The 144179-nt window shown below is 43.5% G+C and overlaps 1 protein-coding gene across 1 annotated transcript; it reads right to left on the bottom strand.

Moving 5' to 3' along the window:
• Positions 1–68368: 68368 nt before the first annotated feature.
• LOC124798094 lies at positions 68369–124078 on the bottom strand. The gene is made up of 4 exons (XM_047261337.1): positions 123987–124078; positions 101059–101205; positions 89953–90102; positions 68369–68533 (listed from the first exon to the last, which is right to left on the bottom strand). The coding sequence occupies exons 1-4, from the start codon at positions 124068–124070 to the stop codon at positions 68369–68371; spliced, it is 546 nt and encodes a 181-aa protein (XP_047117293.1). The 5' UTR covers positions 124071–124078.
• Positions 124079–144179: the final 20101 nt, after the last annotated feature.

Here is a 144179-nt window from a genome sequence, read left to right as displayed (position 1 = left end):
ACCACACTGCGAGAATTGTAATCAAAGTTTTGAACAATACTTTGATTCGGGGAAGTCCAAATTAGCGAAGAATCTACTGTATTCCCTAAGTGACCATCGCTCACTCAGAGACAACGCAGTTGCAGTAACATTAGACAAATTAAAGCGCGGAAAGAGTTATTAGAATTCTTATTCTTGCTGCATTCTACACTCAGTCAGTGAGACTCTTTACGTCGAAATTGAAAATAGCCATGTAACTGTAAAAATATGGCAAGATGCAGAGAAAATTACTGTTTCCCTTCTATTTACGACGAATATCACCCGAGAAGGAGCAAATCAACAGCTGTAAAATAGTTAAGATACCTAATTTCATACACGGTGTTCTTGTGCATGCCTTAATTACTATGCCTTCTTGGAAATTTATTTGCAATCAAAAACTTTTGTTTGCCCTTCCTTTCGTGGCTTTTATGAAAATACTAATGAATACATTCTACTGCACATTATTTCGGTATATTTGCAGTATATGTAACGTAAAAATTGAAAATAAAATAGGAAAAGAACGTTCCTTCGTAGGGACTCGATCCCAGCTACTTTTCTAGACGATTGGACGTCTGGAGCTTCCACTTGAGTCACTTTGACTTCTGGCCAACCCCTGTGGATACCACAAATTTGCACGAAATCGGTGACATCGAGTAGGCTTGGTTACCTTTTTATTCGTTGGACCGCGAGCGCAAAGCCTGGCCACGTCCTCTGCATCGGACTCTTTACACGTCGCTGAAGGTTCTCCTTCTTGATGGAACTTACGGAACATGAAGTGTGACGCTAGGAAATGAACCAAAGAAGTATCACCCTAAATTGACACCGTCAGTATTTACCAAATAAGACAAGTAATTGATGATTATTTTTCAAGCAACCAAAATGCTCTCAAAGCTCGCTGAGTTACTCTACAGGGATTTCAACAACAACACAAAAGATGTTTAGATGGTAGAGCACTTGCCCTTGAAAGACGAAGGTCCCGAGTTCGAGTCTTTGTCCGGCAGACAATTTTAATCTTCCAGGAAGTTTCATATCAGCGCACACTTCACTACAGAGTGAAAATCTCATTCTGTGGCTAAGCCATGTCTCCCCAATATCCTTTCTTTCAGGAGTGCTAGTTCTGCAAAGTTCGCAAGAGGGCTTCTGCAAAGTTTGGAAAGTAGGAGACGAGGTACTGGGAGGAGTAAAGCTGTGGGGAGGGGCGTGAGTCGTGCTTGGGTAGCTGAGATGGTAGAGCACTTGCCCGTGAAAGGCAAAGGTCCCGAGTTCGAGTCTTGGTCCGGCACAAAGTTTTAATCTGCCAGTAAGTTTCATATTAGCGCACACTCCGCTGAAGGGTTGGTTGTTTAGGAGAAGAGACCAAACTGCGAGGTCATCGGTCTCATCGGATTAGGGAAGGACGGGGAAGGAAGTCGGCCGTGCCCTTTCAAAGGAACCATCCCGGCATTTGCCTGAAGCGATTTGGGGAAATCACGAAAAACCTAAATCAGGATGGTCGGACGCGGGATTGAACCGTCGTCCTCCCGAATGCGAGTCCAGTGTGCTAACCACTGCGCCACCTCGCTCGCTGAAGAATGAAAATCTCATTCTCAAAAGATATTTAACAAAATCATGTTTCATAAACTGGGCTACTCAGTTTTTAAAAGCTGAAATGATGTAAAGAGCACTGCAGTTTGTTGCATTATTCTTACGGGTGAAGGACAGCTTACATGAGAAGTAGTTATGATCGTAACATTGAACTGTATGGAACTCCACTAGTGATTTATTTTTACCTAGTTAGAGAAACGCCTTCTGTCTACGTTTGTGACGTTATGTAGAGCAACTAACGTCGTCCAAAGTGACTAACGGTTGCCCAGTTTACGGCTGCTGCTGCCCCATAGCGCGTAAGAGGTAACAACTACTATAGTGTTACCTTAGCTTGTATTTTTAATGTCACTGTTTTGAATCGACGATTCATAGCCCCTGAGTCGCTGAAGCTCAGAGTCACAGTTTAGAGGATTAAGGAGCGGACATTGTATGATCATCGCTTAAAATTTTTTGCACCTGTGTACATTGCGAAGCTGATAATACTGAAAAATGGTCGAAATATGAGCTGGAAATGAAACGTGGCAAGCGTAAATCTTCGCTGTTTACCAACGCTTTATTCTGTAGGGCAGCGAAGGCAGTCCAGAGAGCAGAAAACACTGTGTTCTATCACGTCCTGGGCCAGCAGCCTTTTCTGTACGAAACAGTCGCAGGTATTTGTGCTCGCAAGCTACGTGTTTCGTACCTGGAGCAAATAATTTTGTACAAAGGAAGGTGTATGATCATCAATAACAATACAGCAAGGAGGAAAGGAAATATGTACAAAATTCCACGGTGTTCGTATTGATGGGAATTCGAAATGGAAATCGTGCTACTGACGTTGTAGTCTTCCTTTTGAAGACCACCTTGATGGGACTCTACGCGGAAGTTCATCCTGTGTAGGCCTCATCAACTCGAAATAACCACTGCGACTTACGTGCACTGATGAGCCAAAGCATTATGACTAGGTGCTTGGGCCGGCCGTTGTGGCCGTGCGGTTCTAGGCGCTTCAGTCTGAAACCGCGTGACCGCTACGGTCGCAGGTTCGAATCCTGCCTCGGGCATGGATGTGTGTGATGTCCTTAGGTTAGTTAGGTTTAAGTAGTTCTAAGTTCTAGGGGACTGATGACCATAGATTTTTTTTTTAAGTCCCATAGTGCTCAGAGCCATTTGCACCATTTTGAACTACCTGCTTGGTAGCTTATTTGTCCGTCTTTGGAATGAAATACATCACGGATCCGACAGTCTGTTGGTAGGTTTGTGTAGGTACGTGGCATCAGATCTCTACGCATGGGTCATCTAATTCGCGTAAATAAAGGGCTGCTCATTTGCGTTAGCGGTGATGACGCCCAATGGCTACCCAGATGAGTTCTGCAGGATTTACGAGGTGCATTCAAGTTCTAAGGCCTCCTATTTTTTTTCTCCGGACTGGAAAGAGATAGAAACATGCGCATTGTTTCAAAATGAGGCCACGTTCATTGTCAATACGTCCCAGAGATGGCAGCACCGTACGGCAGATGGAATTTTACCGCCAGCGGCGAGAATGAGAACTGTTCTAAATACTTAAAATAGCGACGTTTTCCTTACTTGAACAGCGTGCAATCATTCGTTTTCTGCATTTGCGTGGTGTGAAACCATTTGAAATTCATCGACAGTTGAAGGAGACATGTGGTGATGGAGTTATGGATGTGTCGAAAGTGCGTTCGTGGGTGCGACAGTTTAATGAAGGCAGAACATCGTGTGACAACAAACCGAAACAACCTCGGGCTCGCACAAACCGGTCTGACGACATGATCGAGAAAGTGGAGAGAATTGTTTTGGGGGATCGGCGAATGACTGTTGAACAGATCGCCTCCAGAGTTGGCATTTCTGTGGGTTCTGTGCACACAATCCTGCATGACGACCTGAAAATGCGAAAAGTGTCATCCAGGTGGGTGCCACGAATGCTGACGGATGACCACATGGCTGCCCATGTGGCATGTTGCCAAGCATTGTTGATGCGCAACGACAGCATGAATGGGACTTTCTTTTCGTCGGTTGTGACAATGGATGAGACGTGGATGCCATTTTTCAATCCAGACACAAAGCGCCAGTCAGCTCAATGGAAGCACACAGATTCACCGCCACCAAAAAAAAATTCGGGTAACCGCCAGTGCTGAAAAAATGATGGTGTCTATGTTCTGGGACAGCGAGGGCGTAATCCTTACCCATTGCGTTCCAAAGGGCACTACGGTAACAGGTGCATCCTACGAAAATGTTGAAGAACAAATTCCTTCCTGCACTGCAACAAAAACGTCCGGGAAAGGCTGCGCATATGCTGTTTCACCAAGACAACGCACCTGCACAGTGAGCTAACGTTATGCAATAGTTTCTTCGTGATAACAACTTTGAAGTGATTCCTCATGCTCCCTACTCACCTGACCTGGCTCCTAGTGACTTTTGGCTTTTTCCAACAATGAAAGACACTCTCCGTGGCCGCACATTCACCAGCCGTGCTGCTAATGTCTCAGCGATTTTCCAGTGGTCAAAACAGACTCCTAAAGAAGCCTTCGCCGCTGCCATGGAATCATGGCGTCAGCGTTGTGAAAAATGTGTACGTCTGCAGGGCGATTACGTCGAGAAGTAACGCCAGTTTCATCGATTTCGGGTGAGTAGTTAATTAGAAAAAAAATCGGAGGCCTTAGAACTTGAATGCACCTCGTACATCGAGCGAATTTGATCGCCGAGACATCAACGTGAGTTTACTATAATGCTCCTTAGACCACTGTAGCATGGGTCTGACTCCGAGACACGGACTGTTATACTACTGAAAGATGCGGTGAAGACGTCAACAGTGAAGGGATGCAGATAGTTCGCATCTGTCAGCTTGTCTTCGATTACTACCACAAGTCCCTTGCAAGCGCAGGGGAATTTCTCCCATAGCACAACAGTGCTCCGACAAGCCAGAGTCCGTGACACGATGCACGTTTCGAGCCGCCGTTCATCTCGACGACGGCGTTTGTGGAGACGACCGTCCACCTAGTGTACCAAAAATGTGATTCACCCTAAGAACCGACACGCGTCCACTGATCGAGTGTCGAATCCCGATGATCCCGTGCTCATTGCAATCGTAATTGACGATATCAGGGCCAACATGTGAACACATAGGGGTGATCTGCTGCAGAGCTCCAATGTTCAACAATGCAGGATGAAAGGTGTGCTCCGGAACACTTGTGTGTGCATCACCGTTGTGCTGTTACGGGACTGAAGCGACAGATCACCATCCATCCTACTTCACAGAGCAGACGAGCCTCTGAACCACCCGTTCTGTGAAGAGTCGTGGACGTCCAACCATTTAGCACCCAGTGGCAGTTTCACTATCCTTCTTCTCTCCATAGACGCTCAAGACAGTAGCGTGTGAACGTTCAAGATACTCCTTCACAGGCTCTCTATAATAACAATCTGTCCTTTGTCAAAGCCGCTCATCTCAATGGATTTCCCCATTTGCAGCCCACATCTTCGCTAGGGTGATGCCCGTCCGTGCCTTATCCTCTTACGCACTTTTGTTACTCCGTCACGTGCCTGCAACATCACGGTGGGCTCTGGTCATAATGTTTGAGCTGATCAGTGTACATTTGATCCTGCTTAATGAATCAATCGTTTAATCTCCCTCTACAACTATTGCCCTCCAGCCTTCCTTTACCAAAATGATGATTCCATGTTACCTCAGATGTCCTACCAACTTATCCCATCTTTTAGTCAAGTTGTGCCATAAATTTCTTTTCCCCTATCCCATTCAGCATTTTGTCATTAATGTACTTGACCTATCCAAACAGACTTCAGTAGTTTTCTGCAATATCGGGTCGGAGATGAACAAAAGTAATTGTGCAACTTTCCCAGCCATTGCTGGAATGGAGCGTTGCTAGCGACTATGCACTACATTTAGGAGTTTGAAAAGTGGGATACCTTGCAGACTATTGGAGTGTTGCTTGAGATACTGCTCACTACTCTGGATGTGCATTTTTGTAGCTCTATGTTACGCACACATTATTCTGTTTGGAAGCATAAAAATTATGCTGTGACAGACATGATATAGCAACCAGGTCGGAGGGGATTACACCTATATTAACACAACTTTCTCAACCATTTCTGGGTTTGGGTGTCAGTGTCCATATCTATACATCACACATCAGCGTTAGGGGGATGGGTCTACCCCTACCGGCTACATACCTTCCACAAGGATGGCTACCGACAGTGGTCAGCTCCATAGTTTGTAGCACTCTGCTGCGTACACAGAGTATCTTTGTTTGGAAGAATCAGAATTTTGCCACGACGCCACACAACTGAGTAACGTTCTGGTGGTTTTGGAGGCGATGACATCGTTAATATGACTTGACGTCATTATTTCTACCGCTGCATTCGTTTCCAACTCATACATTATGATGTCACACACAAACTAGTAATCATACGGTGATTATGAATGATAAATGATAAATAAAACGGACTTATGCTGCATTGTGATTGCCTGAGGGCATCAAGATGTCGACGACGCAACACGACGTGATGTGATGCAGTGTTGATGTCACGCCAGGAGCAGTGGAATTGAACATGTGTAAGTGGATAAAATATTGAAAAAATACGAAAAAATGTCGAAAAATATGTAAACTGTGGAAAACATGAAAAAACCGAAAATGGATGAAAAATAAGTAAAATTGTGATGAATGAGAATACTTATTTAATATCTGCCAGGATGTGATCTCTGATGGTCCCTGAAATGACAAAATATTAAATTGTTCATAAGAATTAGCCACAGCTTACAGCTATTAATTAATGTAATTTGTTATTAACAAATTAGACACTACCTGATCTTCTTCCTATAGTGCTGAGCTCCAGACTGCAGTCCACTCAGGTGTCTCAGTTATCAAAGATGAATATGTTAGCTTGATTCATTTTGGTCTACTGGGTTTCCCACTATTTTATTGTCCTCACATTGGCTGAGAGGTACAGCGAAGGGTTTCCCACAAACTTTATATCACTTGGCTACTATGAATAACTTGCACAGTAGCCAAAGACCTTTGGGGTGTTCCGCTAGGTGACCTTGATCAAAGGCCAGTGGTTTCCCTGGGAGGCGGAGTGACGCCGACCAAGGAGCCTAAGAATATAACATGACACCTGATATGTAACCTGACACTGGCTGTGATAAGATCGTTATCTGCAGTAATAACCTACTGTTTCTTTAAATAGCTCGGTTTTTTTCATATTTTTCACAGTTTACATATTTTTCGACATTTTTTCGTATTTTTTCAATATTTTATCCACTTACACATGTTCAATTCCACTGCTCCCCATAAATTGTATCTTGAGAAAGGTGTCCCTCTAAACTTGTAAAAAATGTTCAAATGTGTGTGAATTCCTGAGGGACCAAACTGATGAGGTCATCTGTCCATAGACTTAAACTAATTTATGCAACACACACCCATGCTCGAGGGAGGACTCGAACCTCTGGAGGGTGGGGCAGCGCAATCCGTGACATGACACCTCAAACCGCGCGGCCACTCCGCGTGGCTTTAAATTTAGAACTGGCACTGCTACACTACTGTCATGAGATTATTCGTAACGTAGTCATGAAGAATATAGCACGGGAGTCAGCACACAAAGTGGACACAGGCATTATCTCGAATGGAGTGTTTATTAAGTGTCGTTTAGCATTGCAATCTGTGATCGAGTCCAACTTGTCTTGAAGTTGGCAACCTCACTATATATTTTATTATTACACAATGCTCACAATTAATCTAGGGCACACCAAGTCACATGTATTCACTACACGATGGCGAGCTATCATTCAAAGTCAGTTCTTATGAAACAATAATATAATCTGTCCCATTTGGATACTCTTTATAGCTGTGATAGCGTCAACCTTTAAGTTATCTTTAGATAACAAGTCTTACTGTGGTCCTTAATAGGTACTGACACATCGCATTCACTAATCATCGTTCAGTTACTGATCAGTTTCGGGAAGGGCACAGAAGGAAATCGGGTGTCTTGGTTTTTGCCTTAAGTTGTTTACGGGAATCACGTATTAACTAAACCTGTTTAGAGCAATTAGGAATCGACCCATGGTCCAAATGGCTCTGAGCACTATGGGATTTAACATCTGAGGTCATCAGTCCCATAGAACTTAGAACTACTTAAACATATCTAAGGACATCACACACATCCATGCCCGAGGCAGGATTCGAACCTACGACCGTGGCGGTCGCGCGGTTCCAGACTGAAGCGCCTAGAACCGCTCGGCCACAACGGCCGGCCCGACCCATGGTCCTCCCAAATAATAGTCCAGTGTCTTGTCACAGCATCACGTTCAACGATAATTTAATTTTTACACGTTATGTATGCAGACACTATAAGTAAGCTGCAGAATAGAGATGGGAATTTTCTCTCAGTGAAGGGTAGAGGAATGGCGAGGCACAGGGTATAATAGAACGTAGATGGTGGATCTAATTTGAAGAGTTATGTTGTCCATGCATAGGAGTGGTGATATAGGCTCGTTTTCACTAAAATGGTTGTAAGTAAATGAGGTAGTCATTACCGATGTAGTCGCATGTACAACATAACAAAACCAACGAAAATAATTTATTGTCCAACTGAAAATCCCTAAAGCTTGATTGACATATTTGCGAAATAAGCTTACTCAGAGGGCTGAAACTACAAAAATATTATTCGGTGATATGAAGTTTAGTTATTGCAAACGCATATGAGTACTGCCGGATATGGTTTCACGTACTCATAAGAACACGTTAACTTACAAGAGAATACTGCCTTGCCAGTCATCAGTAACTGGTGTAAAAATTTAACCAAAACCTGCCAGGCGATTGTCTACCGATCGTCAAATTTCACCGCAGCAGCTGGTGCAGAGCTCAGCGAGAAACAAATATTAGATCTGAAACTTCCTGCCAGATTAAAACTGTGTGCCGGACCGAGACTCGAACTCAGGACCTTTGCCTTTCGGGGGCGAGTGCTGTACCATCTGAGCTACCCAAACACGACTCAGCCCCTCTCCTCACAGCTTTACTTCTGCCAGTACCTCGTCTCCTACCTTCCAAACTTTACAGAAGCTCTCCTGCAAACCTTGCAGAACAAGCACTCCTGAAAGAAAGGATGTTGTGGAGACATGGCTGAGCCACAGTCGGGGGGATGTTTCCAGAATGAGATTTTCACTCTGTAGTGAAGTGTGCGCTGATATGAAACTTCCTGGAATATTAAAATTGTGTACCGGACCAAGACTCGAACTCGGGACCTTTGTCTTTCACGCCCAGCACAGCGTCACCAGAGGGGCTGGGGCTGTCTCTTGAGCTGCACGGCTAACATTTCCAGTATGAGATTTTCACTCTGCAGCGGAGTGTGCGCTGATATGAAACTTCCTGACGGATTAAAACTGTGTACCGGACCGAGCTTCAGTAAAGTTTGGAATGTAGGAGACGAGGTACTGGCAGAAGTAGAGCTGTGAGGACGTTGCGTCAGTCGTACTTGGGTAGCTCAGATGGTAGAGCACTTGCTCGCAAAAGGCTAAGGTCCCGAGTTCGAGTCTCTGTCCGGCACACAGTTTTAATCTGCCAGGAAGTTTCATATCAGCGCACACTCCGCTGCAGAGTGAAAATCTCATACTGGAAATGTTAGCCGTGCTGCTCAAGAGACAGCCCCAGCCCCTCTGGTGACGCTGTGCTGGGCGGGGCGATGCGAGGTTCCCGAGGTTCTGGAACGCACACCACATGGCCTGTGCGACGCTTCGTTATGTGCAGCACAAGATGACTCAAAAACACCCGCATCTGATTTCTTATATCGTGGTTACGTAACCAGCTGGTGGAGACTAGATTTTACTCAGGACTTTCTTATTAAAAGAGCGTTTCGAATACAAAGTCTCCATACGGTAAATTCAGTAGTTTTCCAATAGAACATTTGTCTTTTTTCTGGAAATCGAATAAGTTACGCGCATGTTATACGAGCTTTATATCTCTCCGCATGCAAAACCTCATATTCGACACCTCGTTGTACTGTGAGCGTACGGTGACAACCTTCACCACTAGCAAAGTATTCCAAAAAAGGGAATTATTTGTACGCAAATTAAATGCATTTATCCTCAGTTGTCTATTTCTGAGACAAACATTAATGTGAAGCTGTATGTAACACACCACACCGCCGAAACAGCAGACACAATAAGTTCATGCCGCCGCTATTCTCTTGTGTCGTGTGAAACTTCAAAAAAGTTGTGTCCGTGGCGGACTCGAATCTGGACCCTTTTGATGCGCAGTCAAACACACCGTCCGCTGCGCCACAGAGGGCATGCGCAGACCGGCCTCGCTGTTGATTGTCTTGTAGGCGAGGAAATCAGCTCTGAGATTTGCAAAGAATATTTTTATTGAGCTTCGGTCGTAGTTGATAAGTGACAATCGACAATGTAGACATAAGATACGGACGCAGTTGCACAACGTTCTACAATTTCTTAGTTTTCAGCGAGTTTAATAATGTTGAAGGGAGCAGAGAATATAATGTCCTTCCTTGCACATATCCCCGTTCCAAACTGGTGGTGCATAAACGTATCAACTTTTGAGGGTTTACACGATCAGCGTTCACGAAATTGCTTTCTATTGTTAGTTAAAAGTTGTAAATGCTTTGTCCATCTCTAAATAGCTAAACCGTTCCCAAAAAAATAACTTAAAAGCCTAGAAAGTTCGGCTAATACTCTGATAGCACAAGTGTAGTTTCGTCTTGTTCCTAGCGAGGCCCAAGAGAAAGACAGGTAGCGGCGCGAACCTCACGAGCGTAGGTTGCGCCTGGCTCGGTCGCTCAGCTCAAGAGGCAAAACGCGTTTCAAGACCCGTTAACCCGTAACAGGGTGTCTGCTATTATGGCGTGTTACTGATTACTAGCATTAAAAAAATTGCAGTGCGCTGTAAACTAAGATCTATGCTCGACGTATATGATATAATGGGTTGGTTATAGGATTTAATCCCTTCCGCTTAACAGTCCTCATTTCATAGAAGATGTGGTGCCTTACACAACCGATAATCATTCTGCATGATTTTAATTTCTTTGTACGCACTACAGCCATAACAAATTGTTAGTAGGCCTACGGACTTCCGATCGTTGTAGGAATAATAAACAATGACACTCCACAATAGCGGATTCTAGTAAAAGATGCAGTTCTCGTTTCTACGGAGATACCCTATTACGATGTAACAGGTGTAGAAAGGTAGCGAGCAAGCAAGTTCAGGCCGACCATCGTAACGTACGCGCTGCCGGCTGTCTATCTTGTCGGCCTCGATTGCTAGTTTGTGACGTCACCAGAGCTTGAGCCTATAACACAGCATGTTCGATCAAGTTACCAGAACTTGAAATTTAATGTTTTTTAAACGTTAACTGCATAAAAATAGCATAGTTTGTGGGGATATTGACGGGTAGTGCTATTTTAATCTTATAATCACTGAGATAAACATTTTTAACATAGCAAAATAGCCTCTTATGTAAATTTGTCTAAAACGGGGTATTTTTAGTTTTGGAATAGTAATCGGGCAGTGATGGTTTTATATCTTATTATCTGAGCACCTGACACTGCCCAGATACGTATTTATTCCAGTCTCCCAGTACTTCACTCCGTCCTTGCCCTGCCTCTGTCCACCCCGTCCCACTCTGTCACTGTCCATCTCCTGCTTCCCCCCTCTCTCTCTGCCCACCTCTTCCATTCTTATCCCTACACCCACCTCCTGCTTCTCGCTCTCGCTGTCCGCCTCCCCCTGCCTTCTCTCTCCGTCCATCTTCACATCTTCTTTTCCTGCTCATTTGCCCTCCCACTCTCTCTTTCCATTTCCTCGTTTCTCCTCTCTGCCTGTCCGTTACCTCCTCCACCATTCTCTCTCCCTGTTAACACCGTTGCCACCGTATGAGGCTGCTGCTTCTTATGCCCACGGTATTTCTTTCCAGATAGTAACATGTGTACCGAGTTTTGGTTTATCAGTCCAGTGGGTTAGGAGGAGATTTTTAACCCTGGCCTTGCCCGTGCATGGACGTATGATGTGGATTTCACATATGTTTAACACGTATTTGTACGCATATTTCACCTGAATATCTAGGGAATGCAGTTTCGTTTCCACACAGCTCAATGTTTACGACGTCATATCGACATACTTTTCGAAGCACATTCAGCATAATATGTGAATACTGTCTCCAAAATGTGTCAGGTATACAGCTTGAAGTAAGTAAATAATAAAACGTCAAGCTTTATGCGGCAATATTACCGCACGAACAGCGAAAGCGTAGTAAGAAATAAACTTTTTTTCTTTCATTATTCATTATTCTGTGGGGGTCGTCACTGACAAGGAGACGGCACGACTGTGGGGTCCGGGATTTGTCCGAAATTTTGTGTGGTGAAAGAGGACCCCTAACACCTCACGTGGTTAAAATATTAGGACGCATTACTCGGAAAATCCCGAGAAAAATCGATCCAAAGTTTCTTAGGTGCGTTATGAGTATGAGAAGTTAATTCATTACCGAGCTGGCGTCTGGCCTACATGGTTAGCTCTCGGACCCTTACGCCCGAGGTCTCGGGTTCGATTCCTCCTCCGGTACTTTTTTTTTCTTCTGTTGCTTGCAAAATTGCAGCGCATTGTTACGGGAGAATCGTGAAATTAATTCCCGGGAAGGCGGTATAATAATTCATTCTATAATTCACCATAACTAATCGTCACCAATATTCCGATACATGATTCAATATGCCTGGTTTGCCTCAAAATTATCAGAAACTCAAAACATTTTCGTAAATGTTAATGGGGCATATTTTTGTACAGATTTATTGCAAACGCCCTGTGATTTTAAAAAATCCGCTTTTATATGTTGCGAAATGTGTCGCAAAAATTATTGCTTTATTTGTTTTTACGATAATTACCACTGCGGTTCTTGTTTATAATTATTATATGTATAAAAACTGAACGTTTCCCAATCGAATTAGTTATTCTGATTAAAAACCGAATGATTCTCCTTATATACTTTACAATGAAAAATGGAAAACCCACCGCCATGAATTGACTTGATAGACAAAAAGAAAATAATTTTTATTCAATGATGTACCCAATTTGTTAAAGATAATGTAGGTTAGTGAAAATTTCTGAATAATTGGTGGAATAACAAAAGAAAATGAAACAGAAGAAAAAAAGGTGCCAGAGGAGGAATAGAACCCGAGACCTGTGGCATAAGAGTCTGCGCCCTAAACATCTAGGCCAGACGGGCGGCTCGGCAATGGACTAACATTTTATACTCATACGGCACCTAAGAAACTTTGGATCGGTTTTTCCCGGGATTTTCCGGATAGTGCGTCCTAATATTTTAACCACGTGAGGTGTTAGGGGTCCTCTTTCACCACACAAAATTTCGGACAAATCCCCGACCTTACGCTCGTGCCGTCTCCTTGTGAGAAAAAGTCTCGTGAAGGTTTGAAATTATGTTTAATGTTTTGTTGCAAGTCACTAAGTGCCCTGATTCTCACATACTGAATGCCTAAAGTAAGGATGTTCGCATGTCGTGGGCTACGATGGTTTATCGCCCCATCGCCAGCCCGTTGATGGGTAGGTAGCTTTTACCTCCACAGCGAGTCCTTCCAGACAGTAAGTGTGCCCCGTTTTTATAACACCTGTGGATGAGATACCGCCCACAGAAGGGATTTTTTATGTATCTATTCTGCAAATACACAAAAGAGCATCAGATTTGTTTACAATTTACACATATTTGACCAAATTTTCTCCTTCATTTAGAGTGCATTTTTGTTATTACTACATAATATTCAGCACATCAGAGTGAATGAGAGAATAAACGGTTCGTGTGCGTGAGTGGTAAATGAAGTAACTATTGTTAATTAAATGAGAGAAACAGTAGGAACAAACGTTATGCACTCATGTAGTACATTCTGGACTGAAGTACACGATGACTGTAAAACAACTAGTTTTCACACTGACAGGAGGAGCATTTTGACTCTTTTCCTTCGGAACCGAGCGGATAGGGACATTTCGAGATCAATTCTCTGTCTGTTAAGTTCCAGAATATTATTTGATTAAGTGGAAGAAGATATGTGGCCGGCAGAGTAGGTGAAGGATGTGATTTTTTTAGCACACAGTCGTGTGCCGGTAGTAGCCAGTCAGAAAAGACATCGGCCTAGACTAGCTTCATTTAAAAACTTTTATTCTAATTTTTGAAGATCCTCAATTATTTGCTGTATATAGTTCAATTGCTCTCCTCCCCTACAAGTTTAGCTCTATACAGCTCCCAGTAGTACCACAGACACAATGCCTTCGGATAAAAACAAACAGAAATGGACGAATGAGAGAGCTGGGTCACTTTCATTGACACATTTTCCCTCTCTCACCCCCTCCCAAGATCAAGGTCAAGATCACAAGATGTGAGACAAGATGGTGACGTCATGGCAGGCTGCACAGACAAGATAGCAGACTGTGGCATACTGTGGCAGACCAAATGGCGGTGGCGCTGCTAATTGGTGGTGCTGCTAATTGGTGGTACTGCAGTCACTTACCCCCACAGTTGTCAAGGCGCTGTAGCCACCTGTCACCTGTATTCTATTCACTGTAGCGGAAGTACCATGGAGCATCAGCGGCAGAGATCAACCAGGCAGAATAAGAGATCAGCCAGGCAGAATAAGAGGAAGAAGAATGAGACTCAATTTAAGTATTATTAACTATCTTCTTTCATTATTCATTGCATGTGTGTGCACATGTACTTAGTATTTTTTCTTCTTTTAAACAACTCAGCCACACACTGGCTGGCAGAAACATTGACCCTTAGTCAAACAAACCGCTTGCTGTTTGCCACAACACATTAACTTGACTATCTGCGAGTATAGGCGTGTGGATGTAGGCGTAATTGCAGACAGTGAATGCCAAGTAGTAATGGAAATTGAGAATATCAAACCCAGTGTTCAGTTTAGGCAGATGGGTTGGAACGAGCTATGTTGTGTGAAGCCATACATCAATGCTCATATGACAAGAGTATGACCCATATCGATCTTCTCCTCCTGGTTCAAAGCTATCGTAGAACTGAACAGGGATGCAGCACTCAAGACAGGATCTGGAGACTCCACTATTTAGATACATCATTCTAGTATTATGAACTAACGTGACATAAGAGGTGCATTATGGGGTGCATTAGACGGACTGAGTGGGTGGCAGCAGTATGTCAGAGCTGCAGTCAATGATGCTGTGTGTTTTCTGCATGAACACGGTGTTCATGTGATTGAACATGCATAATATCATGTGTCTGCAAAGTGTCAAAGTCTCATATTATTAGCCCCTTAAGTATTGATTCCATACTTGGTGAAATTAGTGAGGAACATCAAAGCTTTTTATTGCACCTATAAGTCTGCATGCCATACAGGCCAAATTTACAGTGTATAAAAGCAGTTATTTGGGAAATATTGTGCCAGTGAGGGGTGATCTACTGTGCCCTATGATGTATAATAAAATAATATTCAACCACAAAACAATCTTTCATTCAAATATGAGTTTTAAAGTTTTTAAAGTTGTACAGCCATAGCAGCTCGGAGTGTAAGGTAGCAATAGAAATGAAGCCACTACCAAACTGGCTAAGCTGAAATGGTGCGCATTTATACAGAAAAAAATATACATATAGAACCATTATTTTATTTTTTCCTTGTTACATCTTTCGCGTTGCATCTTAATAGGTGGAAGTCCACCAATCTGACGTAATGCGTTCAAATTACAATGATTATAACAAGATTCATATTTAGAAATATGAGTGTCTCTTTGAAATACTCGAATTAACCATCGAAAGCTGTGTGAAATACCACATAGCAGTAGTATTGTAGGTTTAGGAAACAAATAATAGTGAATTGTTTTCAAACTTTGACGTCTTTCTGTAACTTTCCTATAAATATCAAGAAGCACCTTACAAACATTTTCAGATTTAAGCCACTTGGACGAGTAATAAGCTTCCTCCTCCTCCTTCACGTCGAATCCATAGTCCTCCAGCTGCAGCATCGATACATATTCAGGGATGATTAGTTCCAGAATCCTCAAGGCCTCTGGTTAAATAGATTTCTTGCAAACAAAAGAGTCTTTCAGTCATTATTCTCCTTTAGCAGTGAGTTGAAGGGTGTGTTCAAAATCCCGCCTGAAGCTTCAGTGTACAGAATTCACAGCCTACTTTCACAGCCATCACTTACATTAACAACCACCATTATAGGCCTGGATTTATTAGAGCACCCAGTGCAGTTCTTCTCATATATATCCCTGAATATATATCAAAGCTGCAGCTGGAGGACTATGGATTCGATGCGAAGGAAAGGATTATATACACTCCTGGAAATGGAAAAAAGAACACATTGACACCGGTGTGTCAAACCCACCATACTTGCTCCGGACACTGCGAGAGGGCTGTACAAGCAATGATCACACGCACGGCACAGCGGACACACCAGGAACCGCGGTGTTGGCCGTCGAATGGCGCTAGCTGCGCAGCATTTGTGCACCGCCGCCGTCAGTGTCAGCCAGTTTGCCGTGGCATACGGAGCTCCATCGCAGTCTTTAACACTGGTAGCATGCCGCGACAGCGTGGACGTGAACCGTATGTGCAGTTGACGGACTTTGAGCGAGGGCGTATAGTGGGCATGAGGGAGGCCGGGTGGACGTACCGCCGAATTGCTCAACACGTGGGGCGTGAGGTCTCCACAGTACATCGATGTTGTCGCCAGTGGTCGGCGGAAGGTGCACGTGCCCGTCGACCTGGGACCGGACCGCAGCGACGCACGGATGCACGCCAAGACCGTAGGATCCTACGCAGTGCCGTAGGGGACCGCACCGCCACTTCCCAGCAAATTAGGGACACTGTTGCTCCTGGGGTATCGGCGAGGACCATTCGCAACCGTCTCCATGAAGCTGGGCTACGGTCCCGCACACCGTTAGGCCGTCTTCCGCTCACGCCCCAACATCGTGCAGCCCGCCTCCAGTGGTGTCGCGACAGGCGTGAATGGAGGGACGAATGGAGACGTGTCGTCTTCAGCGATGAGAGTCGCTTCTGCCTTGGTGCCAATGATGGTCGTACGCGTGTTTGGCGCCGTGCAGGTGAGCGCCAAAATCAGGACTGCGTACGACCGAGGCACACAGGGCCAACACCCGGCATCATGGTGTGGGGAGCGATCTCCTACACTGGCCGTACACAACTGGTGATCGTCGAGGGGACACTGAATAGTGCACGGTACATCCAAACCGTCATCGAACCCATCGTTCTACCATTCCTAGACCGGCAAGGGAACTCGCTGTTCCAACAGGACAATGCACGTTCGCATGTATCCCGTGCCACCCAACGTGCTCTAGAAGGTGTAAGTCAACTACCCTGGCCAGCAATATCTCCGAATCTGTCCCCCATTGAGCATGTTTGGGACTGGATGAAGCGTCGTCTCACGCGGTCTGCACGTCCAGCACGAACGCTGGTCCAACTGAGGCGCCAGGTGGAAATGGCATGGCAAGCCGTTCCACAGGACTACATCCAGCATCTCTACGATCGTCTCCATGGGAGAATAGCAGGCTGCATTGCTGCGAAAGGTGGATATACACTGTACTAGTGCCGACATTGTGCATGCTCTGTTGCCTGTGTCTATGTGCCTGTGGTTCTGTCAGTGTGATCATGTGATGTATCTGACCCCAGAAATGTGTCAATAAAGTTTCCCCTTCCTGGGACAATGAATTCACGGTGTTCTTATTTCAATTTCCAGGAGTGTATATACATGTTGTTGTTGTTGTGGTCTTCAGTCCAGAGACTGGTTTGATGCAGCTCTCCATGCTACTCTATCCTGTGCAAGCTTCTTCATCTCCCAGTACCTACTGCACCCTACATGCTTCTGAATCTGTATAGTGTATTCATCTCTTGGTCTTCCTCTACGATTTTTACCCTCCACGCTTCCCTCCAATACTAAATTGGTGATCCTTTGACGTCTCAGAATATGCCCTACCAACCGATCCCTTCTTCTAGTCAAGCTGTGCCACAAACTTCTCTTCTCCTCAATCCTATTCAATACCTCCTCATTAGTTACGTGATCTACCCACCTAATCTTCAACATTCTTCTGTAGCACCACATTTCGAAAGCTTCTATTCTCTTCTTGTCCAAACTATTTATCGTCCATGTTTCACTTCCATACATGGCTACACTCCATTCAAATACTTTCAGAAACGACTACCTGACACTTAAATCTATACCCGATGTTAACAAATTTCTCTTCTACAGAAACGCTTTCCTTGCCATTGCCAGTCTACATTTTATATCCTCTCTACTTCGACCATCATCAGTTATTTTGCTCCCCAAATAGCAAAACTCATTTAAGCAAAAAGTTATACATTATGTTGTAAAAACTGTGATGAATGATATGAGTATAACACCCTGCTGAAAAAGTCCTCCGTCAGTTGAGTAGGAGCTCTCAAAGGATGAACATATCGGAACATATAGCAGCAATGAAGTATTCATATGAGGAAAAACCATCCAACATTAAAGTAATGTTGTTTAATAAAGAATTGTCGTTAAATAACAGCAACAGTAAATGTTCTGGTGTGGGAATGATTTTGGATCATGAGGTGTACCCAGTGATTGTTTTCGAAAATCCTCGATATACAGCATGCAGGGAAAGTAGTGACTTCCCACCACTGGTAAAAAGAAACCCAAACACAGTGTCTATATTCGATAATGTTCAGTGGAACACAAGTATCAAATATGGAAATATTTCTCTACCTCCTACCATATGGAAGTTGAAGTTTTCTATTTGAGCCAGACACATTGTTGCTAAGGGATAATTCAAATCATATTATCGATTTCAAACAGGACAATATGAATCCAAAACATTTTTCAAGCACATATAAAAATTGATATATGACATTCAATAAATTCATTAACATGTGTGGCGATTCCTTGAATCGTACAGAGTACAGATTTATGGTTACTGAAAAAATAAGAGAATGAAATGATGGCTGATATAGATGAAACTTCCAGGAGTTCTACTGTATACAGGGTGGTCAATTGATCGTGACCGGGCCAAATATCTCACGAAATAAGCGTCAAACGAAAAAACTAGAAAGTACGAAACTTGTCTAGCTTGAAGGGGGAAACGAGATGGCGCGCTGGTTGGCCCGCTAGATGGCTCTGCCACAGGTCAAACGGATATCAACTGCGTTTTTTAAAACAGGAACCTAAAATTTTTATTACATATTCGTGTAGTACGTAAAGAAATATGAATGTTTTAGTTGGACCACTTTTTTCGCTTTGTGATAAATGGCGCTGTTATAGTCACAAACATATGGCTCACAATTTTAGACGAACAGTTGGTAACAGGTAGGTTTTTTAAATTAAAATACAGAACGTAGGTACGTTTGAACATTTTTTTTTCGGTTGTTCCAATGTGATACATGTACCTTTGTGGACTTGTCATTTCTGAGAACGCATGCTGTTACAACGTGATTACCTGTAAATACCACATTAATGCAATAAATGCTCAAACCGATGTCCGTCAACCTCAATGCATTTGGCAATATGTGCAACGACATTCCTCTCAACAGCGAGTAGTTCGCCTTCCGTAATGTTCGCACATGCATTGACAATGCGCTGACGCATGTTGTCAGGCGTTGTTGGCGGATCACGATAGCAAATATACTTCAACTTTCCCCACAGAAAGAAATCCGGGGACGTCAGATCCGGTGAACGTGCGGGCCATGATATGATGCTTCGACGACCAATCCACCTGTCATGAAATATCCTGCTCAATACCGCTTCAACCGCACGCGAGCTATGTGCCGGACATCCATCATGTTGGAAGTACATCGCCATTCTGTCATGTAGTGAAACGTCTTGCAGCAACATCGGTAGAAAATTACGTAGAAAATCAGCATACATTGCACCATTTACATTGCCATCGATAAAATGGGGGCCAGTTATCCTCCCTCCCATAATGCCGCACCATACATTAACCCACCAAGGTCGCTGATGTTCCACTTGTCGCAGCTATCGTGGATTTTTCGTTGTCCAATAGTACATATTATGCCGGTTTACGTTACCGCTGTTGGTGAATAACGCTTCGTCGCTAAATAGAACGCGTGCAAAAAATCTGTCATTGTCCAGTAATATCTCTTGCGCCCAGTGGCAAAACTGTACACGACGTTCAAAGTCGTCGCCATGCAATTCCTGGTGCATAGAAATAAGGTACGGCGATGTTGGTGTAGCATTCTCAACACCAATATTTTTGAGATTCCAGATTCTCGCGCAATTTGTCTGCTACTGATGTGCGGATTAGCCGTGACAGCAGCTAAAACACCTTCTTGGATATCATAATTTGTTGCAGGTCGTGGTTGACGTTTCACATGTGGCTGAATATCTCTTATTTTCTTAAATAACGTAACTATCCGGCGAACGGCGAACGGTCCGTACACTTGGATGATGTCGTCCAGGACACCGAGCAGCATACATAGCACACGCCCGTTGGGCATTTTGATCACAATAGCCATACATAAACACGATATCGACCTTTTCCGCAATAGGTAAACGGTCTATTTTAACACGGGTAATGTATCACGAAGCAAATACCGTCCGCACTGGCGGAATGTTACCTGATACCATGTACTTTTAAGTTTGTGACTATTACAGCGCCATCTATCACAAAGCGAAAAAAGTGTCCAACTAAAACATTTATATTTCTTTACGTACTACACGAATATGTAATAAAAATTGGGGTTCCTATTTAAAAAAAAAAAACGCAGTTGATAGCTGTTTGACCTATGGCAGCGCCATCTAGAGGGCCAATCATAGTGCCATCTGGTTTCCCTCTTCATGCTAGACTAGTCGTTCTTTGTAGTTTTTTTGTTTGATGCTTATTTCGTGAGATATTTGGCCCGGTCACTATTAATGGGCCACCCTGTATAACAATGACAGAAGTGAGTATATCAATATACAGTACATTATGGACAAATTCGCACGTATGTCAGGTGTTCTGCCTTAGCCGAGGCCATTTGCAGATGCAAACATTGATAATGTCACTGAAGCTCTTAAACATCATACATTGGAAATGTGGCCATCAGGAGATTCCCCCAAATCGATAAATTTTGAGGAAAACAATAGAACCATTAATGGATTATTCAGTATAGTAAATGGACAGGTCAGTGAGCTCAGATGAGTCCTAGACATGCGACTGGCAATATAGATGGAGCTTCTCTATATACAACAATAAAGCCTGTAAGTATTTCATTATGCTTTGCATCATGGACAAATTCACACATATGTCAAGTACTTGCCTGAAAGGAGCGGTATACATGACGGAACATTCATCTGTGTATGGATGCCAGAACTGCGAAAATTCAATTAACCATCGAAAACAAGGTTGTGAAAACTGTTGTCTTAAGTGATAGTATCGACATCCTCGGCGAAAATCAGAAAAATGTTGTCAAGAATATTCATATATTCAGAGACATTGTCAAAACCCGTACGAAAGAGATTGATTCGCTCAAAGAAAATATTGAAGTCAAAGATGGTCAAGAGAGTATCAATAGTCAAGCCTTTGTGAATCACATGAATGCTGCAGCTAGCGAGTTTCGTAAATTTCAGGATACTCTATGAGATATAAGCAGAAGCAATGTGAGAGGAGTTTTGATTAAGATTGTGGAGCTGTACATGGGTTAATGAAATTGAAGAAGTTTTAGGAATATGAGAAAAAATAAACTATATAAACTGTACACTGTCTCAAAGTCAGTTCAGTATGCAACAAGATATCAACAAAATGTAAAGTCATCTTGGCTCGGGAGGCTATTCAATGGAAATGACGGTTGCTGAGGATGGTAAATTTAGAATGAAGTCATTCTCTCAGAGAAACGTTTAAACCAATTACTGAATCCACTGAACGACTCACACACATCTACTAACACAGACAGAGGTAGAGAAGTGGAATGATATTCTATTGCTGATGCCATTAACTGTCGTGGAGACAGTAGTAGACTGGACATGGACATTGGAAATTGGGCATGGAGTAAAGAACCATATATATTGTGTATGAAAAGTGTAAGCTTAACAAAGAATGTAATACATTTTGAGAATAAGGAAATTGATAGAACACCAAGTTTGTGGATCCAATACTCTTAAAAACCTCGAACCCTGACAAGCATCTACTGAAAGACAAATAGGTATACGACAAAATATTATGTATGTCTAATGTACATGGGTGGGACCGTGCTCCAAGAGGACAAATAAAAATTCCAAACAGTAGAAAATGCAGAAACATTAAACATATGTTATTTGGTAACACTGGTAAAGATATCAACATTCAGCATAAAAAAATCAACAACTGATATCTACATCTACATGGTTACTCTGCAATTCACACTTAAGTTCAAAAATAATGGTTCAAATGGATCTGAGCACTATGGGACTTAACATCTGTGGTCATCAGTCCCCTAGAACTTAGAACTACTTAAACCTAACTAACCTAAGGACATCACACACATCCGTGCCCGAGGCAGGATTCGAACCTGCGACCGTAGCAGTCCCGCGGTTCCGGACTGAGCGACTAGAACCGCTAGACCACCGTGGCCGGCTCACACTTAAGTGCTGGCAGACGGTTCATATCTGGAGCATATATAGTATGATGACACCAACGATATACCTACGACTGCTCACAATGTCAGCTACCACTGGGAATACAGCCCGCACCAACAAAATCATATCAGTTAGTCCTGACCTTAGGGAAAGACTAATCATCAAATAATTATGGAGACAGCAGTTTGAGAACCACACTAACCAGCACCCAAAACATTCCCCATAGGCTTGTTACAATATGTGGGTTGGATGACTTAAAGCAGGCTGATCTTGTACAAATGTTGCAGTGTTTGACTGTGAATGAAATGTTCGAATATATCTTAATGATGATTGCTACGTATTCCAAATTTTCCTTGGCATTACCTGCAAAAACAGAATTGGGAAGCATGTTGCATAGATTTTTGTACAATTGATGCAGACGAGGATGAATCAGCACCACAACAACTTTCAAATCAACCATGGGAGTGAATATTACAATGGTAGTGGTGGGGTGGTATGGAACGCACTACTACTCCAATTTATCTCAATTGAAACCTAGTGTCCTGGAATGTTGAACAGGACGATAAAAAATCTTAGGTGGCTGCATTTCAATCTTTGAGAATCATACAAATGGCCAGACATTCTCCCACAAATTATTGATGAGTATAATTGAACTACACATCACACAATACGAATGAAACCAATGAGGTTCTATGTATTGTATATTAAAATGGTAGGTCCATGGAAGCAGAAATTTAATGTAGGTGATTTAGAATATATTTCAAAGTATAACAGCGCATTTGAGAAGTCGTACCTACCGACCTGGTCATCAGAGATATTTACAGTTTGCAACGTGCAGGGAACATACCCCACGAACTACATTTTAAAGGAAGGTGAGATGATGAAAATGTTAGAATTTTATATGCAAAGAATTGCACAAGAGCTCTGAACTGCACGTGTTTCTCAGAGATTGCGTCATAAAGTGTTGAGGGAATAAGGCTTTATTAAGTGGCTCGGTTTTCCTTCATAGCACAACAACTGGGTGGGCAAGTCTCAAACGGTACAGTAGCATAATATGAGTGGTACGAAGTGCATCACAGGTGGTAGCAATTATATCGATAACCTATTGGTCGAAATACACATTCCTAGATATAACTATTGTGTGCCTGGAATAAAGCCGGAATGACACTTAGCATGTGGAGATAGGGGAACTAATATTTTGGATGAGGTGCACAAGGAGTACATACAGTAAAAATAAAGATTTCCCAGGATTTCAAGCAAAAGACAATATTGGCAATAAAGCTAGAGCAATACATTGCAAGAAGACATATCGGTATCGAACAATGCATTGCAGAATTGGCAATTGATAAAACAGTGTAGAAGAAATTTAAATTGGGTTTGGGATTAAATTTCCAACATGTTATGACCGCTGCTTGTCGTACACTTAAGAGTAAGAAGACACTCCAAAAAGCTGCATACAGTCAGCAGCGTCAGCAGCAGAAAGTGTACTGAAGCAGAAATGAGTGAGAAGAGAAATCAGGAGAAGAAGAATACAATGCTTAAGTTTCTGCTGAAACCAAAGATCGCATTCCATGTTTAATTCCTGCACTGATAGGTCTTTCAGCGATTAGTTTTTTAGCTGTAGGTCAACAGCCATCGTCCACATTGTGAAAAATGCTAAAAGTGCCCAGGAAAGCTTGACAAGGCGCAAAGATACAATATGATGACGGGGTCTCTGGCTATCGCATAAGGACTACTTAAAACAACAAAGGAAACGGCTATAACTGTTCATAAAAAATAATAAATAAATGTTTCTGTAAGTGCCTCCTTTCCTAATCTGATTCCATCAGCATCACATGAATTAATTCGACTATATTCCTTTTCATTTTTGTTGGTATTAATCATGTAACCTCTACTGAAGACATTGTTCACTCCAGACTTACATTTGTATCTCAAACTGAGGACTGTGTTTTAGAGTAGTAGACTTCTCTGGCGATGAAAGTGCTCTTTTCCTTTCCTGGCCTGCTTGTCACAGCTTTCTTGCTTCCTCCGTCATGCGTTATTTCGCTTGCAAGGAATGCCACTCTCTCACTTTAACAAGATTGTCAGTCAGATTAATATTCATACTTAGGTCATGATCTCAGTATTCCGCAGTACTAAATTTCATACACGTGGTTCATGATTTGTTTACTTGAGGAAATTGTGGGCAGAATGTTCTCATAACTGGATGTATAACTTGCAGAGAACTTGTACCTGTGGGACCACAGTGCAGGTAGTGCAGGTGGAGGAGAACAGGGAGAGAGAGAGAGATGGGTTGGGGGCCATACATTCTGAGAGGAGCGACCAGGCTGTGTGAATGATTCTCAGAAGCAGTACTCCGTGGATCATACCTGCAGGGGACTTGTGGTCATAGCACCCTCCTCCTACAGGAGGGCGAAGATTTGCAAAACATATTATCTAGCCCAGGCGGCAGTCCATCGCCAAGATGGCCAGTTTGCGTAAGCATGATCTTGCTTGAAGTGAGAAAGGCGCCTCCCTGGTCTAAAATCTCCTTTCTTCAGATGAGCGAGATTTGGAGTCGCTGATTTGATCCCATCAGGATATGAAAAGGGGAGGCTTGCTCCCCCAGCGTGGAAACCCTCGTGCTTTGTCTGGATTGGCTACCGGGCCAACAGAACAGTCGAGATGGGAAATTCAGTGAGCAGAGGATAGCCTGGTTTTCGCCATGTGGGAGGAGGTCCGTTTCTGCTAGTTCGCCTCCTGTACCAAGGTTTGGTGCAAAGTGAACCTATTCGTCCTAAGTCGGCTGCATGACGTTTGCAATTCCGGCACTGACCGTCACACCTGTCAGTCGTATTGGTTTGACCAGACCAGCGAACGGGTGCAGCTTACACTGAAATCTGCGAGGACTTCAGGGTTCTGATAGGAAAGTTTCCCACATAACCAGAACGTCAGTCCACGTAGTTTGCAAACTCTGGTGGACGCGTCAGAACGTTACAGCTGCCGCAGCGCGCCGCTCATCACCCACAGAGCGCCGTTTCTGCTGGTGAAAGGGCGAAATACTGGTGCACCGGTACAGGGTCGTTAAATGATGTACACAGTTCCCTGTTCTCCAGTGAACCACATATTCTGGTACACTTGGTTGTAGTTGATTCCATTTCGATAGGATTGGGCCTCACAGTGAATTCATGTAAACAGACACACATTGCGTTGTAAAAGTGACTAATTCCGGGGAGAATTTTTATAGCTTCCACCCCAATGAATGCTTTGCCAGTCAAACACCACCCCTTTTCTGATTTATATTTGTTACTTTTTGAGTAAGATTTAATCAGCTCGTTGTAGTTATGAAAGGATTATCAAAACTTGTCGTTATTTTGTAAGCTTAAACACACCAACGTCCTCACTCGCACTCCCTCAACTATTCACTGTTTTTATTTTATTGTGGTGGCGTGTGGATACAGCAGCAATTTGAGGTTCAATCTTATTAAATTAATTAATTTGATTATTAATTTGTGATCTGAAAGTGACTGCAGGCATAAACAACAAAAATGCCATCAGTCAATTCCTTAATTTCATATATAAATATTATGTGTGTAGCTCACGATTTTAAGAATATTGAGAAGATAATACTTTTCATTATGTAAAGATAATAACATTTAGCATCACTCACTCAAACATATATTTACGTTTACAGCAAACGACGGCTTGCAAGGTAGCAGAACACCTTCACTTCATCTCATACAAGGTCGCCAAGTTTGATGTGAGGTCTGTCGCCAGTCTCATTTCAGTGACCCTTCAATACTTCCGCATTTGTTTAGTTTCCTCCCGGTCAATATCCTGTGCACAGTAAACTCTTCTTTCAGTTCAGCAGGTCCTGTAATACTTCCTCACTTCCACAAACAACAGCAAAGTCATCAAGAAATCGTATCACCGATGTTTCACTTTTAATTTTAATACCCTCTTCTTTCACTTACTTCATTATAATTTTGATTTGCTAACTGAACAGCAGCGGAGAAGAACTGCACCTTTTTGAACATGTACATTTCTCTATTGGTGTTATTATCTTATTTGTCCCTGATTGGTCGTTGTACATATTTTGACGTTGTATTTCTCTTTCTTTCTCTCTACAGTACAGGAATAGTTAGAAATGTGCTACTGAGAGCTCCTAAACTCGTTTCTTATTTATTGAAGTTATAATAGTACTACGTGGATCACTATGAGCATTCGCTATCCTGTATGCGGCCTGTAGAAGACGTTAAAGATCCGTTTTATGTTGACCGTATCTCGAATACCAGCAAATGGCTAAATTTACAGGTAGTACGGCGAGCTGCAGATTCGTGGTTGCTTCACGGCAGCAGTGCCCCTTGAAATCTTCAGCTCTTAAAATAAATGCCACTTGTCGATCAAAAACAACGCTGATTGTCGGAAGTGATCACATAGAAGGTGGCGGGCCAGAACATCGGAGCAGTTGGCCTCGTGCGTCAGCAAGGGCACCCAACTGTCCAAGAAGGTGGTGGGACGGGCGAACAGTGGGGTGCTAAGGAGCGCTGCGTCTTATACACTGGCTCAGAAAATCACAAAGCCGATGGAATTAGAGTACCTAAAAGCAAATAAAGAGGAAAATAATAGCTTACGGTAAAGACAAGTCTAGCTGAAAATTTGGAAATTTGTGGTAAGTTCTTATGCGACCAAACTGCTGAGGTACTCCATCCCTAGACTTACACATTACTTGATAAGTTAAACTAACTTACGCTAAGGCCAACACATACGCACACACACCCATGCTGGGGGGAGGACTCGAACCTCCGACGGGGGGAGCCGCGCGGACCGTGGCCAGGCGCCTCAGACCGCGCAGCTACCACGCGCGGCTCAAGTCTGCCTGAGACAAGAAAATCATAGTTTAACACATGGTGTACAAAACTTATAGACGAAAGTAACTTTTGTACTCGCATGCACAGTGTCAGAGTTACGTTGAACGACGAGTGTACCGTGATCAAAGGTTTCGAGGTCGGACGTACATGTAACATTATGCCTTTACACACTGTAACACCTGAACCACCAAATCTATCATGTTCAACAATGTTCTTGAGTGTGTTAAGTCCCCCCCCCCAACGCCATATGAGGGTACTGGAAAGTTTTTACTTAACACCTGGTTGTTTAACCTTTAAATCTAAAGGGGGTGGAAAGGTGACCCAATAAAGTGAACATTTCAATTCCAATGGGTTTATTAGCTACCAAAAACAGTCACATAAAATCTGACAGGTGCCACTAGGGCAAGATTATTTAAGAGAAGTACATTACATAAAATCATATGCACATTAATAAATCGTCCCCCACAAACATTGAGAACCGCGTCAGGCAAAATATTTAAGAAACTCTCATTACATAAAATCATAAACAAGTTAATAAATCATCTCCCACTATCTCCCACCAAAATTGACAGAATTTAATCATAACTTAACAGACAACTAAAGACACGTTATTTAAGACGCTTTCAATTTCAACTTTAATATTACGTATAAAATAACAGTGAAGACACAGTCTCAACTTTAACACGAATACTTAGAACATATTTATTAAACCTAAACTGGGCAGTTTTGCAGGGCGAACCCCAGATTACTCAAATTCCCATTGACTTGTAAGAAGGACGTTTAGGGCATAGAAAGTTACAACCTTGTTCAATGATAAATGTGTAACAACAGAAGCAAAGTCCAAGCTTGTGAGGCCGAAGTTTAACCACGAACGGTGGAACCGACTAAGAGAAGTAATACTTAACTTCGAACCAAGACGTGGCTCCGTTTGCAACCCCACGTCGAGTAGGCCACCAAAATGTGAGCCAAGCAAACGCTACCGGAGAGGAACCCACGAGCTCAGGCGAAGTCCACCGCCCGTAAGCCAAACTTGTAATCTAAAGGGAAGCCCAGTGCTTCGGTTTCCCCCTGCCTTAACTCACCGAAACAGACCACACCTGACAACAGGAGGCAGAAAAACTTTCCTTAACTTTAATATTTAAGATTGACCAGTAAATTAACTCTATAAAATTAAGGCTAAACAACAACTAATTTCACTCGCAAGTGCTTCCTTTAAGTAAAACTGCACTTAAGTAGATATAATTCAAAAGCCAAAATCGCTTAATACAGTATTTAAGCGATCTTGACTTTCGAACTATTTCTACAACAGAGTGATCGTCCCAGTACGCAGTATGTGTTTAATGCAAAACTGCACTTGATATACAAACCCTAAGAGTAGGAAATGAACTGGCTCCAGAGAACCGACACTCACTAGAAAGTAATGACACACATTTGCAAATACATCAATACTATGGTGAAGCAGAGCACACAGTAAGAGGCCTCAAATGAAATCGAAGAAACTTAACATCACACGTCTTGCAACGTCTTACTGTACAAAGAGCGATCAGAATCACAGTTAACTAAACGCTCTTAGTAATTAGCGTACTTGATGCTGGGGCGATTTTGCGAAGATGTCGGACCATCACTTCGGGAGACCATAACAGCGTATCCCTCCAAGAAAGCGGGCACATCGACAGCGGGCACAGCGCCGGCCAACTCCCGCCGACTCCAGCACAACCACGTGACAGCCGCGCCCGGCCTCAGGCACGCCGTCTTCGCTTCTGGGCGCGCACCGCCGCGTTCCCTTCTCAAAGCGTGGTGTCCTCTCCATGTACTCGCGGTCGGCATTCCCTTATATATCGAGCCGGCCCAAGCCCAAGGACAAACCTCTGCACTAGGCTACCGATCGCGCTCATGTCAGAGATACTGCTGGGGCCAGTCACGCCACGGCTCAGATACGTCCAGCAGTGGGGAACGTGACAGGTTTGGGGGTGCTCGTCTTATGGTGTGTGGAGATACAATGCTGCAGTGGTAAAATGACCTCCAAATATTTTAATACGGTACACTAAGTGGTCAATGTTATTGTGGCATTGTACCGCTTCCCCACGTGCGTTTTTTTCCGGTCTGTATTCGGCCGTGACTTCGCTTTTATGGATGACAATGCACGCTCACGTTGAACAGTCGTGATGGAGCAGCTCGTGCAGGGAGAGGGTATTTTGCGGACGGAGAGGTCTGCCGCCTTCCGCGACTTAAAACCCCACCGAGCACGTGTCGGACGCTCTGGAGAGGCGTACTCCAGCAGGTCCACAAGCAGCACCAGCGGCCTTCCAGCAGCTGCCGGCAGCGCCGATGGTGGAACGGGAAGTCCCACCACAGGTACTGCCTGCCTACTCTGTGGTCCACGTGTGGGCCCGGTGCAAAGAACGCACGGCCACCCGTGGCCAACACACACCGCAGTGAGAAGCGTGCCGCGCCTTTTGTAGTATACAGGGGACCGTCACAAATCCAGAGAACCGTCACAAATTGAGCCTAAGTCTTGTATTTGAATAAAAGACTCATTTCTGTTTTTCTCGTGCGTATGTCTTTCATTTTCCTTCTGGACTGTAGCAGCTCTAACCGTACATGGTCCAAGTTTAATACAGCTGTCTGTTTTGGCAGTGACAGAATGTGCGAAAGTTACTTTCTTCGTTAAGTTTTGCGTAGCGGTGTATAAGCACACATTGAAAATTGGCTGTAGAAACAGGCCCAGTTCGTGGGATAGCTTCCCCGTGACGGGTTGTCGTTTGTTAACAACGGCGCACTTTAGCGGAACGACCCACCTGACCAGGATTACTCCCACTTCGTCAGGAAACATCCTAAAGTTAACTTCTAGTAGAGACTGGGTGATTTCTCATGTTCACTACTGGCCATTAAAATTGCTACACCACGAAAATAACGTGCTACAGACGCGAAATTTAACCGACAGGAAGAAGAGACTGTGATATGCAAAGGCTTAGCTTTCCACAGCATTTACACAAGGTTGGCGCCGGTGGCGACACCTACAACGTGCTGACATGAGGAAAGTTTCCAACCGATTTCTCATACACAAACAGCAGTTGACAGGCGTTGCCTGGTGAAACGTTGTTGTGATGCCTCGTGTAATGAGGAGAAATGCGTACTATAAAGGCACATTTGCATGCCGAGCGTGAGTTTCCTCGGAAACGCGAGATATTAATTAAATAAATAATCAGTGACAAATAAATAAAGCCTATGGCACACAACTGCAGCGCTGTGTCGCTGATAAAACAAAAGTACATTTTCGTTAGTCGTATGTTTGATTAAAAAAAAGAAAGAGCTCTCGTTGAAGTGGTGCGAGAAGCACGTATTTTAGTTTATTGTCTGGCACACCGCCATATTTCATGTTATAGAAAATTACTGCGAGTTGCAACCATACTAGGCACTCGATTCTGAAAAGAATTTATATTTATAAAAGTAAGTAGGATTATGAACTGTAGGCTTATTCATTGAATATATCTGATTTAACTAACTGTGTAATTTTTTGTTTAGTAGACAATCACCTCTGTACGACGTTTTGGCATGGCTGGCAAATTATTGTAATATTGAGATTTAGATTATGAGTCCGCACCTACCGCAGCAGTCTTTGGAAACGATTTAATTACGAAGTCCGATTATTTCAGTTTTATTTCACGGTCAACTACGAGTAACATTGCCTTTACGAAAAAGCCATTGTCAAGCGTCTGATACCGAATAATCAAAACCTGACGACTCATAGGAGAGCCAATCATACAGATAAAAATAATTAATATTTCATTTTATTTTATTTTATTTTATTTATTTTATATTGGCGACTGCGTGTCGGACTTGTTATTTTGTCATTTGTTACATTGTTCTCTTTGTTTCATGTGAAAAATCAACCTTCTGGTCCTGGACTTGACTATATGAGAAATAAAAAAAAAAATCAGAAGATATTTGCCAATTATAAAATTTTGCGGGAAGACGCAAAGAAGCTTCCAGCAAAATAAGGTAAGACGCAGCATCTTTGCATTAGCAGGCTTGACCAGACGTATAATTCAGTGTATTAGCTTTTCAGTAAAATTCTGTAGTGTTTCTTTTCCGCATAACAGTTTCAGTGATAAATTCCATTCTCAGTATTTTTCCTTAAACAATAACGTATGCAACAATACCAATACACGAGTGTACAATATGGCCGACTTCTGTACGATATCATGTAACATGGCCAGCAGCCATTACCAATAATCTCAAATTCAGTTTATATTTTTAAATTAACAGACAGCCATTGTTGCTACGACCGATTCATGCTCAACTGCATTTTATTTTAAAACCAGTGTCAAACATTAATTTCTTGAAATATATAGCACGTGTGGCATGGTAATAACTAGAAAACAATACGCAAAAATGGAACAGCAAAGACGTACTATTCAGACGCAATCCGACTCGGACGAGAGACAAATGTTAGAAAATGACTTTACGACAGCAACCGGTAGTGACGATACATCAAATATTGACGCAAGTGTCAACGGAAATTTTGACAATAGGCCGTCCACCACAAAAATTTCAAAGTCTCAGTCAGAGCCCATGTTAATACATGACGTCACGTCTAATGACGCGGCGGGGGCAGAGACCTTGCAAACAGTAAACATTGCCAACATGTTACAATTGCTAATGAAACAAAACGCAGAAAATATGGCAACCTTAAGGATGCAGAACGCGGAAAACATGGCAACCTTAAAGACACAAAATGAACAGTTAAAGACACAAAATGACGAAATTAAATCTGATCTCATAGCAATCAAGGCATGTAATGACACTTTGTGTAAACGTGTGGAACTTATAGACGCCACACTGACCGAACAGATGACTGAACTCAGTACGAAATTTTCCAAGCTTAATACGAGACAAGAAAAGACTACAAATGACGTAGCACTTTTACAGAAACAATTAAAAAACCTTAATGTCACGTGTGAAGCTCTTACTGAACAAATTCAAACATATCCTTCAGTACACGACAACCTTGAAAAACGAATTACTGACGTGCAGAATAAATTTGACGATGTTGAACAACACCTGACTGACATCTTACAATCTGATGCCACAGCTCATTTTCAAAATATTAATAAAGAATTTCATGATTGGGTAGAGAACAAAGACAAACATTTTGATAGATGCATACGTGAAAATTTACCAACAATTGTGCACGACTCCGTAGCGGAATACATCACTAATAACAAACAGCTGATTAGTGACGCAGTACAATCCGTCACTGCACCCATGAGACAATTCACCGATCAACCACAGTCTGAATGTAACGAAAATATCAGTCAAAATGTACAGTTCAGAAACCAATATACATTCGAGTATGACGCACACATACCGCACACCACAAACACACAAGAACAAAACACACCACGACTACAACACATACCACGACGTGCAACCACAAACACAAGCTATTATCATGGTAAACCACAGCAACATTATCGTAATTACTCGCCAGCTGAGCATTGCAGTAATTACAGTGGAACAAATCCATATCATAATGCAAAGGAAGAAGAAAGCTTAATAAAACACAGGCAATTTCAGGCTTTTATCCCAGAGAAACGAACCATTCATCCGGTGATTTTTCTTAAATCTTTTAGTAACGCATTTCCACGCACTTGGAGTGACCGGAAAAAGATTTCATATATTGTCGGTTACATCCAAGGCGATGCAGCTGTCTGGGCATACAGTCAAGCTGACGTATGTACCACGTACAGTGAGTTTGAGCGTGCCTTTCTGAACAAATTCTGGTCGCAATCCGTCCAGGAGCGACTCAGGAGACAAATTTTAGAACCTGAAACTTTTAACAGTAAAAATGGTAACTTACGCAGATATTTTGAAAAATACTTGAACATGGGACATTTTTTAGACGAACCAGTCGCAACGCGTGATATACTCCGAGCGTTGAAGGCCAAATTGCCTTTCAACATTAAGGAAAAACTTCTACATATCCCGGATGACGATTCAGATTATTTTTTAACAGCTTTAGATTCGGTTGACATGTTACTTGAAGATCAGCGCTTCGCGCGGCAAAACAGCAGCCACAATGTTTACACTAGTGGTATGCAAAACATGCAGGCTTGCCAACACAATTCTGGCGCGCCCACAGTTGGATACGCGGTACAACAAAAACAGCAAACTCACATGCCGTCTCAGTACGGAAATCAAAATCAACACGCGTATTCCAATACGAACAATAGTTACAACAGTAATAACATTTCATGCGGCAATCCATACAAAAGGCACCGCGGTAATAACTACAACGGTAACAACGGATACAAAGGTAATAACAAAAACACAAACAGAAATAGAAATAACAATAACTACGAGCCAAGACAGCATCAAGGTTGGACTCGTAACGATCAGTACTTTCATTCAAAATCTGCTTTACCACAGCAGCCACCAGGTCAAAATTGGAGCATACCTTACGACCGACAGGTAAGTTATAATGCGCAACAGCAACAACAACCGCAAAAGTTTGGAGATCATAATAGGCAATATCCGAATGTGAATATAATAGAAATGACACCTGATGCACAACCTCAATCTGTGTCAGTACCTAGTACAAATGATAATCCAACAAACTAGAAACAGTCACTACTTTGCCCCAGGTCGTGGCTGAAGAATCCTTGGGGGGCGGCTTCAATGTTAATCAGTTATTTGACACCACACTTGAACAACAGAATAATGATATGCCGAGTAATTCTAAACAAAAACTACCTGTTTTATTTATAAGATACAACCACAATAACAATATATCAGATGAACTTTTACAAGACAGTACACAATGTCGTTTAAACACAAATGAAATTGTTTTAGCATCCACTACTGGTGTAGTAGGTGGGATTCCAACTACTATTATCCTAGATACAGGTGCAGCTGTGAGCGTTTTATCTTTTAATTTTTATAAAAAGATGTGTGAATTGGAACCTGTGCCTGAGTTTCCTGCCCAAAACTGTAAAATAACTACTGCACTAGGTAATAAGTCATGTAGGGTTACGAAGCAAGTTTTTGTAAACGTTAAAATAGGTAATGGAACCGTACAATGGCCATTCCTGGTTGTACAAAACCTTGTGACAAATTGCATATTAGGAATAGATATTATGAGCGAGAAGGACTGCATTATAGACTTCTCCAAAGGTAAATGTATTTTAAATGATAAAGGCAGTGTAATTATTATTGATTTGGACAGGAGAACTCTAAAGCATGACAAACACTGTACAGGGTACAAGGTACAGTTAGTACTTGACAAAGACATTCAAGACATGCAAACACACTCATCTGACAGAGAGCTAATGGACTTGAAAACATTGCTTGATCATAAGATAAGTGAAGCTACAGCTCTCAGTGTACATGAACGTATAAAACTACAGGAAGTGTTATCCAAATATTTACAAGTTTTTACCAAACGATTAGGTGTTATCAACACGTATGTGTACAAGATTGAAGTTAAGCCTCACAAGATCTTCTACCATAAGACATATAACGTACCGTTATCTCAACGACCTGCTGTGTGGCAAGAATTAAAACAAATGTTAGACTGGAAGGTCACTGAACCATCCACCTCACGTTATTGTAGTCCTCTACTTGTTGTCAAAAAATCAAATGGAAGCATTAGGTTAGTGTTAGACGCACGAGCTATTAATGAAATAATTTTACCGGTTCACACAAAACCTGAAAATTTAGAAGAGCAATTACAGAAATTTCTAGATGCAAAATATTTTTCCACAATAGATCTCGCTAATTCGTTTTGGCAGGTGGGTATCACTCCTGATTCTCGGAAATATACTGCATTTATGTTCGGGGGGCGAACCTATCAGTTTTGTGTTCTACCCTTCGGACTGAATGTCAGCTCTGGGGTATTCATTACAGCCCTGGATACCGTGCTTGGCGACGATTTAGTTGAGACAGTCACACACTATGTAGATGATATACTGATAGCTACACAATCCTGGAATGAACACGTTGACACACTTCAAAGAATTTTAGAAAAATTTGCACAAGCTGGAGTCACAGCCAACCTAAGAAAATCAAAATTTGGTTGCAGTGAGATAAAGTATTTAGGACATATCATTAATTCACAGGGCATACGTCCGGATCCCAGTAAATTAGATGCTATCAGAAACTTTCCTAGCCCTCGAACTAAAAAGCAGTTAAAATCATTCCTTGGGCTATGTTCATTTTTCAGACGTTTTTTGCCACAACCACTTTTGAACAGTAAACATCTGCTAAATCTACTCAGAAGGAATCAAGTTTGGATCTGGTCGGAACAGTGCCAGAATGACTTTAATACAATTAAACATGCTTTAGTGAATGCTAACATTTTGAGCCATCCAGATTTCAATTTAGATTTTTGTATGACTTGTGACGCTTCACGTACTGGCTTGGGCTGTTGCTTATTTCAAGTTGTAAAGAATAAAGAGGAGGAACAGATAAGAATTATTGGGTTTGCGAGTCGCACTCTAACTGAATGTGAGCGTGCATACTCCACTACTGAGTTAGAAACACTTTCCATAGTATGGGCATTCAAGAAATTCAATTATTATTTATTTGGAAAACATACGGTAATTTACACCGATCACCAGGCCCTGACATTTTTGTTAACTTGTAAACTTGTACATCCTAGACTATCACGATGGGCAGTTACACTTCAGAACTACTCTTTTGAAATTAAGTACATAAGAGGTAAGGACAACACCATTGCAGACACTTTGTCTAGACTTCCACAAGGTATGAATGATACCAACAGTGACTTAGAAAATATAAATGACTACAGGATTCTCTTAATGCAAGACAAGCAGTATCACCAATATTATATTGATATGTGCAGAAAAATGGCTGAATTACAAAAATCTGATCCTCACTGGTATAAGATAATAACATTACTGGTAGAAAAACACAACCATCCTTTGACTAAGTATTACAAGTTACACAATGATGTGTTATTTTACCGCCGACATCCAAATGCTACTAACTGGTGTGTATGCATTCCCAAAGAGTCTGAACGTAATCTAATTTGGCACACACACTTAGTTTGGGGTCATTATGGGACGAAAAAGTGTTTGGCAAAGCTCAGTACATACTGTTATTTTAGCAATATGAGAAGAAAAATTTACAGGGAACTAAAAACATGTGTCATATGTCAAAAATCAAAACCTCAGAATTTATCCACAAAAACAGATTTACATTCTATTTTACCTGGTAGACCCCTGGAAATTCTGTGTACTGACATTAGTGGACCGCATCCAGCAAGCTCTGGAGGCGTCAAATATATCTTAGCTTTTTACGATATATTTTCTAAACACGTAAAACTTTATGCTTTAAAATCCGCCACTGCAAATGCTATAATACGAAGATTCTCAAGTGATTACCTGACGCACGTGGGAAAACCTAAAGCAATTCTGTCAGATAATGCAGCATACTACTCTGGGTACAAATGGAGAAATTTCTTGAAGGACAATAACATTAAAAGTATATTTATTTCGAGGTTTAGTCCACAATGTAACGCGACTGAGAGACTTTTCCGAGAATTAAATCGATTCATGAGGACCTATATTTCATCAAAACATACTAATTGGGTGTCCTACCTAAGTCTTTTCGAAGACGTACACAATAACTTAAATATTTACGATACAAATTACACACCTAACGAGATCATGTTCAATTGCAAACAGAACGATCAGTGGATAGAACCATTACCTAAGTTGTCGGACAAGGAAATCACACCTGAACAGAAAATAAAAGAAGTATTGACTACGCTGACACATCACGCACAGATACGAAACAAACATCACAGAAACATAATAAAAAGAAAACAAAAATTCGAGGTAGGAATGCTTGTACTACTTCGTACTCATCATAAATCTGTTGCACTCAAACGACGCAACGCTAAGTGGCGTCTGCTATATGAAGGACCTTATATAATTGTTAACATACCGCACCCTGGTGCGTATCTGTTACAACATCGTAGAACTAACAAAATTATTGGGCTATACGCACACCGAGATCTTAGAGCATTTCATGCTGAATAATGTAAAAGTCATACCCATCAAAATATTGCTAAGCAACTCGAAAAACTCTGTTGCTACAACACAGATAATAAGTAGTATAGAAATTTTCATTTCAGCGTTCCAGAGTCGCAGTTGAAGACAGAAGAACTTTTCTTTCAACGCCGCGGTTCCACCGAGAAGACTGAATATTAAAGTAAAATTTATGATTACGTAGCAGTGAATGATATATAAATTTTTCACGGAATATTTGTGACTGTAGGTACCACTGACTTGCTATGACACCTGACGAACCGACAGACGTCATCTGTGAAGCGATCTTTTACTTCGAGAAATAGATTAGACGCACATCTCTCAGCAAGAAAAGCATCTACCAGTAGTCAAGGCCACACAGACACACTACACACACGCACAAAACGCGAGGAATCGAACATTTTCTCTCTCTTACTATTTTGAATATTTATTGAGTAGTGAAAACGCCTGGTCTTGCCTACTGATGTAATGAATGTTGTGTCTAACCTATCTTAATTTCAGATGACATCACAAAAAACATCGATAATATCCCAGCAAAACCGCTAAAGAGGATGTAAATATCTGCAATTCATGTAATCAAATATGACACAATGTAATAACCTATAGCTATGTAATGATGATGTAAACATGTTTATGTGCAACTGTATTATGTTTATGCTAAGAAAATATGTGACGTGTGTATGTATTATTACTTATGTTTTTTTTTTAAACTGATGTATAATGTAACTGTTACTGTGTGAAAATTTGAACGATAACGAGTGCCAAAATGTGAAAAACTTTTTTAAAAAAAAAAAAAAAAAAAAAAAATTGCGTAGTGAACCACTATTCACGGACATTAACGTACATTACTAAGTCTGCAAGTACGCAGAAACCTATGTGAAAGAAACTGTTAATGACATTCATGATGCATCGTACCTTTGTTAACGCGATGAACGATTTCTTCGATGAGTAACCACGAACATTTAGGTGAGCTATATTTAAAAAAAAACTGAATATGTGAAGTGCATAATTCGTGCATCGTCTAGCGACATTACTACAGTACCCAACTTCAAGATGTTAACTGGATTAAATGGACACAAAGTGCCTGTCCAGAAAACAACACGACGGGTGGAAGAATTTTGGTTGGAACTTCAGGGAATGAAATGTTCTCGAAATGTGACGGACACGCTTACCTGGACTGTCCAAGGATCGACGCCAGCTATGTGCCGTCCGAGGTTCTGCAACCAAGCTTCCACGGAATATCGAAAACGAACTGCATATGGACTAATTACTCGACGGGTCACGTCTGATCTGTAATAAACAATGCTTTTTGTCACAACGAACTGCATCACAACGACTATAATGGAAATAGGAAATGGACATGCTTATGTATCAATCACGTTGTTATACAACGATGTTAGTGTGATCAAAAAAACTTTACCACGACGATACTAACCTGTAAAAAATTATTGTGCAGCAGATGAATATGAACTGTGATAACGACACCATGTGTATAGGTCAACGCACCTGAAAAATACGGACATTTTTCTTTGAAGCATTTCATTGCAATGCTATGTAACTAAGAACATTCAACAATCTAAAGTTGTATTGTATTATAACAAATATTGTAATTTTAAAACTAAGTTACCTGTCATAGAATGTAGTCTTCATATGTAATCTTGGTGGAATATTTTCTTTGTGCAACGACTAAGAAATGCGCGCGCACACGAACAATATGAACTGCAATACTGTGCCGCGTGATCTAAATTTACGAAATAACGGCAGTGCCGTAGTTACACAGACGCTTCTGCGCATGCGCGCACTCTGTTTTGCCAACATAAGAACTTTTTCGGCGCACGCGCGTCATTCAAATTTTGTGTATAATATACAGTATAATGTAAGTCATGTAAATAGTTGTAGATAACTTAGATTTTCTTGTGCCTTTAGGTGAATTGCTCGCCTGCAGGTGTGTCCTTTCGCCTCGCAATTCAGGGGGCAATATAAAGGCACATTTGCATGCCGAGCGTGAGTTTCCTCGGAAACGCGAGATATTAATTAAATAAATAATCAGTGACAAATAAATAAAGCCTATGGCACACAACTGCAGCGCTGTGTCGCTGATAAAACAAAAGTACATTTTCGTTAGTCGTATGTTTGATTAAAAAAAAGAAAGAGCTCTCGTTGAAGTGGTGCGAGAAGCACGTATTTTAGTTTATTGTCTGGCACACCGCCATATTTCATGTTATAGAAAATTACTGCGAGTTGCAACCATACTAGGCACTCGATTCTGAAAAGAATTTATATTTATAAAAGTAAGTAGGATTATGAACTGTAGGCTTATTCATTGAATATATCTGATTTAACTAACTGTGTAATTTTTTGTTTAGTAGACAATCACCTCTGTACGACGTTTTGGCATGGCTGGCAAATTATTGTAATATTGAGATTTAGATTATGAGTCCGCACCTACCGCAGCAGTCTTTGGAAACGATTTAATTACGAAGTCCGATTATTTCAGTTTTATTTCACGGTCAACTACGAGTAACATTGCCTTTACGAAAAAGCCATTGTCAAGCGTCTGATACCGAATAATCAAAACCTGACGACTCATAGGAGAGCCAATCATACAGATAAAAATAATTAATATTTTATTTTATTTTATTTTATTTTATTTATTTTATAGTACCATCACGTTACCGACTTTGATGAAGTTCGGATTGTAGCCTATCGCAATTGCGGTTTATCGTATCGCGACATTGCTGCTCGCGTTGGTCGAGATCCAATGACTGTTAATCACTAGCAGTCGAGATGAAAGGCATCTTATCCGCATGGCTGTAAAGGATCGTGCAGCCACGTCTCGATCCCTGAGTCAACAGATGGGGACGTTTGCAAGACAACAACCATCTGAACGAACAGTTTGCGGCGTTTGCAGCAGCAGGGACCATCAGCTCGGAGACCATGGCTGCGGTTACCCTTGACGCTGCATCACAGACAGGAGCGCCTGCGATGGTGTACTCAACGACGAACGTGGGTGCACGAATGGCAAAACGACATTTCTTTGGATGAATCCAGGTTCTGTTTACAGCATCATGATGGTCGCATCCGTGTTTGGCGACATCGCGGTGAACGCACATTGGAAGCGTGTATTCGTCATCGCCATACTGGCGTATCACCCGGCGTGATGGTATGGGGTGCCATTGGTTACACGTCTCGGTCACCTCTTGTTCGCATTGACGGCACTTTGAACAGTGGATGTTACATTTCAGATGTGTTACGACCCGTGGCTCTACCCTTCATTCGATCCCTGCTAAACCCTAAATTTCAGCAGGATAATACACTACCGCATGTTGCAGGTCATTTACGGGCCTTTTTCGATACAGGAAATGTTCGACTGCTGCCCTGGCCAGCACATTCTCCAGATCTCTCACCAATTGAAAATGTCTGGTCAATAGCGGCCGGGCAACTGGCTCGTCACAATACGCCAGTCACTACTCTTGATGAACTGTGGTATCATGTTGAAGCTGCATGGGCAGCTGTACCTGTACACGCAATCCAAGCTCTGCTTGACTGAATGCCCAGGAGTATCAAGGCCGTTATTACGGCCAGAGGTGATTGTTCTGGTTACTGTTTTCTCAGGATCTATGGACCCAAATTGCGTGAAAATGTAATCACATGTCAGTTCTAGTATAATATATTTGTCCAATGAATACCCGTTTATCATCTGCATTTCTTCCTGGTGTACCAGTTTTAATGGCCATTAGTGTGGGTTTGAATTTTTATGCCTTCTTAGTGGATGGCGGAGGTCTTCAAGTTCGTCTCTGTCCGTAAAAAGAAAGAGACTTATATTTCTGTTATAGTTGTTAGATTTTTGTGGATGGAGTTCTATTAGTACCGGGTTGTGTACGAAACGTTCTGACATTCATTACGCTAACGCTTTTCTAAAAGCGTCAGTAATGTGACTGTAACAAGCCTTCATGCGTGTAACCACATGTTTTATCGGAGAGCTCGTACTCCTGACGACCCGGTCGCAGTACGTGTTTTCGCGCATTTGTTTTATACTTTTATTTTCAGCCAACTTCCTCTCGGTGCGTGTCGAGCACTGCGTACAGGTGCCAACCCAGATACAAGCAGACGTTCAACGGTTCAAACGGCTCTGAGCACTATGGGACTTATCATCTGAGGTCATCAGTCCACTAGACTAAGAACTACTTAAACCTAACTAACCTAAGGACATCACACGCATCCATGCCCGAGGCAGGATTCGAACCTGCGACCGTAGCAGCAGCGCGATTCTGGGCTGAAGCGCCTAGAACCGCTGGCACACAGCGGCCGGCCCAGCAGATGTGCTGAGGCTTTGGTCACTCGGGTCACGAAGGCCTGTACCGTGCTGCATGCGAGATGAAGGAAGGGACGGGACGAAGCGGCCGGAAGAGATCACATGAGGGGGCCGCCACCGGGATTAGATTGCTTTCAGAGCTCCATAAAAGTTATTAAACTTAGATTAGTATAGCCAGCGCACCCGCGCTTCCTTCGCTTCTGACGTACATTGACCAATGTGATGGCGAATTGAGAGAAGGGGAGGGAGAGATTTAATTAAGGTAAAGGGTTTAATAACCCGTCGCTGAGCATCGGCAATATCGGGTGAATCCTTTATTGTTGCTGGCTTCTTACTTTGGCAAGGAATCCTACAACGGCAACGCACAGCGGGGAGCTTCACGGCCTAGCCGGCAGTTCTCTCCCATCGTGGAAGGTTGTGACGTTGCCCTGCACGCACTACGGGAATTAACAGAATTTGAATGAGGAAGCTTAGACGCAGGGGACGTTCCATTTCACAAATCGTTAGACCAAGATTCCGCAATTCGCAGTATCACGAGTGTGCCAAGAACACCACATTTCGGGCATTACCTCCCAACACGGACAACGCAGAGACCGACAGACTTCAATTAACGACACGAGAACAGCGGCCTTTGCGTGGAGTTGTCAGCGCCAACAGACGAGCAACACTGTCTGTGAAGTGACCGCAGAAATCAATCTGAGACTTGACGTATCCGTTATGACAGTGCGACGAAATGTGGCGTTGGTGGGCTATTGCAGCAAACGAACGACGCGAGTGCCTTTGCTAACAGCACAACATCAAATGTTCAAATGTGTGTAAATTCCTAAGGGACCAAACTGCTGAGGTCATCGGTCCCTAGTCTTACACACTACTTTAACTAACTTATGCTAAGGACAACACACACTCCCATGCCAGAGGGAGGACTCGAACCTCCGGCGGGAGGGGCCGCGCAATCCGTGATATGACGCCTCAAACCGCGCGTCCACTACGCGCGTCGCACAACATCACCTCCCGGCTTTGAGACCATACCGGTTAGATCCTAGACGACTGAAAAACTGTGGCCAAGTCACACGAGTCCCGATTTCAGCTGGAGTATGGCGCAGATCCCATGAAACGTGTATCCAGGTTGTCAGCAATACACTGTGCAAGGGGGTGGTGGCTCCATAAAGCTGTGGGCAGTGTTCATATGGAATGGACTGGGTCCTCTGGTCAAACTGACCCCGTAAATGACTGGAAATGGTTACGTTCGGCTACATGGACACCAACTGCAAACATTCATGGGCTTCACGTTCTCAAACAACGATGAAATTTTTATGGATGGCAATGCGTCATCTCAAGGAGTCACAGTTGCTCACAACTGGTTTGAAGAACATTCTGGACAATTCGATGTAATAATGCGGCCGCCGAGATTGTACAACACGAATCCCATCGAAAATTTGTGGGACGTAATCGAGAAATGGAAATGTGCGTACGGCTATGTGGGCCGGGAGTCCCCCATTCGGGAGTTCGGCCGCCGAGGGCAAGTACTTTGTTGCATTCGAGGCCACATTGGGCGAGTTGCGCGACGGAGATGGGGATGAAATGATGATGAGGACAACACAACACACAGCCTCTGAGCGGAGAAAATCTCCTGCCCCAGCCGGGAGTCGAACCCGGACCCCTTGACGAGGCATTCCTCCGCGCTGACTACTCAGCTAACAGGGGCGGACACGCAATCGAGAGGTCAGTTCGTGTACAAAATCCTGCTGCAGAAACACCTCCGCAGTTACGGACAGCTGTAGACGCAGTAAGACACAGTACTTCTGCTGGGGATTTCCAACGACTTGTTGAGTCCGTGCCGTGTCGTGTTCCTACACTTTTGTTTGAGTCATCAGCCTTTTGAATGGTCGATGCGGCCTGCCACGAATCCCTCTTCTGTCACAGCCTAATCATCTCAGAGTAGCACATGCAACCTACGTTACGTCCTCAATCACTTACTGGGTGTATTCCAATCTCTGTTTCCCTGTACAGCCTTTATCCTCCACTGCTAGTACCATGGAAATTACTCCATGATGCCTTAATAGTCATCCTACCATCATGTGCCTTTTCTTGTCAGTGTTTTCCATATGTTCCTTTCCTCGTCGATTCTCTGTAGGACCTCCTCATTCCTTACCTTATCAGTCCACCTAATGTTTAACATTCTTGAGTAACACCAAATCTCAAATGCTTCGATTTTCTTTTCTGGTTTTCTCACACCGCATGTTTCACTACCAACGTACATTCTCAGAATTTTTTCCGCAAATTAAGGCCTATGTTTGATATTAGTAGATTTCTGATGCCCGGGAATGTCCTCTTTGCGAGTTTTAGTCTCCTTTTGATGTTCTCCTTCCACCGACAGTCAAGGGTTATTTTGCTGCCTAGATGGCAGAATTCCTTAACTTCACCTATTGGTGATCTCCAATCCTGATGTTAAGTTTCTTGCTGTTCTCATTTCCGCTGTTTCTCATTACTTTCGCCTTTCTTCGATTTATTCTCAACCCGTATTCTGTACTCATTAGACTGCTCATTCTAGTCAGCAGATCCTGTAACTCTTCTTCACTTTCACTGAGGACAGCAGTGTCATCAACGAATGTTATCATTGATATCCCTCACGTTGAGCCGGGCGGAGTGGCCGAGCGGTTCTAGGCGCTACAGTCTGGAACCGAGCGACCGCTACGGTCGCAGGTTCGAATCCTGCCTCGGGCATGGATGTGTGTGATGTCCTTAGGTTAGTTAGGTTTAATTAGTTCTAGGTTCTAGGCGACTGATGACCTCAGAAGTCGCATAGTGCTCAGAGCCATTTTGAACCTACTACACCATCTTATGGGACGAATTATTATTATTATTATTATTATTACTATTATTAATATCTAAGAACAGGCGAAATACCCTCAGACTTCAAGAAGAATGTAATAATTCCAATCCCAAAGAAAGCAGGTGTTGACAGATGGGAAATTACCGAACAATCAGTTTAATAAGCCACAGCTGCAAAATACTAACACGAATTCTTTACAGACGAATGGAAAAACTAGTAGAAGCCGACCTCGGGGAAGATCAGTTTGGATTCCATAGCAACACTGGAATACGTGAGGCAATACTGACCTTACGACTTATCTTAGAAGAAAGATTAAGGAAAGGCAAACCTACGTTTCTAGCATTTGTAGACTTAGAGAAAGCTTTTGACAATGTTGACTGGAATACTCTCTTTCAAATTCTAAAGGTGGCAGGGGTAAAATACAAGGAGCGAAAGGCTATTTACAATTTGTACAGAAACCAGATGGCAGTTATAAAAGTCAAGGGGCATGAAAGGGAAGCAGTGGTTGGGAAGGGAGTAAGACAGGGTTGTAGCCTCTCCCCGATGTTATGCAATCTGTATATTGAGCAAGCAGTAAAGGAAACAAAAGAAAAATTCGGAGTAGGTATTAAAATCCATGGAGAAGAAATAAAAACTTTGAGGTTCGCCGATGACATTGTAATTCTGTCAGAGACAGCAAAGGACTTGGAAGAGCAGTTGAATGGAATGGACAGTGTCTTGAAAGGAGGATATAAGATGAACATCAACAAAAGCAAAACGAGGATAATGGAATGTAGTGGAATGAAGTCGGGTGATGCTGAGGGAATTAGATTAGGAAATGAGACACTTAAAGTAGTAAAGGAGTTTTGCTATTTTGGGAGCAAAATAACTGATGATGGTCGAAGTAGAGAGGATATAAAATGTAGACTGGCAATGGCAAGGAAAGCGTTTCTGAAGAAGAGAAATTTGTTAACATCGAGTATAGATTTAAGTGTCAGGAAGTCGTTTCTGAAAGTATTTGTATGGAGTGTAGCCATGTATGGAAGTGAAACATGGACGATAAATAGTTTGGACAAGAAGAGAATAGAAGCTTTCGAAATGTGGTGCTACAGAAGAATGCTGAAGATTAGATGGGTAGATCACATAACTAATGAGGAAGTATTGAATAGGATTGGGGAGAAGAGAAGTTTGTGGCACAACTTGACCAGAAGAAGGGATCGGTTGGTAGGGCATGTTCTGAGGCATCAAGGGATCACCAATTTAGTATTGGAGGGCAACGTGGAGGGTAAAAATCGTAGAGGGAGACCAAGAGATGAATACACTAAGCAGATTCAGAAGGATGTAGGTTGCAGTAGGTATTGGGAGATGAAGAAGCTTGCACAGGATAGAGTAGCATGGAGAGCTGCATCAAACCAGTCTCAGGACTGAAGACCACAACAACCACAACAATATCTAAGATAGCCTATGCCCTACCTCGGGGTTCCACTATCTTCAAACCACATTTGGTGAAAATCATTGCAGTGATTTAGTCGTGAACACGCAATTTACGCATTTGTAATAGTAGTAGTACGGATTGTGATCATTTTGCCAGCGAAGGTGTTGTGCTAGAAATGAAGTAATGAAGTGCGTCATTCACAGTCGCTATTTCCGTTATCTTTTGTTATCATAATCGGATACAGGTGACACATTCCTTGGCGAGCATGTAATCGAGGATTTGTTGTTCCAGTCAAGACCAAGTCATTTCTGTTTCTAAAGGCAGTACCTTCTTCTCCGTTCCGTAACGAAGAAGCGGCTGCGTGGTGTATGTTGCAATTTGATACGGCTCCGAACTATCGTCATTAGACCACTAATTCTTTAATTCTCTAGTGTAACATTAACTTAAACAGCACACAGTCACGGGCAAGTGTTGCACGTCTTGAGTTCAGTACGAATAATCTATGGAAAATAGTGGGAGAAAGTTGACCGAGAGACATGAGTCAAAGTGGAAGCCGCTCGATCGATTTTTGTGTAGACCAAAATTCAATCATTGCTAACAGTTCGTTCGACAATCACGAAGGAAATTTGTACAAGTGAAAGAAAGGCTTAGGGACCAGAAAGTATCGGACTACATAATTGTAACACAGCGATTTAAAACCAGTCCGTCAAGGCAGTTACAACAGCAGATTGGCGACTATGTCTGTGATTCATTAGTCATGTAAATCGAAGTAAAGCTGAAGATATTGAACAACGTAAAGTTTGCTCAAAGTGTCAAAGAGAACTTTAGCAGAAGATTGACTGAAAAAGGGGAATGGAATAAAAATAGATGAATTAATGTATGTGAAATGGTGAAGGTATGTGAAATGGTGAAGGGGGTATATTAAAAACTAGGGGAAAAGACAAGTTCCAGAAGAAACACTCATATATCAGACGTGATACTAAGTTTAACAGATGAAAGACAAAATTTAAAACCTCAGCGAATGACGTTCACAGGGGACTCTTCCCGCCTGTTTCGCATTTTGAAACAAAACGTGATATTTACGCATTGTTTCGAGGCACTCTCACACGAACCTTCGCACTCGCAACTTTCGTGTCGCCTTTAGTACTTAAAGATCTTAGACTCACTGCGCTATTCCCACTTATTACACCTGAATTTCCGGTGACTGCATTAGCAGATGTACAAAGTTATAGAGTGGAAACAGCCAAGCGAGACGAACGCCGCTACCTTGATGCTGCACTAATGGGAAATTACGCCAGACGAAATTACCTGCGTTGAGATTGGGTGCTGTACTGAAAGCTAAACACGATTATGCCCTTGTCTGTGTTTATTTGCATTCGTGGAAAACAACCCAATTAATCTTCGTGTAAGTACAAAACGCATGAAACTCACTCTCAGTATAAAACTGATGTCATTAGAACACCATTTTAATGTTAATTGATGTGCTAAGGAACCACAAATCACTTGGTGGGATTCGGCAATGTAACTGATAATCACCCATCGAAGTGATTCACGCCAACCAGCCAGTGCTAATTCTAAAAGGTAGCAAACACCGGTTTCTTGGTAGAATAGTAAAGAAATTCAATCACTCTAGAAAGAAGATTGATTATAAATCAGTCGTGCGTCACATCCTAGAATATTGCATGGAGTGTGCAAGACCCATGCTAGAGAATACTGACAGGGGGTGATGAACGTGTACAGAAAAGGACAGCACGTATGGTGACAGGTTTGTTTGACTCGCTCGAGTACCATTTTGACTATCTGTTACGATGATCTGAAAATGGCTCCCAGCTCAAAAATAGTCATCGAGTAAATAAAAAAAGCAAAATTTGCGATTGTGGTTGGTTTCTCGTTGTACAGATTTAACTTTTTTATTTAGGTATTCTTGCATGGTTCACTTACATCTGTGCCTGCAAGGGGAAAGAAATTAGTGTTTTCTGCCACATTGCAGACAATATGAGCTGTGTGTGTGTGTGTGTGTGTGTGTGTGTGTGTGTGTGTGTTCATTTTTTTGTTGAGGGGGCATCTGAGAAAAATTAATGTCTGGATACTTATTGATAAAATATAGTTTATGCAACACACCAAATAATTTTTCTGTTTATAGAGTGTTCGCTGCAGGCTCCAAGAGATGTGCTGTGATTCGTTGTCTATTTCTCCCAGCATGACTGCCTGATAACATAGAGCACCTGTTCCAACCACATGCACATAAGGCTGGCATATGTGTGTGTGTGTGTGTGTGTGTGTGTGTGTGTGTGTGTGTGTGTGTGTGTGTGTGTGTGCGTGTGCGAGTGTGTGTGCGTGTGTGTGTGTGTGTGTGTGTGTGTGTGTGTGTGCGCTGCAGCACAGAAGCCAACATGTTTGCAAATATGGCAGTATATTAGTAATTCGGTATACCATTTCACCTACAGTGCATTGTGCAAAACATATAATTCAGGTATTTTGACAGTGTATGTTGAAGGATTATTTCTGTTATACCAGCATACAACACTGAAGCTGCCAAACGAGCACTGCTAGCACTGTATGCATCGTATGTCACTGGCATACATCTCTTTCCGTTAACATCATTGGTCTCTCATTACTGCATTTAAGTAAAAGCATGTTCTGCAGTTTAACTGAGATATTGTAATACAAAAGAGAAAACTTTCTTCCTTGCTAATAAGGTGTGTGTTATTTAATAGTTAATTACAGTCCATAAATATTCTACACCATTTGAGACCATTGCTCTGGTTGCAAACTTTGTGCAGAGCTGTTATTGGCTACAACCTCTATTAGGTCTCAATAAATACATTCAGACTGTCAGTCTGCTTCTCTGCTTGAATATCCCCAGTAGTCACAAGCTCCTTTCTCTGTTGTAATACATCACATGTAAACTGATAGGTGCAAAGAGCATACAGAAAAACAGAATCACTAATATGGAATTAGCCTGGGACGTTATAACTATGTAAGTTTACTAAACTTTTTGGCTATGTCTATTGAGTTAGGAAAGTCATATGTTCATTTAGAAACACATAAATACTTCATGCCATATATGAAAGCAATATGTGTGCAAGGCCTCAGAAATTTGTTATACTACGTAAAAGTTGGAGGAATACATTTATTACTTTAAAAAAAATTATATACAGATATATATAATATAAACTGACAATTTATTGCTTACTTTAACTGCAAATATATATGAGGAAAAAGTCACATTGTGATGTCATGCATGAACTTAGAGAGTGATATAACATCATAAAGAAGTTGATGACAGTTCTATTTACACAACTTACCTCCACATACAGGGTGAGTCGCCTAACATTACCGCTGGATATATTTCGCAAACCACATCAAATACTGACGAATCGATTGCACAGACCGAACGTGAGGAGAGGGGCTAGTGTAATTGGTTAATACAAACCATAAAAAAATGCACGGAAGTATGTTTTTTAACACAAACCTACGTTTTTTTAAATGGAACCCCGTTAGTTTTGTTAGCACATCTGAACATACAAATACGTAATCAGTGCCGTTCGTTGCATTGTAAAATGTTAATTACATCCGGAGATATTGTAACCTAAAGTTGACGCTTGAGTACAACTCCTCCGCTGTTCGATTGTGTGTATCGGAGAGCACCAAATTACGTAGGGATCCAAAGGGAACGGTGATGGACCTTAGGTACAGAAGAGACTGGAACAGCACATTACGTCCACATGCTAACACCTTTTTATTGGTCTTTTTCACTGACGCACATGTACATTACCATGAGGGGTGAGGTACACGTTCGACGGGCGTTTCATAGGACGTGGAGGACGCATAAATTGGCCAGCCCGTTCTCCTGATCTTACACCTCTGGACTTCTTTCTGTGGGGTACGTTAAAGGAGAATGTGTACCGTAATGTGCCTACAACCCCAGAGGATATGAAACAACGTATTGTGGCAGCCTGCGGCGACATTACACCAGATGTACTGCGGCGCGTACGACATTCATTACGCCAGAGACTGCAATTGTGTGCAGCAAATGATGGCCACCACATTGAACATCTATTGGCCTGACATGTCGGGACACACTCTGTTCCACTCCGTAATTGAAAACGGAAACCACGTGTGTACGTGAACCTCACCCCTCATGGTAATGGACATGTGCGTCAGTGAAAAAGACCAATAAAAAGGTGTTAGCATGTGGACGTAATGTGCTGTTCCAGTCTCTTCTGTACCTAAGGTCCATCACCGTTCCCTTTGGATCCCTGCGTAATTCGGTGCTCTCCGATACACACGATCGAACAGCGGAGGAGTGGTACTCAAGCGTCAACTTTAGATTACAATATCTCTGGATGTAATTAACATTTTACAATGCAACAAACGGCACTGACTACGTATTTGTTTATATGTTCAGATGTGCTAACAAAACTAACGGGGTTCCATTTAAAAAAACGTAGGTTTGTGTTAAAAAAACATACTTCCGTGCATTTTTTTATGGTTTGTATTAACCAATTACACTAGCCCCTCTCCTCACGTTCGGTCTGTGGAATCGATTCGTCAGTATTTGACGTGGTTTACGAAATATATCCAGCGGTAACGTTAGGTGACTCACCCTGTATATTGTTACTCACACATCATAATGAAGCAAGTCTCTATTGAAAGTTTATCTAAACTGGAGACAAATCCACATTTATTCTGAATGAGAACTACTTTGTAGTTCAACAGATGATATGTGAGATATTCAGGTAGCCTACATTAAATAAGGAATACGTTATGCGAGTTTGGCATCCTTTGATGACTGCCCACTAGCTACACTCCTGGAAATTGAAATAAGAACACCGTGAATTCATTGTCCCAGGAAGGGGAAACTTTATTGACACATTCCTGGGCTCAGATACATCACATGATCACACTGACAGAACCACAGGCACATAGACACAGGCAAGAGAGCATGCACAATGTCGGCACTAGTACAGTGTATATCCACCTTTCGCAGCAATGCAGGCTGCTATTCTCCCATGGAGACGATCGTAGAGATGGTGGATGTAGTCCTGTGGAACGGCTTGCCATGCCATTTCCACCTGGCGCCTCAGTTGGACCAGCGTTCGTGCTGGACGTGCAGACCGCGTGAGACGACGCTTCATCCAGTCCCAGACATGCTCAATGGGGGACAGATCCGGAGATCTTGCTGGCCAGGGTAGTTGACTTACACCTTCTAGAGCACGTTGGGTGGCACGGGATACATGCGGACGTGCATTGTCCTGTTGGAACAGCAAGTTCCCTTGCCGGTCTAGGAATGGTAGAACGATGGGTTCGATGACGGTTTGGATGTACCGTGCACTATTCAGTGTCCCCTCGACGATCACCAGTGGTGTACGGCCAGCGTAGGAGATCGCTCCCCACACCATGATGCCGGGTGTTGGCCCTGTGTGCCTCGGTCGTATGCAGTTCTGATTGTGGCGCTCACCTGCACGGCGCCAAACACGCATACGACCATCATTGGCACCAAGGCAGAAGCGACTCTCATGGCTGAAGACGACACGTCTCCATTCGTCCCTCCATTCACGCCTGTCACGACACCACTGGAGGCGGGCTGCACGATGTTGGGGCGTGAGCGGAAGACGGCCTAACGGTGTGCGGGAACGTAGCCCAGCTTCATGGAGACGGTTGCGAATGGTCCTCGCCGATACCCCAGGAGCAACAGTGTCCCTAATTTGCTGGGAAGTGGCGGTGCGGTCCCCTACGGCACTGCGTAGGATCCTACGGTCTTGGCGTGCATCCGTGCGTCGCTGCGGTCCGGTCGCAGGTCGACGGGCACGTGCACCTTCCGCCGACCACTGGCGACAACATCGATGTACTGTGGAGACCTCACGCCCCACGTGTTGAGCAATTCGGCGGTACGTCCACCCAGCCTCCCGCATGCCCACTATACGCCCTCGCTCAAAGTCCATCAACTGCACATACGGTTCACGTCCACGCTGTCGCGGCATGCTACCAGTGTTAAAGACTGCGATGGAGCTCCGTATGCCACGGCAAACTGGCTGATAATGACGGCGGCGGTGCACAAATGCTGCGCAGCTAGCGCCATTCGACGGCCAACACCGCGGTTCCTGGTGTGTCCGCTGTGCCGTGCGTGTGATCATTGCTTGTACAGCCCTCTCGCAGTGTCCGGAGCAAGTATGACGGGTCTGACACACCGGTGTCAATGTGTTCTTTTTTCCATTTCCAGGAGTGTATTAAGGAACATCTCGACAAACTTTTATGCTGGTGAAGAATATCAAACTGCATGATTCCACTGTGGTGGCTTGTTGGGGTATCAGGATGAAATATACACTCATGCTCATATATCAAGGATAATTGCAGAATTTGGTGCCACAAAACGTGGCACTACACAAAACTGGCGCTAATAGCATAGGCACATAGGGTACACACACGACACTGATCTGTAAGTCCGCAGTATTGGTGATAAGTTGAAAAAACCATCCTGAAACACATGAGCTACAAAAAGGCCACTGTTTCCTGCGTATGTACCCCGACATCAATATAGGATATAATTACCATGCACATGTACACAGGCCACTCAATGGGTTGGCATACTCTGGATCACGTGGTCGACCAGCTGCTGGGGTATAGCCTCCCATTCTTGCACCAGTGCCTGTCGGAGCTCCTGAAGTGTCGTAGGGGTTTGAAGACGTCCAGCGATACGTCAACTGAGAGCATCCCAGCCGTGCTCAATGGCGTTTAGGTCTGGAGAACAGGCAGGCCACTCCATTTGCCTGATATCTTCTGTTTCATGGTACTTCTCCATGATCATAGCTCGGTGGGGCCGTGCGTTATCATCCATCAGGAGAAAGGTGGGACACACTTCACCTCTGAAAACGTGGACATACAGGTGCAAAATGATGTCCCAATACACCTGACCTGTTACAGTTAATCTGTCAAAGACATGCAGGGATGTACGTTCACCAACCATAATCCCACCCCACACCATCCAACCACGACCTCCATACGGGTTCCTTTCAAGGACATTAAGGGGTTGGTATCAGGTTCCTGGTTCACACCAGATGAAAACCTGACGAGAATCTCTGTCCAGCCTATACATGGACGCGTCCGTGAACATAACCTGTGACCACTGTTCCAGTGGCAATGTACTGTGTTCTGACACCAGGATTTACAGGCTCTCCTGTGACCAGGGGTCAGTGGAATGCACGTTGCAGGTCTCCGGGTGAATAACCCATGTCTGTTCAGTCTTCTGTAGACTGTGTGTCTCGAGACAACTGTTCCAGTGGCTGCGGTAAGGTTCCAAGGAAGGCTACCTGCTCCCGGCGGAGGTTCGAGTCCTCCCTCGGGCATAGGTGTGTGTGTTTGTCCTTAGGATAATTTAGGTTTAGTTGTGTGTAAGCTTAGGGACTGATGACCTTAGCAGTTAAGTCCCACAAGATTTCACACACATTTTTGAAGGCTAACTGCAGTACTCTGCGGCCGTCTGCGAGCACTGATGGTACGCTGTGGACGTCCAGTACTGTAGCGCCTGAACATGTTTCCTGTCTGCTAGAATCGTTGCCATAGTCATGACTTTGTGGCACACAGAGTGCCAATGTACGACCTGCAGTGTTTAATTAGCCTCCAGTCGACCTAGTATTCTACCCCTCATAGCGTCATCAACATGTGTTCTTTGAGCCATTTTCAACACACCGCCACCATTAACACACCTGAAAACGTCTGCACACTTACTCGCTGCACCTTACTCGGACAGTCACCAACAAACCTCTGCGTATGTGGACTGCTGCCAGCACCACCGTGCGATGACCGCAGGCTAAATGCACCACATGGTCATACCCCGAGGTGATTTAAACCTGAAAATCACCCACCAGAGGGTTGTTTCACCATGTATCAGTATTATCCTTAATTTATGAGCATGAGTGTACAATCTAAGGGCTTGTTTGTAACTGCAGCAAAGGGTAAATTTTTGTGAACAGTATTTATCAGAACAGAGATGTGTGGCTAATATTAAACCTCCATCAGAATGTTACATGACTGTGGGAGCTTCCAGCACTGCTCACATATGCAGAATTTGTTTCAAACAAGAAATGGGAGTAATATTCATTCCAAGTAGGCACATCGTTGTTTGTGTTAAATGTGCCTATCTGCTTTCTCCAAGGGACGTGTGTCACCGAACTGTTTCTGTTACAGTAAGAGCATTTTAGCAGGAATTACCACTATTTTATTACATGTATTGTAAAAAAAATGCACCTATCCCCAGTCAAAAGTAATATATATATATATATATATATATATATATATATATATATATATATATATATATATATATAATGTCAGCATTTCACCTAGCATTGAGGTTGAAGTGATGGTATGTTTTACAAAGGTTCCAGACCCTACTGACACATCTTTAGCACTTTAAAACGATTAGATTATTTGATGATTGTTTTTTATTTGTAAAACAACAACAAAGTATGTGTTCCATGACACTGTGTGATGCATTATACAACATCTCGTGAATATAAGAATATGGTGTGTAGTTTTGGTAGATATGTTCTATAATACATCACACAGTGTCATTGAACAAATAAACAATAATCATCAAATAATCTATTAGTTTTAAAGTGCTGAAGATGATATTGATAGGGTCTGGAATCTTTGTACAACATATCATCACTTCAACCTCAGTGCTAGGTGAAATGTTGACATTAAACACAGATGCTGTGAAGTATGGTCAGTCAAATGCTACATGCTCAAGAGGAGAATTGCAGTAATGAACAGCCAGGCTTATATGTATGCATGGAGGACTATTCTCTATCATTTTCTTATATGTATGAAACTAAATAAAAAAGACGAAAGTGAGACATCACATTATTACAGTATATGCACCGTATCTGTCCCCTGCCCCCACATATGTTCTCGGTTGCCTACATTGTGCTGTGCTGTGGCTTTTTGGGTATATGTTTTAGTTTGGTTATCATAATATATGTAGTAGTGTCAGTATAATGGAAATTAAATCAATAAACTTCGTAGTTGGATTACACTAATTGTGTCGCATCACAGACGATTAAGAACAAAATCATTATCTATGCCAATGTGTTTGTGGCTCTCCAACAATGGATTAAACAGCAATGATTTCTGTGGTAAATGCCAGTGGCGTTGCAGCAGTGGTAACAACAGTTCCCATCAGATCACCAAGGTGAAGCACTGTCATGCTAAGTTAGCACTTTGATGGGTGACTGGGCGAGCCAATCACTGTTGGCACATGAGGTGCGATCAGCTCTTGTAAGTGAATTGAATAGCTACTGATGAAGAAACAATGGCTCTGTTTACAAAAACTGACAACAGCTGGGAGAGCAGTGTGCCGACCACCTGCACTCCGTATCTGCATCCAGTGATGCTGTTTGACTGAGGACGAGAAAGTGGGTTGTTGGTAACGTTGGGCCTTCCAAGGCCTATGCAGATGCAGTTCCTGTTGCAAAATGGCTTCTGTTGTTAGGTAAAAGAGGAAACGTTGAAACATCACTGTGGATGCAAGAACAGTGTGGCACCTATGTGAATATGGTGACGATGAACAATTACGACTGCATATTATTATTTACAAAAAATTACGGTGGTATTCCACTGTAGTGCATTATTTAAAACAAATACTTCAGATACTTTGAAAGTTTACACTGAATGATTTTTTCCATCACATGGGTGGACAGTACTGAGGTTGGTAGATGAAAGAGACTGTTGCTGACACACGTATCAGATATATGAAAGGAGGCCATGACATGTGCCAAGACTACCATAGCTGCAGCGTGTATCTCAAATGTCAATCAGTAGCCAGCACGTCCGCATGATGTTGCTAGAGAGTTGGTACACTGATTCTTGTTTGGTTACAGTTAATAACTGTTGTATTATCATCAGTTTCAACCCACATTGTAAACTAACTGCGTATTTTTCTTCTAGGGTTCTGTATTAAGACAGTACAACTGTAAAGTAATTGACAGATAGAAGGTTCTGATACTTTTCAGGGAAGCTGGTTACCATGTCTTAATTTAATTAGCATAAATAGATCGATTGCAATAATAACAATGACGCAGTGATTTTCTATCCATTTTACCTTAGAAGGTTATTTATTCTGCTGCACTGTATTCCTTGGAAGTCCAAACGAAATCTTGTGTCTTGCAGTGTATAGGATAAACGCAAATAATTAGAGAGTACCAGTAGATACTGCAACTCATTGTGTTGAGGACTGACACACATTTTTATAGCCCCTAATGATTGTCCTAACCCTCTCTCTCTCTGTGGGCTCAGGTGTGCTGCAATATAAGTCATCATTAATAAACGATTAGTTGTTCTGTTGTACCTCGCTCACAGAGGTACTGTCAACAGAATGGGTTTGAGTGAAACAAAACAATTTCAGATGAAAATATGATTTATTATTATTGAGTTCTATTTGATACGTCGGTATAGGTGCAGTCATTCATCATCTTTAACAGATCCATCCTCTCAATATATTTTTCCACCAGTGGTGGGAACAGTTGTTGTGCTGCTGCACGTCCTGTTTCTGTAATTGCGCTGTTGTGAAATGCAAATATTTTAATAACAACAGTAATAATAATAATAATAATAATTGATATAGAGACAGCTACTTACTTTTCAGATGTGAGTATGGGCTGGTGTTGGGTTGCACAACTCACTCATGTCAAAATAAAGGGCCCATGCAGCCCCACACATATACATCATTTGATTGTCAGCCAATCTGAATAAAGAGTCATCACCATGTCTTTCCATCTTCCATGTACTCACTGCCACTTCTTATATGGTTGAAGAAAAAAGACTGAGTGGAGATTTCAAGAAGGGTATGCTCTTCCAGCAAATGCAGGTAATTGTCTCAGGAAGCCTTATCAGGTAGTGCATCTTCATACCAGTTTCTACTGAACAATACAAAGTAAAGTAATCTCTACTACACAAAAGTCAGTTGAGCACACGAGACCTGCACATATGTACAAGCAGCGAACAAATGATGACATGCAATGGAATTATTTAAAAAAAAATGATCGAGGGATGGGAGGCTGGTCTTTCCCTTGCACAGCACAAATCTCGGATGTTTTATTCCTCAATGGGAGTGCACTCTTCACTATTTCTGTTGCTGTGTATCTTAATTGCTTCTGGGTAGTCTAGTAGCACAGGTGGTGTTTGACAGTTGAACACTCTGCATAATATACTCCATTCGTTGTGTGAAAGCATTACATTTTCAATCCTCACGCTATGTTCAGCCCTCGATCTCAGGATAAATGCATGGATTTCGATTGTATGTAATACAGAATAACATCACCTTAACAGGTGAGGAATCTCGTGATTGATGGAAGTAGTGGCAGTAGTTGATGTATATTGTTGTGCTATGGTATAGAATAGGCCGATATACAAGTAGTTACTCTCACTCTCTTTCTGCTATTTGAGTGATTCTTTCAGTCTCTTTCTGCTTTTTGAGTGATCCCTGCTGATAGTGTTTCATAGTGATCCTGCATTTTAGGAAACATATTTGCACATGGCATAAGTCGTATTAAACTTCGTCTCTGTGTTAGGTATCTCAATATAAGCATTATAATACGATTATGAGAATACTGGGACTAGAGGGACAGAGACAACAGTCTCTTATTAATAACATCGTGCGCTCTTGCTCTCCTTTAAAGGCCTTTGATACACGAGGAACAGATTTAAAGAAATGCCTAGATTTGATGTGTTTCACCAGCTTTGCACGTGATAACGACTGCAGCACTGCTCTGGCCTTGGTGTACACATGCTACAGTTTTCCCACAGTCACTGCACAGTACTCCTCTGAATGCCACCAGCACACCTTGGCCTAATGGGGTGTCATACGAGCACTTGCTTCAGTGCCTTATGCCAAAAAAATGTTCAGATGCGTGTGAAATCTTATGGACATTAACTGCTAAGGTCATCAGCCCTAAGCTTACACACTACTTAACCTAAATTATCCTGAGGACAAACACACACACCCATGCCTGATGGAGGACTCTAACCTCCGCCGGGACCAGCCACACAGTCCATGACTGCAGCACCTTAGACTGCACGGCTAATCCCGCGCTGGCGCCTTATGACAGCCTTGCTTATTCCACTTCACATTGTGCTCAGAAAAAATAGCAACACCTAATTTGCTTCCATAATATATGCAGGATCGAAATTAAACGCCAGTGCAGCACTGAAGCAATGTCAATGTGAGACACTGGCGTAACGCCAGTGTGATGTCATCTGTAGTTTGCATACTTTTTGTGCCACTCGGCTAACATTATGCAGACCATAAATGCTGTACGAAAGTTCTCATTTAGTGCACACACAGGGTGTTCTACATAAAACCGGTACGCCTCATGTAACCGTTACTCATTTCTTGTCGAATTGCTTGTGAAGTGGTAACACTGTCTCCAAAGGTGACTACACCGCATTTTCTCGGAAAGTTGAGAGTAGGTGTGTTCGTGTGTCAGTTGTTCTGAGAAACTCATGTTGTTGAGTTGTCACAGAAATGGAGCTGTTTGCATTAGAATAGTGAATCGACTCTATGGAGTGTTACAAACTCCATCAAGGGATGTAAAGAAATGTTTCAAGGGAAGTATCCTGGTAAGGAACTCCCCACGACCTGCACTATTCAAATCTGTACAGAAATGAAGGGCTGTAGGATCTGTTCAGAATGTGCAGAAGAACAGGCGACCGACAGTAAGGACCCCTCAAACTACAGACAGAATTTGCATGGACATTATGAGATGTCCGCACTAGATGATAAGGAAGTTATCACAGCAAGTTCGTGCATCTCGCACTTTGTAACGTTGTATACTAAAAGATATGAAATTAAAAGCCTGCCAGGTGAGTGTGGTGCAAGAGTTGAGGATAAAGAAAAAAGAGTTATTTATTGTAACCAGCTGTTAACATAAACTACTAAAAGTTTCTTGGCCCTCTTGCTTTACTTCATATTAGATGAGGCATGGTTTCATATGTAGACTCCCAGAAATGCGGGTACTGGTAGCAGAACCAACCACACGTTCTGCATGCAGAACCTCTTCATTCGTAGAAGATAGGCGTTAGGTGTGCATTGTCCATTATGCATATTTTTGGTGTCTTATTTTCTAGTTACACCTTAAACAGTGCCAGATATCTAGAGATCTTTGATTCTTTCTATGCACAATGAACATATGCAGACAAGCTATGTGCAGCATTCCAACGAGATGGAGTAACTGCTCACAGATCCAACCAAAATGTGGCCCACATTATCAAAGTGTTCCTTGAAGATAAACTTGTCAGTAGAACGCTCTAACGACCAGGGTCCCCTGACTTAACACCGTGTTATTTTTATATTTAGGGCACACTAGAAAGCAAAGTGTACACTGACAATCCCCACATAATAGACGGTCTTAAACAGAATATTACTAGAGAAATTAACAACATCATGTCTGTAGAAGTACAGGGTGGTGTTGATAACATCATCACAGGAAGTCAGCGATTGTCACCACTTCCAACATCTCTTATAAAGCGGTAGCTATGTATTTTTAACATTACTATTATCTATTCTCTTTTAGTTAGTTCATTGTTACTTTAATCTCGGGCATAAGGCATACTAGTTTTACTTGGGATACCCTGTACGTTAGGATTAATATCCTGAAAAGCAGAAGTGCTGACTTGTCGATGGGGAAATACAAAAGAACAACTTGCTAGCTGTTGAAGTTATCTTTTCACAAGCTAGAGCAGACACACACACACACACACACACACACACACACACACACACACACAGAAATACTCTCATGCACATCGATACACACACCTATAAACGTACATGGTGCTTGCTAGAATGCCTGTTTTGTAGCACGTGGGATGGTTGTGTTAGTGATATTGTTGGGTGATGTAGGTAGAGGGAGTGGAGGCAGAAGGCAAGGAGAGGAACTCGGGGAGGAAAGCTAGCAGCTCAGAGGGAGAACATTTTGCCTTGTAAGAATGTGGGAAGGAGGAGGGACAAGTATAGTTGTAGTGGGCCATGGGACGTGCCACACAGTTGAGAGCTGTGTGGGGAGGCCGCATTTTGCAGTCAATTACATTATGGATAAAGCCTTTCGTTAGATACAGTCTGTCTAGTCTACTTGCTGAATTACTGGATACGTACTGAGCCGTACTGCGGCTCGCATTGGTGCTTGTAATTGCAGCGAGTTCTGAAACATTTTTAATTTATTGCCATTTTTGTCCTGTAAGCCCTTCAGACGTTATCACAGTGGCTTGTTTTTTTTAAAACATTATCTGTATTTGTATTTTATGGTGATTTGCTACATTGTAACGCACTGAAAGCACTATTATTTACACAGTTGTTTATTCCTTCAAAGTGGTTCAAATGGCTCTGAGCACTACGGGACTCAACTGCTGAGGTCATTAGTCCCCTAGAACTTAGAACTAGTTAAACCTAACTAACCTAAGGACATCACAAACATCCATGCCCGAGGCAGGATTCGAACCTGCGACCGTAGCGGTCTTGCGGTTCCAGACTGCAGCGCCTTTAACCGCACGGCCACTTCGGCCGGCGTTTATTCCTTTATTAATAACGTGTGGTATATTTTATTTACTGTTGAGTCTGGAATTACTGGTTTAAAAATAAATGTGTGTAACTGTAAAAGGCAACCAATAGTAACTGATAACGGCTCCGTCCACAATCGTAACCGAATCCTGCCTTCCCTTGACTACCACCGGGTTTGACGTACGTGTATCCTCGGGTGTGCGGACGAAGATGGCACAAAGTATCTATCATATCTAATCCGTTAGTTAACAACAACAGCTGCTCGCAAAAGTTGAAGTTTGGGACTTGATATTCTGGTCGCAATACGCAGTTAAAATCGCCACCCAAAATTATGTGAAATCGAGAATTCGTTATTAAAGGGACAATTTCGTCGCGGAACAGGTTGCTGCTTGCTCGTTTGCCGCTGAATTCGGAGGGAGAATATACATTAACAAGAAGTAGATCATATATTTTTGCGGTTATGCCTCGACCAGATTCAAGTGTAGCCTGTGCTGTACATGGTATGCCGTGTTTGAACGATATTCCCGTTCCGCATTCACTGCCTATGTTCAGGAGTGGCTCATGTCCGTGCACCTCCTCTATTTTCGTCGTAACTACCTCTTGTGACATTGCTATGCCAATGTCGGCAGTGTATAAGTAGTCCTTCATAGACTTAACTTTACGTTAGAAACTATTCTGTTGACATTGAGCGTGGCAATTTTATACTCTCGCGTCATTCGGTAGCACTGCTAATCGCATTCAGTGTCATGAGACCACGCAGTCCCCTTATCAGGTCCACGGTGGTCAACCGTTTCCATTGGTTCTTCATTTGCAGGGTCCCGGTTCATACTTAACGTCCTCATTCGTGTTTAGTATGTCTGTTTTTCCGACGTCTACCACGTCACGCTTTCCGCTTCGCTCTGTTTTGAGAATTTGTTTGGCACGTGAGAGTTTTTGCTCCAGTTCCTGAACGTTATCAGGGCTCTGTTTACGTGTTTGCCGTTTAGGTTTCACCGGCTGCTGTCTGATGTTGTCTTTCTCAGTATTCTTCAAATCTTCACCCGTGCTCTTTGTGGATGATGGTTTCAATAGAGAGATCGGTTCACTGTGGGGTTGCTCGTTCATGGTTGGTTCTTGCGTAATGTCATTCTCAACAGCTGAGGAATCGCAGAATTTGTGGTAGTTCCCAGTATCTTTCGCGGTCTGCTGTGTTGAAACCGTTACAGCTGTCACGATGTCCTTAGACTCGGGTCGTCTCGCTTCTGTTGTGTCAGTGTGAGGGCTTCTGCTCGGGTTGGATGGTTCTCCGTATTCACATTAGGACTTTGGGTCTGGACTTGGCCGCGGGCAGCGCAGTCATAGCCGGCGGTCTCGGCTACTCGCCAGCCGGAAGCTGCACCACTCGCCGCTGTAAACAGCGCGGACGTGGCCGGGAGAGTTGCACGCCGCGCACCTCCTCGGCTGGCCGTCGTATATAACGATGCCTCGGTAACCACAGTCGCTGATACACGATGGTACATGCTTGTGCAAGTCGATCTAACATTGTCTCACTCCGTTGAGCACTTGGAATTTGGTGCTTTCGACCACCGTTCGGCAACATTACTGAGAACTTTACCGTACGGCGCTATCACTGCATTTATCTGACCACTGGTACTTCGAATGGTAGCTTGAATGTCCTGATCGTCCATAATTCCAAATCGTCCGTGTGTTATGATAACTTCTCCTACGTTGCCGTCACAATGTTTTAACTTCATAGTTCCTGCTCAACACTCAACTACGTTGACGCTAAATTAGCATTCTTCAACTTGACAAAAACTACGCTGCTCACTATCGAAAGATGGATTCCAATGACATCGTCTGCATCAAGTTTCACTTCATGTTCTAACCAATCTTCGATTTCGTGTAGCTTGGGTCGGGCGTAATTACGATCAAACGATAATTTCGAAGTATTTTTTCTGTTCAAGTGGGCCGTCACGGTATCGTATTTCAAATTTCAATATCCGTAGAATTTCTGCAACGCTGCAAGAAGCACAGAGACTTACCACGAAGCACAGCAGACCACGGCGCACGAAACCCAGTATACGTCCGCACAGAACGGCTGGCGCTACGAGACTGCCAACTGAGCTACTCAACCACAAGTTAAGACCCACCCCCCCGGCCTCACAGTTTTATTTCCGCCAGTACCTCCAAAACTTCACAGAAGCTCTCCTGCGATCCTTGCAACACTAGCACTCTGGATGAGAGGATATTGCGGAGACGTGGCTTAGCCACAGCTTGGGGGTTGTTTCCAGGAGAGCTTATGTGGAGTTTGTAAGGCAGGGGACGAAGGTACTGGACGAAATACAAGTGTGAGGAAGGCAGGTGAATCGTGCTTGGGTAGCTCAGTTGGTAGAGCACTTGCCGGCGAAAGGCAAATGACTAGATTTCGAGCCTTGGTTCCGCACACAGTTTTAATCTGCCAGGAGGTTTGTTTTAAAGCCTACAGTACTTCTAGTTTGACCCGCTATCGATGACAACTGAAGTTAGAGAAATAACACTGTAGATAATGAAGTTTATCGTATTAATTATATAACAAAACACTCTCTTCTTTGCATATCATCATTTGCCAAAATTTCGTTTCGATATCTCAAACCGTTTATGAGATATGAGAAATGTTGTGGATATTGGTTCTGGCTTCATCGCGATCGCAAATGTGCTAGCTACTTAAGATCAATTTTCTCGAGAGTGGTGACAGAGACCTAAAGATAAATTAAATATGTTAACTAAATTCCATAAGGCGGAATACATTGTGCAATATGGGTCAAACGCAAAATCCTAGCGACTCCTGTTTTTCACGCAGTGGCTTACTTAAATGAAAATACCACAAATGATGGGCAGTTTACTATGCAGCTGGTATACAAAGCTATAACTAACGCAAAAATGTTCTTTTTTTATCGAAAAATTGCCGTAAAATCGTTTGGAAAAGATTATCAGGAGTGCGCCTCGATTCTGTCTTCGCACCTGGCTGAAAGCGGAAAAGAATGTCGGCCTCCCCTCCCAAACAATTAATGAATGACCTGGCCCAGAGCTTTGGACGAAATCGGGTCACTGCCGACCGGCCAGCGTACCCTGCGCCGACTCTGTCCTGAAGGCTGTTCCTGCTTCTGACTCCGGGAACAGTTTATATGCTCGACAAACTTGCGCTGTCATTTCCTACCGCAGTTGCCTGGAACATCACGGACTGTCAGCGGGCGACTGTCGCTGCTGTTTGCTGGACGCTTCGGAAGAGCAAGGTGCGCTGACAGTGGTGCGTCAGCGGCCGCACTGGATACAGCAGTGGCAGTGTGGTGTCACCGCCAGACACCACACTTGCTAGGTGGTAGCCTTTAAATCGGCCGCGGTCCGTTAGTATACGTCGGACCCGCGTGTTGCCTCTGTCAGTGATTGCAGACCGAGCGCCGCCACACGGCAGGTCTAGAGAGACTTCCTAGCACTCGCCCCAGTTGTACAGCCGACTTTGCTAGCGATGGTTCACTGACAAATTACGCTCTCATTTGCCGAGACGATAGTTAGCATAGCCTTCAGCTACGTCATTTGCTACGACCTAGCAAGGCGCCATTATCATTTGCTATTTATCTTGTGATACATGTACCGTCAGACCGATGTTCACCAATTATGAATTAAAGTTAAGTATTCCAGTAGTTACTTACGTTCTGTGCTACTATAAATTCCCTTACCCGTTCCAGACCTCACGCCAGCCTGCGTGAGCTTAAACGCGTGCCTTTCGGCTTCCTCTCCTAGTGGCTTGGCTGTCTTGCCAACTCACAACAGGCAGCACGTAGTCCTTTCAGGCGGTCCCTGTCACAGGCGCGGTCTCTGGAGCCTGCTGCCCACCACACGTCCTCCCTGCACCCCCATTCATGTCGGCGCATTCGTGCTGGGCGAGGCGACGCCCGCTCGCAGGCTGCGGCCCGTGTCTGCTCTGATAGCGAACCGCACCCCGGCTGGCGCCAGCGTGCCGCTGCGTACACTGCCTCTCCGTGATACAGTGGCGAAAATGCACAAAGCCGCGCGGGAATAGCCGAGCGGTCTCAGGCGCTGCAGTCCTGGATTGTGCGGCTGGTCCCGGCGGAGGTTCGAGTCCTCCCTCGGGCATGGGTGTGTGTGTTTGTTCTTAGGATAATTTAGGTTAAGTAGTGTGTAAGCTTAGGGACTGATGACCTTAGCAATTAAGTCCCGTAAGATTTCACATACATTTGAACATTTTTTGAAAATGCACAAACACGACGGGCCCTTCTGCAGTTGACGTATTACCATTGCCAGAATTCGACCTACTTTTCTGCACATTGTCAGTTCTCCTATTGCGGCTCGCCTACCCATTTCCAGACAGTATGTTTGCAGCACGATACTGGACAAATATGTCTTTAAAGCAAGTGTGTTGTAAAGTTCTCCCGTTCGGCCCGAAGGTTGGTTTGAAGAACTAGTCTACATACCTACATTTATCTGAACTTGCTTCGGTCTCGGTCTGAAGTTCTATCTCTTTGATTTCCTTCCGTTAAGCAATTGATAATTTCTTGTGTTCTACAAACGGATGTATTCTGTTACTAATGTTTTCCCGTGATATTTTCCCCCTGTTAGATTCAGTACCTGCTTATCTGATATTCCAGCTACACATTTAACCTTCAGCATTCTTCCCTAGCGTCAAATTTTAAAATGTTACATTCTCTTCTTACCTGAAATGTTTACCGTCCACGTTTCACTCCCTTAGCATGTTACACTCCAAATACCTTCAGGAAGCACTGCGTAACACTTAATTTTACATTAGGTGTTGAGAAGTTCCGTTTTCTTCTAGTGTTATTTTCAGTGTAAATTGTTTATATTTTATATATTATATATTTTGGATCATCAGTTACGATGGCTATTCGGAAAGTAGGGAACGATCGGTGGAGGAGGATGATATTTGTGTTTAACGTCCCGGAAACAACGAGGTTATTACAGAAGGAGCACAAACTCGGATTAGGAAAGGATGAAGAAGGAAAGCGGCCGCGAAGCGATTTAGGGAAATCACGGGACACCCAAATCAGTATGGCCGGGCACGGGTTTGAACCGTCGTCCTCCCGAATGCGAGTCCAGTGTGATAGCCACTGCGCTACCTCGGTCGCTCGAACGGTCTGCCGAGAAATGTAAATCACAGTGATGTATTGGGCACAGTCTGTAGGATGTCTGTAGACAGTGTGACGTCACTCTTCTCACCTCTGGATGAACACAGAGCCCGCAAAGATGCCCAGAAAGCAGTGTCTCCGGCCAAGTAAGGGTGTCTGCCGAGAGATTTCGCCCGATTTCACGGAATCTCACATAACGTAACAGTCATGCCGCGCACTTCAGTGACAACGAGAACGCATCAGCAGCGTTTGGGATGTGAAGAGTTTGATCACCCACCATACAGTGCGGACATTGCATAAATGAACTGCTGGCTATGAGTACGGCATTTTGCCACAGACGAGGAGCTGCAATCCTGCGTGGATGTGAGAAGCGCAGGAGGCTGCCGTTACGAAGAGGGTGCTGGAAAAAGGCGGAGCGGCGACTGTGTAGCGAACTGCTGCAAGTTAAACAGTTTTGATTCTCACTGTGGCTCCCATTTCGTGACCGATTGTTCTTTCCGAATAGGCTTCGTATTTTGCTTGTTAGAAAACTACATATAGGAGTCTCCTTTCGGTATCTAATTCCCTCAACATTGCCTCATTTAACTGCACTACTTTGCATGATCATCCTATTACTTTTGTCGATGTCCTTATTATAATCTCTTTTCGAGGCATTATCCACCGCGATCAACTTCCCACAAGGAGCTCTTTGCCGCCTCTGTCAGTTGTCAAATTTAACTGTTTTTATTTATTTTCTCTGAACTTGAATTCTCTCCCCAAATTCCTTCTTCGTTACCTTTACTGCTAGTTCACTATATAGATTGAATAACGTTGGACCTAGGCACAACCCCGTCTCGCTGTCCTCTCGCCTACTCATTCTGTTTGATGTCCTTTGACTACTGTAACTCCAGTTCTGTTTGTGTACGAGTTGTAAATAAGCTTTCCGTTCAGATGCATTACCTCTGCCAGGTTCAGAAAAAAAATGGCCCTGAGCACTATGGGACTCAACTGCTGAGATTATTAGTCCCCTAGAACTAGTTACACCCAACTAACCTAAGGACATCACACACATCCACGCCCGAGGCAGGATTCGAACCTGCGACCGTAGCGGTCTCGCGGTTCCAGACTGCAGCGCCAGAAACGCGCGGCCACTTCGGCCGGCAGGTTCAGAATTTTAAAGCATGTAGTGCAGTCAGTGCTGTATATACCTATAAATGCTGTGTATCCTGATCAGCTAGAACATTATCATCATCGACCTACTGTCGATATAAATCTAACCGGGCGATAACAGCGTCACACACACGGTGCCTATAATATCAGTGAGCGTGCTGTCCGTGTTTAGAATGGTCTTGACCGTGTTTGACCGAGAGCAAGTTGTGACGGCCTGGAGCCTCGGCACGAGCATTTGCGGAACTGCACAACTTGTCGGGTATTGGAGGAGTGCTGTGGTGGGTGTGTTCAACACGTGGCCAAACCGAGGTGAAACCACGTCCAGACAAACGTAGGTTTCGGCGGCCACCCCTTGTTACAGATGTCCGGCGTTGTGAAGTGGGCAGACTGGTAAAACAGGACAGGCGGCGGACTGTGGCGGAACTAAAATCAGAATTGCGGGCAGAGTTAACGCCACAACATCGGCAGCTACGACTGGAATCAGCAGGTGACCGTCGACGCTGGACGCTGGCCCAGTGGCAGAGCGTTGCACGGCCTCATGAATCACGATGCATTCCTGATCATGCTGATGGGCGGGCGCGAACCATAGTCTTCCAGGGTACACGTGTACTGCATGGCGGAGACAAGCAGGCGACGGCTCCATTATGCTGTGGGGAACATTCACATTGGCACCCTGGGGTCCAGTGGGGATCTTGAAAGACACCGTGACAGCCAAGAAGTTTCGTAAACTGTTTGCAGACCACGTAATCCCTTTAGGATTATGTTTCCAGACGGCAGAGGCATTTTTCAGTAAGATAATGTACCATGCCACAGGGCCAGTAGTATGATGGAGTGGTTCGAGGCACACAGTGGCGAGTTCCAATTCGTGTGCTGGTCCCCCAACGCGCCAGATCTGAAACCGACTGGACGCATCTGGGACTTGAGTGAACGTGGCCTTAGACCTCGTGGACACCATTCCTGCAATTTAGGGGAATGAGGTGACTTTTGTTTGTAGATGTGGTGCAAACTCCCTCCAGTGATCTAGCAAAGCCCCATTACTTCCGTGCCGCGACGAGTCGCCGTTGTTATCTGTGCCAAAGGTGGAGGTACCGTCTATTAGGTAGGTGGTCGTAATTTTCTTGCTGTGGCGTTCTCCACCAGACATCAGGGCGCCTAGAGTATCAGCAACCAAACTGACAGCCTGCAGCCGCGGGTTGACCGCCTCGCAGGCACACCGGACACCCGACAGGCAATATTGATGGACGGCCACAGCAACAACCACACCAACAACAGCACAGCAAAGACACCAGCGGCCACCAGGGGCCACTACCGGCCCACATAAACATAAGGAAGAGGTTGCTGCAGATCCCGGAACTATTTTCACACGTCAAACCACGTGATGGAAAATAGTTCCGAGGTACTCATCCGCCGAAGCGCTATAAAGGCCGGCGCTCCGCCACGCATCGGCAGTTCATCGACCGCCAGCAGACTCGGATAGCTGCCGGGGCGGCAGCCTGACTTGGGTCTTCTCGCTGATCTCTGGATTAGGCTTGGTATATCGGAGAAGTCTCTGGCGGAGACTAGTAGGAAATTATTTCAGTTGTTTTCTATCTTATTCTTGTATGTAGTTGTAATTCGAAGACGGATGACTTCTTTGTGTTGGTGTTATACTGGAGAATTTGTTTTGGTTAATTGAACAGTCCAATAAATTGTTTCGGACTTTGATCGTAGTTTCTTCTCCTTACGCAGACATATCAGTTCTGGCTGATCAGTGCAAACGTATGGGATGGAAGGTGCAGGTGAGTGAGTAAAAAGAGAGAGAGAGACTCGTCTGCGCATTCAGGGTGCTTTATTGGTGTTCAGGTTGGGGGCGGGCGCGCCGACTAGTCGTCCGGCGAAGCGAACTCGAGCTCGGCGGCGGAGCACAGCGCCGCCCCCTGGCCGGCCTCCAGGGCGAGGCGCGCGCGGTACAGGCCCAGCGGCGCCGAGTCGCCGGCCGCCGCGTGCACCGGCTCGTCCAGGTCCAGCCCCAGCACCGCGTACGTGCCCTGCAACAGCAGCGCCGCCGCAGCTTAGCTGGGCCAGTAAACGAAGCGCCAGCTTACTGTGCGAAACCGTCCAACCCGCCTAGTGTTCCATATGCGTCTAGTGCCTACTACAGGTATCCTCAACCAGTTGATGAGATTGCCACCTATGAGCAAATTCATACGACGTCTTCGAAAATTGCCCGCAGTCTACATCTACATCTACATACATACGCCGCAATCCACCATACGGTGCGTGGCGCAGGGTACCTCGTACCACAACTAGCATCTTCTCTCCCTGTTCCATTCGCAAACAGAACGAGGGAAAAATCACTGCCTATATGCCTCTGTACGAGCCCTAATCTCTCTTATCTTTGTGCGAAATATAAGTTGGCGGCAGTAAATTTGTACTGCAGTCAGCCTCAAATGTTGGTTCTCTAATTTTCCCCAGTAGCGATTAACGAAAAGAACGCCTCCTTTCCTCTAGAGAGTCCCACCAGAGTTCCTGAAGCATTTTCGTAACACTCGCGTGATGATCAAACCTACCAGTAACAAATCTAGCAGCCCGCCTCTGAATTGCTTGTATGCCCTCCCTCAATCCGACCTAATAGGGATCCCAAACGCTCGAGCAGTACTCGAGAATAGGTCGTATTACTGTTTTATAAGCGGTCTCCTTTCCAGATGAATCACATCTTCCCAAAATTCTACCAATGAACTGAAGTCGACTATCCGCCTTCCCCACAACTGCCATTACATGCTTATTCCACTTCATATCGCTCTCCAATGTTACGCCCAAATATTTAATCGACGTGACTGTGTCAAGCGCTACACTACTAATGGAGTATTCAAACATACACGACTCTTTTTCCTATTCATGTGCATTAATTTACATTTATCTATATTTAGAGTTAGCTGCCATTCCTTACACCAATCACAAATCCTAAGTCATCTTGTATCCTCCTACAGTCACTCAACGATGACATTTTTCCGTACACCACAGCATCATCAGCAAACAGCCACACATTGCTATCCACCCTATACAAAAGATCATTCATGTAGATAGAAAACAACAGCGGACCTACCGCACTTCCCTGGGGCACTCCAGATGATACCCTCACCTCCGATGACCACTCACCATCGAGTACAGCGTACTGGATTCTATTACTTAAGAAGTCTTCGGGCCACTCACATATTTGGGAACCAATCGCATATGCTCGTACCTTAGTTAGGAGTCTGCAGTGCGGCACGGAATCAAACGCTTTCCGGAAATCAAGGAATATTGCGTCCGTCTGATACTCTTCATCCATGGTTCGCAAGATATCATGTGAAAAAAGGGCGAAATGAGTTTCGCAGGAGCGATGCTTTCTAAAGCCGTGCTGATGCATGGACAGCAACTTCTCTGTCTCAATGAAATTCATTATATTCGAACTGAGAATATGTTCGATAATCCTGCAACAAACCGATATTAAGGATATTGGTCTGTAAATTTGAGGATGATCCGTGCTGACGGATTCTTCTCGGGTTATCGGCCGACTGGTGGTGTCGTCTTGTCGCAACGTTTGGATTAGTTTCGTACCCATCATCTTGTGGCGAAGTATCGGGATGCTGTGTTCTGCACATCTATACAGCTGTTTGGCCGCCGTCCGCTTCTGTAGGCAGACCAATCACGTTCCTCCGGAAGGGGATACCCCGTCGGTGGTGGTGGCCGGCGACGAGACCAGGTGGCTGTCCAAACACCTGTACAGATATGCAGAACACAGCATCCCGACACTTCGCCACAAGATGATGGGTACGAAACTCATCGAAACGCTGCGACAAGACGACGCCACCACTCGGCTGATAACCCGAGAAGAATTCATCAGTGGAATACGCCGAGAAAGACTGCAGTCGCATCCCGCAGCCTCGTCCACCGTAACCCAGACGTGTACGTGAGGCCGCCTCTGTGTTGCCCCTGCTCCAGCTCGTCGTACTGTCGCTCCACCTCAACACCCTCCATATACCATCTCAAGGGAACTTCTACGAATTCCCTATTCCTGACCCGGAAAATATTAGCCATCCTACCACTTACACTGGGATGACAAAACTAGTGGGGTAGCGAAATCCGCTCATACAGATGGCTGGAGTATGTCGTACACGAGGTATAAAAGGGCAGTGCATTGGCGGAGCTTTATTTGTACTCAGGCGTCATGTGAATAGGTTTCCGACGTAATTATGGCCACATGACGAGAATTAAAAGACTTAGAACGCGGAATGGTAGTTTGAGCAGGACGCATGGGACAGTGCACACTTTCAAGAATGTGCCGAGAGTACCACATTTAGGGTAATGCTTCTCACCACGGATAATGCTGTGTCTGATGACCTTAACAACCGAAAGTAGCGGCGTTAGCGTAGAGTTGCAATCATTGCTAACAGACAAGCAACACTACACAAAAGAACTGCAGAAACAAACGCAACCGTTACGACAGTACGGCGAAATTTGGCGTTAATGGGCAATGGCAGCAGACGGGAGTGCATTCGCTAACAGCACGACGCCGCCTGCAGCCCCTCTCCTGGTCTAGTGACCACACTGATTGGACCGTAGACGACTGGAAAACGGCCGCCTGGTCAGATGAGTCCCTATTTCAGTTGGTAAAAGCTCACGGTAGGGTTCGAGTGTGGTGTAGATCCTACGAAGCTATGGACGCAAGATATCAATCAGGCACTGTGCAACCTGGTGGCGACTCCATAATGGCGTGGGCTGTCTTTATGTGGAATGGACTGGAGGTTGGAGACTATTCGCAGCCATACAAGGACTTTAAGTTTCCAAATGACAATGGAATTTTTGTGGATGACAGTGCACTATGTCAATGGGTCACAATTGTTCGCAGCTGGTTTGAAGAGCATTCTGGACATTTCTAGCGAATGAGTTGGCCATCCCCATCTCCCTACATAAATCCCATCTAACATTTGTCTGACACAGTGAAGAGGTCTGTTCGTGCATAACATCGTGCACTTGCAACACTTCTATACTACTGGGCATTAAAATTGCTACACCACGAAGATGACGTGCTACAGATGCGAAATTTAACCGACAGGAAGAAGATGCTGTGATATGCAAATGATTAGCTTTTCAGAGCATTCACACAAGGTTGGCGCCGGTGGTGACACCTACAACATTCTGACATGAGGAAAGTTTCCAACCGATTTCTCAAACACAAACAGCAGTTGACCGGAGTTGCCTCGTGAAACATTGTTGCGATGCCTCGTGTAAGGAGGAGAAATGCGTACCATCACGTTTCCGACTTTGATAAAGGTCGGATTGTAGCCTATCGCGATTGCGGTTCATCGTATCGCGACATTGCTGCTCGTGTTGGTCGAGATCCAATGACTGTTAGCAGAACATGGAATCTGTAGGTTCAGGAGGGTAATACGAAACACCGTGCAGGATCCCAACTGCCTCGTATCACTAACCGTCGAGCTGACAGGCATCTTACCCGCATGGCTGTAACGGATCATGCAGCCACGTCTCGATCCCTGAGTCAACAGATGGGGACGTTTGCAAGACAACAACCATCTCCAAGAACAGTTCGACGACGTTTGCAGCCGCATGGACTATCAGCTCGGAGGCTATGGCTGCGGTTAGTCTTGACGCTGCATCACAGACAGCAGCGGCTGCGATGGTGTACTCGACGACTAACTTGGGTCTACGAAAGGCAAAACGTCATTTTTTCGGATGAATCCAGGTTCTATTTACAACATCATGATGGCCGCATCCGTGTTTGGCGACATCGCGGTAGGCGGCATGAGTGGCCGAGCGGTTCTAGGCGCTACAGTCTGGAACCTCGCGACCGCTACGGTCGCAGGTTCGAATCCTGCCTCGGGCATGGATGTGTGTGATGTCCTTAGGTTAGTTAGGCTTAAGTAGTTCTAAGTTCTAGGGGACTGATGACCTCAGCAGTTAAGTCCCATAGTGCTCAGAGCCATTTGAAAACGGAAAATGGAAGCGTGTATTCGTCATCGCCATACTGGCGTATCACCTGGCGTGATGGTATGGGGTGCCATTGGTTACACGTCTCGATCACCTCTTGTTCGCATTGACGGCACTTTGAACAGTGGACGTTACATTTCAGATGTGTTACGATGCGTGGCTCTTCCCTTCATTCGATCTCTGCCAAAGCCTACATTTCAGCAGGATAACGCGCGACCCCATGTTGCAGGTCGTGTACGGGCCTTTCTGGATTCAGAAAATCTTCGACTGCTGCCGTGGCCAGCACATTCTCCAGATCCCTCACCAACTGAAAACGTGTGGTCAATGCTGGCCGAGCAACTCGCTCGTCACAATACGCCAGTCACTACTCGTGATGAACTGTGGTATCGTGTTGAACCGGCATGGGCAGCTGTGTCTGTACACGCCATCCAAGCTCTGTTTGACTCCATGCCCAGGCGTATCAAGGGCGTTGTTACGGCCAGAGGTGGTTGTTCTGGGTACTGATTTCTCAGGATCTATGCACCCAAATTGCGTGAAAATGTAATCACTTGTCAGTTCTGGCATAATATATTTGTAGAATGAATACCCGTTTATCATCTACATTTCCTCTTGGTGTAGCAATTTTAATGGCCAGTAGTGTAGTATTGTGGACGGCTGTGGAGGCAGCATGCCTCAGTGTTTCTGCAGGGAACTTCCAGCGACTGGTTGAGTCCACGCCACGTCGAGTTGCTGTACTACACCGTGGAGAGGGAGGTCTGACGTTATGTTGTGAGGTAGGCCACGACTTTTGTTACCGCAGTGTACGCTTGTATCAAGCCTCCATCTCACCTCCCACATCCATCTTTGTGCTCTGGCTTCCCAACATCATTCCAGACGCAGCCTACTGTGTTTCCTCCCCTGCTTCAGCGACCCTTCCATCCTGCCGACGCAGCATCTGCTGGGAGCTGGTCTCTACGCTGTCAGACATTTCACCATCATCGTCGTCGTCGTCGTCATCGTCGCATCGCCATCATCATCTCTTTAGCAACGCCCACAATGTGCGACACGATATTTTATAGTAAACAATCGAAAGGAAACATTTTTAATCTAACGTAAACCTATCAGTTGAAAATTTTAAATACAAGAATAATTCTAAAATTTAAGAAGGTTTTGGTCTGACGGTCCTCATAATTCTTCTCCCATACCAAAAACGTCAGAGGGAGCTTTCACTCGTTGGCACCAGTACGACTCTTAACAGCGAGTACGAACGGTCGTTAACTGTTTATTTGTATTGTTTTTAAATTGTGAAAATGTAATGCACAAGCTTCAATACTGAAATGGTGCATTACGTGTTACGGCGGACAAACGAATATTTATCAGGAATAACGATATACCCTACCTCCAGTTGCGACTGACGGACTCAAATCAAGTTCTGACGGAAAATTCGGCGGGATAGTCTCCGCTTCACTGTCGATGGACGAAATTTCAGGATCAATAATATTATCCTGGAACTCTTCCATTTGGTCCGTGTTTGCATAGAAAAACAGTAATATCACAAATAGAGTCAGCCTTGATGCAAAACACCGTGTTATTTGTTTATTTCTTTATTATCCCAAACTAGTTTCGGCGACAAATATCACCATCATTAGTGGAGTTTTCTTTAATCTAAAACATGCAGAAAATTGTATGGTTGTACAAACACAGTAAAACATTATTAAATTTTTACAAATCGTCTTTTGAAATATAGTTATATATTTATATTTATATTTAGCACTTTGTTTCTGATCCAGTGCTAAAGTTTTGTTTTATGTGTAAAAAGCAGCCACACACCATCCAACGAATGTGAGTACACGAATAGCTTAGCAACAGCTAAATACTCACCAAAATAACTGGTTTCCACAACACTACCACAACCCCAACTATATACTGCTGACATACGAAGTTCACCTTTGAGTATTTTTTTTACTAACAGCAGCTCATATGGTTGCAGATGACATGATGTTCGCTATGTAAAAAGACGGCAACAGAAAAAAGAGCACAGAAAATATGTCACAAACAGCGCCAATAATGGCTTAAAACATGCTGTAGCATACAATAAATATGGTAGTACAAAAGTATCAATATAAAACTATATTTCAAAGACGATTTGTAAAAATGTAATAATGTTTTACTGTGTTTGTACAACCATACAATTTTCTGCATGTTTTAGATTAAAAAAACTCCACTAATGATGGTGATATTTGTCGCCGAAACTAGTTTGGGATAATAAGGAAATAAACAAATAACACGGTGTTTTGCATTAAGGCGGACTCAATTTGTGATATTACTATTTCAAGATCAGTTCTTTAAGAAATTGTTAGTAGTGAATTGTGTTATAGAAAAGTGTGTGCGAGGTGGATTTCTGTAAGTTGGAAGGACGAACACAAAGTACAATGAACGGGAGCTCCACTATTTTCCTTACTCGGTACGAAATGTTGGGGTGAGTTCTTTTAGCCACATGCTGTTTAACACTCGGTTTGCACATGAAAGTCCAGAAACAGAGCACCAGTCAATAGAATGACATCTTTCACGATCGCCAGTAAAGCAAATAAGGTTAAATTCCGAGCGCCAAAAGGCCACGGCCGCAGTGAGCTGGACAGATCGCCGCACCCAGCGGCTGTACGTCAACAGGAGAGGCCGCGAGAGCGCAGAGTCCTCCACGACAAAAGGCGTGGACTGTTGTCCAGTCTCCAGTGGTACTGTGCTGTTTCACTGTTAAGCTCGCCCACGTTCCGTTCCGTTGCACTGACGGGGCATTTTCTTGGCAGTTAAAATGGGAAGCTTTGCAAAGTCCGCCTTATTCCTGTACTTCGTTCAGAATGATTACCGTCATAGTTCAGAAACTGAAGCGCTCTTTGGACGGAAACCACTGCGGAAATGACGGCGATTTGTAAGAGGAAGTTAGTGAATGGTTCAACAGCCTGGCAGCCACTCAGGACGCGGAATGCATGGAAAACTATGAGGGCTGCTCCCACAGATGCTTCAATTTGGACGGTAGATCAGCAGAAAAATAGCTAAGATCTCAAAATATGCTGGAAAATAAATTTTCTTTTATGAAGTTGAATAAATATATATGTCAAGAAAGACTTTCATTACTTTCAGAATGATTGTCGCATAAAGATCACAAGAAGTCGAGTACACTCGCAGATCTCGGTTCTCGAGACGGAGACAGGAGTCCGGGCATGGGCCAACATAACTGTCCGGGGTCGCGTCGGTGCCGCGGGCGACGTGGCGGTCGCGTGAGCTGATGGTTGGCAGGGACAGGAAAAACCGACCGGTTATAACCGATACCTGTACTTCAGTTCTGAATAACCGGTATTTTCCGGTGTTTGTTTGGTCTCGGTTATAAGTCTTTCTTATTTTTTTGCGATAACCAAGTAAAGACAGAAATATCAGTTAGCCATAACAGCAGAGCTAAAATTTTCCGTTTTTAAAAAAGGAATATTTTTATTCGTAAAATTTGCATTGGTTTGAGTTATCGCGTTATTATACACACATCAAAAAAATTTCGCATCACCCCAGTTCCCAGAAATCCTGAAGACAGACGTTGACTGTGGATATTGTATCACAGACACAGTCCCTTTTCCAGAGATGTCACTAAATCCGCCCAGAGATGTAAACAACCATGTATGAGCAGCGCCTATTAGACGGAGGGGGTCAGACAGCCGATCAGTTCTAGTCATTCCACCAGGAAGGAGGTACACGGCTCGTGTTGCCTGTAGTTCAACCATGCGTAGACGGTCAATACTGCCGTTCGATCGCGTCCGCATTGTTACTTTGTGCCAAGAAGAGCTCTCAACAAGGTAAGTCCCCAGGCGTCTCGGAGTGAACCAAAGCGACGTTCTTCGGATAAGGAGGAGATACAGAGAGACAGTAACTATCGATGACATGCCTTTCTCAGGCTTCCCAAAGGCTACTACTGCAGTGGATGACCGCTACCTATGGATCATGGCTCGTAGGAACCCTGACAGCAACGCCACCGTGTCGAATAATGCTTTTCCTGCAACCACAGGACGTCGTGTTACGACTCAAACTGTGTGCAGTGGGCTGCATGATGCCCAACTTCACTCCGGACGTCCATCTTTGCAACCACGACACCAGGAAGCGCGGTGCAGATGGGCCCAGCAACATGTCCAATGGACCGCTCAGGATTGGTATCACGTTCTCTTCACCGATGAGGGTCGCATGTGCCTTCAACCTGACAATCGTCGGAGACGTGTTTGGAGGCAACCCGGCTAGGCTGAACGTCTTAGACACGCCGAACAGAGAGTGCAGCAAGGTGGAGGCTCCTTGCTGTTTTGGGGTGGCATTATGAGGGGCCGAAGTACGCCGCTGGTGGTCATGGAAGGCGCCGTAAAGGCTGTATGATACGTGAATGTCATCCTCCGACCGATAGTGCAACCTTACCGGCAGGATATTGGCGAGGCAGTCGTCTTCATGGACGCGTACCCATCGTGGACATCTTATGAATGACTTCCTTCAGGATAACGACATCACTCGACTAAAGTGGCCAGCATGTCCACCATACATGAATCCTATCGAACATGCCTGGGATAGACTGAAAACGGCTGTCTATGGTCGACGTGACCCACCAGCCACTCTGAGGGATCTGCGCCGAATCGCCGCTGAGGAATGGGACAATCTGGACCAAAAGTGCCCTGGTGAACTTGTGGATAGTATGCCACGACTTTTTGGCTTTCTCACTCACTGATTTCGCCGTCGGCCTTGCGGTCGTTCGCCGTTTCTCAGAGGCCGACTCATAGCACACCCGCGACTGGGCATTGGCTGCTACGTTGAGAGTATCTTGAACAGCAATGCCACTTTCTCTTCTAGCTCAATTATGGGGGACACGAGCGAAACATACCAATGAATTAGAAAATTAATTGTGCAAAAGAAAGCTAATAGAACACTGTCATATATAAATGACCTGAATTATCGCTTACGCCTGCGAGAGCGCAGCATTGTAAATAACATCGTTGGCTTGTTAGTGTTCCATGATTTTTAAGAAACTTCTGTATTCCGTGACTTTACAATGATTTGTTTTCCCTGATACTGCACTGGAACACCGAAGGGCGTATTTTCAAAGGAGGTGCACCCCTACTGTTAAAAAAGAAACGACAGCCGCCATTGCTGCGAGATATCAGCAAATATTAATTTTTGTCAGTATACCCCCTTGTAAGAAGCTGAATATATACTGTAATAGTTGAGCACCGAGAAGAACTTTTTTGTGAAATAGGTATTGTTATCTCTAAAGGTAAAATTTTTCTCATTTCTGAAGTGAATATTATACTCATCTTTCCTCTCCTAGTAATTACGATACAAAGTGCAAGCAAGCTGAAGACTTTGTATTTTGAATGCTAGGTAGTACTGTGCGATCCCTGTTTAATAACACTGTCTTTTGAAATGAACACATTCTCTTTTGTGAAAAGCGAATATTGGTCGAACTTGCCCTACCGTCACAGACTGTCACAGTAGTTCAGAATCGTATCCGTCTGAGTTGCTCTTCAATAACAACGTCAAGAATTTTTAAGAGCTACATTACGACGCATATCTTAAAAAGCTGTACGCCAGCTGCTAAGAAGAACTTTAACCTTGCGTGCGCTCGATTACACTCCGGAGACGCCGCGCCTTGCTGCAAAATTAATAATTTACTCTTTCTCAGCCAAGAAGACAGTAATTAGGATCCATAGCACTAAATATTTTATTTTTGATGAAAAAGTCAATTTCAATTTTGATATTCAAAAGTAACGCCAAAGTTACAATCAATTTTGCAGCGGAAAGTTTAGAGGCTGCCTGTGTGTTTGTCTTTCTGCTCTTTTCAGGAATACCTAATAATTTTTCTAGTGGCCAAGGGAGGGTCATTAGAGCTGAGAAGCGCACGTGGTTGTGCAGCCACCTCGGCGTCCCGAGTCCACAGTACCGTGTACTCAGTGCGGCGAGGGAGCGGCGTGCACAGCACACGACCACCGCTTACGTCACGCTGATGAGCCAAAACATTATGGCCGCACCCCACCGCGACGCTCGATGCCGCCTTGTGGCGTTGCGGTCACGCGACGCCGTAACAAAAGTGTGTAAGCGGAGCAGCTACGGACGGCGGATCACCCTAGCAAACATACGGGAAATCCATTGAGACAAGCGTCGCTGACAAAGGGCAAATTATTATTATGCAGAGCCTGTGAACGAGTATCTCGAAAACGGCGAAGCTGGTCGGATCTTCACATGCTGTGAGCATCTACTGGAAAAGGTACAAGGACAGCGAAACTACCACCAGGCGCTAAATTGTCGGACGTCCACGGCTCTTCACAGAATGTGGGGTTCGGAGGCTTGTCTACTCTGTAAAGTTGGATAGATTGTGACCTGTGGCATCTCTGCTGAAAGAACACTATGCTGGTGCACGCACAAGTGTTTCAGAGCACAATGTTCATCGTACATTGTTGATAATGAAGCTCTGCAGCCGACCATCCCTATGTGTACTCATTATGACCCAACGACATCGTCAATACAGTTACAGTGGGACTGGAACCATCGGAATTCGACCGTCGATCAATGGTTCTTCCAGTGAATAACGTTATTGCTACACTAGGTCGACGGTCGTCCCCACAAGCGCCATCATCGATGTGAACGGCGGCTCGAATCGTGCAGCGCGCCACGGACGCAGGCTGGCGGGAGTAGTATTATGCTACGGGAGACGTTCTCCTGTGTAATCGAAGACCAGCTGACAGCTGCGAACCACCTGCACCCCTTCGTGTTGGATGTCTTCCCCGACGGCGATGTCACCTTTCAGCAGAACACAGTCGTCCGTGACTCGGAGCCAGACCCATGCTCAGGGGTTTGAGGAGCATTACAGCGAAGTCACGCTGGTGTCGCGGCGTCAAAATTAACCTGGTGTAAAGCCCACGGAACCCGTCTGGGTCGCTATCGGGTGCCTTCAGCGCGCATGCAAATCAGCGGCCCGTTATTTACGCGAAATACATGACCTGTGCGGCGATATCTAATGTCGCATACCTCTACAAACCTATTAATAAACTGTCACATCTCTCATACGAACAATTACTGATGTATTTCATTCCAAAGATGGATGACGAGGTATTAAGGAGCCAGTCATAACGTTCTGGCTCATCAGTGTATCATTAGGAGAAATGCTTATAAAGCGTGTACATGCCATGAGTAATGACACGTGGTTTCGTCTTTTTGACAGTTTATTTGGAATGTTTACCACTACGTGTATCTTCGCAAGTCACGCCACATCAGTGATACGTATTCTCTGGCTAGTAGAGGCTGTAGCGTTATTTAGTTGAACCAGCTCGATCGAGGTAGTCGGATGCAGTTACGGCACAGAGACGGGCTAGGATGACGGACGTGCAACACAGAGAATGATTTTTTTTTTTTTTTTTTTAGATGCTGCATCATCTGTAATTGAGGATTAAGGATAAAAGATGATCTGCGATCATTTTATAGAGACAATACTTTGGAAAAGATCATTGCTATTGAATTTATTTTGCTGCAGGCTCTAGGCAAGTAATTATTACAGTTTAAAAATTCATTGTGTCTAACCATACCTATATGTTGGTATCCAGGGTGAATTATCAGTCATCTGTTATATATGATTTAGTTTCCTCTCACCATTGTTCGTTAAAAGGGTATCATTTAAAAGGGCGAAGAGTAATTTTAAGAATTTAAATATTATGTGTGAAAGTAATTTTATGATGATATGACCGCTGAGAAAAAATGAAATGATAATTACATCAAGAACCTACGCTGTCGACAGGCGTTGATATACATCAACAGGGACAGTTGAAAATGTGTGCCCCGACCAAGACTCGACCCCGGGATCTCCTGCTTACATGGCAGACACTCTATCCATCTTTTTACTTTTTTGTTGATCTCATTTTGTTCTATATTGTTCATTGAATTTGTTCGTGGCGGACGTCCGACGACAACCGTTCAGGTTGTTCGTTGATCCGTTCACTCACTTTTTCTGTTATAGAGGGTAGCTAAACCCTCTGACCGAACACGCTGAGCTACCGTGCCGGCATCCATCTGAGCCACGGAGGGCACAGAGGATAGTGCGACTGCAGGGACTTATCCCTTGCATGCTCCCCGTGAGACCCACATTCCCAGCTTAATGTCCACACACTACATTCGTAGTGCCCCTGCCCATTACACTCATTACTCGCGGCAGACAATCTTACCGAGTCCCGTAAGAGTTCGGGCAATCCGTGTGGTTCAAAAATGGTTCAAATGGCTCTGAGCACTATGGGACTTAATATCTGAGGTCATCAGTCCCCTAGAACGTAGAACTACTTAAACCTAACTAACCTAAGGACATCAGACACATCCACGCCCGAGGCAGGATTCGAACCTGCGACCGTAGCGGTCGCGCGGTTCCAGATTGAAGCGCCTAGAACCGCTCGGCCAATGCGTGTGCATCCAGTACAAAAGAAGAAGGTCAATGGCCGGTTAGCCTTAACGATATGAAGATGGTATCTGAGAAAAAGTTCCGCTTCATCCTAGATGGAATTTCATTACAAGGATTCAGCATAATTCCAGAATACTTTCCTTTTGTCATTTATAAATATTTCTTGAAGCTTACCCTCACACATGCTATGAAAGTAGATTTGACAGAAGCTTCAGTGTCACGCCTTGCACTGCTGCATCGACAGTGAACTGTTTTTTCAGAAGAAGAACAACAGTTTAATTCAGGAAAGCAACGTAGTAAAAAAAGACAAGGAACTTTTCGGAGCAGATGATTTATTTTGCGAACATGCAGTTCAGAACGTCACATTTTTGCAGTGTACACGCAGAGCAGAGACGAGATACGCGCTGCGAGATAAAAAACAATTGTAGTGCCTAAACAAACCTGAGATGAAATCAGCAACAGTTATACTAGAAAATAAATCTCTAAAATGTGACTTGCTACAGTAGTCTAGCTAATGAACATTTAGTTCACGTTTGTACCACACTTTAAGGAACCATTTGCACTCGAGCACAGACAATATTTAATTTATTTAACTTAGATTATATGTATCGATTTTTTAAGACAAGAGAATGCAAAATAAAGGAATTAACACCGCTCTCTTGTCGCAGCCAGTAGGCATCTTCACTCTCTTATGTCATTCGTTGTCCTAGAAGGACGTAATATTTTGTGCGGCCCCACAGTTAGCCATATTGATATTTATGTACAGAAAAGAGGCGCGGAATTAATAAGTCGCTCTCATTTGTGAATTATCTGCAATTATTTACTTAGAATTTTACGTAAGTGTCATTTGTATCGTAATGTATATGTTAAAATGAATATATGTTTTATTTAATCGTATGCTTTTCTTTATTTTAGTAGTTTTAGTAACTCCATTTTCATGATTGAAGCTGAGGTCAGATATCATACTTTGTCTACAAAAAATATATAATGAGCCCTTGCTACGTTCCGTACATCTTCGGACGTGCGAAGCTCGATAAATTCACGGCGTAAATTTTAATCTCTCAATTACTTATACAACCAAAACAAACAATAATTATTATTATTACAAATTAATTATCATTAAATATTATTTTATTTTTATTTGTTAAAACACCAATGTAAAGTAATGTTAAAATTGACAGGGAGGATCATTCCCAATCTTACAGCGACTCATGTAAACTCTTTTCTTTTAAATTCTGACGCTGTGCGTCATAGTTCATTAAACATGTGAAAGTTGTTAAGGAATATAACAAAAAACTGGAAGAGCATATTGTTAAAAGGAAGGACGGAAGTAATAAAGAAGTTGTAAAGAGTAAAGAAACTAATAAAACACAGGACGAAAACATTTCGAGGAGGCTTGAAGTGAGTAATAAAAATTTCAGAGATGAACTTTTGGTTAATTTTAGCGAATTATCCATTCAGATTAGGAAAGAGATGTGTGATGATTTGAAGTCTGACGTAAATAGAGCCCAGGCTTGAATATATGTTAAAAGGTCGCAACTCCAATAAAAAACTGATGATAGTCAAACAGACACTTTTCTCGATTCGGAAGAATTTCGATCGTTGCACTGCTCCGAACAAGGTCAAATGCCCATTAACCAGCATCATAAACAAGAAGTTAAGAATACTCATTAATAGCTCTGTCATATCGGAAAGAAAATCAATGAAGCGGGTCATGTCAATAGCCGAGACAATTTTCATTTTAGAAATACTGATGAGCAAGCAAAGACGTAGCAGGTGGGAAGAGTTCATCCGTCATCGTGACTGTTTTCACACACAAGAGAGCTGGAAAGCAACTTGTAGTGCGAGGAAAAATACATGCTCACACAATAATTATGGTTTTGATAACAAACGTTTTCTCAGTATTAGGAAATTTAAAATTTTCTGAAATGTTGGGAACGAGAGTCACTCAGTGGAGTGGTTCCTACAATTTGATTATTCCCTTCCACCTATATGACCTGTTGGTCAGAAATTAGAATTTATGTGCAATTATCTCAAGGCAGAACCAGCCGCAAGAATACATGCGTAAGCTGGAGAACGTTTTTGTTACGCATCCTTGTCAGTTTACTGGTCAGAGACAACACATTACCGCGTAACTACAGCGTTATTATGCTCAACCCTTAACTCACGAGGTGTGGTCTCCCAGGCCGCGAGAAAATTTTCGAACTCGTTCTCTAAGGTCATTTCCCGCAGAATGCTTCTATATCCTCCCCACCTTCCTTAAATCGCCAACCCTCCAATGTTTTTTTCTTGGTTGCATTATCGCCTTCTTTTTTTTGTTGTTGACACGTCTTACTGAGACATGTTGGAGTCTTCTAGACTGTGCCTCGTGAACTAAATACCCGTTTTCTTCAGTATGGTACAAAATGTGTTCGCAGGAATGCGTCAATGTCAACGATCCTAAGTGTAGCGGAATTGTTTGTCGTTGGATGGAGGAAGGTATCAGAAGCAGACGAAAAGGACACAGTTTTTCAGAAGCCAGGGATCACAGTTCGACTAGCAGAGGATCACACAAAGAAGGGACTTAGTGACAGTTGTGATGGTGACATTTGCACTTCTCCAATAAAACACGTCACATCTTACTTAAAATGAAATGCGTTCTGTGTGTTGACAAAGAAAAGTGTAGATGCCAGCACTGAATGCCAATTTTGCAGACTTTGTATCTATGCAGCGAAACTTTGATGTACAAGCTTAAACTCTGGAATTTACTTTTATATGAAAATTTACTCTGAAAATTTACTTGACACAGGGATACTATAACTTTTCAGAATGTGAAATTGAGACCTCAAACAGTTCGTTTATGTGTACTATATAAAAAGAAGCACAAAAATAAGAGATTTTGTGTGATAAAATGTAAAATACTGCAGGATTTATTTAGTGCAATTAAATCAACAAGAAGTATTTAAACAACACTTTGGAGTTGAAAAACAAATCTTGTGCAACTTAAATTTACAATTTCAAATGCTTTGCGCTTTAAATCTCGGTTTAAACGTAGGTATACGTTACAGAAAAGTTACTTAATGAGTCAAGAATTAAGAACTTTATAAAGTCTGACTTCTCAAGTTCTGCGTGCTTTTTCGAGCACATGGTGCGTAAGAATGAGTTTTTCACAAATAGAAACTAATACGAATTTTTCTGACGCAATTACCAGTCCGACTCAGATACATACTTTTGGCGGGTCATTGCAAGAACGACGCGGAAGCATTTAAAGGTTTGTTGTGAAAGCTAGAATTCGATAACGATGAACAGCCACCTCGTTCATCAACAACTATGTTAACCTCAGACAAAACTACTGCCCATAGAGTGATCAGCCTCACCACTGGAATTCGAGAGGGCAGTTTAACAGTAATTAGGAAGATAGGAGTCATTCAGTGGGACACCATTTATTCCGAGAAAACGATTGGACTTCCAGGGGTAGCTTTCACAATTGCGGTTACCGAGATAGAAATATTGAACGCGGCTTGTGGAATGGAAGAAGATACGAATACGAAAATCATTTCATCCGTAATAATTATGACTAAAGATCTAATCGAAACTGGAGAGATCAAAGAAGTTTAGTGCAGATCGGAATTCGATTGTTACTGAGATCAACAGACCTACTTAATAATAGGATCGAGACGATGCGTCATAACAGTGAGGTGTGATGTAGCCGCCAACCGACATGTTCGCCTACATAGCAAACAGTTCCTCCATCAGAGCAAATATAGTCCATTTAGAGGAGAATGACAATAAGCAGAACACTTCAGCTCACCCTATCATCACTGTCCAGGTTTGAAACATATTGTTACCTGCGTTCTAGATTCAGCGAGTCCCATTTATGATATTAGTGATGTGTATTTAGTAAATGTAAGAAAGTAGCTGTCTGTCTGAAATTACCACTGCAACGTAAAAAGGTAATTACAGGAAAGAGGGCTGATGTGAGGAACCGAACTCGGCTATTTTGCGTGTCAAGGACATGAGTTTTCGGGAAATTCTATAATATTCCCACTACTTACTATAGAAACAACTTTGGGTGTTGATTTCTTGAGTAAAGATAAAGCGATTTCAAACTTCAGTAGTACGAAGAGAAAACTGCCAATTAATAGTATCTTAGTGTGTTTGAAGTTTGAGGATTGAATTTCAAAGGAGAATTGTTTAAAGTGTCTTTCTCCACTCAACTCACAAACTTCGTATAAGTCCTTCTGTATTAAGATGAGTAATGTAAAGGCATCTCATTATGAAAGTGAAGAGTATGCTAAGACACAAGAAATTATATTAGGCAAATTTGACGGTTCTCCTGAGACAGACAAACAAGACCTTTTTAAAATTCTACATTCATACTGCGATAATTTCACTAATAGAGCAGGAATTCGACGGATTGCGCATGTGAACGCTGCAGATGTGGAAACTTTAAGGACTCACAACTTACGAGGTCTCCATAATGTGTCTAACATAATACCGTTCACTGAATGACTCAAAGAGTAATTGTACATGAACGTAAGAAAAAAATTTCTACCTTAGAATTAATAAGTGAGATGTTCTTGTTGAGGAAGACTATAGTATCTAGGGATATGTGTCAACCTCTTTATCTCAGAGTGGCACTTGCAACCAAACATTCACTCGCCCTCAGTTACTTGCTGGATGTATTCCAGGCTCTGTTTTCCTCTACAGTTTTTACCCTATACAGCTCCCTCTAGTAACATGGAAGTTATTCCCTGACGTCTTAACAGATGTCCTACCGTCCTGCCCTCCTCCTTGTCATTGTTTCCCACATGTTCCTTTCCTGCCGATTCTGAGGAGAGCATTCTCATCCCTTGCCTCATCACTCCACGTAATTTTCAGCACTCGGCTGTAGCACCATACCTCAAACGCTTCGATTCTCTTCTGTTTTGAGTGTCACACAGTCCATGTTTCACTACGATACAATGCTGTGCTACAAACGAACATTCTCAGAAATTTCTTCCTCAGATAGAGACCTATGTTTGATACTAGTAGATTCTGCTTATCCAGGAGTGCCGTTTTTGCAGTGCTAGTTAGCTTTTGAAGTCCTCCTTGTTTACCATTCCTAAAGTCAAACTGATAGTAATCTAAGAAATCCTCATTGTCTTTTCCAATCTTCTGTGCATTAGTCTTGTCGGCATCTTGGATACATGAACTGTTAAACTGATTCAGCTCTTGCTGTTTTCGGTGTTTTGTGGTTAATATTTTTTCGAAAGTCAGTTGGTATATCGCCTGTCTCATGCATTCTACACACCATCGTGTTTTGTTGCAACTTCCCCCAATGATTTTAGAAATTCTGATGAAATGTTATCAGTCCCTTCTACTTTATTTGATCTAAAGTTATCCAATGCTCTTTGAAATTCTGATTGTAATACAGTATGCCCTAGCTCTTATAAACCGACTTCTTCTTCTTCTATCACATCAGACAAATCTTCCCACTCATAAAGGTTCTCAATATACTCTTTCCAACTATCTGCTCTCTCCTCTGTATTTAACAGTGGAACTCTCATTCCCCTCTTATGTTACCACCCTTGTTCTTAATTTCGTGGATGCTTGTTTTGACTTTTCTACGTGTTGAGTCAGCCCTTCTGACAGTAATTTATTTCTCCATTTCTTCACATTTTTCATGGAGCCATTTCTTGTTAGCTTCTTGCAGTTCATATTGATTTCATTCCTCAGCGACTTTTACTTCTGCATTCCTGAATTTCCCTTAAAATTTTTGTACTTCCTTCTTTAATTGTTCAGCTGAAGTATTTCTTTTGTTTCCCATGGTTTCTTCGCAGATTCGTTCTTTGTATTACGTTTTCCTTTCTAGCTTCTGTGACTGGCGTTTTCAGATATGTCTATTCCTCTGCTATTGAACTGCCTACTGAGCTATTCTTTAAGGCGCTCTCTATAGCCTTAGAGGACTTCAAGTGTATCACTTCATTCCTCATTACCTCTTTATCCCAGTTCCTTGGGTACTGATTCTTCATGACTATTCTCTTAAACTTCAGTTTACTCTTCATCACTGAGTCTATAACAGCTCCTGGGCACGCCTTACTGTCCAGTATCTGATTTCGAAATTTTTGTCTGAGAATGATGTAATATAACTGAAGTCTTCCAGTATCTTCCGAGTTTATCCAAGTATATCTCCTCATCTTGTGATTCTTGAACATAGTATTCGCTGTTACTAACTGGAATTAATTGAAGAACTGGATTAGTCATTCCTCTCTATCATATCTAGCACCAAGCCCGTATTCTCCCATAACCCTTTCTCGTACTCCTTCCCCTACAAATGTATTACAGTCTCCCTGAGTATTGCAGTTTCACCTCCCTTTACCTGCTAAGTTACCATTTCTGTATCGTCATATAATTTCTCTAGCGCTTCATCTTCTGCTTGCGACATCGGCATGTGTACCTGAACTATCGTTGTAGGATTTGTTTGCTGTCAGTTCTGATGAGAACAACCATGTCACTGAACTGTTGACAGTAACTCACTCTCTACCCTACCTTCCTATTCATAACGAATCCTACTCCCGTTATACCATTTTCTGCTGCTGTTGATATCTATCCTATACTCATGTGACCAGAATTCTTCGTCTCATTCCAGTTCGCTTCACAGTCCCCCACTATATCTAGATTGAGCCTTAGCATTTCCCTTTTCCGATTTTCTAGCTTTTCTGCCACATTAAAACGTCTGACATTCCATGTGACGACTTGTAGAATGTTTTCATGTCTACGGTTATTCAATCTTTTTCTCATGGTCACCTCCCCCTCGACTGTCCCCTCCCGGAAGTGCGAATGGGCGCCTATTCAGGAATCTTTTACCAATGGGGAGATCATAATGAGACATTTTCAATTACAGGCCACATGTGTGGTGGATAAACATTATGTGTCTATAATGCAGTGGTTTCCATTGACTTCTGCATCCTCATGTCATTGATAATTGCTGATTCTTCCGCCTTTAGGGGCAGTTTCACACCTCAGGGACAAGAGAGTGCCATGAGCCTCTGTTCGTAGCGGCAGATGTCATATGACACCTGTTCTGGTATCAGATGTAACAGAGACGCCATTACATACGAGATGACTTTGGACAGAATTTATTTTAAATTGTGCAGCCAAGTTTTCTCCAGTTTATGTTACTGAATAATAATTTGGTTCTGAAAGATGAATTAACGTCATCTTATCATTTGACACAAACTCTGTCAACGAGACAGACAGACAGAATCGCTGCATACCGAAGACTACAACTATTGTGCCAATATTTATACTATTCAGAATTTGCAAGGTGCATTTCCGGATAATTCAGCCAACTGTTAAAAAGGGCGTGACATCAGTGCAATGACAGTAAGCATAATATTTCTAGGCTGCATTTTTATAATTGGAAACAGATTGTAAAATGGATTGTTATGTTCAGTTCGTACAGTTTACAGCCATCACAGTGTCTTCAATACAATGAAGAGTAATTAATCACTTTTTCACTGAGTTTGACTATTACAATCAGAGCAATGAGCTCACTTAAACTCATGCAGTAATAGTTTTATGAAAAATACTTCCAGTAAAATTACAGACTGTTCTCGTGCCTTCATCACATTACAAACCAAATACTACTGTAAACTTTTTTGACATTACAACGTTTCACAGTATTTCCTGCAATAATATTCTACATTATTCTGTGTATTAGAAGTTTTGTATTTAGGCGTTATCATGAGTGTTGACTTGCAAAATTTATTTGTGTCTGAAAGCTCTTGAGATTTCTCCCTTTTTTCAGTCATCTCAAGGTGACTATTCAAGTTTTAGTTCACCATCAATCCGCATTATAGTCCATTACATAATTACCATTTATAAGTTACCGTGTGATAACTGAGTGTTGGTAATAATACTGTGCAATCATTATTCTCATATGCTTCTATCATAGCCTGGTGCTACACGGTCAAGTTTAATAGCAAATAAAAAGATACGGGCATCACAAGATGCTCCATGCTCTGTAACTGAGGATTAAGGATAAATGATGATTCGAAATTATCTTTAAGAGACAACAGATTTGGGAAAAGGTAACTATTCTTGAGTTAATTTTTCTGCAAAGTCTAGATGAGTCATTATTGTAGTGTAAAGATTTCATTGTGTAACAATGTCCAACTGTCGGTGTCCAGAGTGAATTATCAGACATCAGTTTAGTGTAATATTTAGTTTCCTCCAACCACTGTTAATAGAAAGTATTTCACTTAAAAGTGAAAGGAGTGCGAAAAAAGTAATTTTTATGATGGTACGACAATGTTGAGAGAAAGTTATTGTTAATGCTAGTTGGAGTTTTTCTTCAGTCTCATTAAAAGGAGTCATTATAGATGCAGAATACTTTCCTTTTGTGATTTATAAATATTTCTTGAAACTTATCCTCACAAATTTAGCGAAAGATAGATTTGCGTATACAGTGAGTTGTTCATTTAGATCATTGCACACTTCAAAGCGACGAAGTGAGGCATCGGAATTCCTTGAGGACAAAAGTAAATGTGACTGACGTAAGTAATTGTTTTAAAGTGAATGTGTTGTACCATAAAGAGCCAGTTTCGAAACCACTGACCAACTGGAACGAAATAACAGTTGTTTTCGGTTTTCAGACAGAGATTCTCGGAGACCACTGACGCAGCATATCTTAGCGCCTTGGCCGTTTTTGCTAGGGTTTCTATTCGGCAGATATACTTTGGATTTTACTCCGAGTGCGCGAAACTGTGATAGATCGTCTGTTTCTGCAGCAGATTTGAATTTCGTAGCTTAGCACGTCAGGTAAGTGCAGAGTCATCTATAGCGCATTTCGCTTCGAATAAGCTCTCACTAACAAATGTGATCCAGTAATAGCGATTCTCCTGTCCAGTGTACCTCTGTTACCTAAATTACTCTCAGCCGCAGCAAAGTAACATGGGCCATAATCGCCGTCTCGCTTGGCCCTATACAGAAGCACAAGTACAAAACGTGAGAGGAAAATTCACATCCATCCATCCACAAAGCGTTCCTCCGACGCACATGGGTTGTTGGACTTACGGCCGGCACGGCGCACTTCTCCTCCAGCGTGAGGTTGGTGGCGGCCAGGATGCGGCGGATGACGCCCTCCTGGCACCAGTCGCGGATCCGGTAGTTCACCGCGTTCTCCCGCCAGCCCGCGTCGCCGCGGATGCTGCAGTTGATGGTGCCCTGAAACAGCGCGGCGCCGGAGGCTGCAGAAGCTGGCCGAGCGTGCGGGCTGCGCCGCTGTGTGTGGCCGCGCGTCGGCACCTGCACACCGCCCTGCAGCACGCTGTGAGTGTCAGTAGTGTTCTATGCAGCTGTGAGTCCACTGCGTTCGAGTTAAGTGCATCCGAATGGCAAATTTCTGCTGCTCGTATGGTGGGTCCTTCCGTAACCGAGATAGCACGAGTGTTTGCTGTTCCAAGACTCACTGTATCGAAGCTTTATATTGCAAGTACAGCCCTTGATGCAATATTTGTGGTCCAAGATCACGAGGCTCCTGTTCACACAGCACTAGTTTTGACAGCACGAGGATGAACCGTACCACCAGAGTCACCAGATCTAAATATTATTGAGGGGCTTGGAGAGAATGGCGCGTGACCGATATCCACCCATCATCACTACCTGGACTTCCCAAAATATTGCAGGATGAAAGGTATAACTTTCATTTAAAATCCACATAGGCCCTGTATTTATCTATTCCGATACGTCTGGAAGCTGTTTTGAACGCCAGTGGCTTCCCGCATCGTATTAAAGATGGTAATGTGTCGTGTCTTTGGTGTTTCCCTTCAGGTCTTAGAAAGAGAGCGTGTGCCCAGGAAAGCCGAGGAAAGGTACATCGACGAAGCACTTTGCTGTAGTCCAAGTCGTGTGAAAGGACAGGGAAGGAGATTTAAGTGTAGTCAATAGTCGGCACTGCAAAACATGCAGGTCAAATTACACCATCGAAGACCTTAATGCACGAGAATTGTAAATGATACTTTTATCCAGTATTTAATGCGAAATGGGTGATAATGATTATGATGATGGTTAGCGGAGGTGGGGGTGTTGTTGGTGAAGGTGATGGTTGTGTGGGACGTATCTGAGCAAGGGCAGACTTAATGTATCATGAATACATTACAGTTACTGACACTGTTGACAGTACCCAGGAACATGTCCAGGATTTAATTACGGATATTCACATCCACCTATTACACAAACGACTACTACTGCTTGTGCTGAAATATCTTTCGGCACATTTGTCCTATCGTCAGCGGGCGATATTATTCAAGTCTGTAAAATGTAACCTACGTTTCAAATAGTATTTATTGGAACTTGCAAGTTATTCATTTAAAAAATGTGCGTTTTTCCGTGCGTATTTCTGGAGCAGATGGCCATGCAGATGACGACGGAAACCAAGAGACAGACAGTAAATAACTGCGAAATACTTTCATCTAGTAAAATTGAGTTTAAAGATAAAGAGATTTGCTAAGTGGTCAACCAACCTCACTAAAATATCTTTTCGTTGCAGACGTCAAACTATACAATATTGTCAAGGATGTCCTACATAACTTAACATTTTACAGAATAAGGCAGTAATTGTAACAGGCAAAAAAATATTTTCTCGCCTAATTTTCGCTGCAATTAGTACTACTTACAACGTGGTTTATATAATACAGACCTGAATAACAACACCCATTGATGATGACAAATGTGCTGGGGCGAGTTTGTTTACACAATAGGCGAACCTGAAATTCCATAATCTTGCTTGCAAACACATCTGATATTTAGACTCCGAAAACCAAACAGTGATGATATCCAGGACTCCTGTATCATCATGCTACAAGAGCTAAAGAATTTTTTTACAACTCAGGGAACGTCAGACCATACTGCTTTCTGAAAGGCAGATATCATATGAGGTTTGTAATTCTTCTAACGGGCTGTTGTAGACATGTCAGTCTGATATTGTGTGAGGTTGTGTTATCCTAGTCATTTGTCTTTTACGTAAATTTTAGAATTCGCCTTCTTTGTCACATTTCCACTTATTTAGACGTTATAACAATCATCAGACCTTAGAAAGGGAAACGGCACAAGAGTACGTGTAGGTGCAAAGAAATTCATTTTTTTAGTATGTAATGAAGTCTACAAAAAGGCAATTCGAGGTGTACTTTTTACACGAAATGAAGAAATTTTGCTTCCTTGAAAGTAAAATTGCTCATTAACGACGTAGCTATTATGATATATGAAACGGTGTAGCAGAGTCGAAGAGGGCATTTGTCTTCCCACACAGTACAGGATGTTAGAAGTACAAGTCCAGATACTGTGATCATTGGCACTTTTATATACACCCACTTCAGCGCGTTAGTTGCTCCTCCTTTTGTCTAACAATCTTGACGTCGCGTAATTCACTACGTCATGTTTCCTGTTATCTGTCGTAACTGCACCACTAAGTGGTCTACACGTGTCAGTATCGACTCGGCGTATTGCGTCCACACATCCACGCTGCAACATCTGAACTCTTCCCCAGGGAAAAATAGGCATTAATGGCTTGCTCTTGCCACATTTACTTGCAGGTACTAACCAACCGAAAAACATACTAATCCTAATAGCTATAATGACATATGACAAATGACATAACTGCCCTCAGTCGCAAACACCCTACGTCGCTGCGCTAGCCACAGCTGAACTTTTATTTCCATCATTGCTTCTACGATGTACAGATTGAACAGTAGAGGCGAAAGACTACATCCCTGTCTTACACCCTTTTTAATCCGAACATTTCGTTCTTGATCGTCCACTCTTATTATTTCCTCTTGGCACTTGTACATATTGTACATTACCCGTCTCTCCCTACAGCTTAGCCTTATTTTTCTCAGAATTTCGAACATCTTGCACCATGTTACATTGTCGAACGCTTTTAGAGGTCAAAAAATCCTATGAAAGTGTTCTGATTTTTCTTTAGCCTTGCTTCCATTATTAACCGCAACTCAGGACTCCTTCTCTGGTGCCTTTACCTTTCCTAAAGCACAACCGATCGTCATCTAACACACTCTCAATTTTCTGTTTCAATTCTTCTTTACGTTATTCTTCTACGCAACTTGGATGCATGAGCTGTTAAGCTGACTGTACGATAGTTCTTGCTCTTGTGATCTGTTGCTGTCTTCGGAATTCTATGGATGATATTTTTCCGAGAGTCAGATGATATATTTCCGAACTCATACATTCCGCACGCCAACGTGAGTAGTCGTTTTGCTGCCACTTCCCTTAAGGATTTTAGGAATTCTGATGGAGTGTTATCTATCCATTCTGTCTTATTTCATCGTAAGTCCTTCAAAGCTCTCTTAAATTATGATTCTAATACAGGATCCCGTATCTCTTCTAAATCGGCTCCTGTTTCTTCTTCTATCACATCAGACAAATCTTCCCATCATAGAGGCCTTCAATGTACTCTTTCCACCTATTCGCATCTCTCCGCTGCATTTAACAGTGGAGTTCCCGTTGAACTCTTAATGCTACCACCTATGTTTTCAATTTCACCTGCGGTTGTTTTGCGTTTCCTATATGCTGAGTCAGTTCTTGCGACCATCATACACTCCTGGAAATGGAAAAAAGAACACATTGACACCGGTGTGTCAGACCCACCATACTTGCTCCGGACACTGCGAGAGGGCTGTACAAGCAATGATCACACGCACGGCACAGCGGACACACCAGGAACCGCGGTGTTGGCCGTCGAATGGCGCTAGCTGCGCAGCATTTGTGCACCGCCGCCGTCAGTGTCAGCCAGTTTGCCGTGGCATACGGAGCTCCATCGCAGTCTTTAACACTGGTAGCATGCCGCGACAGCGTGGACGTGAACCGTATGTGCAGTTGACGGACTCTGAGCGAGGGCGTATAGTGGGCATGCGGGAGGCCGGGTGGACGTACCGCCGAATTGCTCAACACGTGGGGCGTGAGGTCTCCACAGTACATCGATGTTGTCGCCAGTGGTCGGCGGAAGGTGCACGTGCCCGTCGACCTGGGACCGGACCGCAGCGACGCACGGATGCACGCCAAGACCGTAGGATCCTACGCAGTGCCGTAGGGGACCGCACCGCCACTTCCCAGCAAATTAGGGACACTGTTGCTCCTGGGGTATCGGCGAGGACCATTCGCAACCGTCTCCATGAAGCTGGGCTACGGTCCCGCACACCGTTAGGCCGTCTTCCGCTCACGCCCCAACATCGTGCAGCCCGCCTCCAGTGGTGTCGCGACAGGCGTGAATGGAGGGACGAATGGAGACGTGTCGTCTTCAGCGATGAGAGTCGCTTCTGCCTTGGTGCCAATGATGGTCGTATGCGTGTTTGGCGCCGTGCAGGTGAGCGCCACAATCAGGACTGCATACGACCGAGGCACACAGGGCCAACACCCGGCATCATGGTGTGGGGAGCGATCTCCTACACTGGCCGTACACCACTGGTGATCGTCGAGGGGACACTGAATAGTGCACGGTACATCCAAACCGTCATCGAACCCATCGTTCTACCATTCCTAGACCGGCAAGGGAACTTGCTGTTCCAACAGGACAGTGCACGTCCGCATGTATCCCGTGCCACCCAACGTGCTCTAGAAGGTGTAAGTCAACTACCCTGGCCAGCAAGATCTCCGGATCTGTCCCCCATTGAGCATGTTTGGGACTGGATGAAGCGTCGTCTCACGCGGTCTGCACGTCCAGCACGAACGCTGGTCCAACTGAGGCGCCAGGTGGCAATGGCATGGCAAGCCGTTCCACAGGACTACATCCAGCATCTCTACGATCGTCTCCATGGGAGAATAGCAGCCTGCATTGCTGCGAAAGGTGGATATACACTGTGCTAGTGCCGACATTGTGCATGCTCTGTTGCCTGTGTCTATGTGCCTGTGGTTCTGTCAGTGTGATCATGTGATGTATCTGACCCCAGGAATGTGTCAATAAAGTTTCCCCTTCCTGGGACAATGAATTCACGGTGTTCTTATTTCAATTTCCAGGAGTGTATCTTTCTCAATTTCTTCACATTTTTCATGCAGCCATTTCGTCTTAGTTTTCCTACACTTCGTACTTATTTCATTCCTCGGCACCATGTATTCCTTACTACTTCCGCATCCCACTTCTTCGCGTATTGATTCTTCCTGCCTAACCTCTTAAACTTCAGCCTACTCTTCATCGCTCCTACACTGTGATCTGTGTCTATGTCTACCGCTGGGTGAGCCTTGCAATCCAGTATCTGATTTCGGAATCTCTGCCTGACCATAACGTAATCTAACAGAAATCTTCCTGTTCCACCCGGGCTTTTCCAAGTTTACCTCCTCTTCTTGTGATTCTTGAACAGAGTAATAGCTATTATTAACTGAAATTTAGTACAGAACTCAATTAGTCTTTTTCCTCTCTTAATCCTTGTCCCAAGCCCATATTCTTCTGTAACCTTTTCTTTTGCTCCTTCCCAGTCCTTCATGACTATTAGATTTTCATCTCCCTTCAAGTGCTGTATTACCCCTTCAATATCCTTATGTACTTTCTCTATCTCTTCATCTTCAGCTTGCGACGTCGGCATGTATATCTGAACTATCGCTGTCGGTGTTGATTTGTTGTCGATTCTGATAAAGCAACTCTGTCACTAATCTGTTCACAGTAACAAACTAGGCGCTCAGTCCGGAACTGCGCGACTGCTACGGTCGCAGGTTCGAATCCTGCCTCGGGCATGGCTGTGAGTGATGTCCTTAGGTTAGTTAGGTTAAAGTAGTTCTAAGTTCTAGGGGACTGATGACCAAAGATGTTAAGTCCCATAGTGCTCAGAGCCATTGAGTAACAAACTCTCCGCCTTACCATCCTATTCACAACGAATTCTACACCCGTTATAGCATTTCCTGCTGCTGTTTATACTACCGTATACTCATCTGTCCAGATATCCTTGTCTACTTTCCATTTTACTTCACTGAACCCGACTATATCTAGATTGAGCCATTGCATTTCCCTTTTCAGATTTTTTAGCGTCCCTATCACATTCAAACTTCCGACATTCCAAGCCTCAACTCCTAGAACGTTGTTCTTCCGTTGGTTATTCAATATTTTTCTCATGGCCACCTCCTTATTTGGTAGTCCCTTCCTGGATATCCGAATGGGGGACTGCTCCGGAACCTTTTGCCAATGGAGAGATCATCATGGCAGTTTTTCAGTGACAGGCTCCATGTCCTGTAGATGTACGAGATTTGTCTTTATTGCGGTTGTTTCCATTGACTTCTGCATACTCATGCCGTTGACAGCTGCTTGTTCTTCTGCTTTCAGGGGCAGTTTCTCATCCCTAGGACAAAGGAGTGCCCTGAACCTCTGTCCACTCTTCCGCCCTCTTCGACAAGGCCGTTGGCAGAATGAGGGTGACTTCTAGAATGAGGGTGACTTCTTATGCTGGAAGTCTTCGGCTGCCAATGCTGATTATTAATCAAAATATAATTGGTGGCGAGTTTCGAACCCGAGCACGACAACGTCTGGGTTATTAATCAAAGACGCCATCCATATCTTTTTATTCCAATCTCATTTTGTTCGTTAGTGGTCGTCCCATGACGCTTGTTCAATACATCGTTCATCCATTCACTCAGTTTTTTTTTTTTTTTTTTTTTTTTACGCGCTGAGCTACCTTGCCGGCGTCCCACAGACCACGGATGAAATTGCGTAGGGAACGTAATTTCGTATTCACACAACCCTTAGCGCAATTGTGTCCAGTCGGTCGTAGTGGCCAATCTGTTGTAAAGTATTTATCTTGTTTCGAGATAACTGACTTGACAATAATACGAAAGTATTTCGTAAAATAATTATACTAAAGCATTAACATCTTGGTGAAAACAAATGTTCTCTTACCACACATTTATGTTAAGATGTCATCATATCACATGTTATCACATCACTTAAGAAACTCAGTACAGAAATCATGGGATTCCAAAGCTACGCAAGAGTCGATGGATGCTGTAAGGAAAACGAGAAATGCCATTTGCTACAACAGCTGATCTCTTAGTGTATCAAGATACACGATTAAGGGAAGAGTTCTTAAAAATAAAAGGCATTGACATAATTGAAGACAAGAAGAATCTTTGCTTCTTCAGACATGTTCTTCAAATGTATGAAGATATTAGCAGCTGAAATACACCAATAGCATTTCAGCTTGCTGAGTGGAATAATCCACCACATCCAATCAACAAAGAGAAAAGATAGCAGACAGTGAGTGGAAAACACAGTTTTGGAAGAGACGTGCAAACGTAAGCCAAAGCGTACTTCATTTGAGTCTTTTCCTTTTTTCTGTCTCTGGCAACTTCAGTTTGCCTACTGGGCTATTTGGTTGTTTTGCAGGTTTTCTGTTATTATGATTTTTAGTTCCATGACTGGTTTGATGCAGATCTACATGATACTCAGTCTTGTGCAAGCCTCATCTCTGAGTAACTACTGCGCCCTACATCCTTCACAATCTGCTCACGGTGTTCACCTACGATTTTCATCCCCCCCCCCTCTTTTCACTTCCCACAGCTCCCTCCGCTACTAAATATGTGATCCCATGTTGTCTCAGAATATGTCGTGTCAACTAAACCCTTCTTTTAGTCAAATTGTACCACTAATTTTTTGGCTCCCCCTTCTGTTCAGTACCTCTTCATTAGTAATGTCATCTACCCATCTAATCTTCAGCTATTTCCTGTAGCATCACATTCCTAAAGCCCCTATTGTCTACTTGTCTAACGTGTTATGTAGGCCACGTTTCACTTCCATACATGGTTAAGCTCCAAACAAATATCTCCAGAAAAGATCTCCTATATTTCATGTTAACTAATTTATCTTTTTATTACTAGTGTGTATTCTATATCCCCCATATTTAAGCCATCATCAGTTATTTTGCTGCCCAAATGGCAAAACTATTCTAGTATTTCTAGTGTCTCGCTTCCTAATCAATTCCCTCAGCATCATTTGATTTAACTTGACTACTATCCATATCCTCATTTTGCATTTTTAATGTGTGTCTTATATGCTCCTTTCTAGCTGTCCATTCCGTTCATCTGATCTTCCAACTCCTTTGCTGTCTCTGATGGAATGACTGTCTCATTGGCAAACGACCAAGTATTTTATAGCTTCTCCCTCCTTCGTATTTCCTACTACAAATTTTTCTTTGGTCTTCTTTACTGCTTGCTTAATGTACAGATTGAATAACACTTGGGATAGGCTACAACACTGTCTCAATACCTTCCCAACTATTGCTTTCCTTACATGCCCCTCGACTCTTATAACCGCCGCCTGTTTTCTCTACAAGTTGTAAATAGCCTTACACTTCCTGTATTTTGCCCCAGCTACCTTCAGGATTTCAGTGTATTCCGGTCAACATTGTCAAAAGCTTTCTCTAAGTATAAAAATGTTTGCCTTTCCTTTATCTATCTTCGAAGATAATTCGTATGGTCAGTATTGCTGCGCGTGTTCCTTCATTTCACCGGAATCCAGACTGATCTTCTCCGAGGTCTGCTTCTACCTGTTTCTCCATTCTTCTGTAAGGAATTCGTGTAGGTATTTTGCTGACATGATTTGTTAAATAAATAGTTCGCCTGTTCCATACATCTTGCAGACCAGATGGAATAGTTTTTCCATGGCTGGTACTTTCAGGGCAATCTGTAGCTTCGACGGAATGTCGTCTGGGACCTTGTTTGGGATAGGTATTTTTGTGCTCTGTTAAATTCTTCTCGTTTTGTCAAATCTCCCATCTCATATTCATCTATGTCTTCTCCGCGTTGTTACAGAACGTAAATACTTTAGGATAGAAAGAGACCACTCACCGAAAAGCAGAAACGTTGAGATTTTGATAGACACACAAAAGAAAGACGACTTGTTAACTTTCGCTGTTATCCTTCGACAGAGCTCGAGCATATTACACATACATACAGACTCACTCACACAGGCATTCTCACGTATGTATATGTATGCGTATTTTACTCTAAGTCGTTCTATTGTGCACCTGTCGACGGCTGAACGCTGCTGCTTTTCGTTGAGTGGTCTACTTTAATTCTAAAGTATTTACATTGTATGTGCTCCCCCATTTCTATAATACTGCTTTCAAGTTCCTCTCCTTTTTATAGATCTTCTATATATCCCTTCTACCTTTCAACTTTCCCTTCTTTGCTTTGTACTGAGTTTCCATAAGAGCTCTTCATATTCATATAGTTACTTCTTTCTTCTCCAAAGGCCTCCTTAATTTTCCTGTAGGCGGTAATGATCCTTCCTCACGTGAAATACGCTTCTAAATCGAGACATTAGCCCTCTAGCTATTTCTTCTTAGCCATTCTGCACATCCTGTCAATCTCATTTTTTGTGTGTTTGTGTTCCCTTTCTCCTGATTCATTTGCTGCACTTTTATTTTTTCTCCTTTCATCAATTAAATTCAACATCTTCTGTCATACCAACGATTTCCACTAGGCGTTATCGCTTTACCTACTTGATCCTCTGCTGCCTTCATTATTTCGTCTCTCAAAGGCAACTATTCGTCTTCTGCGGTATTCCGTTCCCCTGTGATAGTGAAATGTTGCCCAATGCTCCCTCTGACACTGTCATCAGCGTCTGGTTCTTTTGACTTATCCATGTCCAATCTCCTTAATTTCCAACCGCTTTGAAATTTCTTCAGTTTTGATCTACTTTCAGTTAAGCCCGCCTTTCTAGTACAAAAGAAGGAGTTGAATAATAATACAATTGCTTTATGGTTACGGAATGTGTACTGTTTACAGAGTTATACGAAGATGGTCGAGTAAGTAGGTTTCCCTATTTTATTTCTCTACATAGTAAAGTGTGCTCGTGACATGTGAGGGCTGACGAGTTAGACTGGTAAATGTTGACAACATTCACGCTGGCTTACTATGGGTAGGCGTGGCACAGTGCAGGCCATCTTCAGTACCATAAAGTTTGTGAAAGATGGATGATACGTTTGCTGAGTGATGTCCACAAACGGACCCGGGTGGATTCGGCCAGAATGTTTCTGAAATCCATCAGAGAAAGGGAGATCTGCTGTTCAAAGGGGATGAGATCTGGCTCCATCATTCTACTCCTGGGACGAAACGTCGGGACACGGTGTGGAAGAAACCTGTTGAGAGTGCCCCAGAAAAGGCATGGGTCATACAGTCGGTAGAGAAAGTTATAGCAACCATCTTTTGGGACAGTCAGCCGGTTTTGCTCCTTCACTACTTGCCTCGAAACACCAAAGTGAATGTAGAGAGGCACTGCAATGTCTGTAGACATCTTTGAGCTGCCATTAAAAGAAAACGCCCTGGACTTTCGTGACGCAGAGTTCTCTTTCTTCATGAGAAAGCTCGGCATTATACTGGTGGAACGACCGAGGCGGAGCTCTGAAGGTTCATGCTGGGAAGTATCAACGAATCCCCTATATTCACCATATCTTTCTCCAAGTTTTTCACGTGTTCCGCCAAGTCAAGGGTCATCTTGGAGGCAAGCACTTCAACACTGATGATAAAGTCACATCAACAGCTGGTTATAAGCACAGGACCCAACATGGTAAAACAGTGATTTGGAAAAGGTTGTGTCACGTTGCCAAAAATGCTTGCAAAAAGATAGCGACTGTTTAGAAAAGTAACAGAAGCATTGTACAAAATGAATAAAATTATTTGAAAATGATAACTAGTGTGCACTGGTTTTTTGTAAAATAAGGGAACTTACATATTGGACACCCATCGGACTTAATTTGCTTCTGTATGGCATGACATCAGGGAAACACGACATCTTCCTTGGAGTGGCCACTTTACCCAATTTTCCCGTAATACTGTCAAATGAAGAGGAGCGCACAGGAGAGAAAGTAGTCGAATCAGGCATAAGAAAGCTGGTTCAAAAGGAAACCACTACGTCAAACATTTTAATGTGACCAGAAAATCTTAAAATGTGATCAGGACTGTAGACTCTACGGTCTATTTGGGTGCTCAGATCACTTGCCTCCTCCAGAGACCAGATGGTCTCAGTCCACGATGTTTGCGTATTGGCGTGAGTCTTCTTTGTGTAATAAAGTTACTTATAGGGAGTTTATCGCTGGTATTTGCATGTTCAGAAACATTATATAGTGTCGATAAATTGTAACAGGAAAATTAGCGGGAGGCGTGGCGCAGGCCGCTGGCCGAGATACGTACGGTGATGTCCTCGAGGCGCTCGCTCACAGTGAAGGTTCCCGCGAGGATGGACCGGCCGTCGCTCTCCTCCACGTCGAGGTCGAAGTCGACCAGCGAGCCGGCGTCCCCGCAGGAGTCGACGTACCGCAGCTGCACCACGTACGCGCCCTGCCAACAGGTGCCCGCACTGCTAAGCAGCCGCTGCCGTACAGCCCGCGGGTTTCACAGCAAGGCGCTTCGCCCTACCGTCCAGCAGAAGCGGACAGTATGCGCTCTAGGAGGTGCTGTGGCGGCTTTTCTTTACGTGCAAAAATTAAGGACTCGAGATACAAAACGTTTCAGACAAAATGAGAAGTGAAGCTTTAGAAATATCCTACTACACCACAATGTTGTAGATTGAAATAGTTGATCGAGTAACTGAGGGAAAAGTTTGGAATCGACCTGGGGGAAAAGTAATTTGTGACAGAACTTCCGTAGAAGAATGGATCGGTTGGCAGTGAAAGGTCGCTGTACCTTCCTTGACACCAGTGTACACGCCTAAATGCCTAAATGAGGGATATGAATACTCACTTTTATTTCGTTACATTTCCGAACAAAATACTCTAAGATCGCCCTCTTTGCATTTATATACGCCAGATCCACTTTCGATACATACACTGCTGAGCTTTTAGCTCAAAAACCAAATGTCTCGCCGGCCAGTGTGGCCGACCGGTTGTAGGCGCTTCAGTCTCCCACCGCGCGACCGCTACGTCGCAGGTTCGAATCCTGCCTCGGGCATGGATGTGTGTGACGTCCTTAGGTTAGTTAGGTTTAAGTAGTTCTAAGTTCTAGGGGACTGATGACCTCAGAAGTTAACTCCTATAGTGCTCAGAGCCATTTTGAACCAAATGTCTCGCTACATAAAAAAATAATGGTGTAATGAACATTAATGAATTATTTAATGACTCAACAGATAATGTGGATGTTTATCTACATGAATAATTAGAGGAATTTAAGGATTGGTGAAAGTGGTGTCATAAACGTGGGAGACTTTCTATCATTCTCTTAATACAGCTAATAGTGTCCTGTCATTTGTACTACACATAATATCATCACAAATACTGCTTTTAAGTTGCTTACAGGGAGGACATGATGAGAAAAGAAGTAATTTGGGCCAAGTAGCATGTAAAGTGGCTTCATTTACATGAACTGTTTAATTGTACCTAAGATGGTTCAAATGGCTCTAAGCACTATGGGACTTAATATCTGAGGTCATCAGTCCCCGAGACTTAGAAGTAACTGAACCTAACTAACATAAAACATTACACACGTCCATGCCCGAGGCAGGATTCGAAACTGCCACCGTAGCAGCAGCGCGGTTCCGGACTGAAGCGTCTAGAACCGCTCTGTCACAGCGGTCGGCTGTACCACAGAAAAATCAAACTTCAAATGCTGTAACGTTTATGATAAAAATGATGTCTTACGCTGAATTCAAACAGACAGACTTTCATTCATTTAACCTTGCACGATACTGGTCAGTGGTCATGAAGTGATAAGTATGCGTGGATTCAAAAACCAGAAAACACTGATTTTCTCAAACATCCAGTGGTAGATTACCACTCAGCTTTCACATACACCAGATACCGGGACACGACAGCTGATGACGGGTTCTGAAATCGTATGTACTCAGCATGCAGCATCTGCAAACTTAATGTCGATACCTAGCGTAGAAAAAGAAAACATGGATAAAGTGGTTCAAACTGGAAGATCTGAACAGCTGACGTACGGCTGAAACAAATTCTCAGCAATTCTCCACTAAAGCTACAACCATCTAGTTATGAACTGACTACCACTTGGTTCAATCATGGGCCACAGTTACATCATCAGTCACAAGGAAATGGTTCAAAAATATGAGACTCCACTTGGCAGTTGCATATCATTATAACATACGGAATCAATTGAGTTTCACACGCAAATTGTATGTGATCATGCTTATTACAACACATCCAATCATTTTCTAATTGTTCTATAGTGGCAACGGACAGACTAAGGACCACGAGGTTGCCTGAACGCCACAATAGCAATGATGGGGATAATAAAGAATACTATATAAAATTACGAAAATTCATACGGAAATAACATGTCATCATGCTTAACATAACACACGCAAGAATTTTGTAAGCCTTCTACACTGATAGAACGTAGAGCAAAGATCATATGGTCGACTGAAGGCCACTACACCAGAGAGGGAGATTACAAACAAAACTAGTTAAAATTACGAGATTTTACACACATTTCCACACGAAACGTTTTACAGCCTACACAGTTGAAAAGCTAACACAGGTTACCAGAATGAGATTTTCACTCTGCAGCGGAGTGTGCGCTGATATGAAACTTCCTGTAACTGAAGTTTACAGTTTGGAGACCGAAATTGAGTAAGGCTACATAACAGCCTCTGACCTTTGTCCAGAAAATTAACAGAGCACTTACCAGAGGCCTGCACAACACACAACATGGATATTAATACATAAAACATATACAAGACATGGACCTGGCGAGACACTTTATACACATTGTTTACTCTAGCTCCGACACTGACAAAACGCGTATCTGTTTTCATACTTTACCCTCATCTATTCCTCTATAGTGTTAATTACGTTATAATAGTTATGATGGGTCGTTTTACTTTCACTTATACGAGTTTGGCCACTTCATTGTGAGCACATCCTATGGCCATCTGCGTCGAAAAACTCATCGATATTACAAACATTTTCTGTTTCTGGTGGAACAGCTAGCGTTCATTCTATGACTCGTGGATTTTCTGCAAAAAGTATCATTATTTCATAAACAATTACAGAATTTAACTTCGAGTGTTCTCTCTTTATGAACTTCCATGTCCAATCATTCGCAGCATCATCTCACCTTCACGTTACATTTCCCTTGGACTTACAGTAACACGACCGACAGGACACTTTATCCAGCAACACAAATAAGAAACCTCAGCAACAGCACCTGTACCACCAGCTGGCAGTAAACAAAACTAAAATCATCGTCTGCTGACATTTTCAGATCCTTAATATTCTGAAACACGCTGCAAGGCTTCACGCCACACAAAAGGCTTTCGTTTTCCACTGTCGTTCGGAAAAAGCTCTCTAATCAACCCGCTACACTTATCCTCATAGTAATGACGATGACACATCGGTGAATTGTGAAGGCATTCTAATCAACAGCAACATCTGCATGATACAAGTAAAAAAAATAGCAGCGACAAGAACAACCCTACAAAACAGTATCGCACAAATCAACACTAAATGAAATACCAATGATGATTCCAAAAATAAATTTACAAGTCCCACAAAATCAAATGTCTCGCCACTTACGCCTGTCGCCTCTTTATGTACAACTTTATGTGCGATATGTGCTGTGCTATGCTCCTTTTGATCGCTTTGATCGTAGGGTTTCTCGTTCTGCCGCATTTGGTTCTTTGACAACCTGCGAGCGTTCGCCAACACCTGCTGACCGACTGCCGGTTCCTTCCTTCTCGACAATGGTCCTCTTTTACCGGCATTTTCTTTTCTCAGCTTCCTTACAGATGTTTGCGATAACAAGCTCGACAACGTCCTTGTGCGTCCTTTATTTAGTGAATGGATACCTAACCAGTTCACCGATTCTGTTGGGAAGGTTCGTGTTTTTCAGTTGTAAGAGTGGGGCCAGTTCAGTGGACCTGTTAGGTAACTTTCTCAGGATGCTTCCAAAATCTTTGAGGGAGACATCCCATGTTCTACGCTGCTTCCAAAAGTAAATACAATGGAGATTATCCAGTTCCAGATGCGCAGGGAGTGACTGGTTTGATACAGCGTGGTAACATGAGATATACACTGGTTAAATTTTCCAAGTTCCGCTAGCCGTATCCCAGAATGAAACTGATTTCCACTTGGCCAGCATTCAGCACAAAATTTCTAGAGAGCGTGTTCAAGACGGCGCGCCTGGTCGTGCTTCACCGCGGTTTAAGAATGACGAATTCTTACACTGGTTCAGCTGCTTTTAAAACAAACTCAGATTCCTTTTTTGTACGGGGGAAGGATAAGTAAAGGACCATACGACCAAATTCCTTCTTAAGAACTGGTAAAATCTGGAATAACTGGACAAATATTTTAATATGTTGTTCTACAAGTAAAACTAAAGAAAAATGTTCAGATAAACATAGGTCCGCAATTGTTTGGTTACGGAGGTTACGGCCAATAAAAGATTTTGCCAGAAATTTGGCAACTTCGCTAATGTGAAGCCACCGCAAAACTGTACGAGGTCCAAGTGAAGCACGACTTGAATTTATTTAGTTGTTATTGGTCTGATGAACCTAATAAATCAATACTGTGATTGTCTTATTGGGATTGCCGCGATCGTTCTTTAAATAAAAATATGGCAGTTCAGTCTTTGATCGGTATTTTTTATTTTCAATGACCGGTTTCAGGTTAGCTGTCCAAAGAAGTAATTTCGTAAAATTTTTAATTTATTAACTACTTGGCCCAATTTGTTTTTTAAATTCCAGACAATTGCACAAACGTTAATTGAAACTGTATGAATGTGTCAAATAATCTGCTTTTATTAATAAAATTTGAAATGCATCTCTATTTCATAAATAATCTACAAACTACAACAGTTACTATGGGGTTTCACTTAAATACACTGTTGTTATCACATTATTTCACTGACCAATACAGAAAACTAACTCGTTTCAAGGTTAGGAAACGACTGAAGAAACTCACTAACACTTGCCAACAATGACATAAACGTTTCTACATTATTAATGGAAAGTAAACAAATTTACTTGTATAATAATCTTTGCTTCTATGGATGTTTTGGAAAACTACTTCAGATAAACGTCTGGACAAGTTTTAATAGATTCACCAGATCAATAACAACAAAATAAGTGGAAATTGTGTTTTACTTTAGCCTCGTACGGTTTTGCGATGGCTTCATATTAGGGCAGTTGCTAAATTTCACGCTAAATCTTTTATTAACCGTAACTCCTTCACTAAAGATTTGCGGACCTATGTTTATATGAACTATTTTCTTTAGTTTTACTTGTAGAATAACATATTAAAATATTTGCATATCTTCGTGAATCACCCTGTATTTTACACATCTCCCAAACCTTCCTAATTCGCCTCTCCACATTACTGATGTAAACTCTTTCCCGAAGCTAGGTTAAGCACCTTCTAGGGCTGCAATGTGCGTAGCTGTAGTGCACAGCCAGACAAGTTTCGTTGTTAACTCTTCTGAAATACGAGTGCATAGAACCCAGCGAGCTTTTTCAGATTCCTCCTTCGCAGCAGGACATTATTCTTTTTCGTGTAATGTTGATGAGTCGCAACCTCATCACTATTGTCACGTTTGTCCTTCACCATCTTCCACGCCTGACACTTCTCCTGTTCACCGGTGTCCGCTACCTGTCGCGGCCGTAAAATTCTCGAAAAGAACTCGTCACAGAGACATGAGGCTGAGGTTATTTCCCTCTAAATCCGCGCTGTTACTTCTTGTTAACCCAATCGGGGATAGGGACAGCGAATCCTCCACTATATATTCTGATCCCGACACATAATTAATTTTAAATGTACACTGCTAAAAGTAAACGGCGCGGCGCCCGGGGAGCCCACAGTTCCGACTGGCGCTCGCCAGCAGCTGGAGGGCCTCGTGCCACACGTACACCAAACATAAGACATATAAACTCTGCGATCACCCAGATAACGACCAGTCCCTCAGGTTCCATGATGAAATATTCTTCTTGTGACTTATTTAACACTCGACTCGCAAATACTACCACCCGCGGAACTTTCACCCCTATTTCCTTTTACTCTTGGAATAGAGCGACGCCGAGGCCAGTACGCGAGCTGTCCGGTGACAGAGATAATTCTTGTTTTACATCAGGGTGCACTCGTACTGGAATCGCCAATAGTGCTTCTTTTATGGCCGCAAACTCACTCTCTGCCTGCTCGTCCCAGTTCCACGTGTACACTTCCCCGCCACGCTACAGAAACACGGCGTGGCAATGCACTTCATACTAACGAACCACTTATGACCTCCAAACCCAAATACCTGCCTTTTTGTGAATAGAACCGGAAAATGCAAAATGGGTGCCAGTTTCTCTGTATGTGGCCGAATCCCATTAGCAGATATCAAATAACTAAGGAAACTCGGCTCTTTTCTTCTCAGTTAGGCTTTTTCGACATTTAACGTTCCGTAGAGGATTCCCCTCGACAGCTCTGCAAATAATAGATGGTCCACAAATCACGTAGGGTGCCATAAACCTTCAATTCGTCCGGAATTACTGTGTACTAGCAGTGAATAAACGCCGACGACAAAACATTTAGATGGAAAGGGAGTTTTCTAAATTCATAACGCTTGTCACACTAGATAAGGCCGTGTAATTGTGGCACAATGTTAGGAGTTTAACCTTCCAGGAACTGTCTCTTAGGTCAACAGATGTAATGATTTTTACTCCGTGAAATCTTTCAAGTGATTCATTCAATAATTCTGGGTGATCAGTCTCTAACTCAGTGACAATGGTTATCCGTCTAGAATCTAGTACCAGACGAACGGATTTGTTTCGCTCGACGGCGCGCAAGAGTTGATTGCTATAGGGACTGACAACTGATTCAAATTCTGTGTTATAACATTTTCCGTATTTTTCTTTGTGCTTGCTCTCAATACAACCACGGTATTGGTACGGCCTCAAGAAAAACTCATTTTGTTCTTTAATTTTCAACTCAAACACAAAATCCTTTGTAGTTACTGGTGCTTCCCAGAAAACGTACCTATATGTTTTTAGTATTAAGTCATTGTCTCTCACCAGAGTCAGATATATTGCACATTTTCTCGGTCATCATCTCTTGTAAACTCTTCTCGTTGATACCCCCGAACTAGAGGCAGATTCGATGCATAACGACTTATACACACTTCACTTACAGGGAGCATGTCGGTATGAAATAGTAACCCTAGGGTTATATTTATGTAACAATTCAATTTCAACTATTGTTTCCATCGTGAGCACAGATAGACACACACACATACACACACACACACACACACACACACACACACACACAAAATAATCATTGCATAGAGCATGTAAAGTCTTTCCGCATCGGCTCCGTTACCTATAGGATTCTCCTAGGTAGAGCCACGACTATTCTCGTCTTAGCATTGGCAAAGTAGGCGACACCTCCCTCTCAGTACATTTCTGGAGAACGCCCTCTCTGATAACTGACACCCTGTGTCCAGCACGCATTGAACCTTACCTCCATCTGTTCCTACGTTCAAAATGAGGTAACTTACGGTGGATACAGTCTCCTCATCCTCTTCTAAAAGTATCTCTCTAACAATTTCGAACTGTACGTACAAAGCCGATGATACCTTTGCAACCGACTCACCATCACATCGGAAAATTGCCGCCACGGCATCTCCTAATTCCTACCATTCGGTCGATACTTCCTCCCAGTGATTATCATTCACTGTATCGTTGTCTGATGATGGTTGATAGGACACAGCCAAGGTTCGGCTTTCACGCACTATCGGTTGACACACTTCTCCAGCCTCATTTACCTGTTCTAACGTAACCTCGAAACATATACTCGCACCCTCCGTTCCAGTCACATCTGAAGAAAGCACATCTGGATTATTTACTACTCCCCCCGTTAGTAATGACCTGTTGACAGTTCCTTCTTCGTTACTGTTGTTACCACACGGATCCGGGCCACTAAACTAGTCGCGGCGGCGTTCCCTCTTTCGGAGCTCGCGCGTCACCTCTAAACCTGCTCCGGTCACCAAAATTCGACTCGAATACCATCTATCATCATTCCGGCGATCATGCATCCATCCACGATTGTGATGGGTGCGTGGGGGTGATTTCACCTGTTACCTCACCCGTTGTTTCTGCCATCATCACTCCTAATCTGCGTGCCGGCAGGGCAGCACTCAGCGCTGCTCCTTGTCCACGCTCCTGGGCATTACGATCGCAGCCAAGTCACTGCAGCAGTGCGAAGAACGACTCGCAACCTTCCATATTTGACCCAGCAATAACAGTCTGGCGACGAAACCTTTGTGGAAGTTTCGTGAGCCATATGCGTATCACCTCGAGTGAGTCGTACGGCATATTTAAATACTGGTTCGGTTTGACCACGTTTTTGAAAAACAGTATTACATTCCAGAAGTCTGACACTGAAATTTGGCAACATGATTATGTCAAGGTTCACTTGATCTTGAACATTCTTTGGCCAGAACTAAGTGAGACGCCCGCTAAACCCGCAGTACAGAACAGGTGATTAGGATTGTGGAAAGGGCCAAACAAGGTGTCGGTCAGGTTCACTGAAAATTGTAATTTATTTTCATTTAATAACACCTTTAAACCAAAACTGCACATAGCCGAACTTTTAGAACTAAGAGTTCCAAAAAGGGAAATTATTTCACGGCTGAAGGCCTCCAAACAAGAAATCTTAAGAGTCAACAAAATAAAAAATGCAGTTAATCAGCAAATAAAATAATTAAAATACATATGGTGTCACAGCTAGGCTGGAAAGCCTCAAGGCAAAAGGAGATAGAACAAACATATGCAAGGTGCAATACAAGCGGCTGAGGGCCACAATTAAATTTGAAAATTTTAATATATATTACTATAATCTTTTAAGGCACAGGGCCGCAATGTTTTTGCTTAAAGGGTAATTTCAAGAATAAGGTTTTAAGCGGCTTAAGGCCCACAATTAATTTTCCAAAATTCAAAAATACATAAAATTCAGTAAAAACTAGAATTTTTAAGTCATTGGCTATGATAGATTATAAACAGATAATTAAACACCGGTGAGAAGGACAATAAAGAAAACGACACTGAGAAGCCTCCAGGGAGGTCGGTCTGCCCTCGTTCACTTAGGTGAGACAGGTGGTGAGCCCAACTACACTTGATCCGTCGGAATCCAACCAGGGGACAGCCACGACCGACACAACGATTTGCTTGACACCGATCAGTACATGAGAACTCAAACACAAAAGGTTACGAACGTGATTATCCACAATGAAATATGTATTAGCTGTCAAAACTACACACCATGTTGGACACCAACAACAGGTGAGGAAAAGACGCTGCCTGAAATTACGTTAGTGGCGAGGGCATGTACCTGGAACACTAACGGCCACAAGGCAGAAAATTCCGCTGGTACACTTGAATTTGAAACACGGTAATATAGTTAACTTCACCCAGAAGGAACACTGTCAGTGGCCAGGGCAGGTAAGTAGAACACTAACGGCCACAAGGCAGAAAATTCCGTTGGTGCACTCGAATTGTAGTCAACCAATATAGTTAATTGCACCGCACGGCGGCTAAATTTCAGCAATACAAAGACTCGGTGTTGCTCACAGGAAAATCTCCCCAACAGCGAACCACCGAAACGAACCACACAACATGAATGGACGTAGCATGGATACTTGAAACCACTACTCAACTTTGACGTCCTGGGTCGGTGAACCGCGAAGTTCGTAGCGATCGGACAGCTCCACACACGCTCCGACACTGCACAGGGACCGCCAGCGGACCGACTGCACCGCGCAGAGATAGCTTCCCTCGTCCGCAGCAACCGACCGACTCACTGCCAGTACGCCGACAACATTTACCACACTTTGTCAGTGGAAATGACAGCAACTGCACACACGGTTTGACAAACACTTGGGTGAAGACTTGAACGACACTCAGCAGTGGCTGTGCAGTAACGAAGACAGACTGGGAGCCGATACACACACAGAGCCATCCCATAAGCGATCGGCGAGCCAATTCACGTCGTCCAGTATAACGACCGACCGACGATCCACGAAGACCGTCCCCGGCTCAAGTGATGAGAGGCGGCAGCGGTCGGGAGAGCCACAGGCTTGCAGGCCTCACTGCTGCTCCAACTCGGCTGAACTGGTGCCGTGTTCCAACTCCACGACTGGCAAGTCCGAACTGCCCTCCTGGCACATTCCAACTGACTGACAGCCCGAACTCGGGACCCGAACTCCTTTACGACAGACAACGACCGGGAACAAATAGCAGTCGAGCAAAGAAACTACGAGAGGGTATATATCGATACGCGCTGCTAGCGCCGGTCACGGTCAGGCAAAGCAGCAACTCAGTGACAGTAGTAATTCAAATTAACGTAGTGAGGTTGAAGTACGTTAAAAACAGGGTGTAAAATACGTGATGGCGGGAATACGGGCCACGCACGGCTCACTAAGCAAGGAATGAGCCGCGAAACTATTCGTATGAAATTCAATTCCGCGTAAGTCAAATGCACACGAGCTTCTCTCTTCTCGTAAATGGCTACAGACAAACTGTATTTTAAGCCACTGTCCCTATGAGAGTGGGCCGAGTGCGTGGTGTTGCTCCCTTGTTAGATGTGGGTAAACAGAATACTAGCGGACGGAAACGAAATGGGGTAGACTAGCGTACCCTTCCATCTCATCAAACCCGCCGGTATTGAATGCAAAGTATGTGCCGCGTACGACCGTATCAATCCACCCCCGCAACTTTTCGTTACTGCTTGCCTGTGTGTCCGTACAATTGAAATTCCGATCACGCTGCAGAGATACTCGTTCGACTGCGGTCATAAGCACCTCAGGTAGGTTGGAAACCCGGTGGAGATCGTCCTCCCACTTTCGTAGTGCTGCTTCCTCACTAACGTTCTCCAAAACTTTTCTTTACTATTTGGAAACCTCCGCTGCTATATCTTCGATTATGGCAATATCAGCTGTGACTCAGAGTGCTGATTGCGATTGCTCCGTAGCGCATTAAATCTGGCATAGAATTGCCCAAGCATTTTGTCCTGATTTTTGCAAACTATCTCGATTCTATCCGTTACTTCCGTTTGCCACACGATTACTGCTCCAATTTTAGCCCCAATCTCCAGGATTTCATCCCATATTGATTCTTTGGTAGTAAGGGTCTCCTCCACTATGTCCACAACGAACTGTTACAAATCAGTTAGTTCAAGAATAGCTCCGAGCCACGACCCTGAAGTTGCACTCCGCTGATCCCAAACCAACGCCGTCTGCAATGTCAGTGGTGTCAAACGAGAGCTCAATGGCTCAATGGAGGGGAGGGTGGATGCGTGTCGTGTTTTCTGATGACAACTGGTCCTGCATCGGTGCCAGTTGAGGGTCTGCAAACAATTCGTCTGCGCTCTAGCCACACTGGACCTACATATGGGTCGCGATTTCGAATGACAGCAGGAGCACTATCTCGGATATCCCATGCATCCTCACTGAAAATCTGCACGTTTATCTGATGATTTGACTCTTTGTGCATGCATTCGTGAACAGAATTGAAGGGGGTGATTTCCAACATAATAACGCTCGCCCACATATAACTGTTGTAACGCAACGTGCCTTAACGAGTGCCGGCGCGTTGCCTCGGCCTTCCAAATCACCAGACCTGTCTCCAGTCATGTGGGGCGTCATTGGACAGCAACTCCAGCGTCACTCACAAACAACGTTAACCGTCCCTGTATTGACAGACCAAGTGCAACGGGCATGGAACTCTAACCCACAAACTGACATCCAGCAGCACCTGGACAACACAGTGCACGCACGTATGCATACTTGAGTTCAAGAGTCTGGTGGCTACACCGAATATTAATGTACTAGCATTTCAAAATTGCAATGGCTTATCTCGCTATTACATTAACATGTGATCTTTCAATGTTTAATCACTTAAATATATTACCTAGGAAAATATATTCCCGAAATTTCATTACTCTACATTAATCAATCTTTGGTGTTGCGATTTTTTTTTTACTTTAAAACGAAATATTGAGGTAAGGATAAGGAATTAGATGTCATCATACATTCACACATTCTAAGGCGAATAAATATTGCTAAACGCTCTGAGTTTTCATATTTTAACAGCTGTAGTTGACGCTTTTGGTTTTTATATTTACTGAAGATCGAAAGTAAAAGGACAACACTTATTTTTTAATTCTCATAGATCATTATTTATGGAAATATTGGATGTGAGCCACATTAGTAGGTTCCTCGAGGAGAAAGAATAAACTCTGCATGGAACGATCATGAGTCTCAAACGCGTTACACAGATCTTATTACACAGCTCGTTTTATTAACTGGTCGTGATACAAAAAGAAAGTACAGTAACCGACAAGTTCCTTAAGTTTGCATCACTTTGGTCTAGAAGTTGCACAGTTGCGAAGTCGAAACGTATTTCTTCCAATGCCAATGGTGTTAACTCTTTCCGTAATTGTTCCATGTAAAGGGTCCTTCGTATATAAAGTTTGATTCTTCACCTCTAACACTACAGCTGCAGGTGCTATTAATATAATTAATTAACCAGTATTGTCAAATTATTTATTTATGCTATTCTTCTGTTAAATGTAAGTTCATTCATAGGGTTGACGCAGAGTAATTTTAGTTGCATGATTCTAGAAGGAAAAGTATGGTCAAGTGTACAAAATATAGTACAGGATTCATTCTAACATTAATTTAACACAAGATATTACACTTTGTCCTCCAGAAGGAAGAATAACTATAACCTTGGGTCAAAATAAAATACGCCATTTGCGAAACAAAGTTGTCTCACATCCAGTCTGTGGTGTCACCGCCAGACACCACACTTGCTAGGTGGTAGCCTTTAAATCGGCCGCGGTCCGTTAGTATACGTCGGACCCGCGTGTCGCCACTATCAGTGATTGCAGACCGAGCGCCGCCACACGGCAGGTCTAGAGAGACTTCCTAGCACTCGCCCCAGTTGTACAGCCGACTTTCCTAGCAATGGTTCACTGACAAATTACGCTCTCATTTGCCGAGACGATAGTTAGCATAGCCTTCAGCTACGTCATTTGCTACGACCTAGCAAGGCGCCATTATCATTTGCTATTTATCTTGTGATACATGTACCGTCAGACCGATGTTCACCAATTATGAATTAAAGTTAAGTATTCCAGTAGTTACTTACGTTCTTTGCTATTATAAATTCCCATACCTGTTCCAGACCTCGCGCCAGCCTGCGTGAGCTTAAACGCGTGCCTTTCGGCTTCCTTTCCTAGTGGCTTGGCTGTCTTGCCAAGTCACAACAACCTGACGACGAGGATTTTGCGTTCGTATTGCTAGACTGGTTTACTTGTGTCATGGCTTCGCCACAATCTCCAGATGTACTGTCCGAATTTTATTGCTTGCAGAATCAGCAGACGCAGGCCTTATTGGATGCACTTGGACAGCTCATCCAGGGTCAACGCGCAATGCAAAACGATGCGACAGCCGGCGCTTCACCGCTACCGCAGCCACAACACGCAGTTGCACCACCTTTTCGTCCTTTTGATGCGGCATTGGAAAGCTGGACGGAGTGGTCACGCCAATTTGGATTCCATCTCGCCGCCTACAGAATTCAAGGTAATGAGCGGCAGCCTTTTCTCCTTTCCGCCGTAGGCGTCCAGACGTACCATGTGATAGTGAAATTATTTCCCCGACGCGGCGTAGCAACTCTGTCCTACGATGAAAATTTGTCTGCATTAGATGCATATTTCAAAGACTCAGTCAATGTAGTTGCCAAACGGTATACCTTCTTTCGTACAAAACGTACGGCCGGTCAAACTAATCGGGAGTGGGTTGCAACTTTGCAAGGCCTTACTAGGGATTGTGCTTTTGAGTGTCAATGTGGACTCCCTTATTCAGATACTATGGTACGTGATGCAATTGCACAGAACGTTTCTGATGTTTGTATACGAGAACAGATTTTGAAACTAGTCAATCCCTCCCTTCAACAAGTGATAGACATATTGGATCGGCAGGACACACTTGACTTTGCTCAGGAATCATTTGAAACTTCACCGGCCATGTGTCACATTAACCGGCCCACCGGGCGCGCTGCACGGAACTGTAAACAGCCCTCGCGCCCGTCCGCACAGCTGCCGCCAAGCTCTCCGCCATGTGTGCCACGCCAGCAAGCAAATGCAGTGCTAAAATCATGCCCGCGGTGTGCTACTAGACATTCACGTGAGAATTGCCCGTCACGCCAAGCTATTTGCTTTTTCTGTAATAAAAAAGGACATGTTCAAAGTGTTTGCCAGAAAAAGCTCCGATCGGACGCTCAAAACCATTCCAGGCCCTTTGCTTCGCGCCGGAATCGGAATCGAACCCAGAATACTCAGGCTCGTGAATATTCGCCCAGGGTCATTCATGTAGTTCATTCCACTCCGCCCAGTGTTCGTCCCACAACTAGTGTGCGTCGACATCGACGGAAATCCCGTCAAGTCGCAAGTGATTCTGTACCAGTGTCTGTTCACGTTGCACGAGACAGTCGCTCTTATCGTCAACAGGACAATAAACTTTTTGTAGACTTGGACATTCATGGCAACGTGATACCATTCCAGCTCGATACCGGAGCTGCAGTTTCCTTGATCAATCAAGACACATACAAACAGCTGGGCACCCCTCCGTTGCGTGCCGCCAATGTTAAGTTAAGTAGTTATTCAGGACAAGCAATCCCTGTGTTAGGACAGTGCAGCCTTCTTGCAACATACAAGGGACAAACAAAACTTGTGTCATTTTATTTGGTTTCGATTTGTTTCAGTTGTTTAACTTGTCTATAGTCAATCAGGTCCTATCAGTGAACAAGACTGTGCCTTCAGCCAGTGTTTCTCGTCTATGTGACGAGTTTGCAGACATTTTTGCACCGGGCATGGGTTGCGCTAAGAACTATAAAGCACATTTGGAACTGAAAGTAAACGCGCAACCGAAATTTTTCAGGGCGCGCAATGTTCCACACGCATTGCGTGATGAGGTCGCAAGAACATTACACGATTTGGAATCACAAGGTGTGATTGAACGTGTGCAGGCTTCTCTCTGGGCGTCACCCTTAGTAATTTTGCAAAAGCCTTCCGGAAAATTGAGACTTTGCGTGGACTTCAAGGCAACAGTGAATCCACAACTAGTGACTGCAACTTTTCCTTTACCCCGCCCGGAAGATCTTTTTGACAAACTGTGCCCGGGTAAATATTTTTCGAAGTTGGACCTAGCAGATGCGTACTTGCAAATACCGGTGGACGAAGACTCCCAGCGCGGTTTAGTGGTTAACACGCATCTTGGTTTGTATCGATTCAAAAGTCTGCCATTCGGGTGTGCTTCCGCCCCTGAATTGTTTCAGCAATATCTACAAACTGTTTGTGCGTCGGTCCCAACTGCAGCAAACTATCTGGACGATATTGTGATCTCCGGAAAGACAGAAGAAGAACATGTAGCCAATCTCAGAACATTATTTCAGGTCTTGCGACAAAATGGTCTTCGCTTGCGGAAGGACAAATGTGTGTTTTTTGCTCGTGACTTACCCTATCTGGGACATCTGATATCTATCAAAGGGGACAGCTGAAAATGTGTGCCCCGACCGGGACTATAACGTGGGATCTCCTGCTTACATGGCAGACGCGCTATCCATGTTCTTTTTTTTTTTTTTTTAACCTCATTCTGTTCGTTTTTGATCGTTGTATCTTCTCGGGGCGGACGTCTCAAGACACCCGTTTCGGTTCGTCGTTGATCTATTAATTCAGTTTTCTTTTATTACAGAGGGCAACTAACCCTCTGACCGAACACGCTGAGTTACCGTGCCGGCTCCATCTGAGCCACCGAGGTCACAGGGGATAGCGCGACTGCAGGGAATATCTCGCGCACGCCTCCAGCGAGACCCACATTCTCACCTTGTATGTCCACACACTACAATCGTAGTGTCCCTCCCCAACACACTCATTACTCGTGGAAGACATTCTTTCCAAGTCCCGTAAGAGTTCGTGGAATATGTGTGCATCCGCACAGAAGAAGAAGGTTATGGCTAGTGTTGCCAGAACTATATTCTTATATGGATATGGTATCTGTTCTTTCGGACATATCCGTATAAGTATAAATGCTAGGATGTCTCTAAAGCACGTATACAAAGTTTTATAGTAGTTCTGAAAGTGATCTATCTGTAGCAGCGAAGTAATAATACTCAAAATACGGTAAGCAGTATATGGGCTAAGACGCGCCGTCCTTGAGCTGCAGGACATGTTGCAGACGGAATTCTCGTTCTGCGCTTTCAAATACTCACTCCACATACAGTGATCAGCCAGAACAATAAGACCACCCGCCTACTAAGATACAAACCCGTCCAGCCGACAGCAGCCTCACATGGCGAGGAATGTCTGCTAGTCAGACATATGCATGTAGTAGCAGTGAGTGTGGTGTCCGTGCTCAGAACGGGGACGGCGTGCGATCTATTTGAGTTTGATCGAGGGCGGATTGTAATGGTCCGGAAGCTCGGAACGAGTATTTCGGAAACTGCAGGACTTGTCGTGTGTTGAGGAGTACTGTGGTGAGTCTCTTCAACACGTGGCGAAACCACGTCCAGACGAACGTGGGGTTCAGCGGTCACCCCTCATCACACATGCCGGACGTTGTAACCTGGGCAGACTTGTAAAACAGGACAGGCGGGGAACTGTGGCGGAACTAACACCGGAGTTTAATGCTGCGCAGAGTACAAGTGTGCCAATGTTAACATCACACCATCGGCAACTACGACTGAAATGGGCACGTCACCATTGCCACTGGTCAGTGGCACAGTGGCAGAGCGATGCATGGTCCGATGAATCCCGATACTTTCCTCATCAAGCCGACGGTAGGGCGGCGCGAAACCTCCATCTTTCAGGGGAACAGCTCCTTGACACCTGTAATGCAGGAGGGAGACAAGCTGGCAGGGCTCCATTATCCCCTGTGCAACTTCCGTGTGGGCGTGACCCAGTGGAGCTTGTGCAAGGCACCATGACGGCCATGGTGTATTGTTCACTGGTTGCAGACGATCATGTTTCCAGACGGCAGTGGCGGTTTTCATCAAGATAATGCTCTATATTACAAGCCTTGGAGTGTAATATAGTGGTTCGAGGAACACGGCGCCGACTTACAATTGAGGTACTGGCCTCCCAGCCTGCCAGATCTGAACCCGATCACACACATCTGGGATGTGATTGAACGTGGCCTCAGAGCCCCTTGTGCCTCTCCCCAGAATTAGGGAATCAGGTGATTTGCGTGTGCATATGTGATGCCAACTTGCGCCCGTGACCTACCAAGGCCTCACTGCGTACATGGAACGACGCGTCGCCACTGTTAGTCTTGCCAAACGTGGACATGCCGGCTGTTAGGTAAGGGGTCATGATGTTCAGTGTACATTTATACTCGATGGTGTGAGGCAACAAGACCGCCGCGGCTACAGGGCGCTGCCTGCTCGCGTACTCGCAGTTCGAGTTTGGGGTGCGACTCGTGGTTGATGAGCAACGCTGCCACGGAAGCCATGCCCCAGTGGCGTTCTGTGTGGTGTTGTGGCGTGATCTCTAACCGAAGGAAACTGCAATGACGCACTCACAGATACTGTGTGAATTTCTCAACATCGATGTCTCTGTGATTCAAAGCGTCAGATGCACAAGGTCGTTTTATTTCACCGCCATCGCAGTTGGAAGACTTATTTGGTCGAAAATTCCTTCGGTTATTCCAAAACTTTTTCCGTCCGAGGAACTGTGAAATAAATAATCTGTAGACAAAGGCGGACAGTACATCTTCCACAATTGTGCTGATGTATTCTGTAGAGATTCGGAAGGAAAATACTGTAGATTCTCCTGTTGCCAAGAACCTGAAAAAACTATAATGAAACTAGTATGCTTTTATTTTTAATAAACCTACATTTCATAGTATTTTAAGTGACATTTAGAAAAACATACGGAGAAGCATTAAAGACTCATGATGGAGAAATAGAAGAGAGAAACCAGAGAAATGAGTTCTTTATAATCGGTTTTCATGGATACATTTCAACACAGAAGGCAGTAAGTAAAGTTGTTGATTTTATGTATTCTACTTTCATCTGTCAATATTTTCCACTACCGTACCTTTGGCAATAACAAATTTGGTTTACTTCAGCGCTTGCAGTAAATATGAGGACAGGTGAAAATTTCGTTGAATCCTTATGTATCGCTAAAGTAGCAGCATATCAATTACTGTCTTACACATTGTTGCTAGGCAGCATTGTTACATGTATTAAGTTAAAATTTCACCCTTCTAGCTTTAATGTTTTTGGAAATGAAATGTTTTTCCGTTTTCTAGATATCTCTAAAATCCTCTTTTCCTGAGTAAAACGTTTTCTTTCTTGAAAACTGCTAGTTCTACAGATATTCAATTTTTACTGCTGGTTTATTACGGTATATAAATCATACGGATACTAGACGAATGTGGGAAAAATGTTTCTACACATTTGTTTGCCTCTCAAACAAACTTTTTTCTCCCCGCTAAAGTCGGCGACAAAATTGGTGAGATTCTTTCCGCGATAACTCCCGAGTGGCAACATTTAGACCTATTTCGACTGCGAATGCATCACAAACAAGACATGGAGAAAACAACTCCTCAATCAGAATTCGTCAAAGTGTTGCCAATCGGTAGTTACCGAGGAAGGAAACGGCCAATTTTGCCACCGAATTTACCGGGAGAAAATATTTGTTTGAGAGGTTGTCAAATGAGCAGGAGTTCATTTACCACGTTGTGCTATCATTTTTGTGATTGCTACGGTGTAATGAAGCATCATTAGACATTTCACAGCTGTAAATTAACAGTTATAGAGAAAGAAAACACTTTAGTCGAAAAAAAGGGACTTTTTAATTCTTTTTACAGAACGGAAAAGCAGAGAAATATGAACTATGAACGTAATGTAAGTGCAGATATTTTTATACTGTGTTGGCTGGATTCTTCCCTGCATCGAACAGTCATCCCGCAATATATCACAAAGTGTATGACCTGATGTTTCGTATACGGTCCAAATTGCGCTGCTAAGTGGTTTATGCCAGTCAGTATAGAATAACTGTTTTGCGTCCATGTGTCCACCCTTGAGCACCTGAACTGCTGCTCAGGAGAAAGTAAGCGTTAATGGCTTGCTCTTGCCACACGCACTTGGAAGTACTAAGCAAACCGAAGACATAGTCAATAGAAATATCTGTAATTATTCCCGTTACGCTAGGTATCATAACACGATGTGAAACAACGACTAGTTCATTGATACCATGTGGATTCAACGAAATTTACATGTGCCAATAAACTTGCTGCAAACACTGTATTGATACATTTCACGGACTGAAGAAGAAATATTTTGTTGCATATCTCTCTCCAATATTTGACTGTTTCAGTCGAAAGAAAAAGCTGACAGTATTACGCCATTCATTGTGACTGATTCATGAGACAAAAATGGTTCAAATGGCTCTGAGCACTATGGGACTCAACTGCTGAGGTCATTAGTCCCCTATAACTTAGAACTAGGTAAACCTAACTAACCTAAGTACATCACAAACATCCATGCCCAAGGCAGGATTCGAACCTGCGACCGTAGCGGTCGTGCGGTTCCAGACTGCAGCGCCTTTAACCGCACGGCCACTTCGGCCGGCCGATTCATGAGACAATACAGAAGTTGAATCCATTATCAATGTGCAAAAAAGTGAGATGAGACAAAAATTCAAACTCCATCAAACGTTTCAGATGAACATACAACTGCGTTGCAGATAAACAAAGGTCCTTACCCCAGCGGCACAAATTTACATAAAAGAGAGGAGATCAGTGTTGTGAACAATATGTGTGTCCTGCTCGAAAGAAGACAGACTGAAAGGTAAAAATCATTCACACGAGTGAAAATAAAATACTTAGTCGCACCTGAAAAGGAAAATTACGTAAATACACTGGTGAGGCGAAACATTATGACCACATGCTTCATAGCTTGTTTGTCCGTCTTTAGAACGAAGTACATCACCGAATCTGTGTACCGGGGATCCGACAGCTTGTTGGTAGGTTTGTGGAGGTGTGTGGCATTAGATGTCTACGCACAGGTCATGCACTTAGCGTAAATAATGGCCTGCTGACTAGCTTATGCTGTGATGACGCTGGATAGCGATCGAGATGTGTTCCATAGAATTAACGTCAGGTGAATTTGGTTGCCGACACATCAATGTGAGTTCCCTATAATGCACCTCAAACCACTGTAGAACCTTTCTGGGCCCGAAACACGGACATTTATACTGCTGAAAGATGATATCGTCGTCGGGGAAGACCTTAAGCGTGAAGGGATGGGAATGGCTCGCAGCTGTCAGCGTGTCTTCGAGTACTGCCACATATCCCATAAGCGCAGGAGAATGTCTCCCATAGCACAGCACAGTACTGCTCCCCAGTCTGCGTCCGTGGCGCGCTGCGCGTAAGTCGCCAACATCACTTATTCGACCTATGTACAGTTTTTACGAACTCTTCAGTTTGCTATCGAAATTAAACTGAGATCTGCCGTGAGTAAAGAGAATAGCCTATTTTATGAACTCGTTGTACTATTTGTACGATTTCACAATAATGGTGATTTAGCGCTTTCCTTCATTGTGTGTGCGATGCTCATGGAACAGAACAGAAGGAAACTGTAGGCTCTTCTCAAAGAAGTGCCAGGAAACAAATAAAAGTGTTATATCTGACGACAACTACATTCACTAAGAGGAGGGTCCGAGAGAAATTTTGGAAAAAAAGCTAACGAAACGACGACCTAATTATGATAGTTTACTTGTATCAGAGCTACAACATCTACATTACCATTCCTGTCTCCTTGCAGTCAGCAGCATAAAGTGATCCGGAATGTGGTGCCAGGTGGTGTGTTGTGTAGTCCCGGAAGCCCTCCTAAGAAAAAGTGAATGCGAAGGGCCCTCTCAGGCTTTGTAAAATTACGTGTGAATATGGCACGAAAAAAATTGTCTCGTAGTAAAACTGATGCTCAGAGATCTCCAGCCTTTTCCTATTGTGTAAAACTCCAGTTTTTGTCGAGCTCGTAATTGAATCCAATAACACGATTCGATCGCAGTATGTGTTGAATAGTAGTTTACTCGGTTTTAACCAGTCGTACAAAAACACCGCTTTTTGGATAAACATTCAATGTGACGGCGACTAGAATCAGCATTTTTTATCGCACCAGAGTTAGGCTACCGCCCGATAGCATTCTTTAGCTTAACAACTATGAACTCAAGCCTGATATGGAAAATTATCTTTAACCGCGATGTGTGATACCGCTAAATAGGCAACCGGCACCCGTGTATCTGCGGTTCCCTCCACGTCACCTGGCGCCCAATTCATTTGTCGACAAACAGCAGCGCGCTCATTGTTCAGCGGTAACGCCGTGTTTCAGTCTCTCTGTACATTACGACGTGCAGTAACAAAAGTAACGACTACTTCACGATTATGTGTCACGGGAATAACGACCGAACTTGTACGGTGCAAACTTTACACGGAGTTGTGAAAAATCGTGGGATACTTTCAAGTATTGTGGTAGACGTCCTTTCGCTGGTCGTAGTGCATCTGGTGGACGTGGCATGGACTCAACAATTCGTTGGGTCCCGTGCAGAAACAGTGAGCCATGTTGCGTCTATAGCCGTTCATAATTGTGAAAGTGTTGCCGGTGCAGGATTTTGTTCAGGAAGTGACCTCTCGACTATGCCCTGTAAGTGTTCGATGGGATTCATGTCAGGTGATATGAGTGACCAAATCATTAGCTCGAACTGTTCAAAATGTTCTTCAAACCAGTCGCGAAAAATTGTGGGACAGTTACGCGGGACACTGTCATTCATGAAAGTTCTACCGTTGTTTGGGAATATGATGAGTGGTGCAAATGGTCACCAAGTAGCCGAACATAACAATTTTCACTCAATGGTGGGTTCAGTTGTCGATGGTGGGTTCAGTTGGACCGGAGGACAGAGTCCATTCCATGTAGACACACCTCACACTATTACAGAGCCACCACCAGCTTGCACGGTGCGTTGGTGACAACTTGTGTTCGTGGTTTCGTGCGGTCTGCGCCACACTCGAACCGTACCATCAGCTCCTACGAACTGAAATTCAGCCGCCCGTGGTGGCCGAGCGGTTCTAGGCGCTACAGTCTGGAACCGCTAGACCGCTAAGGTCGCAGGTTCGAATCCTGCGTCGGACATGGATGTGTGTGATGTCCTTAGGTTAGTTAGGTTTAAGTAGTTCTAAGTTCTAGGAGACTGCTGACATCAGATGTTAAGTCCCATAGTGCTCAGAGCCATTTCAACCATTTGAACTAAAATTCGGAGTTCAGGCCAGTTTTCCAGCCGTGTAGGGTCCAACCGGTATGTTCAGGAACCCAGAAGAGGCTCTGCAGATAATGTCGTGCTGTTAGCAGGCACTCGTCTTGGGCATCCGTTACTGTAGCCCATTAACGCCAAATTTTGGCCGGCCGGAGTGGCCGTGCGGTTCTAGGCGCTACAGTCTGGAACCGCGTGACCGCTACGGTCGCAGGTTCGAATCCTGTCTCGGGCATGGATGTGTGTGATGTCCTTAGGTTGGTTAGGTTTAAGTAGTTCTAAGTTCTAGGGGACTTATGACCACAGCAGTTAAGTACCATAGTGCTCAGAGCCATTTGAACCATTTCGAACCAAATTTTGCCGCACTGCCCCAACGGGCACGTCCGTCGTACGTGGCACATTGATTGCAGCGGTTATTTCACGCAGTGTTGCTTGTCTGTTAGTACTGACTTCTCCACGAAACGTCGCTTCCCTCGGTCGTTAAGTGAAGGCCGTCGGCCATTGCGTTGTTTCTTGGTGAATCTCCCCTGCTCCTAGCCCCAACTACAATTACGCTCTCAAATCCTCTTAATTCCCGTCGTGCGACCAATATCACGACGGAAAACTTTTCACGTGAATCACACGAGTACAAGCGACACCTGCGGCCCATTCATAGTTTGTGTACTCGCTAATATCGCAGTCTGTATGTGTGCATATCGCTATGCCACGACTTGTGTCACCTCGCTGTAGTAGTTAATTTTACAGCCCTAACCCTACAGTTGCACAGCCGGGGGCGTGAGGCCATCAGGCATGAGGGAGACCACGACACGTGGTGCGGTGACTCACGGACTGGGCGTTGGGCGCCGCTGTGCAGATGGCGGCGAGCAGCGGCAGCAGCAGAGGCAGCGGCAGGTGTCTGGGGGCGGCCATGGCGGTCGCGGCGGGCGGCTGGGTGGCGTCGGGGGCTGCGTCGCGCTTATAACGGCTGGGGGGCGGCAGATGGCCGCCTAGATAGCGGCGCGGCTTCCGGCTGACGGCTGGCGGCCGCTATCTGCTGTCGCATCTCACGCTGCGGCGGACAATGTGTAATGGATAGCACGGGGTATTAATACTCGTCGTAGCGTATCACAGCTATTCTGTTCGCACGGGAAAAAATATAATTGTCTGTGCGCCCCCACGTGCTGCCTAGTCTCTCTGACTGCTCTCTACATTGTCACAAAGCGATTCGGCTGCGCTGTTCGCGTAAGGTATTTCCTGAAACGTTTAATATACTGTAATACTGCTTCCATCCGAATGAACTGTGGAGACGTTCTCTGTAAACGACGTATACACTGACGGTTCGAAACATTAGTATCACTGCCACCGCGAGGCTGTATGCTGCCTGGTGGCTCTGAGGGCACGTGACGCGGTAAGAGAACTATACGAGCGAAGCAGAGACGAACTGGGAATCATTCTAGCGGCGATAAGTGGCGCATTTGCGGAAATCCGGCGACTTAAGAGACTTTGCAGAAGCCGCATAGTTATGGTCCGGTGTCTCGGGGCGAGTATCCCGGAAACGGCGAAGCTGGTGGCCTGTCGTGAGCATCTATGGAAAGTCGTTGAAGAATGCTGAAACCACGAGTAGGTGACAAGGTTCAAAAATGGTTCAAATGGCTCTGAGCACTATGTAACTTAACATCTGAGGTCATCAGTCCCCTAGAACTTAGAACCTAACTAACCTAAGGACATGGCACCCATCGATGCTCGAGGCAGGACTCCAACCTGCGACCGTAGCAGTCGCGCGGTTCCGCACTGAAGCGATTAGAACCGCTCGGTAACCGCGGCCGGCTAGATGACAAGGACTTGGCCGTCCATACCTCATCTGTATGATCGGAGATCTGCCTCTTCTCTAAAGCAGCACAGGTGGCGATCTGTGGCAGGTCTGACGGCAGAGTACAGTGCTGGCTCAGGCAGAAGTGTTTTGGAGCTCACCGTTCAGCGCACAGTGTCGACCACCGTATTCTGCAGCAGAAGACACCTACTTGTTCACATGTCGACCCAATGACACCGTCAATTACGATTACAGTGGGCACGAGATCAATAGAACTCTGCCACCTGGTCGGATGAATATGTTTCATTGTTAAACTAGGTCGATGGTCGTGTCCAGGTAAGCCGTCATCCAGGCGGACTATTGCTCGAAACATCCAGTGCGCCATGGATGCAGTCGGATGTGCGCGGTATTATGTTATGGGTGATATTCACCTGGGCTTCCATGGGACCCGCGGTAATGGAAATGAGCGTATGGAGTCAGTGGCCGGCAGTTCACAGGCGGAAAGTTCCGCCGCCATATTGGGCGATTTGCGCGTCCACAATGGGGATGAAATGATGATGAGGACAGCACAACACCCAGTCCCTGAGGGGAGAAAATCCCCCACTCCAGCTGGGAATCGAACCCGGGCCCCTGTGCGTGGTATTCCAACGCGCTGACCATTCAGCTATTGGGGCGGACGCCCGCGGTAATAATCGTAGGCACCATGATAGCTATGGACTTCGTGAACATTACTAAGGACAATTTCCAACCCCTTAGGCTTGACGTCTTCCCCAACAGCGATCGCATCTTCCAGAAGGGTAATTGTCTGTGTCACAATGCCAGAATCGTGCTGCAGTGGTTTTAGGAGCATGATAACGAACTCACGTTGATGTCTTGGCCATTATATACGGTTTGACTGAATCCGATAAAACCCAACTAACGGGGACGCTATTGGACGCCAGCTCCGCGCCGACAAACCAACTGCCCGCAAATTACGACAAGTGTGTGACCCTTGTGTGGGCATCTGGTGCCACAAACCTCTGGAAGCCTATCAAGTACTTGCTGAATCCATGGTACGCAGAATCGTTGTTGAATTGCGTTCCAAAGGTAGGCCAGCACGCTTTTAAGTAACTGGTCATACATTTTTGGTTCATGTAGTCTCTTCCAGTGGCAGTGTTAATTGCGATGTAGTTCTAAAAAATGGCACATTCGATGCCTTTGCTGTGATATGCGCATACAAGTCCGTGTTGTCCACAAATGTCGTCAGGCTGATGGTGCATTCCAGCCCGACACATTTAGATACAGCGAGGTGACAGGGGTCATGAGATAGCGATATTCACATACACATGTGGCTGTTGTATCGTGTACACAGGATACTGCACTGCCGAAGCTGTCATTTGTACTGATATGATTCAGGTCAAAAGGTTGCCGTCGTGATTATGGCCGCACAGAGGAAATTAACAGACTTCAAACGTGGAATGGTAGTAGGAGCTTAGACGCATGGGATATTCCATTTCGGAAATCGTTAGGGAATTCAGTATTCCGAGATCCACAGTGTCAAGAGTGTGACGAGAATACCGAATACCTCTCACCAAGAACAACGCATTGGCCAGCGGCCTTCACTTAACGACCGACAGCAGATGCGTTTGCGTAGAGCTGTCAATGCTAACAGACAAGCAACACTTCGTGAAATAGTTGCAGAAACCAATGTCGGACGTACACCAATGTATCCGTTAGGGCAGTGCGGCGAAATTTGGCGTTACGGTCTGTGGCAGCAAACGGCCGACGCGATTGTCTTTGCTTACAGCACGACACCACTTGCAGCGCCTCTCCTGGGCAGTTGGACTCTAGGCGACTGGCAAACCGTAGCCTGGTCAGATGAGTCCCAGTTTCAGTTGGTAAGAGCTGATGGAGGGTTCGAGTGTGGTACAGACCTCACAAAGGCATGGATCGAAGTTGTCAACAAGACGCTGTACAAGCTGGTGATGGCTACATAACGGAGTTGATTGGAAATGATTATGTTCAGTTACTTGGAGACCCTTTACAGCCATCACATTCCCAAAAAAAATTGCACTATGTCACTGGGCCACAGTCGTTTGCTGTTGGTTGGAAGAACGTTGTGGAGAATTCGATGCGAATGACTTGGCCACACACATCGCCCTGCGTGAATCCCATTGAACCTCTATGGGACATAATTGGTCAGTTCGTGTACAAAATCCGGCACCGTCAACACTTTCGCAATTAGGGACGGCTAATGGGGCAGCGTGGCTCAGTATTTCTGCAGGGAACTTCCACCGTGTCCCTGCCACGTCGAGTTACTGTACTATGCCTTGCGAAACGAGGATCGACTTGATATCAGAAGGTGTTCCATGACTTTTCTCAGCTCAATGTAGTCTACTTACAAATGGAACACTTGAGAAAAGTTTAATTTAATAGTAATCACATTTGGCTAAAAGTGGTTGGAATGACACACCAACTGCCGGCTGGAGTGGCCGAGTGGTTCTAGGCGCTTCAGTCTGGAACCACGCGACCGCTACGGTCGCAGGTTCGAATCTGGCCTCCGGCATGGATGTGTGTGATGTCCTTAGGTTGGTTAGTTTTAAGTAGTTCTAAGTTCTAGGGGACCGATGACCTCAGATGTTAAGTCCCATAGTGCTCAGAGCTATTTGACACACCAACTGGTAGGCAACTGACATCGCATTTAAGGATGACTCACCAGTTAATTACGTGACAGTTATGCTCTTGTTTCTGCAGAAGGAAAGAGCACGTCGAAATTGGATTTGTGTGAGAGGAAGTGCAACTGTGTATATTATCACACCATAATTTCACAACACAAGTCTAATGCCAAAATACACACTTGCATTGAAAAATTATGTCAGCAACAACAAGAGAAAACAAAAAACAAAAGAACGTTATTACAAACACTTCGTTTACACTCTATTCAAGTCATCAAGTGTTTGAAGTATCTTATGTCTCTTGCAATACACTCTGCACTCGCTGCTGCAGGGACTCCTCCACAGACTGAACAGATTCCACAGATATCATGGCACGTACTCCGAGAATGTCATGTTTTAAATTCTCCTTGGACCAACTTGTGCATCGAAAGTCCAGTGCCAGCAAAATCAGGTGAGTAGTGGGACAAAGTTCATTTCAGGGCGTTTCGTTAGTTCGGATTGCCAAGATCAGGAACTAGTACACATTCAGGGGCAAACCTATACCTCCCTTTTGATTGACAAGTAATTAACCTATGATTCTGCTAAGAGGATTATGACCCCCCTGGGAGTAATCCTTCCTTTTGAAAGACAGGTCATCAACCTACTGTTCCCCCATCACTTTGGGAAATCCCCTCAACAATACATGCACTTTTCTGATATCAATTTGCTTGACTAATTACTTAAATCGATGAATTAATTACCCCCACCACCACCTCTGGAAAACCTCACAGCCCTCCCCCTACCCTTCTCCACCTAGAAAGTGGCAGCTCTGTGCTGGAGAGGAAGGATCTCATGACAGGAAGTTCAATTACATAGCAAAGGCTATACTGTTCATTTATAAGATTCAGTTTGCAGGACTTGGATCTGTCTTTCATTTGTGGGAAAAGCTCACTTCCAGTAGCTACATGTGCTTATTACACGTTTACACTGCTGCAGATTGTAAGTGTCGCTTTATTGGAAAATTTTTGTGTGTGCACCCATGTTGACATCCAGAGATCGATTGACCTAGTACACAGTGCCATCACCAGATGATGTCCCACCCCCCTATCCCTCGCCCCCTCCCTCCCCTTCCCAGAAAAAATTGGTGGGAAAAAGAGTCACTCTGTTCTGGACAGGAAGGATCTCAAAAGACGAAATTCAAATCAAAGTCAATAATACTTTGAAACATCTTTATTTAATCAGTTTACTAGAGACAGGAATCTCCAGCTTGGGTAGAGTTCATAGCTGCAACCCACACCGTCACCCCCTACGACGGAATAACTGTAATCACCAAGGGATGGAAAGAAGTAAGGTATTGCAGCCACCGTTTGGGGCGTACCACTTATGTGTCTATCGTCAGGGCACCGCCACGAAGGTTAAAACGGCCTAATGTCCTAATTACAACTCATATTATTAAATACCACTGTCTACGGAATGCATATCAGCCTCCTTTGATCTCACGGCTCCCAAACAAAGCACCAAGTGCCGGAATTTTGTTGATCAGAAAATTTCAGACTAGGATACAGTTTTAGGATATGGAGCGAGTTTAGGATATGGAGCGAGAAGTGATGTCATTATCGCATGGGCAGAAAAAGTGTCAATAAATCTATAAAATTCTGAAAAATGACAGAAAATACGTACAAATTGAGGGAAAATATGCCCAAATGCATGGAAATTGAGGGAGTACTTGGGAGTCTTCTGCTTGTCTGTGTGAATCAACTTCCGCAAACATGCAGATGGAGGTTTTCATCTCTCCTCAGAACACAGTGTTCCAATGGGCTAATTCTGGAGACAAAGGGAGAGCAGATGCAATTTCGATATCAAAAATAGAGCGAAATAAGCCATTTGTACTAACCTATCAAATTAATTACTTAACAATTTACAGGAGCCAAATAGATCACTTAAAACACTCAGCTCCGCCTTACGATCATCCTTCTTCATAATGCAACATATTTTCAACGTTTGAGCATCGCACGCAAACATTGTATGAATCAAGTAATCAAATTTCTAACACAAACAGATGTCTGTGTCTGTGCATGTATCGCAGATGACTCTTCTGTTACTGTTCGAGTGTGGATTCGCCATGAGTTGTATCCAGGGCGATGTTGGGATGGCTATCCATAGCATGCCACGTCCAGGGTAGGGTTTGAAGGTGGATCCGCCACGTGTTATAACCAGTGTGATGTTGGGATGCATATCCTGAGCGATGATCAGAGGCGGTTCCACAATATCTCGCATCCGGAATAGGGCTTGAAGATCGATCAACCTGACAAATAGTGAATTTGCGCTAGGTGCTAGCAACTGTACTAAATTTACACGCAGTTTTAGGATATGGAGCGAGAAGTGATGTCATTATCGCATGGGCAGAAAAAGTGTCAATAAATCTATAAAATTCTGAAAAATGACAGAAAATACGTACAAATTGAGGGAAAATATGCCCAAATGCATGGAAATTGAGGGAGTACTTGGGAGTCTTCTGCTTGGTGCAGGACAATTCTTGTACATGGGAACGAGTATGTGACAGCAAGAGGCGTATGGGAAATGCACATCTGCATCTATATGAATACTCTGCAAATTACATTTAAATGCCTGGTTCTTCGAACCACCTTCAAAATTCTCTATTATTCGAATCTCGTATAGAACGAACACCTGTATCTTTACGTACAAGCTCTGATTTCCCTTATTTTACCGTTGTGTTCGTTTCTCCCTATGTAGGTCGGTGTCAAGAAAATAATTCGATTTCGGGGAGAAAGTTGGTGATTGGAATTTCGTGAGAAGAGTCCGTCGCAACGAAAAACACCTTTCTTTTAATGATGTCCAGCCCAAATACTGTATCATTTCAGTGACAATCTCGTGATAATATAAAACGTGCTTCCCTTATTTGTACTTTTTCTATGTACTCCGTCAGTCCTATCTGGTAAGGATCCCACACCGCTTATCAGTATTCTAAAAGAGGACGGAAAAGCGTAGTGTAGGCAGTCTCCTTATTAGATCTGTTACATTTTCTGTGTGTTCTGCCAATAAAACGCAGTCTTTGGTAAGCCTTCTCCTCAACGTTTTCTAAGTGTTCTTTCCAATTTAAGTTGTTCATAATTGTAATACCTAGGTATTTAGTTGAATTTACGGCTTTGAGATTAGACTGATTCGTCGTGTAACCGAACTTTAACGAATTCCTTTTAGCACTCATGTGGATGACCTCACACTATTCGTTATTTAGGGTCAGCTGCCAATTTTTACACCATGCAGATACCATTTCTTAATCATTTTGAAATTTGTTTTGATCTTCTGATGACTTTATTAGTCGATAAACGACAGCGTCATCTGCAAACAACCGAAGACGGCTGCTCCGATGGTCTCCCAAACCGTTTATGCAGATAAGGAACAGCAAAAGGCCTATTGCATTACCTTGGGGAATGCCAGAAATCGCTTCTGTTTTACTCGATGACTTTTCGTCAATTACTACGAACTGTGACCTCTGACAGAAAATCACAAATCCGGTCACATAACTCATACGATATTCCATAAGCACGCAATTTTACTACAAGCCACTTGTGTGGTACAGTGTCGAAATCCTTCCGGAAATCGAGAAATACGGAATCGATCTGAAATCCCTTGTCAATACCACTCAACACTTCATGCGAATAAAGAGCTAAATGTGTTTCACAAGAACGATGTTTTCTAAATCCATGTTGAGTGTGTGTCAATAGACAGTTTCAAAATGGCTCTGAGCACTGTGGGGCTTAACATCTGAGGTCATCAGTCCCCTAGAACTTAGAACTACTTAAACCTAACTAACCTAAGGACATCACACACATCCACGCCCGAGGCAGGATTCGAACCTGCGACCGTAGCAGACGCGCGGTTCCGGACTGAAGCGCCTAGAACCGCTTGTCCACCGCGGCCGGCAGACAGTTTCCTTCGAGGTAATTCATAATGTTCGAACACAATATATGTTCCAAAATTCTGCTTCATATCGACGTTAATGATGTGGGCCGGTAACTAAATGGATCACTCCTACTACCTTTCTTGACTGTTGGTGTGACCTGCGCAACCTTGCAGTCTTTGGGCACGGATCTTTCGTCGAGCGAACGGTTGTATATGATTGTCAAGTATGGAGCTAATGCATCAGCATACTCTGAAAGGAAGCTAATTGATATACAGTCTGGACCAGAAGACTTCCTTTTGTTAAGTGACTTAAGTTGCTTCACTACTCCGAGGATATTTACTTCTACTTTACTCATGTTGGCAGCTGTTCTTAATTCTAATTCTGTAATATTTACTACGTTTACTTTTGTGAAGGCATTTCGGAAGGCTGTGTTTAGTAACTCTGCTTTGGCAGCACTGTCTTCGATAGTATCTCCATTGCTGTCGCGCAGAGAAGGCATTGATTGTTTATTCTCGCTAACATACTTCACATACGACCAGAATCTCTCTGGATTTCCTGCCAGGTTTCGAGACAAAGCTTCGTTGTGGAAACTGTTATAAGCATCTTGCATTGAAGTCCGCGCTAATTTTCGAGCTTCTGTATAAGATCGCCAAACTTGGGGATTCTGCCGCTGTTTGAATTTGGAATGTTTGTTTCATGCAACAGTGTACTGTTAAGTGTACCAAGGAAGATCAGCTCCGTCGTTTGTTAATTTAGTTGGTATAAATCCCTCAATTGCTGTCGATACTATTTTTTTGAATTCAAGCCACATCTGATCTACACTTATATTATTCATTTGAAAGGAATTGAGGTTGTGTCTCAGGAAGGCGTAAAGTGAATTCTTTTCTTCTGTTTTGAATAGGTATATTCTTCGCTTAGTTTTCGAGGATTTGGTGATTACAATATACAGTCTCGCTAAGACAACCCTGTGTTCGCTAATCCCTGTATCGGTTTTATGCTCGTTATTAACTCGGGATTATTTGTTGCTAAGAGGTCAAGTGTGTTTCACAAACGTTTACTATTGGCGTGGGCTCATGAACTAATTGCTCGAAATAATTTTCAGAGAATGCGTTTAGGACAATTTCGGATGATGTTTTATGCGTACCTCCGGAATGAAACACGTATTTTCGCGAACATATCGAGTGTAAATTATAATTACCACCAACTATAATCGTAAGAGTCGGGTACGTGTTTGAAATCAAACTCAAGTTTTCTTTGAACCGTTCAGCAACTGTATATGGAGGTCGGTAAAAGGATCCAATTATAATTTTATTCCGGTTGCCAACAATGACCTCTCCCCATACTAACACACAGGAAGTATCTACTTCAATTTCGCGACAAGATAAACTACTTCGAACAGCAACAAACACGCCACCGCCAACCGTGTTTATACTATCCTTTCCCAACACCGTTAGGTTTTTAGCAAAAATTTTGGCTGAGCTTTATCTCAGGCTTTAGCCATCTTTCAGAGCCTATAACGATTTGCGCATCAGTGCTTTCTATTAGCGCTTGGAGCTCTGGTACTTTCCCAACACAGCTACGACAATTTACAACTGTTACACCGATGCTTCTTGTATCTACGTTCTTCCTGTGTTTGGCCGGCACCCTTTGTGACTGAAGCCCTTTTTGCGTTTTCCCGAGACTCTCTAACCTAAAAAACCGCCCAGTCTAAGCCACACAGCACCTGCTACCCGTGTAGCCGCCTGCTGCATATAGTGGACACCTGATCTATTCAACGGAACCCGAAACCCAACCACCCTTTGGCTCAAGTCACGGAATCTGCAGCCTACACGGTCGCAGAACCGTCTGAGCCCTTGATACAGACCCTCCACTCGGCTATGTACCAGAGGTCCGAAATCGGTCCTGTAGACTATGCTGCATATGGCCTGCTATTCTTTCAACTTGCAAGCAAGACTGGCACCCTTTACCACTTCTGAAAGCCGCTCGAAATCAGAGAGAATCCAAAGTGACACACATCATTGGTCCCCACGTGAGCAACCACCTGCAGTTGGCTGCACCCTGTGCTCCTCATGGCATCTGGGAGGACCCGTTCCACATCTGGAATGACTCCACCCGGTATGCACTCAGAGTGCACATTGGTTTAATTCCCTTCTTGGCAGCCATGTCCGTAAGGGGCCCCATAGCGCGCCTGACGTTGGAGCTCCCAACTACCAATAATCCCACCCTCGGTGATTGCCCAGATCTTGCAGGCTGAGAGGTTTCCTCTGAGACAGGACATGAACAGCATCTGGCTCAGCGACAGTGTCAGCCACATACAGCACCAGGAACCTGTTTGTCAGAGAAACCGGGGAGGCATTACGTGCGGCCGCGTGGGAAGTCTTTCGCCGCCTGCTACGTTCCAGGGTGAACTCCCACTCGACCACAGGTGAGGGGTCAGCCTCAGTGAGAGCAGTAACTGGGTTGGCTACCGATGAGGACCGATCGGAGGACTCTGACGTGCTGGACGTCCGTTTGATCCCCATGGCCGGCCCACAACAGTGGTGACCACCCGCTGCAGCCTCAAGCTGTGTAACCGAAGCCATCACAGCCTGAAGATTAGTGTGAAGCGTCACCAACTCGGCTCGCATCGGTACACAACAATCGCAGTCCTTGTCCATACTACAGACCGTGGAAAACTAAACTATGCTGATAAACTGACTATCGACTCGTGCTACGGAAATCTACTGCAGACTCTGACGAAAACGCAGGAACTGTGTCTAATAAACTAGATTAATACGCAGAGATTCCAAAACCTAAGTACAGAAACACTCAGGTGAAACTAAATAATTCACCCCTGTTTGGAAACTTGTAATATGTCGCAAAATCGGTTTACTTTCCGACGTAAACGAAAACGCGGGAACTATGGCTATTAGATATTAAATTAACATGCCGAAACTCAAAAAACTAAACTATTAAAGCACACAGATGATATTATAAAATTCGCTCCTGATTGGGAACTCGTAAAAGTTGCAATATCGGTTACTTCCCTGTTGCTACTTGTGTCTTGGTCAGCTACTGCTGCCTGACTGTAGTTAGCATGGAAGCACCGAGAACCAGGGAAACGGTTATTTTTCTCGGCGACAGCAATGGGACGATTGTAATAGTATGTTTAACGTGGTTGACCATCGAACGTAGAATAATATGTGTGGATCACAAGCCCAGGTGTGACCCCAAAGTTATCGGCAACCACGTTATAGATTTTTATAAAGTGTCCTTAGCTAAAGACCGTTGAATTACCAGCTGGGATGACTTCAATATACAACTACAGAATGGATCGCGTATTTGACCTTGTGAACGGATGTTTTTGTGCTTTAAACCCTAATAAACAGTATTTACACAGTGCTTCTCTGTACTCACCCTCAATCACAACCTTGCGGTGTCGGCTGAACAAACAGTTGCTGTATGGTTTTCATAACAACAGTCTACTGTATGCCTGTTGAAGTAATAATGATACATGCAAGCTGACTGCTGTCTTTGATGCTTTCCTGGAAAAGACAGCTATCTGCCTCCAAACTGACATGGATCTGCGTTAAAGAACTGTAGAAAGTAGATGGGGTGATCGGTTGAAAGGAAGAGAGGGAGATGTTGCCGCAGGCCGTTTCTCACGCATTTAACCATTTTTTCCCCTTGTTCTCTTGGGATGTATATATTGTATGGTATGGCTTGTGATCTAATCGTGTATTACCGTGTGTTCTGTGTGAGACTCAGAGCAGTATCCAGTTCCCAGTGCTAACAGCAAACGCCTCCTAACGACAGTCAGAAGAGGACTTCTACCTTTCGTGTGATGAAACACGTCCATCGATGAAAAACGAGTTTCAGTACCCTCCTCTAGACGAATAAAGATGTATGTGGAGTGGTCCTTTTGCCTGCCACATCTTGGATGTAAATCGAGCCTTCTGTTTCATATAGACATGAAATGACTGTTAGTACACTTTTCACGTTCGTCCTATTCAAAATGCATGCAAGTGGATCATTAGGAGAGGGCAAATATTCTCGTATAAAATGGGTATGTCAGCAATTTGACCATATACGTATGAAAAACTGTGAAAAAATATGGAAAATGACATAAAATCGATAAAATTCGAGGAAAGCCCAGTAAAATTGCGGAAATTGAGTTAGAATACATAAAATTACAGACAAATACTATAAAAAGAGTATTGAGCAAAATCATAACTTTGTGTGTTCTGGAGGAGGAGAATAGACTGATGCTACGTATACACATCTTAATAGTGAGAGAGGAGGCATTATAGACACGTGACGTCAATGCGAAACGGAAATATTATGCCGCACATGACCAATTTAGCCATTGGGCCATGACTACTGTGTGTAAGAGGCAGGTTAAGGGGGGCAGTGGTAAAATGTGATAAGACTGTACATCTCATGCTACTGACTGTGGTGTTTATTTCATAGTAAGATGCCACTGTTCCTTTGTATGCATTTTCGGCTGTCGACTATCATTATAGGGCTGTTGTCAACATACCATAATTTCCAAACAGTAATCAGGCTTGAACTTCGTAAACAGCAGGCGTCATACACCTCTGGAAACCCATGTAGTGTTTATGTTTTCTTCGGTGTGCAAGGTAGTAGTTTTATTAATTTACAGTTTATCACCATAGTTTATCGTGGGGAAACTTCCAGGGAGAATGTATGTCATGCTCTGGGAATATATTTCTTACATTGGAATATTAACAGCATTCCATTCGTCATGACTAAAGGTCGGAAGCCGCAGTGCTCAAATCTTAGTTTTAAGTGCCTTTCCCTTAGGAATGCATCTGTTTATGTTCCATGATCATTTCTCTCTTACCAATACCTTCTTGGTAATGTATGAAGATGGTATCTGTTCTTCCGGACATGTCAGAAAGAATGGATACCATTGGTGACCTTGCAGCTCTCGAAGAATGAAACTACAGTGAAATCCAGACCATTAGCTGCTTACAGGCATTGATAAATATCACCGGGGACAGTTGAAGATGTGTGCCCCGACTGGGAGACGAACCCGGGATCTCCTGCTTACATGACAGACGCTCTTCTGAATGAGCCATCGGGGACACAGAGGACAGTGGGACTGCAGGGAACTATCTCTAGCATGCTCCCCGTGAGACACACATTTCCGACTTGCTGTCCACGCACTACATTTGTAGTGCCCCTGCCCACTATACTCATTACTAGCAGCAGACAATCTACCGATTCCCGCAAACTTTTGAGCAATGTGAGTGCATCTACACTGAAGAAGATCATTGGCCGGTAAGCGTTATCTATATGAACTGTCCCTGTTGATATTTATCAACCCCTGTGAGCAGCTAAGGGTCAGGATTTCACTGTAAATTCAATTTAATTTCTTCCTTCTTGGTAATGACCTCAGCAACTAGAGCAGTTCCACTGAAATGGTGGCACAGTTGATTTACGTAAAGTGCTTCAAACTCTGTCCATCTAGGACTTCGTCATGCATAAAACCACACCATTTCTTCTTCGTAACCGCCTGTTACATCATCGCAATACTCTCATATGTACTGTATACCGATAAGGGGTGCCATCCTCTTCGACATGCGCGCATCTGGAGAGATTTCATGAACCTGGGTGGGTGCTGTGTGTAAAACTGCTGTGGAACAGCAGTTGTGGACTTGGCTTACTCTGTTCCTGCTTGAGATGTGGAATGTAGCCTCCCACTTCCGGTCAGCTGCAAATTAAATCGGTGACAGCGTTTCAGGGAGAGTTGGTCAAAGACAATGCGAGGAGATCTTTCAGTCTCTAGCTTTATGCTGAGATTGCTCTGTGACTCCCATTCACATAGGGGAAGATGGGCAATCGAATAAATTACGCACCATGATAGAAGTGCTAGAAATATGTAGACTGCTGTCTGGATTATTTTGGTATATACATATATGCCCGAGAATTAACAATGTATTGATGTACTGCACAGTCATCTGTCTACATTCGCAATCTAGTATATGGTACGCGCAAAGTAGTGAAGAGGTGGTTTAGCAATGATACAGAAATTTGGAAGTGTGCTACCATGTCATTGGTCGGTATTGAAAGCTGGTAAAATTGCTAAAATTGATCGCAGTATCAACTGTGGTGATTATTACAGTATGTCAACAGTATTTTTTCCATCCCATTGATCCGCTGGTACGCTGTTGATTACCACATAACGATTGACTGACATAACTTTTTTGAGATGGGGAGACAGTCGTGGTGGTGGTGGTGGGGGGGGGGGGGGGAAACACCCACTGGGGATGGCAAGCACTGAAACAGTGGCTGCGTACATGACTGCAATATTGCAATATGAAGAATCAATTGAAATGGAACACCTAGGAATCACTTTTAAAGATGACTTTAAATGTCGAGGTCAGCAGTCATCTTCGAACAGCTATTTGGAAACGTTCCACAATTCCACAAAACTCTCCCAGTTTCCATATGTCAGAATGTGTTGCACATTTTTTTGTCAAAAAGAAACACAGCCTCTGTGTTTTACTTCAGTCGTCCAGTTTTCTGTGAGAGCCAATGCATCAGGACATGTTAATGTTTGTTTAGCACTTAACACAGATCTCGAAGTCATGGTGGGAAAAACAAAATGATGGCAGTGTACAAACCTGTAGTCATATACTACTTGGATGTGTTACAGCAGAAACAATGACACAGGGACCCTCTCTTGCTATTGATAGTCTGTGGGATACAGTCCTCCTGCAGTACAGGTGATGACACTTTATACTGGTACGTGGAAGTGACTTCGATCGCTGGCTACCTGCTCCAATGGATACATATCTGCATATTTAATATTATCGCCACGTATGCTCGATGCTAGCACACAGATGATATTTGTTTTTGACATATCAGAAGGCAGGGACATAATTACTTATTGAGCTCTCTACAGCGTGACATTAGCTGAGTTTTTATAGTAAGTAGTTTTCCTCTATTCGATCGTATAAAATAACGATGTTAGAGAGAATTTTGGGTGACAGATGGGCATTCACCCTGAGTTACGCAGAACTCATTCACATTGTAGTATCTGTATGTAGTTTGGAAGTGAACTGCACCTCAGTGGCGAAACCGTCCTCCTTTTTCCAGTTCCTGTATGATGTTCAGTCTTCCTAAGTTTCCTGATAAGAAATACCGCTGTAACTGCTTGTACTGTCTTTTTGCTATTGCCTCGTGCTGCAGAAGAAAGCTTCGTTTCGTATTCGCCTTACAGATCGTACAAGGTTGGTAGAGCTATGACAACATGTTCCCATTTGCACCGAGTGGTCAGAAAAGACGATCCTTTCGGAGCAACTCAGCTCACCCTGTTTGTCCATGTGAAGGTGGCAGATATAGCACTCTCCGACTTTTGTTCAGTTACGACTTCAAAAGGGACGATCACATGGACAAAGCTGCAGGGAGGGCGGGGTAGAGAATGAGGAAGAGTTACAAGATGCAGAGGGAGTGTGTAAAGATCCGTACTAGAGTTTTTGCTGTAGTAGATAGGTTCCAGAAGGGTGACCCATCTCGAAATATGAAAGTGGTACGAATATTGTCTACCAGTGGCTACAATCATTAAAAGACATCTCCAGAGGATCCAACGCAAGTATGTGGTTGAATGGATAGACTTGATTCCAAATCACAGAAAACATTTCGTCTAGAAGGCATAACGCTATTAGCGTCTCTTGTGTGTGCCTGTAGAATCAAGAAAGCTTTTTATGCTGGGTGATGGTAACAAAGTCATTGTGATCAGTCCTTACGCAAAATGTATGTTGCCAGCACTAGAATCCTTCTGAGGTCAACTTCAAATGTCAATTTTCAATAGTGTTCTTTGAAGAGAACATTGTCTTCTCTGAAGGGATCTCCGTCTGAGCTAATTGGTGAGTGTAACCCATTAGCTGCAAAATAAAAATTACTCGCCATGCAAAGTGACTCTCATGGTGTATTTAATTAATTAGCCTTTCAATTTGATATCAGTGATGTATCAGCTGGTGGGTGGAAACGATAGCTAGGGCAGCATGGAAACGATTCAGAAGAACGGGTGCGGTAATTGTTCGTTTTTATCGTTGTGGCGATATCTTTCAATGATTTTTCAACCTCCCACCTATACAGGGAGACACAATAATCCTAATAAAATCAGATGCATTACCGAATTTATAAAGTGATGCATAGCATAAACCTGTGCTGTTACTCTCAGAGATTTCGTATGTTTATTTATTTATTTATTTACACGTCAAGTTCCATAGGACCAAATCTCCAAGGCCATGGAACGTGTCAGTACATGAAATTACAACATAAAAATAACAAACGGATAAAAATAAATGTTTATGACCCGAAAAAAGTCAGTCCATAAGTTTTAAGCAAAGGCAATCAACAATACAACAAGAATCAGCTTAATTTTTCAAGGAACCTCTCGACAAAATAGAAGGAGTGACCCACGAGGAAACTCTTCAGTTTCGATTTGAAAGCGCGTGGATTATTGCTAAGTAGAGAATATATATATTGAGAGGCCAACGTCAAAATACCCAGACTCGTGAACATGGATCGACAAGGGGTTTGTGAACTTACACCACTTACTGCCAAAATCGCCCGTTTCTGAGCCAAAAATATCCTTCTAAAATAGGAAGAGTTACCCCAAAATATAATACCATACGACTTAAGCGAATGAAAATAAGCAAAGTATACTAATACAATAAGAATCAGCTTAATTTTTCAAGGAACTCCTCGACAAAATAGAAGGAGTGACCCACAAAGAAACTCTTCAGTTTCGATTTGAAACCGCGTGGATTACTGTTAAGATTTTTGAATTCGAGTGGTAGCTTATTGAAAATCGATGCAGCATTATACTGCACACCTTTCTGCACAAGAGTTAAGGAAGTCCGATCCAAATAAAGGTTTGATTTCTGCCAAGTATTAACTGCGTGAAAGCTGCTCATTCTTGGGAATAAGCTAAAATTGTTAACGAGAAATGACATTAAGGAATATACATATTGAGAGGCCAATGTCAAAATACCCAGACTCGTGAACAGGGGTCGACAAGAGGTTTGTGAACTTACACCACTTATTGCCCGAACCGCCCGCTTCTGAGCCAAAAATATCCTTCTAGAATAGGAAGAGTTACCCCAAAATATAATACCGTACGACTTAAGCGAATGAAAATAAGCAAAGCAGACCAATTTTCGAGTCGAACGATCACTAACTTCAGATTCCGTTCGAATGGTAAAAATGGCAGTTTTAAGTCTTTGAACAAGATCCTGAATGTGGGCTTTCCATGATAGGTTACTATCTGTCTGAGAACCTAGAAATTATAACTGTTCAGTTTCACTAATCGTATGCAAATTCTGTGAAATTAAAACATCAGGTATTGTTGAATTGTGTGTTAGAAACTGTAAAAACTGAGTCTTATTGTGGTTTAGTGCTAGTTTATTTTCTACAAGCCATGGACTTAAGTCTTGAACTGCACTATTTGAAACCGAGCCAACGTTACGCAACATACTTTACTACCAAGCTAGTGTCATCAGCAAACAGAAATATTTTAGAGTTACCCTTAATACTAGAGGGCATGTCATTTACATAAGTAAGGAACAGAAGTGGCCCCAACACTGATCGCTGGGGCACCCCCACTTGACAGTACTTCACTCAGATCCCACATCACAGCCGTTGTCTACATTGTCAATAATGACTTTTTGAAGCCTGTTGCTAAAGTAAGAGGTGAACCAATTGTGAGCTACTCCCCATATTCCACAATGGTCCAACTTCTGGAGCAATATTTTGTGGTCAACACAATCATATGCCTTTGTTAAATCAAAACATATACCTAGCGTTTGAAACATTTTGTTTAAACCTCACAAAAAAGAGAATATAGTATTTTCAGTTGTTAAACGACTTCTAAAGCCAAATTGCGCATTTGATAGCAAATCGTGTGATATAAAATTGTCAATTTCCCTTACATACACAGCCTTTTCAATAAGTTTTGCTAACACTGATGGTTTAGAAATAGGTCTAAAATTATCTACATTATCCCTTTTTATAAAACGCCTTTACTGCTGAATACTTTAATCGCTCAGGAAACTGACCATTCCTAAAGGAAAAATTACAGATACGGCTGAATACAGGGCTAACATGTACAGCACAGTACTTTAATATTCTGCTAGGCACTCCATAATAACCATGAGAGTCCTTAGTCTTCAGTGATTTAATTATTGCCTCAATCTCCTTCTTGTCTGTATCATAAAGGAGTATTTCAGACATCAATCTCGGAAAGCCATTTGGCAAGAAAGTTATTGATTTTTATTTAATTCACCAGCAATACTCGTATATATATCTGATTTATCAGTAACAGAAATATTTTTACTGAGAACTAACTTTATATCGTCGTCCTTATGCTGCTTATGAGACACTTCCTTCACAACATAGCATTTGGTTTTAATTTTATCCTGTAGATTATCTATTCTATTTGCATACCACATATTCCCCCCACCCCCACCCACCATGAACCATGGACCTTGCTGTTGGTGAGGAGGCTTGCGTGCCTCAGCGATACAGATGGCCGTACCGTAGGTGCAACCACAACGGAGGGGTATCTGTTGAGAGGCCAGACAAACGTGTGGCTCCTGAAGAGGGCCAGCAGCCTTTTCAGTAGTTGCAGGGGCAACAGTCTGGATGATTGACTGATCTGGCCTTGTAAGACTAACCAAAACGTCCTCACTGTGCTGGTACTGCGAACGGCTGAACGTTAGGGGAAAGTACAGCCGTAATTTTTCCAGAGGGCATTGTAATGGTACCTGAATTACGTAACCATTACGGCACCTTACCTCAACCTCTCGATACCAGCAATATTCTACTGTGTTTCGGTAGAATAGTTAACATATTTCTGTGACAATATTCAGAGTTTATTTCATTAATGTAGAGGTACTTTTGATACATCGATATGTTTATATTGCAATGATATTATTCTTATGTGTATTCTTTCTTTTGTCACTTTGATCTTTGTCGTACTTGTAACTCCGATTTTTGGGCACGTAAGCGGTTATTAGAGAGTCAAGTCTTGGTCGTCATGTTGAAAAGACGCAAATTGTAGTCAGTTTATAAAAGGTGAACTTTAATAGTGACGAAGATATTTTCAAGTATGTTTTATATTGTGAAGTGATGTTTTGTGAGTTACGTGATATTGCAACAAAAGTAATAAAAAGAAGTGTAACTTAAATTCAGAGTGCTGATTACTTTTTCTACATCACCATTGTGCTAACTTGCAAAAGTTTGATCTTCAATAATGGTTTATGAAACACATCTATAAAACTTTTGAATATCGCATAATAACACCTAGGCCTCTTTACATCCGAGTTTGGAATCATTACTAGCTAGATTTTCGACGATTGAGCCATGAGTTCACAACGAGACCAGCGTGGAAAACACGAAAAGATGAGTGCCTAGTTTATCCATTATTTCATGAAATGACTTTATTAACTGTGCCCTAATGACGCCTGCCACATAATATAACGTTGTTGTTGCCCGAAAATGCAGTATTTAGTAGCGTGAGCAACACTACAATCATAATTAATATTTGGCCTTTGTTGCGGTAGGGTTGTTAGAGCATGCAGCTTTACTGTATGGTTAAATGATGATGGCGTCCTCTTGGGTAAAATATTCCGGAGGTAAAATAGTCCCCCATTCGGATCTCCGGGCGGGGACTACTCAAGAGGACGTCGTTATCAGGAGAAAGAAAACTGGCGTTCTACTGATCGGAGCGTGGAATGTCAGATCCCTTAATCGGGCAGGTAGGTTAGAAAATTTAAAAAGGGAAATGGATAACGTTAAAGTTAGATATAGTGGGAATTAGCGAAGTTCGGTGGCAGGAGGAACAAGACTTTTGATCAGGTAATGCAGGAGTAGGTTTAATAATGAATAAAAAAATAGGACTGCGGGTAAGCTACTACAAAAAGCATAGTGAACGCATTATTGTGGCCAAGATAGACACGAAGCCGACGCCTACAACAGTAGTACAAGATTATATGCCAACTAGCTCTGCAGATGATGAAGAAATTGATGAAATGTATGATGAGATAAAAGAAATTATTCAGGTAGTGAAGGGAGACGAACCTTTAATAGTCATGGGTGACTGGAATTCGAGAGTAGGAGAAGGAAGAGAAGGAAACATAGTAGGTGAATATGGATTGGGAGTAAGAAATGAAAGAGGAAGCCTTCTGGTAGAATTTTGCACAGAGCATAACTTAATCATAGCTAACACTTGGTTCAAGAATCATAAAAGAAGGTTGTATACATGGAAGAATCCTGGAGTTACTAGAAGGTATCAGATATATTATATAATGGTAAGACAGAGATTTAGGAACCAGGTTTTAAATTGTAAGACATTTCCAGGGACAGATGTGGACTCTAACCACAATCTATTGGTTATGAACTGTAAATTAAAACTGAAGAAACTGCAAAAAGGTGATAATTTAAGAAAATGGGACCTGCATAAACTGACTAAGCCAGAGGTTGTACAGAGTTTCAGGGAGAGCATAAGGTAACAATTGTCACGAATGGGGGAAAGAGATACAGTAGAAGAAGAATGGGTAGTTTTGAGCGATGAAGTAGTGAAGGCAGCAGAGGATGAAGTAGGTAAAAAGATGTGGGCTAGTAGAAATCCTTGGGTAACAGAAGAAATATCGAATTTA

Source organism: Schistocerca piceifrons, chromosome 5 (genome assembly GCF_021461385.2).
Source record: "Schistocerca piceifrons isolate TAMUIC-IGC-003096 chromosome 5, iqSchPice1.1, whole genome shotgun sequence".
NCBI classification, from domain to species: Eukaryota; Metazoa; Arthropoda; class Insecta; order Orthoptera; family Acrididae; genus Schistocerca; species Schistocerca piceifrons.
Note: the sequence above shows the minus strand (reverse complement) of the source record. Positions and strands in the feature narration are given on the sequence as shown.

What these genes read in the sequence shown, in the direction of transcription:
- LOC124798094 (XM_047261337.1), bottom strand. Translation starts at nt 124,070, where the DNA reads ATGGCCGCCCCCAGACACCTGCCGCTGCCTCTGCTGCTGCCGCTGCTC. An exon ending in AGCGCCTCGAGGACATCACC is followed by an intron (nt 90,103 to 101,058) that starts GTACGTATCTCG and finishes GCGCTGTTTCAG; the next exon opens with GGCACCATCAACTGCAGCAT. An exon ending in AGAAGTGCGCCGTGCCGGCC is followed by an intron (nt 68,534 to 89,952) that starts GTAAGTCCAACA and finishes CTGCTGTTGCAG; the next exon opens with GGCACGTACGCGGTGCTGGG.